The following is a 142,502-nucleotide window of genomic DNA, read 5'->3' as shown; positions in this document are numbered from 1 at the left end:
AGGATGGCCTTCTGATGTTTTGGCATACAAGCTTCTTGAATGGCTAAGGTTCAATGGCTTTGAACTTTTTTCTCTTTTTTTTTTAGGAGTCTGGCGGCATTTCCTGGCAAGACTTCATCTGTACTGCGCAAACTTGACTGATTGAATTCCCACTTTGTCTTTGGGATCTTGCACTGATGCTCAGTATTCTAAGACTCAGGGTCTTCTCTATATGCTGAAGATGCTTTAAAACCGACTCAAATTCTCGGGATTCTGATATTTCTAAGGAGTTGACGTGGGGCATGCTCCCTTCTCCTTTCGTCTCTGGATTCTATCTTATTTTTCTTTGTTCATTCTGATTTTTATTTTTTTGCTTGGATGTGGGGAATGCCCCTACGCCTGGAATGCTTTAACTTGAAATTCCATCGCAATGTATAGCCCAAGTATTCTTTTTGGGGTTCATGCTCTATGCTCATGACTTTGTTGTCTGAAAGTCTTCTCTCAATTTTTCATTCACTGCATTTGATGTTTGGTATTCTTCATTTGAATTTTTTTGCTCTTTCGACCTGATGTCTGAAGCTGAGGGTGACTCACGTTGAACAGTGCCAAGGCACGCTTCTGATTTATCCTCATAGGACCAAGCAACACTTCCTTGAACCCTCTAAATAGGTTTATCGACTCTTTGCGCTCTTCGGGAGATTTTGCTAATCCTTATTTCCCGAGTTTCGGATTTCGATAACACTATCCACGGTATCGATTTCATCTTCAAGTGGCTTTGCTCAACACTCTTCCTCTCGTTTGATCATCTTTCAAATCTCGAGGAGAATTTCATCGGCATCCTCGTCCGAGGAGGGTGTCTTAATTTGTTTATTAACATTAGATCCAAGAGTGAACATATACAAGAATAATGACGACACTGGAATCAAATGTTCGTTGCGTTGAATGTTTGAAGTACATACATTGATTTTTGACGCGCCACGATAGGCTCTCCATCAAATTCAACAAAAGATTGGACATTGGTTCACAATGAGAGAGACCAATAAACACAACGTACGTAGAATTGATATTGGCATGGTTAGGCTTACCAACTTTGACAGGAGGGTTGGTATACACTCTTCCAAACAAATTTCAAAGATGAGACACTTCATCGGAGGCAACGGATTGGCGCTGAAAGTTCAAGGACAACGTGCCTTCATTGATAATGATTGGAGAGAGCAATCCTGGAGTTAGAATCTCAGAAGAGAGGGCCTCTTTGGTTTCTGTTGATCCAGCTCAAATTGTCCTTTAGCACCTGACAATGGCAAGGCTTTCTCTGGTATAATGTTTTCAAGGAGTTCAAGCTCTGACATTTTTCTTTTCCCTTCCTAATCATTTTCCAGCCCAGAGGTGGTATAGGTAGAGGTGGTAAGATCTGTGAAGGGTTGAATGAGTTGAATGGTTCCCATGGTGGGTGAAAGAAGTGCAACACGGTTATGTGCAGGGTTCTCAGAAGCATTTGAGTTCGAGAAGACTGAGGGGATCCCCGTCTATCAGGTCATGGATGTCATCACCATCTCTCTCATTTCTCTCAAGACGAGACTTTCAGCATACTCAGCCATCTGGGCAATGTGAGAGGAAAAAGGTATAGCGGGCTAGACCAAGCGAGTTTAGAGATGAAAGCTTTTTGGGGTTGATGGTAAACGAGTGACTAAGACTCCTGTCATGGACATCATAAACACTAGGCTCAATGAGAATTAATCCCATAGCAATGTAATGTGCAAGTTGAGACAAAAGGTAGCGCCAACACATCCTTCCCTTGGATCAAAATCCGACAGCTTAACGGTTGTGCATGAAGATGTGGTACGACAAGTACATGGTTTGTCAACAAGCCTAAAAGGATGATGACCACACTCAAGGTATTTGGAGAAAATTCGGCAGCATAACGGCTATACCAGGAGATGTGGTAAGGTAAGCACATGGTTTGTCAATGAACCCAAAAGGATAATGATTACGCTCAAGGGTTCTAAAAAAATTGGCAGCATGACGGCTATACTAGGAGGGTCTCAGCAACTAAACATGAAGAGTATGCCGTCATGGTCAAGATAAAGCAGGGTTCTCAGCAAGAACACACACTCCGATAATGATAATGGCAAGATAGACTCACAATCGACATGTGGAACACGGTCTGATCAGGATCAATCAAAGGATCAGACTCATGGGAGATAGATCATGGCTAAGAGAGCCAAGCATCTGATGATAATCCACAGAATGGATAGAGAAGAATAATTGATTAGATTAGAAGGAAACCTAACTAAGAAGCAAGCCCTAATCTAATAATAAATATATACATATATATATATATACATCCTAACCAGGGGCACCAACCCTAGTCTAACTAGCGGAGTCAAGGAAATCTTGACCCAGAAGTGTCTGTGAGTGTACTAGATAACGCGGCGGGTAACCACGGTGTGACTTACCCTTCTACACTACATGGGTAGGCTGACTTCTATCCTAGGCTTACATATGCTGGTCGCACATGTTCGTCCTATATGAGTACATATATATAGTGTCCTAGCAAGGGTTTCCTAATTTTGGTTCTAAAGGGAGAAACTAATATATATACATAATATAATGAAATAAAAGTAGGGCCCGGGCATTTCTGCAGGGTACTATGCTTATGACCATACCCTTGATGTATAACGCCAGCACACCCAGCATTATACAAAGTATGTTCATTGCTCATCGGCTGCTGTAGAACACCAGCACACCCAGTGTCTACGGCTGCAGCTCCGGCGCATAGCTCGAAAATAGATACAACGGTTCCCATCTGGTACGCGTCATATCTATTCCCTGAGGCCAATAATGAAAATGATGAAAGAAATAAAGAATATGACAATGTATGATGTGCGATGTGTGAATCCCTTGTTTTATTTACGCGCCTACTTGGTGCCCCTGGATTTCTAACGATAAAGTTCCCATTTAACTCGATTTTGGCCCAAATTTCCTCAAAATTAGTAACAATGGCATTTTTACAGAGTTAGGCAATGTTTCAAGAAATCCCCAGCAGAGTCGCCAGTCTGTGGAACTCGATCCGAGACGGGCGTGAGGGGACGTGCCCCCACGACGAGTCTCTCTAGATCGTCCACGTGAAGGAGAGCCCCACCAAGGAACTCTCGAAAGAGTGCCCCTCACAGCATGAGCGGCGATGTAAGGGAGATACCTCTCGATTCGAGGACTAGCCCGGATTCGAGACGCACCTCGAACAAAGAAAGAGTCGCCATCCAAGGAAGTGGGCCCTGGATCCCATGCTGTGCTCTGTTGCAACGGATAACCATAGATATAAAATAGGGTTCGTGCCTGATGACGAATGGGGAAGGGATTAGGCGCCCCCAATTCGCCCAAGTGCTAGCACCTGGTCTCTTATGCCATTTATTATTAATTTTGAAGAGTTTTGGGCGAAAATCATGCGAAATGGGAACGGATATCCCCGAGATAACGTCTAGCTAATCATGCATGTCTCGGAGATGAATAAGAAGCACACACAAAAGAAATGAAAGATATGTCGCCTAAGAATAGTTAGATTATATGTGACATGCCTAATTGGTGTCTAAGTTCTGGTGGACAAGCACATGCATGCTACAGCTAAAGGTATATGATCTGTACATGAAAATAAGAAAACACATCAAAATACGCAACACACGACTCAACAAGACAAATCCTAAAATTCTAATGTAGGACTTGACTCGGACCAGGATGGCCATCCATCCTAGCTGCACTACGTATCCCGGCCTCGGGAAGAATCAGAGCCAACGTAGTTCGGTGTCCTATGCTAAACTACGATGCCTAAAACTCTAGGACCGCTATCCTAGACTCGATCCACTAGACTCGACTGATGTTTAAAGCTTTTTGTGCGATTGCTTAAATTCAAGGGGATTGTAATTTTTAGGACTCTATATGCCCTAACTAATGCAAGTTGATTAGCCTTAAGCTAATGCAGGTGGGCCCTATATCCTATGTGTATCTAGGCTGTGCATTCTAAGGAAAACCATGGGTTGACTATATGCTTCCTAGTCTAGCCATCGGTTCGACTAAATGTCTAACCGATCGACTTGAGGCCTCCTAACTCTAGGGACACTCACACGACAGGACACACCATATCAATACAAATCAGGACCGACTCTTAACTCTAAAACACCCTAAATATCTAGGACAGACTCCTAACTCTAGGGGAAGATCTTTTTTGAAAAGGTTTTGAAGTTTTTTTGTATTTTTTTGGAATATTTGAAATGTTTATTTTTAAAGGTTTGGCTGGACCTGGGATGTGGACCCCAAGCTGCACTACGTACCCTGTTGAAAGGGATCAAGCCAACGTAGTTCGGACCAGAATTCCTAACTACTCTGCACATGACTCAAGATTTTTTTTGAAATTTTGATTTTTAAAATGTTTTTGGATTTTGAATTGTTTTTGAGATGTTTTTGAATTTTCAAGTGTTTTTTGGAATGTTTTTGTTGTTTTCAAGTATTTTTGAAATGTTTTTATTGTTTTTTTTTTGACACCAGAGAATAAAATCCTATCATCATAAGGGTAGGGAGACTCCTGATATCCCGCAAAGGTTGGACAGCATCCTATGCTTTGCGGGGGGGATGAACAGAATAACAACTCTGCAAGGGTTGGACAGCATCCTATACCTTGCAGGAGTGAATAAAATCACGTGATTGGATGAGGGGATGGACAGAATCCTAACCCCTATGATGATAGGACAGACCCCTGAAAGACTGAAGGACTGACTCCTATGCTGAAGACTGACTCTGAAAGATGGAAGGACGGAATCCTAAACTCTCTATGACAGACTCTAAAAAAAGAAGAAATCCACACAAACGGGCCCCACACAAACGGGTCCCACATCAGCGGGCCCCACACACAGCGGGCCCCACATCAGCGGCGGGCCCCACATCAGCGGCGGGCCCCACACATCAGCGGGCCCCACACATCAGCGGGCCCCACATCAGTGGGCCCCACACGTCAGCGGGTCCCACACCAGCGGGTCCCACACCAGCGGGACCCACACACAACGGGTCCCACACCAGCGGGTCCCACACCAGCGGGCCCCACACACATCAGCGGGCCCCACACACAGCGGCGGGCCACACACAGCAGCGGGCCCCACACACAGCGGCGGGCCCCACACAGCAGCGGGCCCCACACAGCAGCGGGCCCCACACAGCAGCGGGCCCCACACACAGCGGGCCCCACATCAGCGGGCCCCACACATCAGCGGTGTGTCTACAATCACAAGCAACTCAAGCCTCCAAATAAAACTCAAGAACAAAAACAAACATTCAAGAGAAACTACTTACATGGACTGCTAATCGAGTTTAAAAAAAATGATCAAAGCTCGGAAAGATTTGAAATCAGCAGCTTGATCCTCTCTCCTTTCAGATTTGCAGACCTCGGATCTTGGCCGGAGATGGAATCATTGCAGGAGGTAGTAAAAATCGACGGAATCCGATGATACTGACCGAAGAAGGGAGAAATTTGCCGGAGATCCGCCGGATCAATATAAAACCACCGGATCTGAGACGCTTGTGGCGTAGATGGAGATGAAGAAGGTGACTGGTAATGAGAGATGTGCGATCGGATTCCGGCAAGGAATTCGCCGGAGAAGATGACTGGCCGGATCTCTCTCTCTGCCGATTTTCTTTTTTTCTTCTCTCTTGTTTTTTCTTCTGCCTCGTTATTCCTTTTTTTTCTTTTTTTTTCTCTGGTTTTCTCTTTTTTTTCCACTGTGTTTTTTTTTCTTTTTTTTCCACTGTCTTTTTTTTTCTTTTTTGCTCCTCCCTTTTCTCTCTGGTTCTTCCCCTCTGCGAGAGAACCGAGCTCTCCTCTTGAGTGGGGAGACTCATCATGAGGAGAGCAATCATCATTTATTTTTTGTCCCCCTCTTGTCCCCCCCATTTCCCATTTCTTTGCAAAATAATAAATAACAAAATAAAAAATAATTTTCAAATGGCATTGGATGCCATGCGAAAACCAAAACCACTCATTACGCCCACTTTAAAAACAAAGAAAATGATGACGGTCCTTATTCTCTCTTTGACCACATAAGCGGGTCCCACAACAGCGGGCCCCACACAAGCGGGCCCCACGCAAGCGGGTCCCACATCAGCGGGCCCCACATCAGCAGGTCCCACACAAACGGGCCCCACAAAAGCGGGCCCCACAAAAGCGGGCCCCACACAGGCGGGTCCCACACAAACGGGTCCCACACAAGCGGGCCCCACATTCTCTTTTGCTCGGATTAATTTCATTCATTTTCCGTCTGACCTCGGGATTTTATTCGAATACGCGGGTTTAGGGCCTTGTCAAAATGGGGTGTCTACAGTCGACCCACGACGGTCGCCCGCCCTAGACCAAATTGGATTGTTCTGTTTGAAACAGAAGCGCATCCGCGGTCGCCCGGCTTAACCCGGTTGACCGGCCGGATAAAATTCGAGATGGCCTGGATTTCTAAGTTCCATCCCGCGGTCGCCCGGCCTATCCCGATCGACCGGCCCAGAGTGAAATTTCATTATAACTTTAAAATCTAGGGGCTTTTGGGCGAAAGTCCAAGGTTTTCAAACACATTTTTGGGTGTGTTGATGGTTTTCAAAGATGTAAAATGTTAAGTATAAAAATCATTTGAAAACCTTTTGAAAGTGCATTTAAACATAAAATCAAGAGAACTCCAAATACATTCTGAAAATAAGAACCTTGAGTCTTCTTGGAATATCTTTGCTCCTTTGCACTTTCTTGGACTTCTTTGGCTTGGGTGAACATCTTGACCTTGTCTTGGCTCTTGTGACATCCTCCAATTTTCACTGCATGTAGTGAGGTGCATGAGGTGTCACCAATGGTATGTTCAGTTCCAAGATCCTTCTTGACACTTGCTTAGGAACTTGTGGGATCTTCATGATGAACTTTTTTACTTGAGCATCTTCAAATGAAGATGACTCCAATGTAGGTACAAGCTCTTGATTCCTTCGATCCTTGATCCATAAGTCATGTGTTGTGAAGAGTTGTGTAATGGCGATTATGACATGAAATTCCTGTATACAACACAACATCTCAAAGCAACACATCAGTCCATAAATGCTAATCAATTTGGTTTGCTAGCATCAAAACAAGAAGGTAAGATGAATGATTAACCCATTGGAACCCTTGGGCTTACAAGTTGCCTTTTCGGTCGTTGCCTCAGAAATCAAACAAAATCGAGCCATCTGTTGCTTGGAATACTGCCCCCTCAATTCAACCACCTGCTGCTGAATGATCTAGATACAAGCTTCCGCATCGCTATACGTCCCTGCGTCATTTTGGTATCAAACCATCAATCTGCTACATCAACTCTGCGTTATTTGGTATCAGAGCATCAATCTGCCGCATCTCCCCTGCGTTATTTGGTATCAAAGCTTAGGAAACAAAGAATTTCATCTTCTTGTAATCCTAGATGAGAAAAGGTGACACGGAAAGCTCGATATTATCACAGCTCCGGATCCCACATACCTTTATTCTATGGCGAAGATGAAACCGAGTGCCTTGATTGGAGCGACGTCATCGATGACTATATTGAAGAAGAAGATCTGACTCGTAGAGAAATAATTGAGTGCATCGGTGACACTATCAGAGGTCGTGCCGAAACTTGGAGGGAACGTATGGAACACTCTCGAGAACTCTTTCGCAAAGCGCATTGGAAGGAAGTTCGTGACCAATTTTCAAAAGTGTTTGCGCCGAAAGCTTTTCAAAAGCTCTAGGCTAAACAAGTGCATAAAGAGAAAGGTCACCAGACACAGTTGCTTGTTCCATCACTAGTCGTGACCAATTTTCAAAAGTGTTTGCGCCGAAAGCTTTTCAAAAGCTCTAGGCTAAACAAGTGCATAAAGAGAAAGGTCACCAGACACAGTTGCTTGTTCCATCACTACGAGCCCCAGAGACATATCAAAGCGCCAAACCACAAAATCTGACGGCGTTGTTGGATCTCAAAAGCCAACATGAGACAATTCAAGTTGAAGCTCCAATTGTCGTCATTGAAGATCCACAGAGGCCGAAAGAGGATCTCATTAAATATTTGTTGAGGAAAAGGACGAAATTGATGTGGATGCCAACGAAGAGTCTATTAGAAGAAAGCACACAAAGATGAACGAATATCCACCCCGTCTCGATGAATGCAAAGCCACATATGCTGATCGAAGTGAAAGCTACTTTTTGCCTTCGCCACCAAAGTTCAAAGATTTTATCGAGCGTGAGCTTTCTGATCAAATCAAATTCCATCGTCCGTCGAAGCATGCCAGAATAATTGCTCGATGGAAATATCTGGTCCGTTGGAAAGGCCTCGAAATTATCAATTTTTACTCTCAGCGACATTATCAACCTTTATTTGAACTTGTGGTCGAGTTCTTTTCAAGAAAGGGGGTCTGATGCAGGTGCATCTCGTCGTCCTCAAGATCAACGACCCATGTTGATCAAAGGATTAAATAGAGTTTTTTTTTTTTTTTTTAGAATTTTGCTTTATTAGGAATCTTGGCCGAATCGTTCAATTAACTTTGTGTTGAGAAATTTTAGGAAAAGTAGAGAATTTTTAGGAGTTGAGGATTTTTAGGAATTTGATTAAGTTTATGAGTTTTATAGTTTTGGAAATTTCGTTTTAGTATTCCTTGTTTGTGTAGGATTAGGAAAAGTCTTTGCCTATAAATATGGCACTCATGTAATCGTTTAGATCATCTATTGGAATAAAATTTGAGTTGCCTTTTTCGGTCGTTGCCTCGGAAATCAAACAAAATTGAGCCATCTGCTGCTCGGAATATTGCCCCCTCAATTCAATCACCTGTTGTTGAATGATCTAGATACAAGCTTCCACATCGCTATACGCCCCTGCGTCATTTTGGTACAAAGCATCAATCCGCTACATCAACTCTGCGTTATTTGGTATCAGAGCATCAATCTGCATCATCTCCCTTGCGTTAGCATCCCTATCTATATAAGTGCCAAACAAATGAATGGTTTGGATCGCCAAATAATGTGGGGCCCACTGTATTTTGGGCTGTATAAAATCTCTGGTTATCTAAAAGTCCAAGATGTCACATTTGTTTGTCATGTAGTCACAATTTTGTTTTTCTCGTTGGAAACCTTAAATCAAATAAATTTTTACCTAAGTCGAATCTCATCCAATTTTTGTGCATACAAAACATTCAAACCTAACACCACTAGATATATGAGGGAAAACTATTAATTACTAGCTTTATGACTCAACTTAATTATCAAATGGAATCTTAACAATGATCGACATTGGACCTCACACAGGATGTTTGTGTGTAATCTTGACCATTGATCTGGTGGACATTCTCATAGTTTTGGTCCCATGCCTAATGTACATCTATAAGATTAACGCCTAAACAAGCAATGCATAGTCACTTTTATGAAACCCTAAACAAGACATATTTAGACAACGAGGCTGGAATCATCCGAATCAACATAGGGCCAACAGCAATGAGTTAGATATATGTTTGCGAACGTGTGCACGTGTGAAGTTATCTTACAACGGCCAATTATAAATTAACCTTACTAACTAATGTTAGTGTTTGATACTTTGCTCCACTGTGGGCGGGGTTCTTCTTGAAATCATTTTTCTAAGTTTGGGACTGAGTTGGGGGACCGACCATCCTAACCCCTAATCATTGTCTTTCTTCACTGGACCACGGAAAATGCCCTTTTTGATATTCTACAATCTACATGCTGTAGATGAGAAGTATTTCGCTGCTTCAGAACTCATAGCGTGCAAGGTGAATTAAACCCTAACCCTAATTTCTTACAGTTTTTTCATTTGAGAGAATCTTGTGCTTGTAATTATTCAACTAGTGTCTTTATTTCAATACAATCAAAGAGTAGTTTAATCAGTTTTCATTTAAACCCTAACCTAGAATCTGGGTGCGTTTGGACTCTAGATGAACAACCAAATTTCAATTTAGGTGAAATTTGGGCGTGCAATGTGCACAGAAATTTCAACTTTAGGGTTAGTTTTGGTGTGCCTCACTCACATATTGGATGCATTTTGTGTGTAAACTACAATCCTTCACCTTGTTCAATAAACTAGTACATGGGTGCGTTTGTATGTAGTGCCAAATCCTTCACTTTGTTTGTCATGTTGCATCTTCGTTGTTTCCCTTTCTTCTTTCTGGCGTTTGAAGAACTCTGATTATTATTGAAATACCCCAAATGCACTAGTGTCTTTTTCATTTGTCAATAATGAAGGAAGGGTATTTCTGTCATTTAACTCGAGCTAAATGTTTTTTAACGTGAAACATCTCCTTTCTTCTACAAAAACAGAGAAGTTAGCTTTGGAGGCAAAAAAGAAGAGGAAAAGAGGATTTTCACTGGAAAAGGGTGGCTAGACATTGGATTTTTGCCGTTTGAGGTAAGTTAGGTTGAAATCTTTGGTTATAAACATGCAGAATAGGATTTCTTATTTTCTAGGGTTTTGAAAATGGGAAATTTTGTTTATCTCTGCCAGAGTCTTTTCCGACAGATTCCTGGTGGATTGGGTGGGGACCCGTTGGAGGCAAATTTTTGGTGGATTGGGTGGACCCATTGGAATCATCTCCTCACGAGCTTTCCAACGAGTCTGGCCTTGGCCCATTCCATCGAGTAGTTAGGAAAGTATAACCTTCGAGGGTTTTAGGGGGAAAATTTGTACTTCTGGGAAATATCTAGTTTAGGCGCTCGGGTTGTGAAATTGAACCCTTCTTAGTTTGTTTTAGACTTTATATCTTGTTGTAATTACTCTTAGGTTATATTTTGATTGGTATGTGATCCTAAATACAGGTGATTGAGTATTTATCCGTGAGAGTTGATGAATGCTTATTTTTAAGTAATATAGCCTAACTTTAATATCTTTGTATGAAAATTTTGAACCAGGTTACATATTTGCACAATTTTGTAAATGGTATTATTCTTTTAAATCTGATTTAAAATGAGATTATGCAACTCTGGTATATCTTAACATTTCATGAGGTCGGTATTTTGGTAATGCTGCTCGTGCTTGGCTCATGATGGTTGGTGTGTCATGTGCTCCAGCCAATGGGAAGTGGTTAGTTGGCCCAAAATAATTGACATGTTGACTTGTATCTAAGATCTATTACGAGCAAAAACAATTCTGTTACCGCCGCCTATTATATGAGCATTATTTTGTTATTATGCATTTTTCTCATATGCACGAATAGTGCCCCGATATATTCTGATTCTGATTTTACATTGTTAATTTTATTACGTACCCAGTAAATTCTGAATTTCTTAACATGATTTTCTGTTTTGCATTTGTTTTGTGCATGCCTAGACTTAGCTATAGTTGAGCTAAATTACTTGATGGCTTTTGAATTCATTGTGGTTTCTTATTATTTTTTTCAGATCCCAGGTTTGATTTTCCATAAGATCAGGGAAAGTGACTAGTACGTTGATGAGTTCTAACTGTGAGCTATAGTTTTAACTTTGAGATGTGAGTATGTTTGTGGTAGAAAAACTGATGTAGTAAGAATAGTTAGAGGATTGTAAATAAGAACTTTTGTGGTTGTTTATGTATAAAAATATAAAAGTTTTAGTTGCACTGAATACTACCCAGGTAAATTGTGAAAGTACTATTGGTATTGTATGAATGTTTAGTAAGAAAGCCTTTCATGCCTGTGAGGTTTTATTTTCCAGGTACGTGGCGCATGTCGAGCCTTTGGTTGGGGCCGTGATAGGTAAAATGGTATCAGATCTTAGGTTTAAGATTCTTAGAGAAACTGATTAATGAATGAGAGTTTGGTAGAAATTAGGCAAGGAGCAATTAGGAAATAGCACGATCGATTCGTGTGCACCGGGGATGCTTTGTTTAGCACATGAATTAGTTGTGCTAATAAGAGGCCACATGATAAACTTTTGTGCATTGAGGATGCTTTGTCAGCATGTGGGCGAGTTGTGCAGGTATAGGACAACTATGATTATTTATGTGCTCCAAGAACTTGTAAATTTCATTACTTTTTTTATTCAACATTATTATTTAGTTAAAATGTATCTTGATAGCATATGTGTGTAGACACCCCATTTTGACCGTGCCATAATCCCTTCATGTTTGAGCAAAGCCTCATTAGATAAATGAGATAGAACCCCTAATTTCATCCCAAGCTAGCTTAGGGTCCCAGCTAAGCCCCTGCAAATTTTCGTCAGAATCCGAGCGCGTTTGCCTAGCAAACGAACCCAGGCGAAGTCGTAGTGTAAAGCAGAAGAGGGGGGTGTGTTTATCCTGAGAGGGGGGCGATTTTATTCTGAAATGATGTATTTTTTATCCAGATAGGACGCGCAAAATCGCGCGCCCATCAAGTGATAGTGCCAATATCATCATCATTTTCCTTATAAAAAAACAATTTCGCAGAGAAAGAGGAGAAGGAGGGATTTTATTTTTTTCTCTCATTTTTTAGATCTGAGAAAGGGGATCTGAGTATTCACTTCCGATCGTTTTCTCCGACGATTTCGTCGGAGATCCATCCAATTCCAATCGGTATCTTCACCTCGCCACCAGCTAACCTCCACTCCGACGAGATTTCAAGCTCCGGCAAGATCATTCTCACCGGCAGATCCGGATTCTCGCCATTGTTTTGGCCGCCAAGAGGTTCCGAATCTCAAATCTTTGAGATTTAAAGAAAAAAATTCGCAGACGAGAGAGAGAAGCAGATCTTTGAGATCATCTTCCAATTTTTTTCATTCCGGCAAATCCATTTTCTCCGGTGAAATCCCGAATTCCGGCTCACTTTTTCCGATCATCTTCTCAGGTAAATCATTACCTGAATCCGGTCATTCCTCCGGCCAGCCATAGCTTTTTTCCTGTTTCTAGTTTGTTCATCATCATTGTTAATTTTAGCCACATCCAAACCCTATTTCTACCCTCAAAACCTTAGATCCGATTTGTGAAACCCTAAATTTTTCTAAAATCCGAAGTCATAAACCTTAGATCTGTATCCTAAAGCCTTAGATCTACTATTTTTTTCTTAGCTTAAACCCTAAATCCATTACTACCTCTCTAGCACCTCAATCTATCCAAGCTTTCTCCGGCCAGATCCATTGAAACTCAGACCTGATTTCTGCAACTTGCTCCGGCAAGGATTATCTTCTCCGGCGAAGCTCTGTTAAGAGTAATAGAGATCTTGTTGATGTCCTTCTCGATTTGAGCATTTCCATTTCAAGCTTTGGCGATCTTAAGAACATCAGTTACTGATCTAATCTGTGATTTCATCGCTATTAAGGTACAAGATCTCCATCTCGTAATTTCTTTACTCTCCCTCTATCTTTCTCTCTTAATATTATTTCCAGTTTTTTTTTTTTTTTGCTTTATTTGGTTTTGGTTTGAAAAAAAACAAAGAATATGTCTGTGTTTTACTCTTGCTTATGATCTGTTTGTTTAATTGTCTCTAAGTGTCGAATGTTTACATTAAATTGAGTTCCCTTGGGATAGTATAAGACATGCTATTTGTTACTTGAAACATTATTTTTATTTTTATTTTTATAAAAGATTTGATTATCAGCGTAGCATGTGAAAATTCATTTAAATTCCTGTGTTTCATCCTTATTTTTGCCTTGATCTCTTGTGGTTCCCTCATACATATCCCTCATTCTTCATCTTTACTGCCATGAGTTTATAACAGATTTAAAGAGGCTTTGTAGATTAGTGGAATTCGATGAATGCCACAATCTGATAGAAAGTTAAAGCAATTTAATGGCCTTAGCACAATAACGGAACTACTATGTTGACACAAGCCTTAGATGCTTTTGTAAGCAGCATTAATATGCTTGTTTAGGTTGAAGAAGCCTCTGCCATCTTAACTTTTCCAGATAGCTTAATACCATGAACCTGAAGTGGATTTGTGGGATTTGAACTCACGAGTTTGTGTTTTCTGACTATAGCAGCTCTGTGTATTTGAAGTGTAAAGACTTCCTTCAATTTTAAAATAAGCTCTGTTTTGCTCATTTAATGTTAAATTTCTAGTTCTCGGTTTTGTCCGCAAACAAATGTGACTAATTGTATTTTTATGATGGTGTCAAATTGTAGAGGTTAACTTGGTTTTAAGTGCACTGATTTTGAATATCCATAGAGAAGCCGAGGGCTCCCTTTGCCTAACAGTTCCTGTAAGTAAGAAGGCTGCCACAATGAACTGTTGGATTTATTTTAAATGAAGGTTGGGTTGTGATGGCTACCAGTGAAAAATCGTAAGTGTATGAGGAAGATGAGCTGGTGAGCGGATTGGTAATGTTGCCATTGTTCTTACCAGAACTTTAGTTGGAGATGGAAATGTAGAATCTGTAATCGTAAAATAAAATTGGGGGTGTGAAGTTAAAAGGGGTCTCATCCCTTAAAAAGCCCAATCTTTTAGATGTATATTCTTTAAACCTTAGGTCCCATTCGTTGCAAGGGCGATGAAGGCGATAGCCCAAGCCCATTATTCTATACATAACTGCTGCCCTTTGATCTTTTTCACTAGCATATAGCTGCTGTCCATTAATGGTTCATTACTTGCTGCCTCTTATTTTGCATAAACTGCTGCCCATTGGTTGTTTCACTAGCATATAGCTGCTGTCCATTAATGGTTCATTACTTGCTACCCCTTATTTTGCATAAATTGCTGCCCATTGGTTGTTTCACTAGCACATAATTGTTGTCCACTGATTAGTTTACTACTTGCTTCCTATTTATTTAAATAAATTGTTAATAGGAAGAAGGAGATCAGATGACTACTTTGTTCGATATTATCGATATGAGTACTGTCTGATCTCAAGGCGGGATATAGAAATATTATCATGTGTATTTGATATCAGATGATTACTTTGGCATCATCTGATTTCATTGGAGTCCCCGTATTGGGGTTTGTGGTTGGTTTTGAAGTGTTTGATATTGTTTTTACTTTATTAGGCTATCCAGCGGCTGGTCTGGACTAATTAATGTTGTTTATCATTTTATAATTGTTTTAGATAGTGTATTGTTTTATTGAGAATTCTTCTTTGCTTAGCACTTGATTTATTTTTATAAGAATAGAATGGAATTTGTGATTATCTGGTAGACTTTTCTTCTCTCTTTGATAGACTAACACAGTCTTTTAGATTTTTGTTAAATTCTTTAGATACTAGAATCCCCTTTCATTGCAAGGGCGATGAAGGCGCTAGCCTAAGCCCATCCTTAGGGGACTCGCTTAGTCCAAATAGCATTTTATTTTCTCAAAAGACTTGCCTAGTCTTTTAGATCCAAATCTTTGGAGACAGGCATTGTCTCATTAATGAATCAACCTGAGTTAACCTCTAGAAGACTACCTCTAATCAACCTGAGTTAACATCATACTCGGCTTGGCATCATACCCCTTACCCTTATGGGTATTGGGTTGCACATTTGTTGCACCCTAGGGCTAGGTAGCTGTCCGGCCCGGTTGGATGTTTTACCTTTGCCAAATATGCACAAGGTCTTTCCTTATTACTTGTTGAGCTTTATCTTAGTTTGATCAGTCCACTAGCATAGGAATCCGTCCTTAGTCTAGAGAGTCAGTCCTATTGTTCAGGAATCAAATTCTATCATCATAGGGGTTAGGATTCTATTCTACCTCTCATCGTATCATGTTTTTATCCACTCTTGCAAGGTATAGGATGCTGTCCAACCCTTGCAGAGTTGTTATTCTGTTCATTCCCCCCGCAAAGCATAGGATGCTGTCCAACCTTTGCGGGGTATCAGGAGTCTGTCCTCCCCTTATGATGATAGGATTATATCCTCTTGTGTCAAAAACAACAAAAACATTTGAAAACATCAAAAACATCTAAAAAACCAAAAATCTCAAAAATCTTGAGTCATTAGGAGTAGTTAGGAAATCTATTTCGAACTACGTTGGCTTGATCCTCTTCCACGAGGTACGTAGTGCAGCTTGAGATTCTTATCTCAGGTCCAGCCAAACCTTTGTAAATAAATCATTTACCCATTTTAAGAAAAAATACCAAAAATCTCCAAAACCTTGTTTTCAACAAGATCTTCCTCTAGAGTTAGTAGTTTGTCCTAGATAAAGAGTTTTAGAGTTTTGAGTTTGTCTTTGATGTGTTGTGTGGTTTGTTTGTGTTTGTGTTAGAGTTAGGAGCTTGTCCTAGAGTTATAGGAGCGCCTCCGTCCAGTCCGTTGGCGATTCATATCGCCGACTGATGATTAAGTCTTGGATACGCTAGTGATCCCATTGTTTCCCTTAGGGCGTACAGCCTAGCTACACATAGATTATAGGAACCACCTGCATTAGCTTAGAGCTAACCTGCATTTAGTTAAGGCATATAGGGTGTCCTAAAATCTATAATCCATTGGAATTTAAATAATCATACAAGAAGCTTTAAGAACTAGTCCGGTCTTTTAGATCGAGTCTAGGATAGAAGTCTAGATGTCTTAGGCATCATAGCTTAGAATAGGTGCGAAGAACTACGTTGCCTTGATTCTCGTGGAGGCGGGGATACGTAGGCTTCTTTGGATGAACATCAGATCATCTAAAGACTCGGGCCTAGGTATAGATTAGAGTCTTAGGGTTGTATAGTATCGAGTCATTTTTCTATGTTTTGCAGTGTTTTCTTACTTTATTGCGCAGACCTTATACTTTTTTGGTGTGTCGTGCATGTGTTTGTTCATCAGAACTTAGACACCCATTAGGCAATGTCACTTATAACCTAGCTATGCTTAGGTGACACATGTTTCTTTTATTTTATCTTGTGTGCCTTTGATTTCATCTCCGAGACATGCATGATTAGATAGACGTCTTCTCGGAGATATTCATTCCCATTCCATATGATTTTCGCCCAAAGCTCTTCAAAATTATTAAGTAAATGGCATAAGAGACCAGGTGTTTGCACTTGGGCGGATGAGGTGCTCTTTAGACCTTCCGAATTCGTAACCAGGCACGAACCTTATTTTTATATCTCTGGTTATCCGTTGCAACAGAGCATAGTATGGGATCCATGGCCCATTTGCCTTTTTCCTTGGATGGCGACTCTTCTTTGTTTAAGGTATGCCTCGAATCTGGGCTAGTCCCCGAATCGAGAGGTATCTCACCTTCGTATCGCCACTCATGCTGTGAGGGGCATTATTCTTTCGAGAGTTCCTTGGTAGAGCTCTCCATTCACGTGGATGATCCTGAGACTGACTCGCGTGGGGGGCACACGTCCCTCACCGCCGTCCCTCTCTCGGATCGGGGTCCACAATGTGTTGTTGTTATTGAATCAGAATGGCGCTGCCTAGTGAACCTCACACTAAGAAGGTGAATCGGTGCAAGAAGAGCTCATAGGGCAGAGTCTTGGATGATTTCAGAGCAGTGATACCTCAGGAGGAGGAGATGAGGAGTCAACCAGTAATGGGGTGGCCTCGTAGAGATTAGCCATCAACTTCATAGCAAGCCGCTCTTCAGCCTACAGTACATCAGGAGAGTAGGTGGTATCAGCCATCAGCTTCACAGCAAGTCGCCCCTCAGCCTACAGTACATCAGAAGAGTAGGGTGGAGGATCTAGGCAGTGTACGAGACTTAGTTCGGGAGATAGTGGGGCTTGTTCGAGAGCAGAGGATCTAAGCCCTATGAGCTCTTCTTGCACCGATTCACCTTCTTAGTGTGAGGTTTACGAGGCGATGTTCTTGATTCAATAACATCACTTATGATATCATGATACATTTTAACTAAATAATAATACTAAATCAAAAGAAAGTAATCGTTCTTGAAGTACATAATTAATCATATTTGTCATATTCCTAGACAACTCACCCACATATTGACCAGGCGTCCCCAGTACACATGAGTTTATCATGCGATCTCTTATTAGCACAACTAATTCATGTACTAAACCAGGCGTCCCCGGTACACACGAATCCATTATGCTATTTTCTAATTGTTCCTTGCCCAATTTTTACACAACTCCCATTCTTCAGTTAATTTCCTTAAGAATCTTAAACCTAAGCTTTGGTATCATTTTACCTATCATGCCCTCGAACCGAAGGCACCACAGGCGCCGCATACCTGTAAAATAAAACCTCGCAGTCACCCAAGGCTTTCTTACTAAACATTCATACAATACTAAGAGTACTTTTACAATTTACCTGGGTAGCTTTCAGAGCAACTAAAACTTCTATGTTTTTATATATAAACAACCACATAAGTTTTTATTTACAATCTTGTCACTGTTCTTACTGCATCAGTTGTTCTACCACAAACATACTCACATCCCCAAGTGACAAAAGCTCATAGCTAAAACTCCACAACGTGCTAGTCTCTTCCCTTGATCCTATGCAAAATCAAACTCGAGATCTGGAAAAAAAATAATAAGAAACCTCAATGAACTCAAAAGCCAACAAGCAATTTAGCTCAACTATAGATAAGTCTAGGCATGCATAACACAAAATCATATTAGGAAATTAAAATTTTACTGGGTATGTAACAGAATTTGCAATATAAAATTAGAATATATCAGGGCACAACTCCTACGTATCAGAAAATGCATAATAATAAAATAATGCTCATGTACTAGGCAGTGGTAACAACACTGCTTCTGCTCATAGTAGATCTCATATACATGTCAACAGGTCAGTTATTTTACCTCCTTTGACATAAGAGGGCCAATGAACCACTTCCCATTGGCGGGAGCACAAGATACACCGGCCATCATGAGTCAGGCACAAGTGGCATTACCAAAATGCCGATCTCATAAAATTCTACGATATACCCAGAGTTGCATAGTCTCATTTTAAATACACATTTTATCATATTTTTCAATAGAACAATACCATTTACAAAATTGTGCAAATATGCAACTTGGATCAAAATTTTCATGCAAAGGCCGCTAAAGTTAGGCTATATTACTTACAATATAAGCAATATAGCCTTTGTGTAGCTGTATTTATCTTCCATTTGTCTTTATTGGTGTATTTTTTCTCTGTTTTTCTCTCCTGATTTTTCCTCCTTTTTTGCTGTAATCGACCATCTCGATCTTGTTTTTAATAAAATTGGCTACCATTCAAAAAAAAAATTACTTAAAATATAAGTACTCCTCAACTCTCACGGATAAATACTCAATCACATGCATTTAGGATCACATACCAGTCAAAATATAACCTAAAAGTAATTACAACAAGATATAAAGTCTAAAACACAATAATAAGGGTACAATTTCACAACCAAAGCCTAAACCATAAATTCCTCAAAAGTGCAATTTTCTCCCAAAAAACCCTCGAAGGTTATAATTTTCTAACTACCCGATGGAATTGGTTAAGGCCAGACTTGTTGGAAAGCTTGTGAGGAGCTGATTCCAACGGGTCCACCCAATCCATCGGGAATCTGCCGGAAAAGACTCAGCAACAAATATAGACAAAATTCTCATTTTTAAAACACTAGAAAATAATAAATCCTATTCTACATGTTGATAACCAAAGATTTCAACCCAACTTACCTCCAACGCCAAAAATCCGGTGTCCGGCCACCTTTTCAGGCGAAAATCCCCTTTTCCTCTTCTCTTTTTTGTCAAACCTAACTTCTTTGTTTTTAAGAAGAAACAAGATGTTTCACGTTATAAATCATTTACCTCAAGTAAATGACCGATTCTTCATTATTGACAAACGAAAAAGACCCTAGGACATTTTGGGTATTTCAATTATTGTTGTTGTTATGTTGCACAATAACTTTACCAATTTGTTATAGACATTACATGCATACTATGTATACTAACTCTGTCTTTGGTGTACGATAGCCTTTGATGCTTTTTATTACACTGAGAGGATATTTCTTTTAGCACTTCCATAATTTTCTTACACTTAATTTTCCAGCTCTCTTTAAAAATTTTGCATCTTTCTACATATTCCCTAAGTTATAGGATTTTGCTGCAAATCTGTCTACGTCTTACTCGGAATCATCAGAGTTGGAAACCCCTCAAACTATGGTTTAGATCGCCTCTTCACTCTCTCTTTCTCAGTATTGCTAGGGATGGAAAACCTATAACCACAGTTGAAATTTTTGCAGGTACAATTGCCTCACTTGTTTTCGTTTTTCTTTTTTTTCCCTCATTACTAATTTTATCTTCTCTCTTTGATTTACGTTTCTTATTTGTATTTATCATGATCATGGCCAACTAGATACTTGCTTTTTTAATCCCCAGAAATCAGCTAATTGGTGCAAGAACCAGAAAATGAAAACTAAACTTTAGGAAGTCTGAATCATATCATCATGCTCAGTTGAGTGGGCAACATGACTCTTGAATATTAAATACAATGCACACCACACAGGTCAATCTTGTTCTTTACACTTTCTAGTAGAAATATCGTGTTATGGAGGATATTTCTGATTTTTGTCTTGAAAAGGCGATTTTTTTAAATAAAGTGTGGGTGGCTCCAATTGAGGAGAAGATGAGAGAGCACCGCTTAAGATGGTTTGGGCATATCCACCGTAGGCCTTTGGATGCTCCAGTGAGAAGCAGTGACTCTTGCCAAGTTGATGGGGTAAAAAGAGGTAGGGGCAGACCAAAACAACTTAGGTAGAAACAGTGAGGAAAGACTTGAGGGATAGGAACATAACAGAGGACATGACCTTGTGATGCAGAGAATAGGCCCAATAAGTGGCATATTTGCCTGTTAGGACTTCTAGGGATTTACTTCCATATTATTTAGTTTCTAGGATTTTATTTTCCATGGAATGTTATTTCCATCTCATTGATAGGCCTCATTGTATTAGGAATTATAAATTTGATTATTAATTGAATAAAGATTGATTGGCTTCTCCCCTCTACAGGTTTCTTCTCCTCTCTTCCCGGTTCTTCTCTTCTTCTCCCTAAATTCCTCTATTCTTCTCTTGACCTCTCCTATTCTTCTTCTCTTTTATTCTTCTTCTTCTTCTCTTTCTCCTCTATTTTTAATCTTTTTCTCTTTCTCCCATTTCTTCTATTTCTCTTCCCGGTCCTACATCAGTAGGCTACTCATTTCCCATCATGATATTGAATGAAACCTCCCATGCCAGTCGAACTAGGGTTCCCATGGCTATACCCATTGAAGTGTGTGTTAAAGAAACATTGAGGGGGTGCACTACGTAGGAGTTGATGTATCCTTAGATAAAGAGCTATACCTGTAGAAATTCCATGCATGCCTAAGGTCATAATACAAGTCTCCCACAAAGTACTTGCTTGAGCTGTTCAAGCCATGAAACAACCTTATATTCCTCTCTTTCCAAATTTCCTATGGTCATGGTTCCACAATACTCTCCTATTGTAAACCTGAAAAGAAATTCAAGAAGACAACTTCAACGTTCGATTTAGGGAATACCCAATGAACCTCGTATGGGGCTAGGTTGAACCTCCAAACCTTGGAGGAAACCGAACAATACACCAAGAGATATTCCACCAATTCTGCATCTATTGCACATAACGAGAAATGGTTGATGATAATCCACGATCGATGGTTGCAGTGATCCACAGTCAAGATCTTATCTAAGATGTAGTCCAGCCGAAGGCTAACACATAGAGAGAGAGAGAGTGTGTGTGTGGGTGCGTGAGGACAAGGATATGCCAAAGCACGTAGGATGTCTTCGAGGAACCACTACTCGGAAAGATCTAGAGATAGAAAGAGCTAACTAAGAGCACCCCAAGGGGACACATTCACACTAGACTGGTGGATGTAAGCTGCCTCTGATAAGCTAAAGGGGTCATCCACCTCCCAGTCTATGAAGTAGCAGCAAAACAGAATCATCCACCTCCCAGTCTATGAAGTAGCAGCAAAACAGAATAGCCTAGGTAACAACCCCGATCCTGAATGACTTAAGAATAAAAAACACTTGCTCTTGTGTTAGTAGCCACCCTATAGAGGTGAGGACACATCACCCTAAGGGACTGGCCAATACACCACGAAATGCTCCGCATCCTCAATCTACTGCCCACCCTCATGCAGAATCTTATGGCTTTTCAGAATTCCTCTGATAGGCAAGAAATCTTTCTCTATGCTCCCGATCTAGCATGACCCGAAGAAGCTTCAACATCCCAACCCCCCTCCAACTGCACACAACAAAAAATCTCCCCCACTTCTTGGTAAGTAAGGCTCTGTTCATCTCACTCAAACTTCTAATGTCGAGACCACCCTCCTACTTTTGCTTACAAACATACGGCCACTCAACCTGATGATACCTCCTTTTCTCTTTTTCTTGGTAGGTAAGGTGGGATTGAACCTCCAACCTCCAGGTTGAAGGACAAAGCCTTGACCACTAAGCTAGAGGCTCAATCCCAATTTTGAGACCGTTTGCTTCCAGTTATCGGCCGGTTAGATACTTGTGGTCTACTTTTTCCATCATAAGGAGAAGATGAGAGAGCACCGCTTAAGATGGTTTGGGCATATCCAGCGTAGGCCTTTAGATTCTCCAGTGAGAAGAAGTGACTCGTGTCAAGTGGATGGAATAAAAAGAGGTAGGGGCATACCGAAAACAACTTGGGTAGAAACAGTGAGGCGAGACTTGATGGCTAGGAACATAACAGAGAAATCTTGGATAGGAGAGAATGGAAGAAAATGATCCATTTAGACGAACCCAACTAGTGTCAAGATTAGACTTAGTCAATTTGAGCCGGGTAGATTCTTTCACCTTCTTCATGAACATATTCTAAAGGATTCATTAGTTGACCTCAACTAGTTTGGGACAAAGGCTTAGTTGAGTTGAGTACATGTGCGCTTACTATCAAACAGCTCTTTTTCTAGTTGTTTATCATAATGTATGTCGTCTGAAACACATTACTCGTACAAACTAGAGTTACGGATAGAGTGAGATCCAACCGAAACATCAATTCACACAGTTTCCTGCATTTTCCAACAGATTATAATACTCCATAATCATTCCAAACATTAAGATCTGAATTATTTCATTTCATTAGGGAAGAATTGAATACAGTGCAGTTTAATGTTTAAAATCTCAGTTTAAGAGAAGCTGAGCAATGAAATAAGTAACTTTTCTTCTTCTTCTTTTTCTGAATGATATAACTTCATTGTCTTTATTCTGGTTTTGTCGATCCTTTGCCAGGAATCGGGATGGCAAAAATGTCTATCCATTATCCTTACACAAAAATTTTGAGATGAGATGAGAGTTCAAGCATCAAATAAGCAACAGACATGTTCAGATCAACCATCATTTTACACTCAAATACACAAGTAGAACATGCTAAAAACACATGCTTTTCTATAAAAAAAATACCAAAATAATGGTAAACATTTTTCTACACAATATTTTATCTATAGGGAAAATTACATTTACACCCCCTCTAATTTCTGACACATCCACTTCCACCCCTATAGTTTAAAACGTGACAAATATACCCCTGTAGTTTCAATTTGTTTAAGGTAGGCCCCCTCAGCTGAAGGTTCGTCCATAGATTGAAGGGTTAGGATGATCCGATGGAGCTGATTTTTTGGGCACACCCTATCTATGTCAGGACCCATCAAATGAACGCTTTGGATCATCCAAACAATGTGGGCCCACATTATTTGGATGATTTTTTGGTAGTGTTTGGATTCGGGTATGGGCCCACATTATTTGGATGATCCAAAGCGTTCATTTGATGGGTCCTGACATAGATAGGGTATGCCCAAAAAATCAGCTCCATCGTATCATCCTAACCCTTCAATCTATGGACAGACCTTCAGCTGAGGGGGCAAACCTTAAACAAATTGAAACTACAGTGGTGTATTTGTCACGTTTTAAACTATAGGGGTGGAAGTGGATATGTCAGAAACTAGAGGGGGTGTAAATGTAATTATCCCTTATCTATATGCATTGCTTTGAATAATCTGCAATCACAAATAAATGGGTCTTATGGTATATGGTGACAGAATGACCTGTGTAAAATCACCTCAACTCAAATAAATCCTCTTAAGAAATAACTTTGAACACCCAATTCTATCTGGATGTTCCCAATGGGTTGGAGTTTTACGTCACAATAATTTACAATACCTAAAGATTAACCTAAAACTAGCTATTTGTCTTTTTTCATCACTTGAGTTATTGTTCTGAGTTCTGTTACAAAGATGACAGTAAACTCTCCAAGTAGTCGTTTCCAAGGTCCTGCAGTTCCACAACGTCTAATTCATTTCCAAACATCTCTTCCATGGATGCGAGTCTCTTCCATGCTGAGGGTTCAACCATCATCTCGTCATCATTCTCCCACTCTCTTGCTACTCTTTTTCGAGGATTATGGGATGTCTCGGTGCCTCTGAGAACTGGGTGCGGAGAGGCATCAATGTCGAGAGCGTAACTTCCCTGAGTAGATGTAGCGGTGCAGTTCCAACCTCGTTCCATGCAAGTACCTTCCATGGCCTTACCAACCATCTCGAGAGGGAAATTAAGGTAAGTCCGTGGCCCTCTCATTCTTAAAGCAGCTTTGTCATAAGCCAATGCGGCTTGTTCAGCTGTATCAAAGGTCCCAAGCCAAACTCGAACTCCTTTCCTTGATGAGTCTCTTATCTCTGCTGCAAACTTTCCCCATGGCCGCCTCCTCACACCCCTGAAATGTCGAGTTGCTACCTTTTCTGCACTTACAGCTTTTGGTTCTGAAGGTAATACGGCATCTTCCCCTGGCTTAAGATTTGTTGAAGGTTCGTTGACATTTGCAGGTAATAATCCTTCAAGCAGTTCTTCCCAACTTTCAGCTCCCATTGATATCCATCTCCCGATACTTGGAAACCTCTTTAGGAGCTCCACAGACCCATCTCTTCCCTCAAGACTGGGCGATTCCTCCCACGTTTGGGACGATGTCATTGGCTTAACAATTTCTTCCTCATGGGAACTGTACATTTTCGGCTTGTTTTCACCAACAAAACTGGCCCATACGTTCTCTAAAAGCATGTCTGTTGCTGCACAGTGATCCAAACCAATGGCCATGGCTTGTTTTCAGAAGCCCACCAATGCGTAATATACAGAAAAAAACAGAGAAGGGAGGGTTGGTTTAGAGCAACTATGAACAAGTCGCCAAATCGATTTTCCCATCGGTTTAGATCTGTGTTATTTATCCGTGAATAGGAACCCCGTAAGAAACTTGTGCTCCAAGCTACTGACCACCATATTTCATGGAGCATATTAGGATTTGAAGAAAAGATAAAAAACGGTGAAGCTTCTTAGATTGACTTGTGTGATTGTCGTAATCATTTGTTCAGTTTATTTTATGCACACATGCTATATAAAATGCATAGTTTGCTGGTAATGAAATGCCAAATTATTGATCAAAGAATAAGCCCAAGTTAATAAATGGCGTAGGCAAAGAATAATAGCTTGGTTTATGAGATATGCAAGGATGTTGCTGTATTGCCAAGAAAGGGCTTGTTTACTTTTGAAAGGTGGGTTTGAGAGGTTCTGAACTATTACTTCTGGGTTACATTGCTTGAGGTGTTTTTAATTCTTTCTTTTCATTGACATTCTCTAAAAGTAAAAGTGCTGCCCTCCCCAAACATTCCTTTTCCTACTGCTACCATTGTTATTTGGGTTTGAAAATCAATATCGGGTGCTGTGTCATATAGCTCTAAACAAATAGTCCTATAGCTGATGTTTATCATGTGTACTGTTCAGTCTTCCATCAGAGTCATATTAATTGCTGGTTTTCATTTTATGGGTGATATCCTATTGTAACTTGTAAGAGGGGGAGATTGTAAATTCTAGACAATAATCATTAGGCTCTTTTATTCTGTTATTAGTCTTGGAAATTAGAGTGGTACAGGGAAACAATACCTGTTTTGTCTACATGTTGTAGAATTCTCTTGAAAATATTTCAAGTTATAAAGAAACTTGGGGGAAAGGGGGGAAAGGGGGGAATTAGAGAATATTTAGAATGATACAGGAAGATAATGTGTCGTTAATTTAATTTTTTTTCTTAGAGAAAAATGGCAGGTAGTTTGCAAAAATTATGTTGGTGGGCGCAATGAGACAGGCCTGAAATGATGCATTGATCAAAATTTGGACCATGGCTCTTTCAAGAGGTGACACATCAATTATACGGTCTGGATCGGTGACATGTATTGATCTGATGACATATATTGATCAAGTCGAGCCTTGTAGGTCATTTGTGTCTTTACTTATCTTTTTATATTCTTATGATCACCAGAGTGATATATTTTTAAGAATTTCAAAAGTCTGGACCCAAGAGCGAATCAGATCCAAAATTTACGGTGTAATCTGAGTGAACTCAGATTTGAATTATCATTGTTTGGCCAAAGCTGGGATTTGAGTCCCACTGACACCCCTAGTTTCATTTTTGGTGGGTTCCTCACCAACTAATCCAGCTAAGAAGAATAATTAAAAATAAGAAACAAAAATATCATTCCCCCATCACTGTCTTGTTGCTCAAGTATTCAGAGAGAGAGAGATCCTTCTTCTTGCAGCAATGGATATCATATTGTATATATATTTGGGTAGTAGTTATGTTCTGAATTCGATGTATATATGAAGGACTTAGCGTCCGTTCGTTCAAGGAAACAAAGAAAAGGTGCTAGGGGAGAATGTTTTGGTGGCTTTCAATCAATGCAGGTCTTAAATCCCGGCCCTTATATTTTAGTTTATCTACTTTGTTGGATTGACAAGGCAGTGATGCAAGCTATGTATAGAGCCCGTTATTAAAAGCTACTATTTGGGGGCTTGGAAGGGTCAAGTGTGTTTAGTTCAACGCCATAATAATGAAGATGACATGAATATACCATTCTGCACACAATACATGTGTGCTGTGTGTATAAATGGAGTTGCTGCATAGCTTCACTTGAAAAAAAAGAAGTAGTAGGACCTATCTTGTTCGAAGATCCAAACCATTCATTTGTTTGGGCCCCAACATAAATAGGCAGCGTCCCAAAAATCATCTGCATAAGATGACCCTAGCCCTCCAATCTGAAGATGTTTCTATACAATGTCATCCCTTGACAGTTTGGATCATCTTATGGAGATAAGTTTTGAGTTATATTGGGGTCTGACTAATGAATGGTCTTGGTCTCAGTTGCTAGGTGGTAGGCAAGACGCAGTTATCTATCAATCACCAATGCCAGGAAGGCGAAGAGGATAATAACTTGTTTTCCTTGCCACGGTTTAGAGGGAAACGGCTTCGTTGTGGTGAGATTGTATATGGTGAATGTGCATGTAGAGCAGTGGTACTTCTGTCATACCACCTATATGGTGAATGTGTTCAAGTTAACCTTTTCAAGTGTAACCAAACAGTTGAATAGGAATTTTTTTTCCAAATAGTCCGTGTCCAAAACTTTCCTGTCCAAATTGAAAGCAAAATTAACAATTGAAAGACCTCAACCTTCTATGAGTGAAGACCATCACCAGCTACGTAGGGCTGCAACTCGGGTCGGGTTGGGCTGGGTTGAGGCCGACCCGACTGACCTGAGGAACCCATTTTCCAGACCCGAACCCGACGTGACCCGATTTCCAACCTGAGGAACCCATTTTTCCAACCTAACCTGACCCGAGTTTTTAAGCTTATAAAATAAAATAAAAAATCATAAAAAATGACGGGCTTCACTCGGGTTGGGTTGCCCAAACCCTCAACCCGAACTCAACCTGACCCAACTTTTTTTCAGTTGAACCTGACCCGAGTTTCACCGCAAGACGAGAAAGGTTTTCAGGTGGTCCCCGCAACCGTCCTGTCATTCAGTAATTGCATACACCAGAGCTTCGGGGTAGTTGATTTCACTCACCGTTCCTTGCGAGTAAGACCTGGAAACAAACGTACAAAAAGGTGGGTGAAGAAAAAGAAAGATGTGGTATATCCGAATTGAATGGCACATACATGTAGTTTGCTATGGAGAGTCTTTTAAAAATCCCACGTTGTGAAAGGCAACAACTCCTTCAAATAGTGGGCCTGAAGACACGTCGATCTATGGAGTCTGTTCATGTAAAAAAGGCCACAACCACAACTCTTCTATCATCTTTTAAATACAAAAACGATGTATGTCGGTAGGTGAGTCTCTCCTTAGCATAGGTCATCTTCAATCTGCCAACCCGATTTAATGTATTTATTGTCAAACATTACAATGCCCTTGGCTTTTTCTTGAATTTGAGAATATGGCCCTTTGAAGTTGCAGAGCCTTGGAATTTGCAGCTGCATTTGCTTTGGATTCTCTCCTAAGATTAAGATGGTTGTTTAGGTCGGAGTAAGAAATGATTGAAACTGATTTAAGGGTCTGTTGGATATCCATGCCCACCCACATTACATCAGCATTATCCGGACCCTTCATTCGGCAAGCCCTACCGTGGAGATTATCGAGGAATGACACTACTTATCAGATAGCCCCAATTGTTCGATCAACGTCTGGTAAATTTACGGCAAACCAAAAATAAGCAATGATCCACATTCAAACTCTTTGGTTGGAGGTTTTTTATTAGGGTGCAACTTGGTCGATCTTTAGGAATTTGAGTTAAGCTTTTACCATAAAATTGGGTGGGGGTTCGGTTTAATTCCAATTCATTTATGAACAAAACCTCAAACCGACCCGATCCAAATTGCACTCTAGTTTTTATATGATGCATGTGCATATTTGGGAAGTGATATTTACGCCCCTTTTGATTACTAGGAACACCAAGTAGCAGTGTATCAATGACTAAAGAGGGGCTGGGCTAATGTACTTGACGTCAGAAGAATCCAGTCGGTGACATATCTCAATTTATTACCAATAACTAAGTCAGCAAGACCACCACCCCCCTAATCTCTCCTCCATCTGGTGAGACTCCAACCAAGTTATCTCAAATCTAAAAGGAGAAAGACCCCACGATTCCATTCTAGGATCTAATAGAATGGGACAGTGATCAGACACCAAATGAGGAAGCGCTTTCTGAAAGACCTCCGGAACAATTTCCAACCACTCCCCAGAAATCAAGAATCTATCCAGCCTACTTCTACTCTGACCTCTAACCCAAGTAAAGGAGGCACCACCCAAAGGAAGATCCACCAACTCATTGGCTGCTATAAAGTCAGAAAAAGGCTTCATATTATTATTGACTCTATTACACCCTAACCTCTCTCCTACTTCCTTAACTTCATGCCACGTACACTGGCGCTGGGTGTCCCTAGTGATCAAAAGGGGCGTAAATATCACTAGCCACATATTTTTGTAAGAAAAAATACGAGTGACTTTACACATAGGCCCACTCTTTTAATGATCCAAACCATTTATTTGCTAAGCCGTGCTATGCATGGCACTCCCAATATTAGACGATCTGGCCCTCTGTGATCCAATGGGAATGGATTTTGATGCATGGTCTATCCATAGCAAGGCCAAATAGTAAATGATTTATGGATGTGTTAGTTACCTTACCAATACGCCAAAAAATCCAGAGTTGATGAAACACTTTAGGCTAGGCCCTTCAAACCTGTCCCATACCTAGGCAAGCCTCTGCTAAGGACCGTAACATGATAAATCTTATAAAAACCCCTAGCTAGTTGAAAGGTGAAAATGTCCAAATGGAAGTAATTTCATGTTATTTCATCCTTCATATGCATGAAATCATGGTGAGATCATTGGTTGGGCCCATGTTAAGTTTCTCATGTGGCGCCAAGTTAAGTTTCTCATGTGAAGCAACAAACGCAAAGAGATAAAGAAGAAGATTACTTTTGTCTTCAACCTCAGCAAAAAGATAAAATCACACGGAAGTTTTTGAAAAAACTCTGAAACGAAGCCTCAGTATTATTGAATTGGTGAATTTCACAATTCCTTATTTATGGACTCGTGATTCCCAAAACCCTAGCTTATGAGAAATAGTAAGATTGCCCAGATAGAAGAAACTTTTAATTCAATTTAGAGAATTTATATGATGCAAACCACCTAGCCCTTGTCATTTTGACGGTGGGGCATCATATAAAAACTCTTCAATTTGAACTCCTAAATTTGCCTTAATTCACTTAAATGATCCCCTATATAAAACCCTACTCAAAATTCACCAAATTAACTCAGATAAAAAACGGGAAATGATAAATGCACCCCTTTTCATCATTTGGGACACCTAGCGGCAGTGTATCAATGACTGCAGATTCACGTCAGAATGATTCAACAGATTTGATGGCCACGTACACTGCAATTGGGTGTCTCATACGATGAAAAGGGGCGCATTTATCATTTCCCTAAAAAACTTACTAATAGGATAAAATTTCATTAAATTGAAATTTGACCATCAAAATGGTCTTTTTACTATGATTGTCTCTAAGCTGCATAGAATCTATTGCCTAGGTCCCTTATACTGCTCATCGAGCTGATTCCAAGGAATACTTTTAAACCCCGATCTGACAGGCAAACAATAGTTCGGTTGCACCCTCCCAAGAAGAAAAGAAAACCCCCCCAGCTATTGATATCCAAATTAAGAACCCATTTGACATTTTGGTTTCAATGGAATCTGATGAGAACCCATCCTATTCAGAGAAAGACCCCAGCTCTCAATCCTCAGAGATCCAACCTCCCAAAGAAAACCCCCTCTACTCCAGTCAGGCCCAAGACCCTTCTCTTACTACATCCCCAACCATGGCCCAAACCCCTTCACAAAATTCAAACGGCAGCCCCATTACCCCCAGTCAAATTAAGCCTTCCTCTTCTGGACCTGGTACCCAACCTCAACCATTTAACCCTCCTCCCCGACCAAACAGCTCCCAACCCCCAGCCCCCATCATGGATAATCATGATGTCTCTGGTGGTTTGTCAGTCCCAGCCGATTCGAGGCTTGAGAAGGAACAAAGTGATCCTTGTCATAGAAAGGAGGAGACAATTAGGCCTGAAACAGAGTACTCCTCCAAAGAAGAGTCGGAAATGGAAGCTGATGAAGAAGAACACCCCTATCTGAAGAAAAAAGAAACCCTCCATCAAAGGAAAACTAAATCTTCTAAGGTTCAGAAGCTGAGGAAAAGCCAGAGACCAAGGTATTTTAGCCAGAAGATGAAAGACGCATTGGATCATTAGTGCCTTAATCATGAGGACCGGCTCTAGATTTCACATGATTTCACATGTTTTCTCTATTCCTTTTCTTGTTTTGTTATCAAGGGTATTATTATCTTTGTTGTTTCCCCCTCCTTAGTCATTGTTCTCAGGATTAGGGAGTGGTCTTGTTTCTTTCATTGTAATATCTTTCTTTAATTAATATACTGGCAGGGGTCCACCTAACCCCAGCTTACCGATCAAAAAAAAAAAAACTTTTGATCTTACTCTCGACTTTTTTTTATCTTGGCCCTTTAAAAATTGTTGGGGTTCCTATTCTACCACAATTTCTCTCAAGCAGCTCAATGTTCAAGGCTTTGTTATTCAACCTCGAGGTTGGAGGTTCGATCCCAGCTTGCCTACCAAAAAAGACAATTTGTTGTGTGCTTATGGGTCCCACTTGGATTGGAATAAATTAGTTCTGATTTGGTAGTTATTTTTAGATTGCTTTCTTAGTTGTTTAGGTTGAGTAGGACTCTTAGATATAAGGGTTATCCAGATTATGGTATTTCTTTCAATAACATGTGCTCAGTCTTTTGGAAAGCAATGAAGAAACTTATTCTAGAACGTGTGTTTTGTGTACGAAGGAGGATTGATCATTCCCTCAAAGTGGATCAAGAGGCTGATCCTTCCCTCTAAGAAGATCAAAACCGTTGCGAACCAATTTGGGTTTGCAACTAAATTTCTCAAGCAACATGGGAGAGATGATAGTTAGAAAGAGCTGAGATTTGCTTTTGTCATGCCAGAGAACGATTGAATACTAGTTATCATTTCCTCTCGATTGAAAAGGATACACTTTCGGGAGAGCACAAGTCATTTGACAAGTGATTTAATTTTTCTTTTTGTGTGGGGGTAAGTTAGAAGGGATGCGGGTCAAATAAGCACACAAAAAAAAATAGAAATTCCACTTACTTGGTTGATATTGGAATCTTCCGGTACTCTACTCATAAATAAAAGACACTTTTTTGTGACTTTGACAGTAGCCTACTTTTACGGAACAAGCTCCCAGTGGCATTTCCAACATTTACTTCATCTGTGAGGCTAGTTAATGAAAGGATTGATGTCAGTTCGGGCAGGTTACTCATATCAATCCATTCCTAATTCTTCTCTCTTGATTGGGTTTTTTTTTTTATTTACATCCTCTACGACTCAACTCAACCCAACTAAGCCTTTGTCGCAATCTAGTTGGGGTTGGCTAATTAATCCTTTAGAAAATTTTCATGAAAAAAATAAAATGATCTATCCGACTCAAATTGATTAAGTCTAATCCTAACACTAGCTGGGTTCGTCTACATGGATCATTTTCTTCCTATCCAATGTCATGTTCTCTATTATGTTCCCAGCCCTCAAGTCTTTTCTCACTGTTTCTACCCAAGTTGTTTTCGGTTTGCCCTACCTCTTTTTACTCTATCAACTTGGCACGAGTCACTTTTTCTCACTGGACCATCCAAAGGCCTACGTTAGATATGCCCAAACCATCTTAAGCGATGCTCTCTCTTTTATTTATTTCTTTTGACTCTAACATGGCACCAACCCAAAAAAGAGGTGCCACGTGTGAGGGGGAATGTTAAAGTATAAATAACACCAACGCTTTTGGAGGAATTGGTTGTTTCACATTTAGCAACCCATCTTATTTATTGTGGAATTACATTTCAAACCCCTCCTAATCATCCAAAAGTAAACAACATTTGATCAAACGATTAGTACAATCTTTGGGTTTTTAGGAATATGGTCCATCCAAGAGATATCTCATCACTTGGACCCACCAAATAAATGCGCAATCGTATTGATAATGAAATTAGATGTGGTAAAACACCGAGTTTTTCAGTGTAAATCATGGCAGATAAAAACTAGGTCCCCAAACCCTAGCTGACCCAGAAAAAGAAGCGGACTTCTCCGTTAAGAAGTTAAAAAAAAAAAAAAAGTACATAACATACCAATTGAGGGTATTTACACCGAGCGGTCTTCAATATAAGTAGACAAGGAAATAAAAGAAGCTCTTAAAGGAGTCCAACTCGATCTTCTGTCAATCAAGGTGCTATCCATGGCCATGGAACGTTCTTCTTACACAAACTCTCTACCTTTTCTTCTCTTCTTGTTACCATTATTACCCTCCATTGCTGAAGCTCAATATAAGAGCCTCAACAAGAAGAGCCTCAACAAGAAGGGATTCAACATCTCTGCATTGTTTGTTTTTGGAGATTCTACGGTCGACCCAGGAAATAATAACTATCTCACAACATTATTCAAGAGCAATTTCCCACCCTATGGAAGGGATTATTCAAAGCAACAACCAACAGGAAGGTTTTGTAATGGAAGGCTTGTCACGGATTTCGTAGGTAAATCCTTTTGTTGTTTTCCATGGAAAGTGTTTTTTGTAGAATTTTGAGCTAAAATGTGGGTGATGTTTGATGAATAGAGTTTGTGAATATTGCAGCTTCTTACTTGGGTCTCAAAGATGAGATACCACCTTACTTGGACACTGGACTTAGCTTCAAGGAGCTGACCACTGGCGTTAGTTTTGCCTCTGCAGGATCCGGATATGACCCACTTACACCCAAAATAAGTGTATCTTTCTCTCCTCTCTCTCTCTCTCTCTCTCTAGATTCTCAAAATTCGATCCCATTAAAATGGATTTAGACACTAATTTTAATCTGACAGGAATCCACATTTTAGGATTCAACTAAGGATCACCCGAAAGATTTTGGATCTTTATTCAAGATTTGCAGACATGTCCAAATCCAATTAAGGTCCGACAAATTACAAAAAATAACTTCACATGTTTTATATGGATTAATATATAGGGGAATGATTTCAGCACAACCATATTTTGATATTTTCACTAACCTATCTTGTCTTTTATTATTTAAAGAGCTGTCAAACGATTATTGCATTTCCCAAAAAGCTGTCAGGAGCCGATTAAAACAGAAAAAGACTAGCTGGGTTTGTGCAAATGTTAAAACGTGGTTGTGATGGTATCATTTCCCATTATAAATTATGAAGATATTTAAGAAATGAGATTTTTTTTTATTATGTAAATTTACCCATTGCATTAGAGAGAAGCATATAATGCATTTGGATTCAAATAGCAAGGTCGGATCTAAGCCGTTCTCTAATCAAAATCTGAGCGGATCTAGACTTGTATTTAGGTGAGGAAGTTTTACAAAAACAAAGTAGATGATATTCCTTCCCCCCCCCCGCGGCAGTATTTGCACACCCCCTTTTAACGTGATTTGACATAAAGTTGCCCACTTTTCACGTAAAATCAGGCTGAGGGGTGTGTGCACGTAATGCAGGGGGTGAAAATATCATCTCCCTTATTCACGGCGTAGTGCACGAACTGTTATATACCTCCATTTGTTGTGGTGCCAGGCCTACTACATCACCAAGTGGGTCCTACACTTGTGAGAATTCTCCATTCAAAAGAAGTTTGACCCATAGTACATCACAATTCACAAGTTGGGAATGTCGTAAGCTTATTGGGGTCTCTTTCGCAAGCATTTTTAAGAATCGCCCATGTTTAATAATAATTTTAGTGAGCACCAGTGATCCTTAATTTCCCGAAATCTGCTTCATCAGAGGCCAGGCAAGCTGTCAAATCGGCCCTCGCAGAAATCTACTCTGCATAAGACTCACATATAGATTAATCTTAACCGTCGATTTTCAATGTTAATGGGCTTTTGCCCTTCTACCAACGTGAAGCTGTGTCGCATATATTGTTTAACTAGAAACATTATAACGAGTTTTCCTGCGTAGAGTAAGTGATGTCCTCACTCACTTGTTTTGATAATGACACCCTTCCATTTCTTAGACATTTTTCCAATTTGACTAGATTATAACGACTTTTCCTACGTATGGCATGTCATTGTCTTCTTATAATGGCACTCCTCTCTTTCTTAGACATTTTTCCTATTGGTACAACAACTTTTTTTTTCTTTTGAGAATTATAATAGTAATTAGTTTGAAAATAATGATAGGAAAGTGTGTCATTACTAAAACAAAGGGGTTCAGATATCTTATTTTTGTTACTAGGAGGATATATGATTCTTTTTTTTTTTATCGGTAAGCTGGGATTAGGCGGATCCCTACCAGCATATATGCTGATTAAGGAAAGATGAATCAATAAAAGAAATAAGACCACTCCCCAATCTTTAGAACAATGTCTGAAAAAAGGGCAGAACAACCAAGGGCATGATACCCTTGGTATCAAAACTCAAAACAAGAGAGAATACACGTAAACTCTAGACTCAGTCCCCATACTCATTGGAATTTTATTCCCTAGTGATCCCAGTGGTCTTTCATCTTTTGGCTAAGCTTTCTTGCTCTCTATCTCTTCCTCGATATATACATCAAGTTTTAGAATATATCTTGCCGACCTTATATTCTCTTTTCAAAACGATATATTGAAATTTCACTGGTGCGTTTGTTGGATTACAGATGGTGATGGAAATACCGAAGCAAGTCGACTACTTCAGAGACTACTTAAGGAGAATGCAGCTTATGATCGGAAAGACGGGAACAGAGGAACTTATTGGAGAGGCCGGATTCCTCATCAGTGCCGGAACCAACGATTTCATTGTCAACTACTTTACTCTCCCGGAACAACGGAAGAAATACACAGTTCAAGAATACCAGCTCCTTCTACTACAGAAACTCGGAGAATTTCTCCAGGTTTGTTTCTAACTTGGGTACGTTATACAACTTAGCTAGGTGTATATGACAAGAACAGAGAAATTATATGATATAAACACCTAAAAGTGGTACGATGGAAGTACCACCCTTGATATATGATAAAATATCATGGATGGGATGATGAGTACGTGTTTATATGGCCCTTCATCATATAATTTCTCGGCGAGAAGAATATGGCCTTGCAAGTGGTATTTAGTATATACAAGATTTTATATATATATATATATATATATATATATATATATATGAGGAAAGTGAAGCTACACCGCCGGTGTAGCTAACTTAGCTACACTGCCGGCTTAAAATACAATGGGCCCACATTGTTTTGGTGATCCAAACCATTCATTTGATTGGCCCTCACATAAATAGGGTGTCCACCAAAAATCAGCTCCATAGGATCATCCCAACCCTTCAAACTGTGGAGGCAAAAATGGACAAATTTTTACACGTTCATTTTTTCCTCCACAAATCGTAGGGTTGGGATGATCCTATGGAGCTGATTTTTGGTGGACACCCTATCTATGTGAGGGCCAATCAAATGAATTCTTTGGATCACCAAAATAATGTGGGCCCATTGTACTTTATCATGGTACAACAAATGAACGGTTTGGATCACACTATAAAGTGGGCCCCTTTGAATTTTTTGAAAAAATAAATACAGAAGTTCATGCACTCACACACACCATATAAAATCTCAGTATAATTTAAACCCCCTCTTCATTTATTTTTTGCTTTCTGTAGTGGGCTGCTTCAACTCCTAAACAGCCGTAGCATCCCATAATAAATGAAGTGTAAATAGGTGGGTGTAGGCGTGTAGCTACCAAAACAAGACGGTTTAAATTCCGCTTGTGGAGATGATACAACCAGAGTCAATCTTTTTTGTACGATACAATGGGTCGAGGTTAAGATTCTCATGATCTGTCAAATTAAAGGCTTGAGAGCGTATCATTTTCCGTTACTTTTCACCACTGGCTCTGTTTGGTTGCCTCCACTTGGGTGGAAAGGAAAGTGAAAACGCTTGCAGCCTTTTCCCCATAATTTTACTCCATTTTTTTTGTTTCATCGAAATTCTTTCCATGGGATTTTTCCCTAGATCCAAACACCAGCCAGAAATATTGGATAACTTGAAAAAATAATATGACCAAAATACCCTTAGAATGGTGAATAAATGTCATGAAACAGGATCTGAAGGATCTAGGAGCTCGTAGGATTTTGGTGGCGGGTCTCCCTCCAATCGGGTGCCTACCCATCGTTATAACAGCCAATCCCCATTACGGATTTCAAAATCGAGGTTGCTTCGACACGTTCAATTACGTAGCCGTAGATTATAATCGACAGCTGCAAAACAAGTTGGTATCCATGCAAGAGACCTTCTTCCCAGATGGCAGGGGTAGAATCGTCTACGTCGATATTTACAATCCCCTACTTGATATGATGCTACATCCAGGCAAATTCGGTAAGTCTCATTCTCATTCATGTTAATGTTCAAGTGTAAATGATTAAATAACACCAACCGTATCCGCTTAAGCTTTTGTACTAATTGGTTGTTCCCTATGATATCAAAGTTATTGCCTCATAGTAAGGTCGGTAAGTCACAAGCATGGTTTTAAATTTCGACCGAAATCCGAAATTTCTGACTAAAATTTCAGTGGGGACCGAAACCAAAATTTCATTTTTCGCCATTTATCGAATTTCGGATCACGGTCCGAAATTTCGGTTAAATGCCATTATTTATTTATTTTTTTAAGTGTTACAAAATTTCGTGGAGGCAGAAGTCGAGAGTGAGATGGTTAAAGGAGGGGGACAAAAATACAGTTTATTTTCATGCTATGGCCAGTGCCAGAAGACGGAGAAATAGGATCGAGTCTTTGGTTGACAATGGAATCAGAGTGTCAGGGAAGGATGAGGTTACTAGAGTGATCTTGGATTTTTATACGTCCCTGTACTCGTCTGAGGGTATCATGAGACCACTTCCAGAAGATCTGGAGTTTAGTGGGCTGAGTATGGCTCAGAGGGTTGCATTAGAGAGACCCTTTGAAGAAGAGGAGGTTGAAAAATGTGTTTTCTCTATTAGCAAGGATAAGGCCCCTGGTCCTGATGGTTTTTGTTTAGCTTTTTTCCAATCCTGTTGGTCGTATGTAAAAGGGGATATCCTGAAATTTTTTGAGGAGTTCTATCATGGGTTGGCTTTGGATAAAGGCACTGGGGCTACTTTCATTACCCTTATCCCTAAGGTTCCTGGTGCCTCTAAAATTTCGGAGTACCGTCCAATAAGCTTAGTGGGATGTTTATACAAAGTTTTGGCAAAGGTTCTAGCGGATCGGTTAAAGATGGTGCTTCCCTCCATTATCTCAGATTGCCAAAGTGCTTTTGTGGCTAATAGGCAGATTCTTGACTGCTCATTAGTTGCGAATGAGGCCATTGACTTTTATCTTAGAAATGGCATGGGAGGTTTTATGTGCAAATTGGATATGGAGAAGGCTTATGATAGGGTGGAATGGGATTGCTTAGATTACTTGCTTGGAAGAATGGGGTTTGGAAGTAAATGGAGAGAATGGATGAGGGGTTGTGTCTCTTTGGCTTGGTTTTCCATTCTGATTAATGGGTCCCCTAAAGGATTTTTTAAGTCATCTCGAGGACTTAGGCAGGGTGACCCCTTATCCCCTTTTCTTTTTGTCATCGTGGCGGAGACTCTTAGCAGATTGATGATTAAAGGGAGTGGGTTGGGCTTATTCAATGGTTTTAAGATTGGAAGCCAGCAGGTAGAAGTGTCTCATCTTCAATTTGCTGATGATACGCTCCTGTTTTGTGAACGAAATATGATCCAAGCGATGAATTTAAAATCTTCCCTTAGATGTTATGAGTTGATTACGGGGCAGAGATCCAATTTTCATAAATCTAGATTATATACCCTAAACATCCCGCAGGATGAGGCGCTTGAATTGGCTAAGACTCTGGGTTGTCAGCTTGCTCAATTGCCTTCCTCATACCTGGGTCTCCCATTGGGGGTGGGGAGACCAAAAAAATCTTTGTGGGATCCTGTTGTAGAGAGAATTGAAAGGAGGTTGGAATCATGGAAAAGAAATCTTGTTTCTAGAGGGGGAAGGCTTGTGTTGGTTAAGGCGGTGTTGGCCAATATTCCCATATATTTTTTGTCTTTGTTTAAATGCCCGGTCAGTGTTGTATCGCGTATTGAACAAATCCAACGTAGATTTTTATGGGGAGGCAATGAAAGGAAAAAGGGTATTTCTTTGGTCAGTTGGAAGAGTGTGTGCTTACCTGTTAAGAATGGTGGTTTGGGTATTAGGAGAGTGAAAGAATTTAATCATGCCTTGTTAGGAAAATGGTTATGGAGGTTCGGGGAGGAAAATTCTCAGTTGTGGGTTAGGGTAATTGGGAGTAAATATGGGTGCAAGCCGGGAAAGTGGGAATCTAAAAACCATTACAAGAAACAAGGTCTGACTGTTTGGCGTGACATTTTGAAAATGTCATTTGCTTTTCTTTTGAGGATTAGATTTAGAGTGTATTCGGGGGATCGAATAAAATTTTGGAGGGATGTGTGGTGTGCTGATGAGCCTCTTATGAGTTTATTCCCAAATTTATATCGTGTAGCCGCTGAGAAAGAGAGTTTTGTTTCTGAATGCTTTGCTCGAGAAGGGGGTAGTTTAGTTTGGTCCCCTAGGTTTAGAAGGAACTTCTTTGATCGGGAGCTAGAGTCGGTTGCCCAATTTCTTAAGCTTTTAGATGGTTGCTACATTAAGAGAAGCGGTATGGATAAAAGAGTATGGACTGCGGAATCGTCTGGTTTTTTCTCTGTCAAATCTTTCTATTTTAGCTTGTTGCCTTGCAGTGTATCCTCCATTTCAGCCGAGGTATGGAAATTTCATTGCCCGCCTAGAGTTGGTTTCTTCGGATGGGCGGTATGTCGTGATCGGATTCAAACGATTAACTTCCTCCGGAAGCGCGGTATGATGCTTGTTGACCATTGCCCCCTCTGCTTGAAAGATGGTGAATCTGTGGATCATCTCTTCATGCATTGCTCCTTTACGCGTCAGGTATGGAGTTTGATATTTCTGAGATTTGGCATATGTTGGATTTTTTCATTTTCTATTCCAGAGTTGATTCTTCTTTGGACCTTTGTGCCATGGAAGAAGAAGGGCAAAGTATTGTGGAATTTGTGTCTTCTTGCAACATGGTGGGTGATATGGAAAGAGAGAAACTCCCGTGTCTTTGAAGGAGTTGCAAAATCTCCGTATTGGATATATATGAAAATTATTGCGCTCACTATTTCATGGGCGAGAAGTTTACCGGCTTTCCGTTTTGTATCGGCCTTTGACTTATGGGAGGGTTGGAGGATTGTTTGCTTTAGTAGGAAGAGCCGACATCCGATTGTTCAGAGATGGGAGGCTCCGCCTATTGAAATATTCAAAATTAACTTTGATGGGTCGAGTATTGGGAACCCGGGCCCGGCCGGTGTTGGTGGGTTGTGTCGGGATGCTTGTGGTGAAGTTATATGGGCTTTTGCCGGCCCTCTTGGAGTTTGTGATGCCTAGGAGGCCGAGGTGAGGGCGGTTTATCATGGCATAAAAAGGCTTGAGAGAGATAGCATGGATACCACTATTGTGGAGGGAGATTCTTTGAATGTGATTAAATGGTTGAAAGGGTTGGTGTCGCCTCCTTGGAGATTTTCTTCTATTTTTGATGAAATAGATGATTTAATTGCAGGCTCATCTATTGTTTTCAATCATGTTCGGCGATCTGCTAATGGGGAGGCGGACTCCTTGGCTAGAAGTGGGGTTAGGAGGTTGGAGTTGGAGTTGGAGTGGTTTGACTTCCTCCCTCCCTGAGATTTGTCTTTCTTCTTGTTATTGTTGTTTTATTTTCTTGTAATTTTGGTTGAGGCCCACCTCGGTCCCCTTCCTTTTTAATGAATTCATCTTGCCATTTCAAAAAAAAAGTGTTACAAAATTTCGGCCGAAATTTTGGAATTTTGGTCTGAAATTTCAAAAATTCGTTCCGAAATTTCGAACCAAATTACCAAATTTCGGACCGAAATTTTGGTTTTCAGTGGGGTCCGAAACGGTTACCGAAACTGAAATTTTAAACCGTGGTCACAAGTGAATCTTTAATATTAAGGATTTGTTGGGTTTTTTTATATCATGTGAAAGAACCAATTAATACAGAAGCTCAAGGGGTGAGGGGTGACTGCTGGTGTTATTTAACCATTTCTATTTCAACAGTTAAATTATTCAAAACCCACATTATTGAGGGATCTAAACCATTTTGAAATCCAATGGATTTAGAATTGAGCACTATGACAACATGGATCCAATGGGCCACCTTGCTACTGAATTTAATTTGCAACGGCCCCCTTCAGTTTAGCATTCCCCTTAGTTATATACAGAAATAGAAAGTATGTGAATATACTGAAAACCAATCAAAATCTGAGAGTATTTGAACCAAAATTTTGGCAGGTTTTGAGGATTCGGTGGATGGGTGTTGTGGAACAGGGCTGTTTGAGGCATCTTTCTTATGTAATCCCACATCCCTTGTTTGTCCAGACGCATCCAAGTACGTGTTTTGGGATTCGATTCATCCCACAGAGAAAACATACTACCTCGTCTTCAAAACACTAGGCAATACTATCAACCACTTTCTATTGGACTAGAGCTATTACTCTCTTTTTTCATATATATACTGTACTTCTTTATAGAAAGTGAAGTATTTGATGTGGGGTCATGTTACGTGCCTCTGTGGGTCTCATTTGGGCTGGAATAAATTAGTTTAGATTTTTTTAGTTTGTTGGATTTGCTCTGTAGTTGTTTGTGATGTGTAGGAGTTTTAAAGATAAGGATTATCTAGATTATGTATTTTCTACAAATAACTTGTAAGCAGCCTTTCTTGAGGAATAAAGAAATTTATCCCCAAATTGTGTTTTTGGCTTTTTGCACATTAAAGGAGGAAGGACCCTTCCCTCGAAGTGGGTCAAAAGGCTGATCTTCCCTCTAAGAAGATCAAATCAGTTGCGAACCGATTCGGGTTCGTAACAGGTCAAGTGCTGAAGATTGGAATTTCCCTTACATTAAAATAATGTTTGTTTACTTAATAAGGACGAGAGGGTTCATATGGGAGGTGGTATTATCATTTTTGTTGTAATAATCCATCGGGCCTACCACGAGGTTGTAATAAATTATTATTAATTACAAGAGGAAGTCTAGACTGAAGGGAGCCCTTGCAAAAAAGAGGTGAAAGGGCTCCCCCATTGGCTGCACATCACCATCATGTTTGACTTTTCAGCCATCATTAATGCATATGGTGATGTGCAGCCAATAGGAGAGCCCTTTCACCTCTTTTTTGCAAGGGCTCCCTTCAGTCTAGACTTCCTCTAATTACAATTGGCTATTCTAATTAGTAAGAGTTCTAATATGGTGACTGCACTTGGAATATGAAGTAGAGAGAGTTCACCTATTGAGCCATTTATTTGTTGGTCTCCAGGGAAGTGGGTTTTCTCCAAGGGCTCTTGTGAGTTTAGCATTCCTCATAAAGCAATTAGAATCATAGCCTACGGAGAAGCTGCACATGCATCCATTTTTGTGGTAAGAGACTATGATCCAACTACTCGATACAACGATCTATTAGACCGTGTCCTTAGGCACCGAGTCAGGGCCGGGTAAGAAGGGGTAGAGAAAATGCCTCGAGCCAATGTCCGAGTACCAGGCGCTACGGCGCTGAAGTAACCCATGCCATACTCTCAGGAAAAGCTCGAACGACCTTCAACAAAAAGGTACCTGTACCCGAAACCGACACAGGTGGGTAGGTAGAGAATACCTAGTGGCTCTGTACGGTATCAAGTCCTATAAATTGGGGAATTAATTCTCTATTTATGGGATACCGGGGGAGAACATCATAACTTCGGCAGCCCTCGGGGGGAGTTAAGGCATAGTAAAGCTTCATTGTGTTGAGTGTCACGGGCTATAAGGTTGTAGAATAGAAGCATTAGTGTAGAGTGAGATCTTTCACTTACTTGAGGGGTGACTCATAGGATCTTTCTCAAAGGAAGAAAGGACTATACTCTACTAATAGGAATAGGACGACTTATATCTTCTTAGAAGCGTTCCGTTCAGTCCCTCTAACGAGGAACCTCACTCCACTCCTATAAAGGAATAGGAAGCTCTTTAGCTCATTAGTAGCTCAATAGCTCATATAGCTCTTTAGTTCATTAGGAAAGAGAGGAATGAGATCCAATTGTTCATCACTTTCAGAAAGACCAAGGAACTCTCATCTCATCTAAAACAGCACGTGCAAACAAGATTAGTCGTTCAGTTAGGTCCCCTAACTTCACTCACTTTGATATTTCGTAGTGAAAGTGTTAATAAATACAATAATTTGGTTAATCCAAATTATTGTATTTATTAAACCCTAATCTAAAAACCCTAACACAGGGATTTTCTTTATACTCCGGAACCGCCAGTGTCGTTGCATTCGGTCCCTCCCCGAGGAACCTCACTTCACTGCTCCGGGCTTAGGAAGAGGTTTTCTTTATACTCCGGAAACGCCATAATCGTTCAGTTCGGTCCGTGGGCCCTCACTTCACTGCTCCGGACGGAAGCACTCTAACAGGGAGAGGTTTGTTTCCGACTTCCTTCGCCCTCTCGGTTTAGTCGTTCAGTTTCGGTCCCTCTCTCCTGAGGGCCCTCACTTCACTCACTTGAGAAAAGCATTGCAAACTAGAGTAGTGACATGTGTTTTTTAAAAGAGTGTTTGGAACGGGACCTATCTACCACATGGACCAATAAATGAATGGTTTAAATGAATGCATTTGTGCCACCATATATTGTTTTCATTTAATAGGGTAAATAATTGTTCATTGGTGGGTCTCACTATAAATGTGGGATTAACCTAACTAGTTGATCAAATGAATTTTTCATATGCAATACTTTAGTTGGCCTTCACCATATTTTTTTTTTTATTGGTGGAAAATTTATTAAAGAAGCCAACAACATACAAGCAAACCGACCATGGTGGTCGTAAAAGGAAATACAAATATCTAATGAGGGATACGACTTGACCGATCACCATCCTTGTTCATGAATACTTTTCATTTGACATTTTATCCTGTATGTGTTTCGGAAAAGTTTCAGTTTTTGTTTAAGAAAAGATGCTATGATAGAAGAAATTTTTTGATAATTAAAATTTTATAAATAAAAAATATTATTTTTGTGCAGAGTAATTAGTGAGAAATTATGTGGTGGTCATACATACAAGTAAAAAGAACAAAATGGCCTACCTATTTAGAAAATTTAAACCATCCATATTTTGGTCTTGTGCCATAGATAGGCCATGCCCCAAAAATCTTTAATGTAGCATGATCCTAAATGTTTAATTTAGAGGGTTGCTAGCAAAACGGGGATTTATTATCGTGACACATGCGCATAAAACAAAACAAAGGTGAGACATGTATCTCGACTAATGCTAAAGATTGCCACGGCTTTATTTTATAGAAGGGATCCCATTTTAGAAGTGTTTTCCTTTGATTTATTTGATGTAAAATGGATAGCTGGTAAAGTTGAAAATGTGACATTATAGAAACCTCTTCGAATAGATGGTTTAGGATAGGGGTGCAACTCGGGTCGGGTTGGGTTGGGTTGAAGCCAGCCCAAACCCAATCCGAAACTCTAAACCGTCGACCTGATGAAGGCTAACCCGACCCAGCCAGAAAAATTAATATCTCAACATAAACCTGGCCTGATTTCCCAATTCGGGTCGGGTTGACCCGGTTATGGTGATATCTTTCCCCTTTAGGATTACGATCTAAAAAAAAGGAAAAATGGTAAAAAATAATAATAATAATAACATGCCGAGTTTTTATGACGTCAACCCAAACTCAACCCGACTTGCACCCCTAGTTTTAGGATCATCTTATGAGAATATTGTTGGCTACAACCTATGACCTATCTAAAGAGGAGACAACAATTGAATGAGTTAGATCATCCAAATAGGCATGAAACTTGTTCACTACACCTATCCAAAAAAATATGGTGTTCACTACATGAGTATATATAAAACTTACATTTAGGTCAAAAATCCGTTGTAGTCTAGTTGGTTAGGATACTCGGCTCTCACCCGAGAGACCCGGGTTCAAGTCCCGGCAACGGAATTTCTTTTTATTTTCTCTCTTTTATCACCCACGCCATCTCATAGTTCTCGTCAGCCCCTTATCCAACATCTAGTAGTGGCTATAGCTGGATCGAGGTCATGATGAGGTCAGACTTCACCACGCTAAAAGGGCGCTGATATTTCCGCCCCCCACCCTTACTGGCTAACGTTAAACGTTAGGATTTAACGTATATGTCACTTTCCCACGATTTGACCTCTCTCTCTCCTAGACCTGGCAAACGGGCGGGCCAGGCCGGGTTTGACCCGGCCCGTACGGGTCCGGGTCAAACGGGCCAGGTCAAAATGACCCGGAAAATTTTACGGGTCACTATGCTTGGACCCGGACCGTACGGGCCGGGCCAACCTGCGGGTCGCCCTGATTTATGACATATTATTTTTAAGATTTTTTTTTTAATAGGGGTTCGCTAGCCACCTTCCCCGAGTCTACTTTTCGGCTTGTCCACATCCTTTGCTGCAAAGATCCGACAGAAGTACGAGTTGCCCCAAAGGTGGCTAGCAATAAAATAATAAATAATAGCAATTTATAATAATCATAGGTGATGGGGTATAAAAAACAGCAGCCAGTTAGCTGTCGACACGTGGCCCCGAGATGGCCCACCACAGGCCCAACTGTTGCACAAGGGCAATCTGGTAATTTCCTGAATAGTAGGTAAATTTAAACCTATAACAGGTCGACACCTGTCCTGGGGTAGGTAATCCAACCACCCCAGGTTTCCCTCTATAAAAGGCCTTCCAGGGCTCAGAATCGAGGGTAATAACTTCTCACCCACCACTCTTAAAAAACAAGCTCTGCACTCCTGCTCATACTGACTTGAGTGTCGAAGGGCCTGTCCGGAGTAACGACTCCGGGTTGGTCTTCTGACCTCATTTGCTCTTGTGTAGGACTCAGTTCATTCACTCCGGTTCCGCAGGACTTAGCTCCTTCACTTCGGCTCCTCGGATCCTCCAGTTCAGCTCTTACGTTATTGCCGTATCTGTTACCGATTTTAGGCCTAACAATAGGGTTACTAAGTTTTAAATGAAAAATTGCTGAAAAAGGAAGCAAAGTAGAAAAATTACCAAATAAAATACAAAAGAATGTTTTAAAATATGACAATTACCAAAAACACTACAAAGAAAATTAGAAAAATATGACAATTACGGAAAAAAAAGCCAAAATAAAACTTTTGTAATTCTCTACGGGCACCCGCGGTCCACCCGGCCCGGCCCAGTTTTGACGGGCCGGGTGGACCCGCGGGTCAATTTTAAATGGGTCACAGATTGGTGACCCGGACCCGGAATTTACAGGCGGGCCGGGTGGACCCGCGGGTCCGGGTCACTTTTTGCCAGGTCTATTCTCTCCACACACACACAACAGGAACAGTTGGTGGGCCCAACAGAAACCGTTGGTGGAATGGTGGGCCCATCTTTGAACAACGTAGGCCCCGCCCATACCACACCATAGGATAATCCAAAACCGTCCATTTGATGGGCCATAAACGTAAATAGGTTGCGTCCTAAAATATCATTTCCATAGGTTGATCCTAGCCATCCGATCTAAATAGAAACTACATCTTATGCAACCTCTATAGATTGTAGGGTTGTGATCATCCTATGGAAATGATTTTTGGGGCACAACCTATTTACATTGTGGCCCATCAAATGAATGGTTTGGATCATTCTATGGAGTTGGTCGTAAAGTAACATTAAGGCTCGTCCACAACATAGGATGATCCAATTCATCCATGGTTTGGATCATCATATGGTGTGGTTCGTATAGTAACATTAAGGCCCAATTTAGGCCCCACCCATATTTTTGAAAATGAAGTGTACCGTCCAGACCATAGGATGATCCGAGCCGTCCATTTGATGGGCCATAACATAAATGGGTTGTGCCCCCAAAAGGGTTGGCCCATCAAATAAATGGTTTGGATCATCCTGTGGTCGTACAGTAACATTAAGGCCCGTCCACAACATAGGATGATCCAAGCCGTCCATGGTTTGGATAAGACTATGGAGTTGGTCGTACACTAACATTAAGGCCCAATCGTAGGCCCCACCGATATTTTTCAAATTGAAGAGTACCGTCCACAACATAGGATGATCCAAGCCGTCCACGGTTTGGATCATCCTATGGTGTGGTTCGTACCAATTTAGGCCACACCTATATTTTTGAAAATGAAGTGTACCGTCCAGACCATAGGATGATCTGAGCCGTCCATTTGATGGGCCACAATGTAAATAGGTTGTGCCCCAAAAATCATTTCCGTAGGATGATCACAACCCTACAATCTATAGAGGTTGCATAAGATGTAGTTTCTATTTAGATCGGAGGGCTAGGATCCGCCTATGGAAATAATATTTTGGGACGCAACCTATTTACGTTTATGGCCCATCAAATGGACGGTTTGGATTATCCTATGGTGTGGTATGGGCGGGGCCTACGTTGTTCAAAGATGGGCCCACCATTCCACCAACGGTTTTTGTTAGGCCCACCAACTGTTGCTGTTGTGTGTGGAGAGAGAGAGAGAGAGAGACCGGTCAAATGGTGGGAAAACGTTAGCCAGCCCCGGATTGGGGGGGGGGAGGGAGAATATAAGCGCCCGGCTAAAAATGTGCGTTGGAACACTCTTTACTCTATTCAATAAAGTTTGTTATCCTGAGATAGAGGGAGAAAGAGGTCCCAAAGATAACACATCAGATACAAATTGATACAATACCAGTAAGCAAAACACAAAAAGATCCTATCTATAGACTCTACATCATTCATTTGATAAGGGGATGGGATTATACCAAGACAAATCATTCATTAATTTGTCTGGCATAGTTCAGATGATGTTCAGATTCTTGTTCCCATTTTCAACAATTTGACTACACGTGAGTACAGCTATGAACTGCCCTGTTCGGATTGCAGGAATTCTTTGGAGAAGTTCAGAAAAGAAAAAAATTCTTAAATTTTGTACTTTTTACACAAAAAACCTATAGCTTGAACCACCCTTATTCACAGATTAGTAAGAGTGACATTCAATTGAGGAAAATATCCCTCCGGATTAATCATCTTATCTTATCGTTTCCAAGAAATTTTTTTACATCCGAAATGTTTTTCTTGCAATCCAAACAGGGATAATGTTTTGGAGTAACTAAAGACTCCTGTCGCCCTTTCAAACCTTTTCTCCAGCAATGTTTGTAGCAAAGCGTTAGGCCACGTTTGGATACCAGCAAGACTTAGATTTAGATTTAAGTCTATCAGCTACAACAGTGCAAAAAATTCAGATTTTCAAATCTTTTCTGCGAGACATTATTTCGAAATCAATATTTGTGGCAACTTCCGTCACCGTCACTGCTCCTCAACGTTGCTCCGGCAGCAGCGAGACATCCCTCCCTTAAAACATGATCATGAAGATGATTGATGTGTTTTGTATCCAAAACTCAAATCCGAATCAAAATACAAATGCACGAGTTATCCAAACCGGCCCTTACCTCTCTCTTAGAATTCTTTAGCCAGTTATCTGCCAGTTCATTAGTAGACCTCTGCATTAAAAATAAGCCTGAGTTTTTTCTGAAAGCTACCCTGCCTCAACATCTACTCGTTTATTACTGTTTACCATTTCGTGAAAGTTGGAAAACAAGGACAAGGTGATGATTTCCTCCTATTTTTCAGCTGCAGTACTGTTCGTCTGTAGATTTTCCTTTCTTTTTAAAGGACGTACGTAGAATTAATCAATACACAAAAGACAAGAATCTGTGTATGAAAATGAAAGAGGGCTGCTAGCAAAACCATATTCCGTTGGGAAAAAAAGAAGATGAAATCCTAGGGGCATTTGGATACGCAGATTTTAGAATCCTTAATCCAAGAAACGCTGCCAGGACACAGCAAGCAGCAGCCAGATCATGAACCCTCTTTGACATTGTTTTCAAACTAAAAACCTGGATTCTAAAATCTTCGTATCCAAACGGCCCCTTAATTTTTTTAAAAAAAAGGAAAAAAAGAAAGAAAGATGAAAGCCTATATTGTGACACATGCGCGCAAGAAGAGAAGAAGTGACCTCGCATCCCCACGAAATGCAAAAATCACTGTGAAAATAACGAAATCATTGGTCGATTCCACTTTCATCTTTATTTTCCAAACAAAATCCCGTTTTGGAAGTGATTCCCAAAATGAAATGAGAAGGCAAACATAATACAGTAACAAAGTCATTGTCCACTCAGCTTATTTTTACCATAGCAGAAGCATGGTGTAATAGCCATTTCATAGATGTAAATGTAAACTGAAAAAGAAAACTGTTGAACAATAAGTCACCTTTCAGCACCCAATGCAGTGCCTCTATTACTGATACCCGATTATGGTATACCCTATTGTAAATCTGTCCTAAGATGCTGTTGCCATATGAACAGTTTAGGATGTTCTTCCACCTTGTACAAAATTGGACTTGGCAGGCCAAGAAATGTCAGATGCTTTGGTTTCTCTTCTCACGCTGTTTTGAATCTAAGCGACATACGGTCATAGTATCTTCTTTGCTGCTTCCACAGATGAGGAAAAAGAAAGTTAGGGCCATCCTCTTGGGCAACTAATGCTGATTGGGAATTATCAAAATAACTGACAAATTAAAACATGACTAGCTACTTAAAATGACAGAGTGGGTGTACATTTGTAAGCAAGATGATTTCAGGGCTTTTTTTGGGGGAGTGATAAATCGACCCCCATATATCTTAAATCGACCCCTTTTAACGGAAAACGTTAGGGTGTGTGAGTTGTACACTTGTACAGTGTTTAAGGGCAGATGAAAACTTTATTCACACACCCCTGACGTTTTCCGTTAAAAGGGGTCGATTTAAGATACACTGCTCTTTTTAATGCAACTTCCACTATATTCGCATACCTCATCTGAGACAGAAGGGGGTATTTTTTCTAATCCTTGCTCGAAATGTGATGTCTTGATAACCCATGAAGTCGAACTTGAACTTGAACTACCCTCACTTTCAGCGATTTGTTTCTCTTCCAGGGCAGCCATGGCGGCTTCATTCATCTGGACAAAAGATGAAAAGTGCAGAAAGAAAATAAGTATGGCCCTGAAATTGCAAAAAGTATAATAAACAGGTCCAAGTGTATAATAACTAGGGGAATCTGTTTAAGAATGAAAATTTGAAAATCATACCACTGCAGCGAGATCTGCCCCACTTCGATTCTCACAAGCCTGGCTCTGGGCAATGGCTTCCAAATTTACATCTCCTGCAAGAGGCTTCTTTCGAGCAAGAGCCTTCAAAATTAATCCACGTTGCTCGGCACTGGGTAGAGGAACATATAGGCGTTTCCCAAATCTTCCTGGGCGTAGGACAGCAGGATCCATCACCTCGAATCTGTCAGGAGATACCAAGGATCCGAATTAGTACCCTATCAGAGCAACTGAGGAGTGAAATTTTGGTAATACCTGTTTGTGGCACCAATGACGAAAACGCCCCTCCGGTGATCAGCACCATCAAGCTCTATGAGCAGCTGCAATAATAGGCAGTGGTTCAATATTAGACTTGAGCCACAAAATACCCATGCAGATTCGAATCCTTAACATAGGAGAAGGAGGAGGGGGGGTAGAAGAACCATATGGACTGGAAAACAGACTAGTTAGCTATGTAACCTGGTTTAAAAGACGTTCAGTGACCCAACTCCCAGCGTTTCCGCGCACTGTTGTTAAAGCATCCACCTACAATATGAAGAAGCAACACATGCCACATGTAACAGTAATATATTTAACAAGGGTCACTGCTTGGGTGCCAAATTATTAAGCCACCCCAAGCCTGCCCTCAAACAACTCTACCAATGATTGTAGAAAAGTAACAAAAGTATCTTCTTCTTTTTTCTGGTCCTTTAAATAAGAAATGATATGGCATGTGTTCCAAAAGTTCTCTAAGCACTAGTCTGAAAGTCCAATCTATCATTAGTATTAAACAGTCATCATTTATTTTGTAGAAATGCTGATTGTTGACAGAAGCCGACCCCAACTAGTTTGGGACCAGGCTTAGTTGAGTTGAGTTGAGCTGATTGTTGACTGAAGCTACTTTGTTTTCAGTGGGTGATAGCAACCAATGATATTTTTAATTCTTTTTTTAAATGATATTTTTAAAAACAGAAAACTGCAAGGACTGCATTCCTTGGCCACACAAACGATGAGACCCTGCCTGACATGCAAGGGTGTCAGGAAGCACCATGGGTGCCACCTATCACAGGGGCATGTGACACTAGCATTTGCCTTAAGACAACTATTTTTTGTTTGGTGGGTCGTAATAGTAATATGTTCCAAGAAATATTCCAAGAACTATAAAAACGAAGTTGGAATTTTTTTTTTCAAACTATATGTTTGTTTGTTTGCATGGGTAGGATTCATTGATGCTACTGTTGGTGTGGATGCATGTACATGCATTTGAACGTGCATGTAGTGAACCAGGATTAAGGAGCTCGTTGATGCTACTTCGAAGTGAGCATGCATTTATAGATTATGGAGTGACTAGGATTAAGGAGCTCAATTCATAGGGAACCAGCTCTCCCCCCCCCCCCCCCCCCCCCCCCCCCCCCCCCCCGGCGTGCCCACCTATATTTGATAGAGATATCTCCAGATACAAAGATGCAAGTTATGTAAATATGTGACAGATGCATTGGTAACTTTTACTTGTATTGTGGTGATAAACAAGTCCATTTATCATATTAAGACCCAACAATCAAAACTTAGAGGGTATAGCTCATGTACCTCATCAAAGAAAAGTATGCATGGAGAACATGTACAGGCACGTCTAAAAATTGTTCGCACTGCCAACTCGCTTTCTCCAACATACTTGTTCAGAAGTTCGGGACCCTAAACTCACAAGAGAATCAATATATGTATTCAACTGAAAAATGTAAGAAAACAAAAAGGGAAATGGAAAAGAGTGGGACACAACACAACTAATAAGCAGGAAGAAGGAAAGAGTTACAGGTCATACCTTGATGTGTATGAAATTGGCACCTGCCTCATTGGCTACAGCCTTGGCAATCAGTGTTTTACCACAGCCTGGAGGTCCATAAAGCAAAAAACCAGACTCTAGATCCACTCCAAATTCCTAAAACAAAAGAATATACTCATAATTCTGACCAAAATACATCTCAACCATGCATAAAAGGAGTAGAAGGGGAGTTTAAGAGGATTTTTAAATCATGAAGGGGTTCCATTTGAGACTAAATCATTCTCACGGAGGATGAGCACTTAGATGCTACAATAGCTGCATCTCTAAACAATAGGGTAATCAACATAGCACCAAACCCCTTAGAAAAAATGGCTAAGTGCTAATGTAAATCTAATGGCAATGAGAACAAACTCCGCAATTACAAAGCACAAAAAATTAACAAAGGACATAGGCAATAAGACAAACCCAAAAAAAGACAGCAGATGACACTAAACGAAATATGTCAGATGCTTCCTTAGCAAACCCAACCACCACATTCCTTGTCTTCTGTTAACTTACCAACTTCTCCAAAAGCTTAAGCTGTTGGAGAAAGGCATTTTTTGTCTTTTATACTTTAACACTCCCCCGCACGTGTGGCCCACTTGGCAAACACGTGGCACATGTGGTCCCTCTTTGGGCCAACCATCGCATGTAGATTTTTGTCATCCGGGAGGTTTGAACTCGAGACCTTTGGCTCTGATACCATGTTAACTTACCAACTTCTCCAAAAGCTTAAGCTGTTGGAGAAGGGCGTTATTTATCTTTTATACTTTAACATCTTCTTTAAACCAACGTAGTTTAAGGTCTACATCAGAAGCTAGTTTGAGTGTAATACAGTTATCCCCCCCCCCCCCCCCCCCCCCCCCTCTCTCTCTTCCCCACAGGCGACTGGCAGATCGTGCATTCATAAAGCCTTTAAATTTAACATAGATGCTAGGTAACAAACTCCAACTCCTAGATCATAGAATATCACTTAGGCCCTGTTTGGGATATCGTCATAAATTAAAGGTCTTTCTAAATAAAATTTGAATAGGGTTGGTTCAAGTTATCTTTTTGTTGTTAAAAAAATAAGAAAGTTCAGAAATATTTTTACTTTCCAATCTTTTTTAGAAAATTTCTGCAATCCAAAAATGGGCTTAGTTTTAGTTTTCGAACGTTATTTTTATTCCATTCATATGCTCAAAATGATATTCCATTCAAAAAATAAGAAGGACAGACAAGCCGAAATAGCTGGAAGAAAAACGTAAAAAGTGAGGGCCAGATTTTTTTTCCTAGTCTTGTATATTACACTAAATGTCCTCATGTTGCTGATGTACATGAATAAAAGGAAAGAAGTACCTCATAAACCTCAGGGTGTTTTACACGCCTGACAATGTAACGATCAAATTCCTTCCTCAAAAAATTAAGCCCCCCAACATCTTCCCATTTAACGTTAGGAATTGCCGAAAATCCTTCTCTTGTAGAGGAAGGTTGAACCATCTTAGCTGCTGCCTGCAGAAGCACAAGCATGAAACCGGTAGGCGTTGTCAAACTAAGTAAACCAATTGACAAAATAAATTGCTAAGAATTCCCGATCCCCTTTTTCCAAGGGGAAAATGAATATTAAGCATACCAATGATGGGTTCAAGTCCAAAATAGAATTCCATGCTAGAAAAAATATTAATTTAATTGAGGGATAAAAGCTATAACATACTGAATAATGAATCTACTTCATATTAACTACATTGCAACCTATAATGAAGTTGTGAAAATAAAACAGCTATGAGTGGACAAATGTATTAATAAAACATCAATTTTTTTAAATGGAAAAACCATCAATCATTAAGTCAAAAAATTAACAACATTGAAGAATCGATGGACGCGTAGAGAACCGGTGTCGTTTTTGTTTTCGCAATTTGATTTTGTGCTCAGTTGATGAGGGGTTCAGCGGGAAGGCATAAAATGGGGAGATTGTTATCAGACTTGGGAGATTCTCTGATCCTCTCCTCTAGAGATAGATGAAGTCACGGAGGAGCAATGGTGGATTTATTTTTATTTTTTTTTAAATGGTAGCCAATTTATTGACAAATGACTTAGATGGTCAAAGTACAAAGGAAGAAACTAAAAAGGAAAAGAAATCACATAAGCTAAAATACTGAATTAGGGGGGGGAGGGAAACATAAAGAACTAGCACATCTTTTGAAACTCCCTCTCTCGCAAGACGATCGGCCACTTGGTTCGCAGAGCGGCGAATATGAAAGAAAGACCAAGAGAAACAAGCCATCTAATCGAACATTTCCATCAAAAAGAGGATTGAACCGCTTGCACTTCAGCCTAGATTATTGCATTTTTCACCACGTTCATAGAGTGTCCTTCTATTATTGCATTTTCCATGATGTCTCTGGCTAACAACAACTTCAATCCCTGATGAGCCGCTTGCACTTCGGCCTCCGTAGCATTGGCAATCCCAATGGGCCCAGCTTTGATGAAGATCAAGAGAAAGTGGATTTATTGCAGGCTAGATTTGATGAAGGTCAAGGAAGCTTTCGAAAATTCAGATATTTTCCTTCAAGAGGATGTGGCTTCATACTTTACTGAGATTAATTTGAAAGCAAGGAACTCAGAAGTAGCCAGCTATTCTTGAAACTCTTACAAGCTGATCTCAAGACTGGCAACAGCATGAATGATGGTACCTTCTGCAGAGGTGAACAGGCATTCAAGCTTGACACACTTTTGAAGTTGAAAGGTGTCAAAGGAACTGATGGCAAGAGCACATTTTTGCACTTTGTCATTCAAGAGATAATTCATTCTGAAGTAGTGTGTGCTGTATGTGCAGCCAGAGAGTGTGGGAGCATCACTAGCCTGAATTCAGATGATTTTGTTGACAATTCTCCCCGTGTAACAGGAGACCACTATTGTCTCCAAGGGGTTACGGCCGTTTAAGCGGTGAGCTCAAGAATGTAAGAAGGCAGCAATTTTGGATGCCGGTGGCATAACAGGAACAGTGACAAACCTTGGGCATGGCTGCTGAAGGCGAAGGAGTTTCTAAACTTGGAGATGGGGAGTGTGGAAGTGAAAAGTGGTTTTCACTGCACACTCAAAGAGTTCGTAGAGCATGCGGAGATCGGGAGATAGATGTTACTTGTCTGCTGGAGGAAGAAAAAGAATAAGGTCTTTGGTGAAGAACACCACTGATTATTTTATGGGAATGCAAGTAAGGTACCCATAACGTCGAAAAATAGTTGCATGACACCATTTGTATACACATCTTTTGATCAAAACCACATGCTGATCAAAGGCATGAAAATCAGAACAGCAAAGAACGGAAAATGCCTAACGGAAAATTGATTTCAACATCACCATCAGATGGAGGATATGGAGAGCCAACAGCCACTAGATCGATGTTTGACACAGACTGTGTGACCCCAACTTGTGCATGAAAAAAGTTCGAGATTTTTTAATTTTTTTTTTTCGTACATTTGAAACCGAAGGGAAAGCAATTAGGGGCCTTTTTACATATAATTTCACTTTCAGTCATTGCTTAGTTTAGAGAAAATTTTGTGATTTTTAGCATTTTAAGTCCTTGCTTTGTGATCTCGAATGTTACTGGAATGCCATTGGCGTATCCATAAGAATGTAATACGTTGTTTGTTTTGCTGGTTTCTTAAAAAGTAAATAATTAACATCAATTCAATGGAAAGATAGTAAAGTACATGCAAACCTATGATTTAGCCGACACTTTGAATTTTCAGTAGACACATGTGTCGACACATATCGACACATGTAAACGTACAGCTAGAACTGTCAGAAGTGTCAGGCTTAAAGTGGGCGTGTCGAGACGTTATTGTACCATGTCACGTGAAATACAATTTATTATTGAATATCGTGTTGCCTTCCTCTTTTATCATTAACACTTATTTATTATTAACTGTTCTTCAACTCTTCTGTAACTAATATTTGTTGTTGTCCACCCTCTCTTAAACCTAAAACGCTATACAAATACTCTTCCAATATTATATTCATTGTATCATATCAGTCTCTTCTTCTCGATGCATATTGGGGACTCAAGATAAGTAGATTAGATTCATGACTGCACTGTTATTTGATTATCTTATGTTTCCTTCACGTATAATTACTTTTTTTTTAGTGGCAAGAGACTTATATTTACTTAGTCATAAGATATCTAGTTTGTTAAATAAATACCATATTTATTTTAGGGAGCTGATAAATCTACCCCTTATTTTAGGTTTTAGGGGTTGTCATGTCAGACACCTCTTATCCGCGTCGACGCTCAGACACGCAAATCCGTGTCCACAGGTCATAGTGTAAAACTAAAGAAGTTGGAAGATGTTAAAGGTTGCTTTCGGTGTTCAATACTTAAACTGAAGATTTAACATAAAGAGGAAGTCAATGCATTGCTGCTCCAAATATTACAGAAAATGAATCTCTACATTTCTAAGGACATACGAGCAAAAGCATCAACCAGAGATGAAATTGTGCCCAAATTATTAGACAGGGAATAAGAAGCTCACTAATCAAATCAGAATTGCAGAAAAATATGATCATAGAAACACGCTAGCAAGTGTAGATGGCTACATTCTTTAAGGTTTACCTCAAAGTCGGCCATGGTGATACTAAGCCTCTCCATCTCTGCTGGTTCCCAAGGGTGCCTCCACCATTCATCATTGCTCTCAACCTCGTTTGTTTCCCTTGAGAGCTTATTCTTCCTGCTATCAATAATTCTCTTCATTGCAAGATTACCTGCCTTATTTGCGAGAGCTGCCAAATCAGCTCCAACAAATCCAGGCGTAGTCCTAGCTATTTTCCCAAGATCAAATGTGCCCTCTAGTTTAAGGTTACGCGTGAGAACGGATAGTATCTCCACCCTTGCATTTTCATCTGGGACACCCAAAACAATCTCTCTGTCAAATCGTCCAGGCCTCCTTAGGGCAGCATCTACAGCATCGGGTCTGTTTGTAGCACCAATTACAAGAATGTAGCGGGATCTCCTTTCAGTTGTTTCTGAATCCAAATTTTCATCAACTGACCCAAGAGTTTGGTGTGATTCGTCCATGCAAGTCATCAGTTGCGTCACAATCCGCCGATCAAAATCTCTCTGTAAGTTTTCTCTCTTCGAAGCAATGGCATCTATCTCATCAATGAATACAATTGAGGGAGCAGTCCTGTATGCTTTTGAGAAAATGTCACGTATATTCTTTTCGGATGCCCCTGAAATAGGTATCATACCAAAATTCAGGCCATTGAAGAGTTGTGCAAACAATACCAAAAATGAAAAGGGAATGCAGTACAAGAAAATACTGGTTCCTATCGATCTTTCTCATTGTATCATTTAAAACAAAAAAAGATCTTTCTCATTGTAATTTAAATAAAAGATAAATTTGGTGGAAAAAATTCCAAGAACCTAAGCATTGGGTGAAGGTTTACTTGAGAAACTTAAAAGAATTACTCAATTAGGGGAATTCTCTTGATGGCCCCTATCTTCAAATCACCACTAATGAAAGTTTCAACTTAGATCCACCTATTTAAAGGTAAAATTACTCGCTACAGTCAAAACAAATGCTAATTTCTTGCACTTTATTGATGAAAGAACACGATTCACTAACCACATTCCTGTAAACATGCTTTTTTAAAGCTATTTTGTCATTTTTGCCCATTTTAAAATGTTGTAAAAATATGCTCATTTCTTAGCCTGTTTACTTTTTTTAATGACATTTCTTAACTTATTTGCAGTTTCTACCATGCTCTAATTATTTGTGTAAACGCCCCCAAACATATTCAAATTTACAAAGGGACGCCACTAAGCCCTAAAACGAGATTGCACTCTTTCCATTTGTGGAAGGATTTTGAGCGGACAAAATCAATTTTTAGAGATTTTTGGAGAAAAACACATGGAAAGAGTGCAATCTCATTTTAGGGCTTAGTGGCATCCCTTTAAATCCGATCGAGTTATCAAAGTGAGCTTCCCCCCCCCCTCTCCTTCCCAAAAAAATGCAAATGAAAAGCCCCCAAACATATTCAAATTTACAAAGGGATGCCACTAAGCCCTAAAATGAGATTGCACTCTTTCCATTCGTGGAAGGATTTTGAGGGGACAAATTCGATTTTTAGAGATTTTTGGAGAAAATCACAAATGGAAAGAGTGCAATCTCATTTTCGGGCTTAGTGGTAACCCTTTAAATTCGATCGAGTTATCAAAGTGAGTCTTCCCCCTTAAAAACGGAAATGCAAAGAGTCATCGATTTTTAGGTCGAAATCCAATCTAGTGCTCAAGTGGGTCCTTCCTCCAAGTGCTCTAAGGGTTCAAAAGGTCTGCAAGATGATCCTAAGAGAGGGACATGTGCTAAAAACAAAGGGTTAAGGCCACCTAGAGTTTGGGAACTCCAGGGGAACCCTTCTTTTTGTGGCTCGTGGGACTTTAGCCTAAGGACATGCTCAGGTCTTTTTTGTGCCTCATGAGACTTTAGCCTAGGGACTGGCTTAGGTCTTTTTTGTGCCTCATGGGACTTTAGCTTAGGGACTGGCTGAGGTCTTTTTTGTGCCTCTTGGGACTTTAGCCGAGAAATAGCCCGGCACCAATGATCACATATGTTCAAGCCATTGTCATCAGTAACTGACTTGTAAGGGAACTCACTTTAATCACATATACTTGTATAACTTGCTTTAATTTCAGATAACTTCCACTTGTGCTTGAATTTTCTGTATTACTTATATTTATTAGCTTAAAACAGATTTGATTGAGAGCAGATTCATCGTATAAATCAGTTAGAACTTAGAACCATACCTTATAGTGTGGTATTCTAACAAACTCCTAAACAGCCAACTGTTGGAACCATATTTCCCTCATCTCCTACTCCTTTGAATCTAATCAAGTGACACTTTAATACCCCAAACTCATATTATATCCGTATATACTCACCTTTGATGGCTAGATTATACTTACAAGATTCCCTTAAAGAACTAATATCTGAACTGCGATCCTAAAACCCCTCTTGCATCAACTTGAAGCTCTACATTAGAATTTTAAACTTGAATTCATACACGAGATTTAAATCCACAGGGAAGGTCTTAGTTGAAGGCTGTGAGATGGTATGAGGAGAAAATGAAAACACCTCCTTATTAAATCCACAGTGCACAGCATAAGTTGACACCTATGTTTGAACTTGTTAATCTAAGGTTATTTATCATCTACTTTCGATAACTAAATTTAAAATTTTGAAATCCTCCTACCCACTGCTAGACTCAAATTTGAACTTTCGAATATTCAGAAGTTTAAATCTTTACTTGTTTCCATTTGGCACGTCTGGTGGGACCACTTCGCCTGGTCCTTAAAAACCATACACTTAATACTTAAAGTAATCAACTACACATAGAGATTCTTCGATCCATGTGTGCCCAAGGCCAACCTTGTCAAAACTAAACCTAAATACAAAAGCATAAACGAAATTACTATGTCTAACCAATTCATTATGCCTGAAATTCCCAATGAAATGCCTACAGTCCACGATAAAACACAAAACACACCAACAGTTAACATTAACAAGCCCCCTCCAACACTTGAACACGCATTGGAGGAGGCTATTGCGGGCATTAAACCAACGTCTGCTCTTGCAGCTGAAAACGTTTGAACTCCACAACCAAATTAAACCCACTACCCATGAACCAACTCAATCAAACCATATCCCCCTCAAGTACATCCGTACCCACTTACCTCTACAAACATCACCCCAACAACCCATTCTCCTCAAAACTTACCTCGAACTCAAACAATAAACTCAACCCTTATTCAAACCCCTCCACATGACCACCTTAAACAAACCACACAGGACATATTAGCTGAACACCTAGCTAGTCAAGATTCATGACAATCATTCAATCACACTACTACAAGACCTATGTTTGCTCCCATACCCCAACTACATATCCTCTGTTCTATTTCCCCCCAACTTCATCATTCGTCAATTCACACTTTATAACGGGACAGGAAACCCTCATACTCATATAAAATATTTCGTCTTTAAATGTGTCAATATCCAACAAAATGAATGAAGCCCTCTCTTAATGCAACTTTTTCCCCAAAGCATCACTAGCTTAGCCTTCACCTGGTTGTCACAAATCTCGAGCAAATATATTACCTAATTTACAACTCTCTCGTGCATTTATCAAACATTTCTCATATAACTTGGACACGAAAATATCGCTCAACGATCTCACCAACATGAAACAAAGACACGAAGAATCACTTGTACAGGTTCACAACCGTTGGAAAACTTTAGCTAATCAACTGCCGAGACACCACCTTGAACGTTTCCCCGTCTCCACTTTCCTCTGTGCCCTTGCACTGGAAATGAGATTTCAATGATTCGTCTAATGTCTTACCTCGTTCGACAAAGTAGTTCAACACGGTATTGCCATCCACCGTGGCTTCGAGGCTAGTGGAAGTGTGGAACTTTTCCATTCCGATCACACCACCCTTCAACTATATGTTCCCACACAAACTTCCAAACACAAACTCCCAAACAAGTTCCATACATAATACCGATTCCTAATAACTAACCCAAACAAAAAAACTACAGGACAAACAACCACTTAAGCCACTTGAAATTAACTACATTGATCTATTCAACAACCTTCTACCTAAAAACATAAACTTGCCACCGAGCATTCAAAATTAAATAAAAATTAAATAGAACCAAAACACAAGTAAACATCAAATAAAAAGAAGAAGATACCTACGATACAAGAGACCACTTCAGCCGCCGAAAGCTTGTAAAAGGGAACTCCGGTCTCGTTCGCAATGGCATGAGCAAGCTTAGTCTTCCCACACCCCGGAGGCCCGTGAAAGAGGATTCCGGCCATTGGTCGCACCCCCAACAACCGCGGCAACTGCGGATGAAAGAGCGGAAAGATCACCTCCATCATCAACTCATCCAAAACCCCCTTCATCCCTCCCAAATCTGTAAACCTCGGCCCGTCCTTTCCCTTCACCACATGATCCCCATCCCCGCCGCCCTTCAATTCCACACTAGAAGGACTCTTTGAATCCACCCTATTCCCTTGCCCTAACGCTTCAACACTACCACCACTCAGATTCTTCACATTTCCAACACCAGACACAGGCCCCATGGGTACCGCTATGCTGGGTCCCATTCCCCGCATTCCCCCCATACCCACATTGCTCGTGCCACCAAGCCTAACCATGTTGTTTCCCATGTTTCCCATGTTTCCCATGCCCGTGGCAGCCCCAAGACCAATCTGTTGCTGCTGCTGCTGCCGTTGTTGCTGTAATAACTGAAGCTTTTGCTGTAACAACTGATGCTGAGGCGTGTTGATTATCTGATTACCCATTTGTAGGTTTGAATTCTGCGAAATTGCAATTGGGCAAGACAGAGGATTGGTAGGAAGCAATACAGATGATCTCTGGGTATGCAAATTCTGATGTGGTTGTTGAATTTGGGATTGTGAATTTTGCTGAAGTGATGTTTGGTACAACTGTTGTGATCTAGGAGGCATTGCTCCTGTCAAATATCCTCTCTGGGTCTGTGAGTACAAATGCGGTTGTTGAATTTGGGATTGTGGGTTTTGCTGGTAATGCTGTGGTTTTTGAATTTGGGATTGTGAATGTGGTTGTTGAATTTGGGATTGTGGGTTTTGTTGGTAATGCTGTGGTTTTTGAATTTGGGATTGTAAATGTGGTTGTTGAATTTGGGATTGTGGGTTTTGCTGGTAATGCGGTGGTTTTTGAATTTGGGAGTGCAAATGTGGCTGTTGAATTTGGGATTGTGGGTTTTGGGACATGGACATTTGTAGGGTCTGGGCATTTACAGGAGAGTGAATCAATGTATTAGATAAACTATTCTGGGCGGAGTTCAGGGATTTGGTGCCCCTAATAGTATTATCCTTCAATTCAAGCTTCTTTGAATTATCATGCACCTCCATTTCCAAATTCGAGCTTCTTTGAATTATCTTCCCCTCATTAACGGATTTCACTTCTGAATTAGAAACCTCAGTTTTTGAATTGGAAGCACTGTCATTGGATCGAATCATGGATTTCATCAAATCAGAATCCGAATCCACTTCGATTAACGGGTCATCGAAGATTGGGTCTTCGAAAATCAGGTCTTCGGAAGTAGAAATGGGTTCTTCTTTATCTTCTTCCGAGGAAGAATCCGAAGAACGTTGTTGCTTGTTTTTCCTGCGGATGTAGTCGGACTCCGTTCGGAGCAATCTCTCTTCGGCTAGATCGGCCTTTTTTGTCTTTTTACGAGAACGGGTGTTGTTTCCATCATCTTCTTCTTCTTCTTCTTCTTCTTCTTCTTCTTTGATGATAGATTTGGGGGATGAAGAGAGGATTTTCTTTTGGTGGTATTCTAGGGTTTGGTGGACTAGTTTGGCGAAGGGTTGCTCATTGATTCGACGATATTCAGGGAAGTTTGAGCGTAGGTATTCGACCACACCATCGATGTTTGATTTGTCGACGTTCTTGCAGGATTCAAGACGGCTAAGGAGAACGGAGCTATCGCAAGGAGAAAGAAACCCTGTCTTTCGTTTCCCCATCTCTCTCTCTCTCTCTCTCTCTCTCTCTCTCTCTCTCTCTCTCTCTCTCACACAGTCTACTCAACCGAAATGGGGGGAAATATGCTTATCAAGGTTTTCGTTTTTTCTGGTGTGGGAAATGGGAAGTGGGAACAACAGTCGCCCAATCTAATTTATATATACACCTGTCCATTTCTCCCTATTTGGCATCTTTGGAAGGGTTTTTGGGATTTTTTATTTTTTTTTTTGGGAAAAATACAGATACACTCCCTCTAGTTTCTGACATATTCATCCTGACTTTCAAAACGTAACAAGTACACCCCCCAACTTTCGGACACATTTAAGTGCGCCCTATCCGTTGACGGCCCGTCACTTTAACCTAACGGAATGACTGGAATACAGATACACCCCTCCTAGTTTCTCACACATTCAACTCTAATCCTGACTGTCAAAATATAACAAGTACACCCCCCCCTCCCCCACCAACTTTCTGACACATTTAAGTACACCCGTTGACAGTCCGTCACTTTTATCTGACGGAATGACTGAAATACAGATACACCCCCTCTAGTATCTGACGCATTCAACTCTAATCCTGACTTTCTAAATATAACAAGTACATCCCCCCTTCCACCAACTTTCTGACACATTTAAGTACACCCCCTCCATTGACAGTCTGTCAGTTTAACCTAACGGAGTGACTGAAACTAACCCGGGTTACTATTTTGAGGACAGAAATACCCTCCTTACTGTTTTTAAGCCATTTGCAAAGGGATTAGGGTTACGCCATTTCCTTCCAAGTTTGTTTATTCCTTGTTGACAGTTCCTTCTCCTCAATGGCATCAAGTGGCTCTTCTTCAAGACACCAGCACAGACAACGAAACCCCACTCCATGGCTACATCAAACCCCACATTTCATGAAAAAAAAGAAACAACGACAAAGACAAAACAGCCCTAAAATATTAGGGTTTATATGCAAAGCATGATAATGATGTGAATTAAGACAAATAAAACCCCTACATCGAGGGTTTGTGTTGATAAACAAACGAGGGTTTGAATCAAACTCCAATTTTCAATTTTTAAGTATGAAAACCCTAATTTTTAATTGGGGAAGACGAGGGCATTATAGTCATTTTCTGCTTTCAGTCCACTTTGTCATATTAAAAAAACCCAACGCAAGTTCAGAGTTAGGGTTAGAGTTGAATGTGTCAGAAACTAGAGCGGGTGTAAATGTATTTTCCCCCTTTTTGTTTTTACATTGTAACCCCTTGTAGTCCCGTATTTTTCAAAAATTAATGTACAGACCATACTATAGGATGATCCAAGCCGTCCATGTGATGGGCCACAAGGTAAATAGGATGTGTCGAAAAAATCATTTCCATAGGCTGATCCCAACGCTCCGATCTATAGGGGAACTGCATTATTGTTTCTGGGAGTTTTGTTTTTTACAATGTAAGCCCTTGTAGTCCCGTATTTTTCAAAAATTACTGTACGAACCATACTATAGGATGATCCAAGCCATCCATGTGATGGGCCACAAGGTAAATAGGATGTTTCGAAAAAATCATTTCCATAGGATGATCCCAACCCTCTGATCTATAGAGGAACTGCATAATTGTTTCTGGGAGTTTTTTTTCCAGTGTGAGCCCTTGTAGTCTCGCATTTTTCAAAAGTTATTGTACGGACCATACTATAGGATGATCCAAGCCGTCCATGTGATGGCCACAAGGTAAGTAGGAAGTGTCGAAAAAATCATTTCCATAGGATGATCCCTAACCCTCCGATCTATAGAGGAACTGCATAATTGTTTCTAGGAGTTCGTTCCTTTTTTTTTATACAGTGTAAGCCATTGTAGTCCCGTATTTTTCAAAAATTACTGTACGGAACATACTATAGGATGATCCAAGCCGTCCATGTGATGGGCCACAAGTAGGGCTGCAACTTGAGTCGCGTTTTACCCGACCCGAAAATAGCTTGGGTTGGGTTCGTGTTTCTCGGGTTTCGGGTCGAGCCAGGTCTACGATCCAAAAGCCCCATGAATCTCGGGTCGAGCCGGGTTTGAAGGGGCCCGACCCGACCCGAGTTACTTAAGTTATAGTATGTATTTTTTTTCTAAAACTTTTCTTTCCATCTTCTGTTCGTTTCCCCCCTTTAGCTCTAGGGGTTCAAGTTTCAACTAAATAGTTAATGCACAAAATAGTTTGTTGTTTATCTCTTATGAGTATAATCATTTTCATTTGATAATGCATCAATTTATTCTCTTTGGACTAGTTATTAGTTAATGCACTAAAGAGTTTGCCATGCTTGAGTTTTTCTACTTTTATGAGTTGAGTTGCCTTGCCAAACAAGAGTTTTCCTTAAAAAAATGCGTCAACTTAAAAAAACCCGACCCAACCCGACTCGACCCGAGATTTATCATGGGTAGGGCAGGGTTTGGGAATCGTGGGTTTTCCGGAAAAAAACCCGACCCGCCCTACCCGAGTTGCAGCCCTAGCCACAAGCTAAATAGGTTGTGCCCAAAAAATCATTTCCGTGGGATGATCCCAACCAAAAAAACTCCCAAAGACAATTATGCAGTTCCTCTGTAGATGAGAGGGTTGTCATCATCCTATGGAAATGATTTTTTGGGCACAGCCTATTTACCTTGTGGCCCATCACATGAACGGTACTTTTTGAAAAATACGGGACTATAAGGGCTTACACCATATAAAATCTCAGGTTTTTGGATTTACTTGTGTAATGGGATTTATATTTTTAAGGTTATTCTGCCTATACTTTTATTTTTTATTTAAATTGTTTTAGATGAACGACTTAGATTAGTTGCTTAGGTCTTAAGTTAACTTTTATGAATTCTTTTCCTATAAATAAATAATAAATAGGACGAAACCATTATAGTAGAATTCTTCAATTATAGACTGGAAGGCTAGTTGTTGTAAAATGAAGAGCGCCTACCATGGCACTATCAGATGGAGGGCTTTTAACCATTTTTTGTTAGGGCATTTAACATGGTGGATTCGCATGGGGTGGGTGGGATCCACTCTTGTGAAACAACGAGTTACTCTAAGTCTGCAAAAGCTTAAGCTGTTGGAGAAGGTGTAATCTTTCATACTTTAACACTCCCCCTCACATGTGGCCCCGCTTTCTTTGGGTTCATCTATACGTGGCACATGTGGCCTCACTTCTGGGTTGACCATCGCATGCGGATTTTTATTTTTTTTGACATCAGAGAGGTTTGAACTTGGCCTTTGCTCTCAATACCATGTGAAACAACCAGTTACCACAAAAGCTTAAGCTTGTGGAGAAGGTGTCATTTAATCTTTTATCCTTTAACAACCCTATGCTTAGGTCCTGATTTGCTCAACCTAATTTGATCAGTATTTGAGTCCATTTCTCTTCGGATTCAACCATCCAGGTCAAAAACCAAAATAAAAAGTAAGATTTTTTTAATGGCAAAAAAAAAAAAAAAAAGGTTTACTATCTTTACAGAAGGATTTCCTAGAGACAATCGGTATTTCAGCCACATGATGAATTAAATGAATAAGACAGTTGAAAAGTGGGCCTATGTGGCCGCTCTCTCTTGATCAGACGGTCTGCGAAATTCCTTCTGGGACGGTCCCTAGCAAATTCCCTTTACAAAATTTATGCATGCTCGTTAAAAATTAGATGCTGCTTGGCGCTTGCGCGAAAGGTCTAGTATTTTTCAAAAAGTATAGTGGGGCACACTTCACAGGATGATCCAAACTGTTCATTTGTGGGCCCACAACGTAAATAGGTTGTACCCCGTAGATCATTTCCATCTCCATCTACAGTGATGATGAGCTACAGGGTACAACCTATTGACGTACAACCAATAGGCCAAAAAATGAGCGGTTTGGATCGTCCGATGAAGTGGACTCCATTGCTCTTCTGTTAAAATATTAGACTTCAGGCTCACGCTTTAATAATAAAAAAGCCCTGTTCGCTACCTAATAAATTATACTATCTCCAAGCGGACTGAGTGGTGCGTGCATCCAAGGCACTACCCCTCCACCTCAAATTTCTTCTTAGCACATTGATCAAATGATTAAGGTAGTTCAACGGTCCTGATTTATTGACTTTCATATATTCATGTGACGGCCCACCAAATCCTTAGGGCTAAACAGTAAACACCCTCCACATTATTTATGATTGAGTTACACTGCATTTTCTCAGCAAAAACCTAACAGAGGAGAAACCGAGGGACAGAGCTCTCTGACTCTTATCTCTGCCTCTCTCTCTCTCTCTGTGGAGAACGGAGATGGCTCACAGCCAACTGTGGGGCCCAAGTCTCCCCTCCGCCCCTCTTTCCCACCGTCGCATATCAACCCCCAAATGCAATCTCTCTTCCTCCTCTTTCCAAAACCCTAAACCAATCAAAAACCCATCCAAAACCCTCTCCACCGTAACCAAAACCCTAACGTTCTCCTCCCTCACCGCTCTCATCTTCCATCTCTCCTCTCCATCTCCTCTCACCACCGGCTCCGGAGGAGGCGGCAATAACGGCGGTTGGTTCGGCTCCGGCGGTGGCGACGGCAGCGGCCCCGGCGGCGATGGAAATTTCTGGTCAAGATTCTTTTCTCCGGCGGCCATCGCAAAAGACGAAGAATCCTCATCAGAATGGGATTTCCATGGACTCCCAGCCAACATAGTAGTTCAACTGAACAAGCTAAGTGGATTCAAGCGATACAAAGTTTCCGAAATCCTCTTCTTCGATCTCCGCCGTAGAACTACAGTAGGCACAGAGGACTCTTTTTTCGAAATGGTAACCCTAAAACCGGGAGGGATCTACACCAAAGCTCACCTACAGAAGGAGCTTGAAAACCTAGCTACTTGTGGAATGTTCGAGAAGGCCGATCTAGAGGCGAAGACGAAGCCTGATGGGACTATCGGAGTCACGATTTCGTTCACGGAGAGCACTTGGCAATCGGCGGATGCGTTTCGGTGCATCAATGTAGGGTTAATGCAGCAATCGAAGCCGATGGAGATGGATCCTGATATGACTGATAGGGAGAAAATGGATTATTTTAGGAGTCAGGAGAAGGAGTATAGGAGGAGGATTGAGAGAGCGAGGCCGTGTTTGTTTCCGATTCCGGTTCAGATGGAGGTTTTGAAGATGTTGAGGGAGCAAGGGAAGGTGAGTGCTAGGTTGTTGCAGAGGATTCGGGATCGTGTGCAGAAGTGGTATCATGATGAGGGGTATGCGTGTGCGCAAGTGGTGAATTTTGGGAATTTGAATACTAGGGAAGTTGTTTGTGAGGTTGTGGAGGGGGATATTACTCAGATGGTGGTTCAGTTTCAAGATAAGTTGGGGAATGTTTGTGAGGGGAATACGGAGCTTCCTGTTGTGTGGAGAGAGTTGCCCAAGCTGGTAAATGGTCCCAATTTTCCATTTGTTTTATATGTTTAATGTTGATGTGTAGATTTGGTTTCTGAAATTTGTGTGCATTTATCTTATTTGCTGAGTTTGAAATTCTTATTAACTAGTTAAATGAAGCCTGTTGTTAGCGTATGATGATCTGGGTCTAGCTGAAAATTTGCATAATGTGCTTTGGGTATCAGAAGTTGATCATTTTTTTAATGACAATGAGAATTTTGTTAAAAAGGAAAGAAGAGGGAACTAGCTCCGTGGGCTGAGATGGCCAAGCTACATCAGAAAGCAAAAAAGGAAACATATAAGAAACAAACTATGTTTCAGAAAAAAAAGATACAAACTAAAAGTGAGAAACCCCACGGATTCTGAAGAACCTTAATGGGGAAGAAAATCGAAAAACTCAAGGTGGGGCCTACTAACTCCTGATCGGCATCACTGTTTGCAGATTGCCACACTTGCTGAAAAAGATCCATGTACCCTTCTATGCGCTCTTGAATTTCTTCGTCAGTATCGACGAATGCCCAATGGTACCAAGCTCTACTGTTTATCAATCTGATCATGTTAGTGAGTCACCTTCAAACATGCGAGGATTAGGCATATTGAAACCTACCAGCTGAATGCTGTGCAAGATTGCTAACACGTCCGCTTCGTTTGAATCCCAATAGGGCTGTAGAAAGTCTACTTAGTTGCACCCGCATCATCCCTCAGGACTCTCCCCACTTCTGTTGGACCTAGATTTCCGAAGTTTAAAATTAAGTTTAAGCATAACAATACCAGGGGAAGTCCAACAGGGAGTAGCAAATGAAGACTTTGCCATCAATGTGGTCAAAGAGTCTTGTATTTTAGCCTCTCTTGAGGAGGCAACATCAAATAAATCAGGGGACAAGTCCATTAGATGCACCTCCATGCGCCATGGATCTTTTTCAGAACTAGATTATATCATTATAAACCCTATAACGAATTCCTTTAAGGACTAAGGCCTTTTGGTTCAGAATGTCTCTCCACGCCGTGAGTCTGCTAGATTTGTATTTACTGCTCAATATCCACCTGCCAAAGCATGCCCCGTACTTGTGCTCAATGATTGAGACCCACAAATGACATCTATCCTCCCCAGATCGTCAGTCATTTTGCCAAAAGTGCTTTGTTCATGGCTCTAAGCTTGCAAAGCCAAGTCCCCCCTCGTACCTTGGTCGACAACCATTCTCCCATTTAACCAGGCGGTATATTGCTTTTTTCAGTCGAATCAGCCCAAAGAAAATTCCTCTAAAGTTGTTCAATACATTGAATAACTCTTATAAGGCATCTAAACAAAGATAGATAATATGTTCGGAGATTTAATAAGTTGTATTTGTATTATTGCAAGTCCAATTTGTATAATTCTGAGACGATTTGTTGCATTTGCGTTCTATGATGAGACTTTTGTATGTATGTGATACGTATGTGTATGGTGTATAGGAGGTAGTTGCAAGGTAGTTATTGTAGGGATTTGCATTTTAGGTTGGTGGGTATGTGGTTTAGACTCATGGGTGTTAGTTTTTATTATGTGTCATGTTAGTGGTAAGTGGGATGATGATGTGGCATTCTCATTGTACTTGTATTTAAGTTTATGTATTTCAATGAAAGGGAAGAGAAGAAAATTACATCAAAAAAGGGAAACTTTGTTTAGGAGAGTCATGGTTCCTCTCGATTTGAACCACTAGGAGGTCCGGTTGCCTCGAATCAACCTCTCTCCCCCTCTTATTTGTTTTCTTTTTGTTTATTGTGTTACGGCCGATTAGGCACATAACAGTATGTGTGCACAGTGTACAGTTAAAACTTAACTACATTTAACTTAGAAAAAGGAATTTGTTATATATTGATTATAGCATTTATAAAACTCATGTACATAATTCGAGTTGCAAATATCCGACTCTAACAAACATAAAGCATGGTAATTAATTCAATGACACTGGTGTGTGTATTTGATGCATGATAGTTGCTTCAACTAATATAAATATACATGTGGTGTCCCTATTGGTACTGATATCATATATTGTCTGATATGGTATTGCCAATCCCATATAGGCATCAGAGCATCATAGGCCATTTGTGATCCGGCTATCTGAACATTAGTGAGAATACCGATGTTGTCCTTTTTGTGATTAATATCACTAAACTTGCCGCTCTAAGGGTTTGTTTGCTGATATCAAACAGTTTCAACCAGCCCATGGTTGACAATGCTTGATTCCCTAGGATAAGGACATTGTTGTACTTTGCTTACCACTTTCTTTTCGTGTGTGGTTTCGTTAGCTACATTTCCATTAAAAAAAAGAAGCAATAAGAATCCCGCTTGGATATACTACGCTTCATGTCACCTGTTGGTTCTTCCGAATGAATAGAGGGTAATATAGAAAAAATGAATTTGTATAAATGTAATCGTCATTATATTTTCTTTTACTTTCTAAGGTATAGCGTTCTGAATTTCATATTGTGCTAATATTGATGGCTCTTCATACCTAATGTCATTTCTAGATGGAAACCTTGTTTGCCTCAATTATGGGTAGTGAAAGTGCGTGCATTTGTATTGGATACTGCAGTCCCTCCGCAGGTGGACGGCGTGAGATGACAAGCCCCATTATCCTTAACGTTTTCTTTTACTTTAATGTTTTCTAAGATTGCAGGTGGATATTTCAATGGGATGACATAAAATTTAGGCAGTGGTTCTAATTTTTTTCTTGTTACTTAAGAAACAAAAACACACCAACTGTGCACCATCAGTTTATATTTCGTAAATAATTACATGCATAACTATCAAATATATAGATACTGAGTAGTATATACATAGTTACTAGGGTGGGAAACGAATTCGGGAAACGAAAAATGAAATGGAAACGGGAAACGCATGAAAAAAAATATAGGGGAAACAAGAAACGAGAAACAATAGAAAATCGTACGAGAAACGTTTGAGGAAATGATGTGTTTTTTCCAAAATGATTTTCATAAGTTCCACACATGTTTCCTACACATTTTATATGCGTTTTCTACAAGTGTTGCATACGTTTATCACGCATTTACGCATTATTTACATAAGTTTTCAATATGTTTCCCATGTGTTTCAGAAACATTTCTCCAATTTTGTATCATATTTTGCAAATGTTTCCGAAACTTGTTTCCCTCATTTTAGGGGAAACGAGTTTCCCAACCGCGAGAAACACGTTTTAGGGGAAACGGGTTTCCCACCCGCCCAAGGAGTTTCCGGCAACTATGAGTATATATACGGGTGCGGTCCAGAATGAGCCTCCTCCTTTGTACCGTTTGACAGAGGAGCGACCAGAATGAGCATACCTTCATCAAACTGTATCCTGAGGGAGTAGGCATAGTGCATACCTTTTCTTGTACCCCATATTGTAGTGACCCTGTTCTAGATAGCACAGGATAGCATAAGGAGAATATTTAACAATGAGATACGATCAATTTGGTTAATCATTTTGGAGATCAAATTATCCATTATTAGGTGGGCTTGTATTAAGAATGGTTGTGGGGCTTATTGGGAGGTAATATTCAGTTGTTGTCTTTGAATAAGGGTATGGACCATGGTTGTTAGAATTGAACCGAGATGCATTACTTCTCCCAGTACCATTAAATTAAATTTGATTAAAGTTCACGGGGTGTTTAAGAATGAGTTTGATAATAAGTCAAAGCATTTTTCGATCCTATTGGCAAATTTAAAACTCAATTGTAGCAGAAGTAGGAGCATTAATTACCAGATTGCACGCTTTTAAAGAAGAGCTATACAAAGTGTTGGTGCTATAGAAATCTTTCTTGTAGCCATGGAAATTAGAAAATTATGTATTTTAAGTTCTCAATGTTAATAGGATGAGTTTCTTGAGCTTCAAGCATTTCCTAGAAAGTGCTAATGACATGGCAGATGGACTGGCTAGAGAAGTGAACGTGAATTGAGGTGACGGTTCCATTATAGAATGTGGAATGTTGAAGTTGTACTTCTCAATTTTGGTGGTTCTTTTGGGGATAGCTGTCCCACTTTCTTTCTTTTTAGTGTTCTATTTTTCTCTGTAATTATTAATAAAGTTTTTCTTTGTTATTGCTCGAAAGGGAAAAAAATGTAATGGCTAATGTGTAGAACTCATGAATGCTTTCTTCTCTTACTCTCTTGCCATAGTTACTTGACACAACCCTTCTCAATTTCAAATTGCAAGTGTCTTCTTAGCATAGCTTAGTCAATCTTCACAGAGAAATTTTTGTGTTGCTTTCCATATTAAAGATTGATGTGTTTACTTACAACAATGCTACACATTGTTTTTGTTATTTTCCAGAAGTAATGCTCCGTCTCCTTATTATTTTGAAACATGTGCCTCAAGCATATTATTCAAAGTCCAACTGCCATGCTTGAATACATCTTTTCCCTGATAATTTTAGCGTTCTCATGTTTTGGCACTGTCCTCCTTATCAACTGGCATCCTATATGTATTTGTAAGCTAAATATTTCATGGGAATTAATTTGGTGCAGCTTCGACAAGGGCATGTCTTTAATATCGAGGCAGGGAAACAAGCTCTGAGAAATATAAACTCGCTTGCATTATTTTCCAACATTGAAGTGAACCCACGGCCTGATGAAAAGAATGAGGGAGGAATTATAGTTGAGATAAAGCTTAAAGAACTTGAGCAAAAGACGGCTGAAGTTAGCACAGAGTGGAGTATTGTTCCCGGACGTCAAGGACGACCAACCCTGGTATATTCAATCACCTGTTTAAATTAGTTACTAATCTTCTTGCATTTAGTTTTTTGCATCCTTTGGCAAGTTACTTGATTTACACTTTTGGTATTTCTAAGACCAAAATCCATGCCAATGATCAGGTCTTTGTTTTCTGCTTGCAATGTGATTTTTTATTTTTTTTTGAATAATTCCGGTTGCAGTGGGATACTGACTAGAGATAGCGTCTTCCTTTTTCAGGCTTCAATTCAGCCCGGTGGAACTGTTTCATTTGAACATAGGAATCTCAAAGGGCTGAACAGATCCATACTTGGGTCTGTAACCTCCAGCAACCTCCTCAATCCTCAGGTATTATGGTCCTTCATTTGCTTCTCTCTCTCTCTCTCTCTCTCTCTGGAATAGTTTACTCTCTCATGTTTGACCCGAAGTTAGCACCCAACTTCTCTATCTTTTTATTTCATACATGCCACCAATCTTTTATTTGGGTGGCTATCATCATTATCCCATTTTTAATGGTTCATTTTATACTGATTTTCTCTGTTTAACACCATTCGTAACCTATGCAGACCTTTAGTTGCTCGAAGCAGTAGCATTATGAATGATTAACAGAATTTTGTAACCTGTATTAAACACTGGGCATATATCCATTTTTATGCAGGAGCTTCAGATCTTTTTATTATATAGAATTTTTACCTGATGTTCCATTGAGTTTTTATCAGTATTATATATTGAAAATGTTCCATTGAGTTTTTAGTAATAAGCTAATTACTTCAAACTTGATATATGCTCTTTGTGCTATATAATGTGAAAGGAATCTTTGGGGACCTTAAATGCGTGCATCAAGAATGTGATGGATGTTAACAGAATTATTTCTGTAAAGCAACTGAGATAAAGTTTTCCTACAAATTATACCTAGCCGCTAAAGTTGACACCAAGAATGATGCCTTCTATTTCTTTTTTTGAAATAGTTTTTTTTTTTTATAAATTTTATGCCTTCTATTTCTTAATCGATTTATTTTATAAAATTTTCACCTGGGTTTTGAATAGTGAATTCTTTCAGGGCAGAATCAACTGAAAGATGATGAATGATTAGCAGAATTGCACCATTCAAATAAAAAAATGATTAGCAGAATTGCATCTTTAAAGAAACTAATATTTATTAAGGAATCATCCTGTCTAGTGTATTCAACTATTTTTCTTTATAAATTATATCTGTTCACAAACAGAATCTTGGTTTTGGTACATATGCTCTAAATAAAAATGATATTGCTAATATTCCAGCAGAATGGGAGAGGCAGTTACAAAAGAGTGTGACGGAGTTTGGCAGGGATAATCTAATAGTTGGCTGGATCTGATTCAGTGCATACTGATGTATTCACTGAAGTCATGTGCAAAAATTGTATGCTGTGAAATCTGGTCCCAATATGTGCACCTCTTGGGTTATATATGTATTTGAAAGGAGAGTAATGTTTGAATTACTCCTAAGATACGATCTATATGATCAAAATTTCAGAGCTTTTGTACAAAATATTCTGTGTAGGTAGAGGCTAGGAAATTACCCTTTACTTTTTCATTTGAGATCTATATCATGCAAAATGTAAGATATTGAGAGGGAAATATGATAGATAAGAGTAAAGGCTTGTATAACTGTGGTTGTATTCTGATATTTAGTGTTCGGTTATGTCGATTTGGAAATGATTTATTACTTTAATTTGTAAGACTTTGGGAAAAAGTCTTGAGAATGTTTTTTTCCCTTTGTTCAGGACGATCTTGCTTTCAAGCTTGAGTATGTGCATCCATATCTGGATGGTGTATACAATCCTCGCAATCGCACCTTCCGTACGAGCTGCTTCAACAGCCGAAAATTGAGCCCCGTTTTCACTGGTGGCCCCGGTGCGGATGAAGTTCCACCTATATGGATTGACAGAGTGGGCTTCAAAGCCAATATCACAGAGGTTGGTTTCGTGATTTCTTTCTCTCTTTTTTATTCTATTGCTTTGTGGTTATGCATTACTTTTAGAGAAGCTCCATTCTCCAATCTAATTTATCTGTACTCTGCAGAACTTTACCAAACAAAGCAAATTCACTTATGGACTAGTGATGGAAGAAATCACAACACGTGATGAAACTAGTAGTATTTGTACTAATGGTTCTCGAGCATTGCCAAGTGGTGGGTTAAGCATGGATGGGCCTCCAACAACTCTCAGTGGTACCGGCATTGATCGCATGGCATTTACACAAGCAAATATTACACGTGACAACACAAAGTTTGTTAATGGAACAGTTGTTGGTGAGAGGGACGTTTTTCAGGTGAATCTTGTTTGTTTGTATCCTATATAAGCTTTTGAATGCTAATGGTCATTTTTTAAATTCCCTGACCATACTTCCCTTCATTTCAGCTACATTCTGCTTATACTAAATGAGAAAAATTGCCTGAATTTTGGTTTATCAATTCCCATGAGTTACAATAATATTTCTTAGATTTTCTTTTATACCTACCCAAAACTTTTTTGTTGCTGAATTGTCACTGAAAAGTGTCTTCCCACCATAAGGCCAATTCAATCTCAGTCATCTTACGCGGCTGTCTTGCTACTCCTAATAGTGAGTAGTCAACTTGTAGAAACTATTTCATTTTTGAAAGATTAAATTCTAGAAATTATAGACTTAAAGGTTAAGAAGAAAGTACCTACTATTTCACAGTTTTCTTTTCCCTCTCACCATATCTAGCGATTTATTAAAAATTGGTGTTTCTTCTCAATGTGGTCCTGACTGTCATGAAAATGACAAAATGTAGCTACAGACATAGGGCCATTCTGAATAATTCTCTGAAATTTGAAATTTCACTAATCTTACGAATATTGTTATCCGCTATTGAGAAGTGGATTGTTATTTTTATCTTCAATGCTTAGGTGTTTTTGTCATTTATTTAACCTATCATATGGATTTTTTAGCTAGCATTTCCTTTCTCCTTGTGGATGCATATATGTAAATGAGTAAATCCCATTGCAGGTAGACCAGGGTCTCGGCATCGGCAGCAAGTTCCCAATATTCAATCGCCACCAGCTGACAATGACCCGCTTCATTCAGTTGAAGCCAGTGGAAGAAGGTGCCGGTAAACCACCACCACCTGTTTTGGTCCTTCACGGACACTATGGTGGTTGTGTCGGAGACCTCCCAAGTTATGATGCTTTCACACTTGGCGGGCCCTACTCAGTGAGAGGTTACAACATGGGTGAGCTGGGAGCTTGCAGGAACATACTCGAGGTAAGCACGACTGGAAAAACAAAAACAAGCTACCTTTTACACTTTTAGGCCCTGTTTGTTTTGGATTTTGAGAACCGATTGCGAGTCCAAAATGGATTATTGGACCAAAAATTAGGTTTAATTTTGGGTCCACTAATCAGTTTTGGACTCACAATCAGATCTCAATATCCAAAACAAACAGGGCCTTAGTGTGATCAACTCCTATATCATCATGTATTATTCTTGGTAAACAGGGTGCAGATATAACAATATCATCTTATTATTCACTGATTGAACATTGGTTTGGTACTGTTTTTTTCAGCTGGTTTAGTACTGTTCTCATGATGTAAGGATTAAGTTAATACTAATTACTATAATTTGGTTTCTTCAACTCAGCTTGCGGCTGAGCTACGTGTGCCCATTAGAAACACACATGTTTATGCATTTGCGGAGCACGGGAATGATTTGGGAAGCTCAAAGGATGTCAAAGGTAATCCAACGGAGTTCTTCCGGCGAGTGGGTCAAGGTTCATCGTACGGGGCTGGAGTGAAGCTGGGTCTTGTGCGAGCCGAGTATGCAGTTGACCACAATGCGGGGACAGGTGCGCTATTCTTTCGGTTTGGAGAGAGATTCTAAGGTGAGTTGGATTCAGGTTATGAAAATTTTCCTATATTTATTTTTCTGATTAGTGCAGTTGCTGTAAACAACTGTTGGGGGTGTTATAGAGCCCTCGAATGTGAGTTGTCGTGAAACTAGGCAGATTATGTCTAAGCCCCTTTTTTTGAGAATGCACTTGAACGAAAATGTAGGACCGATGATGAAGTATGAATTGAATGTGTTTTGCCTCGCGGTTATTTTTGTCCATGTTATTTCCTTTGGTATTTGTTCTTAATTCCTCTTTTTTTTTTTTTCTGTTGTGCTTAATAAAATTATTCGTGCGGAAAAGAAAAAGGAAAAAAGAAGAGGTCCTTGTAGGAAAACACCTCAAATAGCCAAGATTAGCACAAGATAATCGAGGTGGTGACTATGTTAAGGATGTAGGAAATGAAAAGAAGAGGTTGCTGCTAACCTTGGACCTTTGTTTGTTTTGGATTTTGAGAGTCGATTTTGAGTCCAAAAATGATGAGTCTGATCCACAAGAATTATGAAGCATTTGACTATCCCTCTTGGATAATTTTGTCTTGAAATTATCTTGATTTTGAGTCAAAGTGAACAGAGGATAACAAGTCTATCCAAGGATATATACTCCTAACCCCAGACAGAGCCCCTACTATAGAAAATCATAAACACCCCCTATTATTAGATAAAACCATGCACCCTCGCAATGCACATTGAATCCAAAAGAAACAATCAACGGTGAGACCCCTTGTTCTTGAGAGGATAAGACGCTTGCATTGCGATCCCACAGAGGCCTTGTTTAGAAGAAACATCACGTTTCATCCTTATATAACCCTTCTCTCCCCAATCAGCTCCCCATGAATTCTTCACCAGCCAATACTTATCATTGCCTCCGCCACCGCTGCCATTTCCATAGCCTACCACCGCCACTCCATGATTAAGGTCAGTCCCACAATAGCCATCAAAAATTCCGCCGGAGTAGAATTGGAAAGAATATCCACCCGCATCGATTGCCACCGAAACAGGTTGGTTTGCCACTGCAGCGAGCAGAGCCTGTAAATTCAAGTGATTAGATAATGCTAACTCTAACAGCTTAAGCTTATGGAGTAATTGGTTGTTTCACATGGTGTTTCACATGGGAGAGCGGTCCAAAACTCCTTGATATTAAAAATCCACATGTAATGGCCAATCCAAAATAGTAGCCACATATGCCACGTGTAGGGCAACCCTAAAAAGAGGGGCCACACGTGAGGGGGAGTGTTGTTCAACTGTAACAGCTTAAGCTTTTGGAGTAATTGATCGTTTCACACCTGTTCATTGTTGGGCGGCACGTCCTCGAAGCCTGTGATCGTGGTGGCATGATTTTTCAACTTGGCAGTGTTACAGGGGCCGTCTATTCCTTGGTAAGGGTAGTTTGATTCTGTGGTGAGGCCACCGTTCTTTTTTATGAACTGGAAAGCCAAGTCCATGTAGCCACCATTGCAGCCTTGGTCTTGGCCTTGGACGTCACAGTTCACAAGCTCTTGCTCTGATAGAGACAATAATTTTCCCGTCTTAAGCTTGGTGATGCCCTCCACAGCTGCCACCGCTGAGAAGGCCCAACAAGATCCTGTGTTCAAAGGGAAAACACACTCTTATGGGGCTGTTTGGATGTAGGGAAAATAATTATGGAAAAAACAAGTTGAGGGTCTAGTAGGTTTGCAATTTTCTTACAAAACAATGATATATATATATATATATATATATATATATATATATATATATATATATGAGGAAAGTGTCTCTAGTCTCTCCCCTAGATAAGCTTATCTACTCATCCCTTTAAAAAAACACAGTGGGCCCACGCTGTTTGGATGATCCAAAGCATTCATTTAATAGGTCCTAACATAGATAGGGTGTGCCCAAAAAATCAGCACCAAAGGGTCATCCGAGAACTTTGTTTTGTGGTGCCTTGTGGTACCCAGAATGGACACATATAAATGTCCACGTTTATATGCGTCCATTTTGGACACGGTGTGCCCAACAAAATGAAGTTCTAGGATGACCCTTTGGTGCTGATTTTTTGGGCACACCCTATCTATGTTAGGACCTATCAAATGAATGCTTTGGATCATCCAAACAGCGTGGGCCCACTGTGTTTTTTTAAAGGGAGGAGTAGATAAGCTTATCTAGGGGAGAGACTAGAGACACTTTCCTCTATATATATATATATATATGAGAAAACATTTCCTACACACTTGTGTAGGTAAGTTACCTACACACTAGCTTAAAATACAGTAGGGGCCCACATTGTTTAGGTGATCCAAACCATTCATTTGAATGGTCCTCACATAGATAGGGTGTCCACAAAAAATCAGATCCATAAGATCATCCCAACCATTCAAACTATGGAGGCAAAAAATGGACTAATTTGTGAAGGTTTATACACGTCCATTTTACCTCCACAAATCGTAGGGTTGGGATGATCCTATGGATCTGATTTTTTGTGGACACCCTATCTATGTGAGGACCATTCAAATGAATGGTTTGGATCACCCAAACAATGTGGGCCCCCACTGTATTTTAAGCTAGTGTGTAGGTAACTTACCTACACAAGTGTGTAGGAAATGTTTTCTCTCTCTCTATATATATAATTGTTTGGGTGATCCAAACCATTCATTTGAATGGTCCTCACATAGATAGGGTGTCCACAAAAAATCAGATCCATAGGATCATCCCAACCATTCAAACTATGGAGGCAAAAATGGACTAATTTGTGAAGGTTTATACACGTCCATTTTACCTCCACAAATCGTAGGGTTGGGATGATCCTATGGATCTGATTTTTTGTGGACACCCTATCTCTGTGAGGACCATTCAAATGAGTGGTTTGGATCACCCAAACAATGTGGGCCCCCACTGTAGTTTAAGCTAGTGTGTAGGTAACTTACCTACACAAGTGTGTAGGAAATGTTTTCTCATATATATATATATATATATATATATATATATATATATTTATTTATTTATTTATTTATTTTTTATTTTTTATTTTTTTTTGAAAAGACTTTTTTCATGGAAAATGACTTTGCCAAATGGCGGAGAACTCATTTTCCATGCAAGGGCCATATGGATGCAGGAAATTTTTTTTCCATGGAGTAGTAGGGTGGAAACTTAATAGAAAATTTGATTTTTTTATATTTTATTTTTAATTTTATTTTGGAAAAAAAAAATCCATGAAAAATGAGTTAACCAAACATTGGAAAACTGATGTCCCTTGGAGGATAAAAATCAAAATCAAAAGTTGGAAAGTGAAGTGAAGAAGAATAGATTGTGATTTTATTATAAACATTAATAATGCATGAAACAAAATTTCATAAAAAAGAATTTAGAAATGGAGGGAAAGCCACCGAACGGAGCCTATACAAAAGACATGATGGGTCAACAGCAATGGCCCGAACTTGTGCTAGCCAATCAGATCAATGGACCTGATCACATTTACGTGGTACATATGACCAAGAAGTGGATAGAAGAGATTCCCACATGAAAATTCTAATAAGATGAATATACTTGGATGAAGAAAGAGATTTAGACCTACTTACCACAATTCCCTTGGTCCTTGATCGAAGTGACAGCCCCTTTCTCCCTCCAATCCACGCTAACCGGAAGCTCAGTCGTGTTCTTGTTCTTGTACATGAAGTTACTTCTCCTCTTTGGTTGCTGATGAGGGAGGACGAAACCCAAGTACGTAGCCCTGAACTCCTCGTTGGTCATGTCCGCGAATTGGTTATCGATAAGCTTGTAGGAGGCGTTGATGAAGTTAATGGCGTCAATTAACTCGACATTAGATTGGTAGATTTTGAAGCGCAGTTGCCACTCGTGCCTGTCTGTGTAATTTCGCTTGTATTTCTCCATCCATTGCTCGTACCTATCAATCATGGCTCGGGTGTCGTTCTTCTGGACCTCGCAGACGGCCATATTAATCAGAAATGCACACACAAACACAAGAGCTAAGCACCCATGTCTTGAAATTTTTGTAGCCATGACTAGCTAACTTCTATGTCTGTGAGGATTGGAGTTTTGTGTTATATAGAGAATGGAGAGCTGTGTATGTGAAGATAAGGGAAGGAGTGAGTGAAAGGAGAGTAGGAGAGAATTATCTTCCAAACTGAGTTTGAATAAAAAACACGGTTCTTAAACATGAAGTTTCTGCTTGTAAATCTGTTTATTCTGTTATGGGTAGTGGTCTTTCCTTCCACGTCTATCTCTCTTGCTTTCCTACAAGACATGTTTGGGCTGAGATTATGGCTCACTTGTGTGATCAGATACGTTGATCTCAGTGGCAACCATAGGGCTGGCCAAGATCGGATGATCCTAGGCCTTTAATCTACAGCCCTCGGTTATGATTCCACTGAGAAAGCTAAACGGTTGGTTATTTAGTCCATCTTAAGCATTGGTTGCCTGATAATTATCTACATGATCACAGGTCTTGATCTCTAGCACTTTGCCCTGTATGGCTGTATGCCCTCCTCTTGTGTCGAACCCAAAAATTGCCTCTTACCATTGATAGTAAAAGTGTCTTTCTAATGTAGTAATTCCCTTTGATAATTGAGAATCACTTTTACCATGAATGGTAAAGGCAATTTTTGGGGTCCTTCAGTGGAGCATAGGCAGCATGGATGTGAAATCAAAACCGTTGATCTTGTAGAACATTTTGAGGTGACCAATGGTTTTGATCCTATTTCGAAAGGACATCCTGTAGTATAAAAGACTATAGAAATTAATGGTTTAACTTTCTTCAAAGAACCCTAAATGGGGCTTATAGATTAAAGGTTTATGATCATCGGACAAGGTATTCTCAACCAAGGTTTTAAATTTCGACCGAAATCCGAAATTTCGGAGACCGAAACCGAAATTTGCCGAAATTCCGAAATTCGGAGACAGCATTTGGCTGGACTTATGGTTGTTGTTAAGATCAACTGATCCGATCATGTAAATGAGGCCGGAGTAAGCCAAATAAGTGTCTTTTATATGGACCATAAAAGTGACTTTCTTTTTAACTTTTTTTTAGTTCCATGTTTAAGAGTTAAGATCAATATCTTGAATTGTGAAAAAAGGAGGCCATTCGTGGTGAATCATGGGAACTTTATTAGTGGGGACAAGATAAACCCATCACCCATAATTATCATCCCACAATGGTGAAATATTGGAACAATAGAAAGATTCACAAATAATAAATTTTGGCTACTGATATTGGCACGACTTTTGACTATTTCACTATCTTGTCTTTTATTATTTAAATACCAGGTTATTACAGTTTCCAAAAAGCACGGAGAAGCTAATTAAAAAAAAGAAAAGACAAGCTGAGCTTGTGCAATGATTAAAGACATGGTAGTGCCAATATTAGTAGCCTAAGTTTTTACTTGTTCATTTGTACATAGATGATTCTCATGTTTAGGACCTCCCGCCTCCGTCTGAGGTTTTTCTTTTTTTAAATTTTTTAATTTTTTAATTTTTTTTTCTAATTTTATCAGTTTCTCAAACTTATGGTACTACACAAATAGGGGTGTTCAATGGTATACAAGTATTTCCTTTTCTTGAAAAAGTAAATTATTGGTAAGACTAGGTTTTTTGTTTTCCGTAGTGCAGAAAACCGAGAAATACTTCTCAGTTTGGATCGAACACAATATGAAGCAAAATGTCAGGAAACGATGCAAAGAAACACAAGAAAATATAAGATTTACGTGGTTCGACAGCGTGCTTACGTCCACAGAAGAAGAGTTTTCATTGTTATTATCGTCTTAGGATTAAATTAATCTTTCTTAAGGGTGTAACTGTCATGTTAAACTTATCTTTAATATAAAAGGAGACAACCAGTGAAACAGAAACTCACTGGATTGCAAATTATTCTGTCTATTCAGAAATCTATTTATAAAACACAAAGGAAAACTCTTGCCACGCTTAACCCTAATATGTGGTGCATATATATCGGTACCACTACATCAACAAAATTCTCGAAATACTCTTTTGCGAAAAGCACAAAATTAAATTTTCCTTTTCAAGGCATTAACCTGCACTCCGGTGAGCTTGACTGTGCAGCTCGACTCGCCGTGCATCACGCACATAAGAATCCTGTATAATGCTAGAATACAAGACATCTGCACAACACCTAGAAAAAAAATCTCTAGTGAATGAATTAACCAAACAATAGAAAAATTAGAACCGATACATCCAAACATGCCTTGAAGAGATTCTTGTGTGATCATTCAAAACAGGAAGAGGGGGGTTATTGTGTGCCTAAACTCCCACGTGCTAAAGACAAGAGTGACTACCTATTTCATAAGAAATGACCACAATGCCTGGCCTTATTTTAAAAGTGGATCAAAATACAAGCGCCGGTCAAAGTAAATCCAGCACTTGTGAAAACTGAAAATATCACCTCCCTTTCCTATTATTCGCCCGTAAAACAAACCCCAACCTCCTGCCCAAAAAGGCGCTCTCTCTCGTCGACCTTTTTTCGCTGAAAAAGCTCAGATTTTTGCAGCGATGGAAGCTTCTCTTCAGACTTATCAGCGTCTCCATTGCAAAATTCCTTTCTCTGAAGAAATTTGCTTCAAATCCAAGGCGGTCCTCAGATCTGTTTCTTACGGGAGATTCAAACCTTTACGCGTACTTTCTCCAACTCATTTTCCCTCTATTTCCATTTCCAAATTACACTATGTAGAACCTCTTAGTGCCACCAATCATATAATCTACAAAACCCTAATTCCTTTCGAATGGCTTACCATTTTCTAAACTAGATCTCCGATTATTTGAAAATTGCGTAGGTAGGAAAACGCATTCAATTGTTTTCTTGTGCAGGAAACGTGGAGAACTATGATGTTGATTGAGGCAGATATAAGCCCAAAAGGGTAATCCATCGTATTTATTCATGACCCTTGTGTATTGATGTTGCTGTATTCTTTTACATAGAATTACAATCTGTTTCTATTTTCAAAATTCAAAAACTCCTCTGTAAGAATGTTGGGGAAAGGCTAAGTGGGGACTTTCTCTAAGAATGTTGGGGAGTATATATAGTATAATCCAAGGAATTTAATATGGGGAATGATAAATTCGCCACCTTTATGACTTGTGAAGCTCACAACCCGTAAACTTCTATCCTTTTTTAATGTATTCTAGACCTCTTCCCTCTTTATATTGAAGTTTTCTTTCATATTCTCATTCACTATCCACGTGCTTTCTTCTTCTCATCTTCGTCTTGTTTATCTATTGGCACACACAATTGACCATCTATTGAAGTCCATCCCAGATGACAGTCGGTTCAGCAGGTCTGATATCAACAGCGTAGCCTTGACTGATTACAAATGAAGGCGTCAGGATTATTATGGAATTCAGGCATGAGGGGGTTGATCTCGAAGTTATCTGGGCTGTTTCTGCTCTCATAGAGCTTGAAATTCGTCTTTTTGGTGTATGGTACTCTGTGCTAGATGGATCAATCAACAGCGATTTATTATATCTTATTTAATTCAGAGAGTTATGGGTTTCATTACCGTGATAGGTTACAATGACACGGGTAAGTATGAGGAAGATCTGAGGGTATTAAGAAAATGGTAGGGGGTAATCATATGATTTTGGGTGTAAGGACTGTAGGCCTCTCTATGACCAAGCTGATGTTGGCTAAGCTTCTATAAATGAATCAATGGATTTTGACACCACCCACTGACACCCGAAAATAGAGAAAATAAATTCCACAATTCAGCAGTAGCTGATCAGTGGATAAGAAAATCATGGACTGACTGTTCGACCCTTAAGGCACATACAGCTAGTGAGATGATCAATAGTCAGGATTTAGTCACGACCTTGCATCCATTAGAATGCTAACACTCGTGGAGATGCTGGAATAGACCATAACCCCACAAACATAGCCTCTGCTTTTCTTGTGTCTGCCAGTATCTTATACATATCTACCTGAATACTCCGTTCATTGTTGGTGTCCATATTCGTCGATCATCATATTGCATACTTACATAAGTATAGTTCCAACAAGTCCATCACTCTAGCCACCACATCCACTTCCCAACCCATAAATCCCCTTCTAAAAGATGGTGTCCAAGACACCCCTACATCTTATCGCCTATACTGAGAATCAACCATTTCTTTCCTGTCAGCAGCCAACCTGAACAGTGCTTGAAATGGTGTTTTGCGAGACTTCACTAAAGCAGTTATCCTCCCAAAAATTTACCTTGTTTCTTCTTCCAATCCTGAATAATGTGATAAAAAGTTTCAATATGTTTAGTTTAGGTTAAATACTGGATTTTCTGCCAGTTGTTGTGCTTGATTTGCCATAGTGTTAAGAAAATGGTTGAGATGGGAAGATGTCAACATCACTTGACTTTTTAGCAATGGTAGGGTCCCCTGGGTCCCCTATTCTTCTTATGTATTTAATCAAGAAACTTTTGGTGCTTGATGTAAAGTGTAACCCAAGAACACAAATATCTGCTCATGTACACTGGAAAATGATTACTTGCTTGATGTAAAGTGTAACTGAGGAACACAAACTGAATGGTCTTGAGGCCAAAAATGCTGTGGAGGTACAGTTAACAGGCATAACTGAAGACATAGGGAAGCCCATAATCTGGCCGTTTCTTGTGAAGCATGGAATATGGAGATTTATTCCTCAATACTAGAGTTGAAATCCTATTGACATAAATTGTAAACCCAAGAACACAGATTTGAAATCCTATTGACATAAATTTTAAACCCAAGAAGGCAAGAACACAGAAGGAATGGTCTTGACTCATGAGGGTAAACATTTTGACAAAATTGCTGTATAGGAACTTCAGTTAACAGGCATATCTGAGGACCCAGGGAAACCCATAATCGGTCCGGAATTTTGATTATATGCTTTTTTTAATTAAAAAAAAAAGTGTTACAAAATTTTGGTCTGGAATTTCGAACCAAATTACCAAATTTCGTTGGGGTCCGAAACAGTTACCGAAACCGAAATTTTAAACCATGGTTGAAACGCTGTTGAACGGTTATATTCACTGTTTTGAAAGCTTCTGCCCATATTCGTGATAGCGCCTCCATTTTTTTGAATGGTATAGCACCTCCCTTGAAATCCTCTATCTTCCTTCTACCTTGTCTTGTGGAATAGATTCAAAAGAAATACCTACTCACTCTTTCTCCATTTCCCTCGGCTTGGCCTCTAAGTTTATATCTATTGAACTCGGTGGCTCAAACTCTTTTTTATGGAAGACCGGAAAAGTCAATCTCTTCCCGTCCTTCACAGGAATCTCAATGTCTATATCAGCTGTAACATTATAGTGCCTTGGTGGCTTTTTCCCCCCACTGAGAAAACAATACAATAGGAAAATACAGAAATGGTTAATGACGATCTTTAACACAAGCTACAAGTCAACTATGGCTATTTGGTATCTGAATGGTAATAGTTATCAATTGTATGGGCTTAATGACAGTGACTAGGTTCCATTGCTGACAGAAAATGCACTAATCTGGCTAGGGTATTCAGATGTAGTGTTGTTAGTTGTTACTGATATTGTATTTGGGACTCCTTCTTGGTGTGGGCATTTTCTTATAAGTCCCTATGGGCCCCGATGGTGGATAGAATGGAGGGGATGTTGTCTGGGTGGAATACTTTTTCTTCTTCTTAGCTAATGATGGGGCTGACAGGCACAACTTAGATGAGAGGCAATCTCTGCCCTGTCTGGGTGGAAGAAAATATACTTTTTCTTCTCCTTGGCTAATGATGGGGCTGACAGGCACAGCTTAGATGAGGGGCAATTTCCGCACCTTCCGTAACTTCCGTAACATCTTTGTTTACTCTTTCTCCTTAATAAAATTTTAGTTACCTTTCCAAAAGAAAAAACTTTGGCTGAAGTCATTTGCTGATAGGGTTGGCTGTAAGCTTTGTATTGAAGGCTGTAAGACATGAATTTGAGTTTTGGACCATTAATGGGAGTTGTTAGTTATGTAGCCAAAAACTTTAAATCTCCATATAGCGGTATGGTAAATTGACTAAATGCATGAATTTAAGTTTTGGGTCATTAATGGAAGTTGTTTGTTATGTAGCCGAAAACTTTAATTTTCCTTATAATGGTATGGTAACGTTGATCATGGAGCTGAAGCCTAGGATATCCCATGCCTATAGAGAAGCCAATCAAGCTGTTGACTCCTTGGCAAATTAAGCTTGTAAAAGAAAATGTAATTAAGCATTTAATCAGTGGAAAGATCTTCCTATAAATGCTAGGGGCGCTATTAGATGTGATGCTTTGGGTATTCCAAACATCTGTTGTAAGTAAGTTGTGGTTAGGTGGAATTTCCCCCTCTTGTAATTTTCTTTCATCAATAAAATTCAAGATCGATCCCATGTTCCTAGATAAATTCCGGGGAAAAAAAATTCTATTCTTTTTTATAGGTAAAGAAATGTAGAATCAAATGAAAATATTACAAACTTTTTCAGTCTAAATGTCCTTTCCAGAGTAGTTCTCTATTTTTATTTTTGAAAGGATGGTGCTTTATCCAAACACAAAACGAGGACGAGAACCAGGAACAGAAAAGGAGTGGCAGAAAGAAAGAACAAACAGATATCACAATGGAAAAAAATTTCAAGTGACAAGTGCATTTCTGATAAAAAAAAAAAGAATTATTTCTTTTCCGGCCATTTTATTGCAGGTTTAAGCGTTTGATTCAAAACATTTATAATGCATGCACACAATTATCGTAATTTCACCTTTGTCGGTAGCTTTTATTCCATGTGTAATGTTTTCGTTCTTAAAGTGTGGAACTGTGGATAACCAAGCTAATGCTTATTATCCTTGTTATGAGTAATGACTAGATGGAAAGTTAAAGTTCATATAAAGATTCTACTCTTGAATTCTCTGAATTTGATCTATTTTATTCTTTGAAAAGCAAGAACTCCTTAAAGATGCTTATTACGACAATTCACAAGATTTTTTTCTTGGCGAGATAAAAATTCAATAGTTACACTCACTGGTTATAGGACCTTTTAATTATCCAGTTGTCAGTTGCTATGCGACTTGAAGGAAGCAACATGGAAAATCCAGGTTCAGAGACCAAGACTTCTGTAAGATTTACAGCCGATAAACCAAACCAACATCTAGAAGGGGCAATGAAATCTTATCCATCTGAAGAACAGATTGATGGAAACTTAGGGATGGAGACAACTCTACATACAAATGGTGTCTTCCAACAGAAAAAGTCAGCAAAGATCCATGATTTCTGTTTTGGTATTCCCTTTGGTGAGTATGCACCCATTATTATTGCTGACTTTTCATGACTCAATATTTATTATATGAAAGTGCGAAGGGCTTGGCAAACAGAGCACAACAATCGTCTTTTCAACTTTGTTCAGGTTCATTATCTTTGTGCTTTTACATGGTTTAACAAACATGTTCTTCGTTCCTTTTATGATTTTCATTTATATGATAATAATTTCCTCCTTAGCTTTATAAGTCAACATCGGCATCATCTTCTCTGTACTTTGCATTCTATTTTATCTCTTCTTTCATGATATGTTTGCTGATAAGAAAGGGGAAGTTCACATTTCAGTATTTCACTTGCTTGTTTTTGTATACTTTGAATTTTTCACTAATCCCTTTATCAATTTTTTTTCACTGCCTTATACAACTCCGTTGTCGAACCAGTGAAAAGTTTCTAGATAAAGAGAAGGATGGAAAGATTCCAAAACAAGTGGGTAGCAATATCAGTTTAGGTATGTTTAGGCTCCCTTTTTGCAAATTTGAAGGCCTAGTGGTGGCATGGGCCCTACTAGGCCTAGATTGGGTTCACTTTTTTTTTTTTGGAAGGTAGATTGGGTTCACTTTCTTAGTTGCAAGTTGGAAGAGTTTCACTTTTAGATGTTTGTTTAAGAGTCCTTGTAATAAGATGTCATTTTGCTGTTTTGAGTCTTAGGTCTAATTTCTTTTCCAATTGTCAGAATTATGATATTTTTCTTCTGTTTTATAGTCTAGATTGACTCCCCAAACTCTTAGGCATTATATTTTTTTTTTGGAAAAATGCGTCTTTATTCCCAATTCATAGGAAAGAGCCATGCCAGGGATTCTAGGGATAGGGAAGTCTATATATTTGTAGGCCAGTGCGCAATTGAAGCATGGACTAAAAAAAATATTGAAGTTGTTGCGTTGCTTTCTGGATGTGATTTCCATCTCGTTCGGACGTGGGTGTGATGCTCATGATCTAACCAGTGGTTTGATGCCTCTGGTGCCTTGGGTGTGATGCCTTTGGAGAGTTAGTGGTGTGATGCCCTAACATATTTGGTTCCTGATAAGTTTTCAATTTTCATCCTCTACATTCCTTTGCTTCTCTGCACTGTGATCATCTTCTCTGCCTTTTCGTTGTTAATTCGTGCAAACAGTCTTAATCATGCAATCCTAGCAGTTAATCCAACAGCTAACACGTATCTGGGAATCGGGCCAATCCAACGCTCAGATTGTGTTCAGTGTTCAATTTTTCGTATCTGAATTTAGTCCAACTGCAGACTTTCTTATTCCCAAATCTGAGTTCGCTTGATCAGATCGATTCCAAAGTTATCCTAAAACCTATCAAATCTTCGAAATGATCCAACAATCGGATTCCCATTTGATCCTTTGGGCAAGTTCTTAAATTTAGGTAATTTTTCAGATCCGAGAATTATTTATTCCTATTGTCACCCCGATTGGTCCTACCTAGTTTGTGTTACACACCCTTGTTAGTCATCCTTCCTATAGAATGTCGTACATCTGTAACTCTCACTAGCAACTGACCTTTGATCGAATTCCGCATTATCATAGTTTAATTCTCAGTTCCATCTCTAGATATTTCTCTTCAGTAATCGAATTTTTTTTTTCTTTATGAGCAGTTAGTCAAATTCTAAACTCAATGATTTATTCCATTCAAAAAAAAGAAGTCTATGATTTATCAGATGAGACAACATCTGTCTCAGTTCCTATGTAATTGGATTTTATCTTGCCACAGGTGGGATTGTTTTAAGTGGTGGGCTTATTGGATTTCTTTTTTCAAGAAATCCTGCAACCTTAATCACTGGTGTGCTTTTTGGAGGTGCTTTGCTGTCCTTGAGCATCTATAGCTTGAAAGTTTGGAGGCAAGGGAGATCCAACTTCCCATTCATCTTTGGGCAAGCAGGTATCTGCAAGTTTTCTTTTGGGCATTATTCATCTTCTTTCATTAAGACTGTGCGGTATTTGTGGTATGGAATTTTCAGGATATTAAGACAGATTGCCATACTTTTTTTATACAGAAAAAGTTCAAAAAATCTCCTATTAAAAACCAGCAAGAAGATAAACTAGAACCGTTCCTATCATTGCTTCTACTATGTGCTGGATAGTAGAGAACTGCAATACTTCGAGTGCTATAAATGTATCTACATAAATGAATTCAAAGTTACTTCAAACTCCTGGTACTGTTCTTGTAATGGCTAATTCGAACTCCTGATACTGTTCTTATAATGTCCTAGGAAGATGAGTTGTCATCTTGGTGGGTATATGATACCCATGTACGGATACGGACAAGGACACGGGAATGGAGAATCTAATTGGCATTTTCTAAATTTTAGGACATGGATGCGAATAGGGGTGCCTCATGCCATGAGATTAGCCATGAGATTAGACACGGGATGTATAAGTAAAATATCATGAAACTTAACTACATTAGCTTAGAAAATGGGACTAATAGTAAATTTCAAATAGCTTATGTAAGATACGCATGGTCAACATTATAATTGAGTAATTGAGGGTGACTCGGCGAACGTTTTAGCTTGGGCCACTAACAAAGCAGCTGGGCCATGGCATCTATCGGATATCATTGAAGAAATTAGAGATCTTGTTAAGAGGGTTTTGCCTTCATTTCAGCATAGACGGCAATCAGCTAATCAAGAAACGGACAAGCTGGCCAAAGAAGGTGTGGACTTAGAGGACGTTCTAGTACGTTGGTCCGTCGTGGTGGAGGTTACAAGTTCAGTCGCAGGAAGCTAATTACCCCAGGTGTTGTTGCAGAAACACCTATTTCTGCTGTGCATTGGGTTGCAGGCTTTAGGGGAAACCCCGGGGCTCAAGGATTAGCACTTTGTCCCTTTGGGTAATGGTTTGTATTTGTAATTGTTACAGTCTCTAACAATTCCATTCTGTAATCAAACAGGGAACTGCTGTAGCAGGCCTGATGGTGGGACATCTCATCCCCCATTATTGTATTGGGGTTCACACCTTTAATAAAATCATATCGTTACCTTTCAAACCAACTCTACTCAACTAAGCCTTTGTCCCAAACTAGTTGGGGTCAGCTAATGAAATCTTTAGAAAATTTACATGAAGAAGGTGAAAGGATCTACCAGGCTCAAATTGACTAAGTCTAATCCTGACACTAGTTGGGTTCGTCTTCATGGATCGTTTTCTTCCATTCTCTCCTATCCAAGGTCATGTTCTCTGTTATGTTCCTAGCCATCAAGTCTTTCCTCACTGTTTCTACCCAAGTTATTTTCGGTCTGCCCTTGGCTCTTTTTACTCCATCAACTTGGCACGAGTCATTTCTTCTCACTAGAGCATCCAAAGGCCTACGTTGGATATCGTTACCTTTCAAAAAAAAATATATAATTGAGTATCCAAGTACGAGTATTGGTATCTTATCACCTACCCAAGTATCCGAGTATCATTGGTCCTCATTCCTGCCAAAATCAACAAAGGCTGAAAGTCAATTCAAAGTTAGAGAATATAGAAAACAGTGAAGAGACCAAAATCAAGAGCATTCATCCCTGCCAAAATCAATACAGGATGAAAGTCAATTCAAATCTAGAGAATATAGAAAACAGTAGAGCAAAAAATCAATAGCATTCATAGTTTTTACAAGCACTTGTGGTGAGTTGGACAATACAACTGACAGAATTAACTGAAGTCATGCTGGCACCCACTCTTAGTTCATTGAATTTCATAAATAATCATAACCTCACAGTTTTTTTTTTTTTTTTTTACATTCGTAAATAATTATCTACCTTAATCATCAGATCTTTTACTATCATGAAGGTTACTACGATATTCATTCTTGTAGAATCTCCTCTTTGGTACAATTATATAACTCCACTATGCTTTCTTGACATTCCAGCGCTTGCTGCTGCACTTCTTGGGAAGCATTTTCAGACATACTCCTTGGTAGGGCCTACTGTACCCATTGTTTTCTTTTACCCCTACCTTAAACTGATTTTCGTACTTTAACCATTGATGCTTTTTGGTAGTGCAGACGAAGAAACACTTTCCTACTGGGTTCTATGTTGTCCTGAGGTACTGTGGGAAATGTGTTTTGATATTATCGTTTAATGAGATTATTATCGTTTAATGAGATTGTATGTTCGGAGTATAACCATTTCTGTGATCTTCTCTTTTTTCTCATTGGCAGTGGCGCAATGCTGTGTTTCTATACATATGTGCTGGTTTCCGGAGGAAACCCACCCCCTAAGAAGTTAAAATTGGCAGCAAGTTAACCATCATAAGGTTAGAATCATTTTATCGTTCTGAGGTCAAAGATCCAGTTGGGTATGTTCAGGTACGCCTTAACCATAGGTAGCCATGAAAAAAATATATATTTATAAAATGCAGTTGTGACTTTCCAATATATAAAGGTGATGCAGATGAATTTTCATGTAATGGCATGGCTAAACATGATTCTTTAGTTTCCTCCTTTGCACTTAAACATTTTGCTTGGATCCTTACAAAAATAAACTGCAAGGCATGAGTACATGACCATAGGCTTTTCAGTAAGTAGATGAAAATAGCATGCAACCATGGGTGATCTGTCCATAAAATCGGCTGTATTGGGGCTATGCTCCACCGGCATAGAAATTCTTGGATAAGCTGTTCTGGGGATTGGATACCTTGCTTGGATAAGTTTATCTTGAATAAAAGCCCTGGGATAGGCTACTCTACTTGTATATCCATTGGGGCCGTTCCTGACATGAATGATGGATAGCAAGCCTATACAGGGATAAAATAAAACTCGGCTTTCTATCCCCGCGGAGAACAGCCCCATTGGGATATGTAATAAGCAACTTGGGCCTTCAGAAACTTCTATTCCAGGACATGTTAATCTGTTGTTGTTGCTAACATTGTTACAAGAAATCTATCCAGAAGTTTGTTAACTTCCCTAGATATTTGAAAAACTCTTGGATGATCTCTTTGACGTTGAGTGTGCTAAACAAGTTCAGGCATTGTCGGGTTCTTTTCCCAAGTTTGCTAAAGGTTGAAGATCCTTCATATGCTCAATTTCAATAAATCACTGAACTTCGGTGATTAATCTTTGCTCATTAATGAAAGCGACAGGATTATTTGCCAAGCCCTTCCTTTCTTCTCCTTACAAGTAAATTTACAATCTGATAGTATAGATGTTGCATGTGTATGAAATTCGGTCCGTTCATCTTCAGGACCCCACGGCATGCAAACCCAATGGCAGATCCTAGCGATCTGTCTGTATAAGGATTTGATCTGTAAGTATTGTTTCAATGAAAAGCAATCACATCATAATTTACAATATGATGAGATATGCTTGTTACGTATTGTTCAAAGGGGTAATCCCTCATTACGACACGATGGTTGGGCAAGTTAATGCTAATAATGACCTCGAACACCCATTGTAAATTGAGAGAAATTTTGCCTGGATGGCTTGCCCACATGCATGATTCAACGTGCATAAATGCTATCAAAAGCAAATAGAGGGAAAGAGGTAAGAACCTGGTGCATATCATATTAGTGGTTAGAAGTATTCAATGATAATACAGGATCTCATCAGATGACCTTGGGCTTTAGCCTTGTTATAGATATATTCTATCAAAGAGAGACTAGAAATGAGATTCCTAATCCCGGAGTAGATATAAGTCGACCGTGTTGAAGTATATAGATGATTATATTAACACCAACTCTTAGAGCTTAAGCTTTTGGAGTAATTGGTTGTTTCACATGGTATATCAGAGCAATTGCCTCATGGCCAACCCAAAAAGAGGCCCCACATGTGAGGGGGAGTGTTGCAGTGTAAATGATTAAATAAGACTAACTCTGAGAGTATAAGCTTTTGGAGTAACTGGCTGTTTACAATCAAATCATCCATTTGTATTTTGCATCCCTTTATGTTAATCTATAAAAGAACAATATTCTTTTTAAAGAAAGAGTATTCAATCAAGAGGGAAGATCGTCCTCTTGATCCACTTCAAGGGAAGGATCGGTCCTCCTTTGTGCAAAAAGAGACAATTTCTAAGATTGTTTCTTCATTCCACTTCCATTAACCGTGACATGTGCTTATATAAAGCAATGATAAACATAAAAAGTGATGGAGATAAACATCGAAATAATAAATCATAAACTAAATTAGTATCTTAACATATCCTAACTACTAAATATAACAAATCTGGTAAGATTGATGTTATTCTCTAAAATAGCATATTAATTTATTCCACCACAAGTGGGTCCCACACGCAACAAAATGCCTAGAAAATTAGGGTGTTGTCATTTGGGCTTTTGCAGGTCCGCTTGGAACAGCTGATGCGGCTGAGGTGGAAGTTAGGGCAATCAAGGGAAAAAATGCCCAGAAAATGAAGCCATAGATGAGACGATTGTGGAAGGTGACTCTCTGAATGTAATCAGATGGCTGAAAGGAATGGTCGTCCCTCCTTAGAGTTTTGCCCATTTTTTTGATAAGATTCAAGATAGAATAGGCGACTCTGCTATCATTTATAACCATGTGAGGAGGTCGGCTAATAGCATCGCGGATAGCCTTGCTCAGCTAGGAGTTGGAAATTCAAGGCTGGAAATGTTTGATTTCTTTCCCCTGTGTTTATTTTTTTTAATTTTTTTTTAAGTCGACATATTTTCATTGATACTATGAAAATTACATTGGGGACAAGGAGCCACAACTGGCATTACATAGTATCGAATAAAGCTTCCCTAGCCACAAAACAAAAACAAATTTCACTTCCAAGTGGGAAAATGGGTGTAAAATTTGTTTTACCCCCATTGAACCAGGTTTTAGATAGAACCATTGAAAATAGGCAGAGCCCCCTCTTCATATAAAAACCACCCTCCCCATATTAAGATTTTCGAATCCCTCCATTTTCTCAGCTTCCGCCCCACGAAAGCCTAACCCCTTTTCCTCCTATTCGCATTACTCTCTCATTCACACTCCTCTCTTCTTTCCTTCAAACCCTCTTCTTCTAAACCCATTTTCTCTCTCTCCAGCTTCAATGGCTACTGCGGCCGAAGATGACGTAGAAAAGCTCTACGAGTACGGAGAACGCCTCAACGAAGCCAAGGATAAGACCAAGGTGAATCCCATTGAATTTTTTTCTCTCCTTTTTCTAGGGTTTTCAAGTTAGGGTTTTTTTTTTTTCAATTGCCTTGTCTCTCTGTTGCAGCAAGTTAGTGATTACGAGGGAATAATCATGGGAAGGCAAGGGAGCCTCAAGGCGAAGCAATTAGCGGCTCAGCTAATCCCTAGATTCTTCAAGTTCTTCCCGAGCCTCGCGGATAAAGCGATCGAGGCACATTTTGATTTGTGCGAGGAGGATGAGTTGGGGGTGAGTTTCAACCCCTTTTCTCTTTTAATATTTGTTCCCCAATTTTAGGTTTTTACTCGGACAAATTCTGGTTCTTTTTTTCTTTTGTGTTTGTATGAATGGGTTGAGACAGTTTGGAAGGTTTGATTGAAGAAATTTTGGATGTTTCTTAATTTCTCCTCTGATTCATTTTCTAGGGTTAATATTTGTCAATGGGTTGAAGGTACGTATGTAGATTTTGTTTGTGGATTTGATGTTGGTAGGCTTTTTTAAAGCCTACAGCACTGTATACAATTTTGGTTACTCTGTTCAGTTAGGTTGTTTAATTAGTTTTATAGAAAATACAGAATCTCAAAAGGGGGTCTGTTGGGGGTTGGGAAATTTTAGATGGTGTTTTGATGGACAATAGGGCAATTGATATGGTGCCTAAGGCTGCTTTTTTGGGATGGCTGTCAATATTGACTCAGAGAAGGCATATGCCTGTAATCAATAGACTATTTTTACACGAAATATGGAGGGAAATTGCATTGGAGCTGAGTGGAGGGAGTGAATTTGGGGTTGCATTTCCTCTTTAACTGTTTTTTCAGTTGTGTGGCAGATGTGTTGTTTTGATGTCTCTCAGTGTTTGCAAAGGCATATCTCTTTTGAGCTTTCTTTTTCACCCTCGAGCCTGTATCTATTGGCTCCGTTTTTTGGGGATTAGTAGCATGTTCTATGCTGCATGGTATGGAGGCTGGTCATGTCAATTGGTTGTCTCTCATCCCCAATGCATTGATGCCACAATGATCTAGACTGAATAACCATGATCTGTGATAATTTTTTTTAACAGTTATTGTTCTAGAGCTGTTTATTTTGTTATTTTTTTTAAGATTAGAGTTGTTTATTTGTCTTTCTGGTTAGACTGAATGATCATGATCATGATCTTGTAACAACTAGGACCAGTCTAAGACAGATGGGCTAGGGTTAGAGGTAGTAGTCTTCTAGGGTTGATCTTGGAGCATTTAGTCTTATTTTGGAGCTTTTATGCATTCTATCTTTGCAGTTTTTATGAACTTACTGGCTTTAAGCTCTTTCTTCTCATCATTAATCAATTTGAGTTATTTCCTGCTGTTATCTACTTGACATGTTTCAACATTATGTGCTTTCAGTAGTTTTAGTCACCTTCTATCATCGTAATAAATTATTCTCATTGGCGTTCATCCATGGCCGCAGATAAGAGTACAAGCAATTCGTGGGCTTCCTCTTCTTTGTAAGGATACACCGGAGTACGTTTCTAAAATTGTGGATGTTCTTGGCCAACTTCTTACAGCCGGTAATTTTATTTTCAAATTTTGTTCTGCAATTTGTTTTTCTTATTTACAATTTCTTTATTTTATTTAATTTTCTTGATGCATCTATCTAGAGGAAAATGTGGAGCGTGATGCGGTGCATAAAGCCCTTATGTCTCTTTTAAGGCAGGATCCAAAAGGTAACTTGTTCCAATGATAATGATATCTTGAAGCTTTGTGCTTGTTATATTATTAACTTTCGTAAGAGGCTTTGCTTGACATGTGGGCATGTTGATATTTCACTTTGATGCTATTTTCTTTGCTCATAGATGACAGTATGTAGCTAAGTTATAAATTCTGTTTCGCTTCGTCGGAAATGGATGAAATCCATGAATTTAAGCAAATTTTCCGTTTCGTTATGTTTCGGATGAAATCCAAATGAAACACGGTATTTCAGACGAAACGGAAATGACCCGTTTCGTCCGAAACATGGTATTTGAGACGAAATACTCCATTTTAGTTTTTTTCTTCTCTTCTTCTTGCCTGTTCTTTGGTCTCTTCTCTGCTTTCTTCTTCTTAGTATTTACATGTAAAGTCTAATATTTTTAATGTCCATTTACTTAAGATTTTCATGTAAATAAGGGAATAACCCCCATTTGGATTTATTAAAAATAATTTCAAGACCCAATTCTAAAAAGATAAAAAGTCAACTTTCCACTTCTAGTACAAAACTTTCGAGTTCTAGTACAAAATTCGAAAAAATCAGGCGTGTCAAAATCTTAACTTCCAAATGATGTGGTATTTTAAAAATTCATAAATTCTATCATGTCCAAACATCATTAAATCCCAAAAGTCCGGGAAAAAAAATCTTATAATTTGATCTCTAAAAACCGTACATCTGAATATGTTTATATCCGGAGAAGGCGTCCATGAAGCTCAGCATCTCGTGCTTGGAGGTGGCGTCAATAAAGAGATTTATGCAGGGAAGAGGGTAGTTGTCTTTGGGGAAAGTGCGGTTAAGGTTGGTAAAGTCATTACAAATCTGTGAATTTCCGTTAGCCTTCTTGACCATTACCACATTTGGAGCAACTCTGGGTAATATATTTCATATATGATTCCAGCACGAAAGAGCTTGTCACATTCTTAGAAATCATTTAGTTTGCTTCCTTACAAGCAACAACATTCATATTGAAGATGGTTAAAACATATAAAACAAGGTGAGTTCGTCTCATTATCAAAGCATGGTCATGCTAATATCAGTACCTTAAAGAAATGAGCATCGTGCACAATCTACACCCTAAGTTATGAATTCTGTTTCATTATCCGTTTCATTTTGGCCATTGGAACGGAACGCTTCAATGTTTCGGCCGTTTCGTTCTGTTTCAGTGCGCTGCGATGACTGGATTTTTTTAATAGTTAAACATATGAAAAAAAATCCAAAAAAAAAAAACATAAATTGTTAAAAATTGGAACAACAGGGTCATCGTCTGCAACTCATACATAAAGGAAAATCACTATTAGCTGAAATTCATGTGTTGACCAGTGCCGAGGGACTCGGTCATTTAGTGGCCTGATTTTGGATTTAAAATGCTTTTAAACAATTAATCCTAGTTATCATAATAGGACTGTGGCAGCTACTCATTTGTGGGTTTTCTGGTTTAATTGAGGATTGTCAACAGGGTTTGCTGCCTTGGGAAAGGTGACAGTCATTAATCCCACATCCTTTTCAGACCATGTAATTCATAATTGGAGGGGGAGGAATGGGAGGGTGACTGATGTGATCTGATCATCGTAGATATTAGATTTAGTCACTTTTTTATTGGACATATTTTTTATTATATATGATTTACTTTGATTTAGAGGTATTTATTTAGCATAGATGTGGGGGATGCCCACATCAATTTATGACCCATTACCCATTACCTAAGCCCAATACTGGTGACTTAAACATTTACAATTTTTCTATATCCTATTGGTCAATTTCATTATCCAATACTTTTTTTAGAATGATGGTCATTTTATTAATGGGGAAAAGAGAAAGGCCCCACGACCCAGGAGGTTGGAGACATTACAAGACAACTAAAAGAAAAACACAAAAAATAATAGAAATCATGGAGGTAAGAAACAAAAGATGTCCAAAGTGGTCTGTGTAACCCCTGAGTGGCCAGGACAACCCACCTCACATTTGCTGATCTTCGAACATGCATACATGCTGCAATCGAATTGGATAGTCAGCCAACTGATCCTAGATCTCATCAAAGAACTTCACGAACCTTCACGGAGGGGCTGCTTGCCGTCCATCCACCTGATAGCGTTGAGGGAGCCCGTCCACCATGAGGTGGCCCAAGTTAGAACTGTCAATTATCTAGATCCTTTGCAATACCGCCCTGACTTCTGCTCGTTGGAATCCTTAATCCTGATAGGACCGGAGAAGACCCATTTGGTGAATCTCAAGTTCTCAACTCATCTCTAAGAAGTACACCCCCCTCCCCCCGAGACACCATGGCCCACTACTTATTCTCCTTTACCCTCTCTTAAATCCCTTTCTTTTTACTCTATTGGCTAGCCTTTGGGCCAACCAATTAAACATTTCAGAATTTAATGTTACTAGCTTATCTACTATATTTTCAAACTATCATTGGATTTTTTGTTGTGACATTTGAGTTGCTTTAGTGTCTTTTAATTTTCTGAATATTTTAAGAGGAATGCTAAACTCAGGAGTGCCCTTCCAAAAACGGGCTGAAAGGGCACCTCCCATTGGCTACCAGTCACCGTCGTGCAATTATGATGGCTGCAAGTCAAAGAGTATTAAATGCACTTTGGCGGTGCCCTGTCAGCCCATTTTTGCAAGGGTGCCCTTGAGCTTAGCATACCTCACATTTTATTTCATCCAGTTATAAGTTTTTTTTTTGAGAAGCTATCTCTTTGCTAGTTCACCCCATTGAAGCTACTTTTCTTTGAGCCAAATCCTTCCGTTATTTTAATCATTTGAGTTTTCCCAATTTGATATCTGTTTCTGAATTTTGGATATATAATATATATATATATATATATATATATATATATATATATATATATATATATATATATATATATATATATATAGAGAGAGAGAGAGAGAGAGAGAGAGAGACAGAGAGAGAGAGAGAGAGAGAGAGAGAAAACGGTTCCTACACATATGTGTAGATAAGCTATCTACACACTAGCTTAAAATATAGTGGGGGCCACATTATTTGGGTGATCAAAACCATTCATTTTTAAGGCCCTCATATAGATAGGGTGTCCACAAAAAATCAGATCCATAGGATCATCCTAACCATTCGAACTTTGGAGGCAAAAAATGAACTAATTTGTGAAGGTTTAAAGACATCCATTTTACCTCCACAAATCGTAGGGTTGGGATGATCCTATGGATCTGATTTTTTGTAGACACCCTATCTATGTGAGGGCCTTTAAAATGGATGGCTTGGATCACCCAAATAATGTGGGCCCCCACTGTATTTTAAGCTAGTGTGTAGAGAACTCTCTACACATATGTGTAGGAACCGTTTTCTCATATATATATATATATATATATATAGAGAGAGAGAGAGAGAGAGAGAGAGAGAGAGAGAGAGAGAGAGAGGTTCCTACACACTTGTGTAGATAAGTTATCTACACACTAGCTTAAAATACAGTGGGGCCCACATTGTTTGGGTGATCCAAGCCATTCATTTGAGAGGCCCTCACGTAGATAGGGTGTCCACAAAAAAATCAGATCCATAGGATCATCCCAACCCTACGATTTGTGGAGGTAATATGGATGTCTTTTAAACCTTCACAAATTAGTCCATTTTTTGCCCCCACAGTTCTGATGGTTAGGATGATCCTATGGATCTGATTTTTTGTGGACACCCTATCTATGTGAGGGCCTTAAAAATGAATGGTTTGGATCACCCAAACAATGTAGGCCCCCACTGTATTTTAAGCTAGTGTGTTAAATAACTTACCTACACAAGTGTGTAGCCACCGTTCTCTCTCATATATATATATATATATATATATATATATAAGGGATCACTTTTCTAGTTCACCCCATGAATGCAAGTCGAGATGTATACCTGGAGCTGTACACCTTAGACACTTGTGTGTACATCTAGACTATGGACCTATCAAACTGCACCTTCTTTTGACATATCTAATAAATCCATTTGAATTGTGCAGCTTCATTAACAGCCTTGTTTAAGTATATTGTGGAGGGTGAGGAAAGTATTCGTGAAAAGGTTCTCAATTTTATCAAGGATAAGGTGCGAATTAGTAGTTTTCTTGCCCCTGCATTTGCACTGTTAGGTTTCTTTCTTCTGTTGCATACTGAGCTTGAAACATGTTATATGGCAGGTGTTTCCCCTCAAAGCTGAGCTCTTGAAGCCTAGAGAGCAAATGGAAAGGCATATAACTGATCTAGTGAAGAAAGTAAGTTGAAGATCATAATTTAGATAATGCTAGTTGTCTTGTTTGGTCTTGTCTGTATATAGAGTTACTTAAAGCCTATATTTGGTATATGCTTTCTTTCCATTTTTTTTATCATTTCTGAATGTTGGACCTATTTCTGTTCCGGGTTATGCTAAACTAAGCCAACAATTTGGTTATGTGTTATTGCAGAGTTTACAAGATGTAACTGGTGCAGAATTTAAAATGTTCATGGACTTCTTGAGAAGTTTGACCATATTTGGAGATGGTGCTCCCCGAGAGCGTGTGCAAGAACTTATTGAAATAATCGAAGGACAAGCTGATCTAGATGCCCAGTTTAATGTAAGTGTTTTTTTTTTAAATACTATTATGATTAGTGATTAACATGACACGTTTAACACGTTTAAATACTATTACGATTTGAAATTGTGGTTTCTTGAAACCAAGTCAATGCCATATTGTTTTTAATTTGTATATGCCTAAGAAATGATGGTATAAATCAGTGTCCGCTAATGATATCCTTCATTTGTGGTGCAAACCAGGGTTCTCAATTCAATTCTTGGAAGGAGCAAGAATATAGGTTCTAGTTCACTACGGGGAGCAACATACATTACCAAGACAAATAAAACATAACATGATAATCAAGTTCAGCTAGAGTTTAAATGGAGATTCAAAACCTTAGAATTCATTCATCAAATTGAAATTAAATCAACACAAACAATTTCCAAACAATGAGTCCATAAAGAAAACAACGGAGCAATGAGAGATAAATCTGATCTCAATAAGATGTGTCGTGAATATCGTATCTGTAAAATAGGTCTATCAAAGGCCCAAGCTTAGAAGCACGAAGTGGCTGTGGAGGCCAGGCCAGGGAAGCGTGAGGGTCTTGAAGAGTCTTTCAAAATTCAAGTACATAAAAAATAGTAATTTATAACCATCTTCACACACGCGTGCGCGCCAACACACATATATCTTTCAAAATTTAATTACATCAACAAGTAGTAATTTCTAACCATTTTCATTTCGTGCCCTCTTTCCGCGTGCCTTCTGAAAACGCCTTTGTGCTTGCTCAAATGAAGTACTTTGAGGAGTTAGAGGAGTTTTGATGCAAGGAAGTTGGTGATAGTGGGACCGTTAGAGTAATAGGAGTAGATGGGGTGGAGAGAATGACGTCATCGATAGGGTTTGCCATGCTCCTTGGACGCTCCCTCAGGAACAGGAGCAGCACCCAACACGATTCCTACTTTTAAGGGCCATAGCAATACCTAAAGGTGGTATGGAATGGTGGTGGGTGATTGGATCACGTTGGATGCTAATGTTGACAATGGTTAGGGGATGGTTATGGAAAAGGGTGTAAAGGATAAGGAGAAGTATTAATGGTTATGTAGGGAGAAAGAAAGAAAGGGGAAAAGGATCAAATGAGAGGGAGATATAGGGGTAGTTTAAGGTAATTAAAGGAGGGAACCGTACTTGGGATTGGCATGCCGAGTGTCGTGCCTTGGTCATCATGTGCATCCATGCAGGTCTTGACCAAGAGGGAAAAGGAGAGAAGGGGCTGATCTCTCAGCCGAGAAGAGGGGGTGGGGAGGGGGGAGGGGGGGGGGGGGGGGGTCTCACAGCCACACGTCAAGGGTTGAGTGTGAGGAGAAGGAAGCAGTGTTTGTGAAGCAAGGGGATGGGCGGGGCGGGCACACACCAACCGAGAGGAGAAGGGAAGTAGAGAGGGGGTGGCTACTACACTTTCTAGCCAAGAGGGGGGAGAGAAGAGAAAGAGAGATAAGGAGGGAAGAAAAGATGGGGAAGGGGCAGATGCACTCCGGTTGAGCTCGAGCAGGAGCAGGGTGGGGGACAATGAGGGGAGATAGCTTCTTTTCAATTATTCAAAGTTAGGGTTAAGGAGGGGGTGTTGGGGAGTTTTTATATGGGTGGACGGCCAGAGGGGGAGAGAAGAGAAAGAGAGATAAGCATGGAAGAAAGGATGGGGGAGGGGGCAGATGCACTCTGGTTGAGCTCTGGACTTCGGTTGAGCTCGAGCCGGAGCTGGGTGAGGGACGATGAGGGGAGAGAGCTTCTTTTCAATTATTCAAAGTTGGGTTAATGAGGGGGGTGTTGGGGAGTTTTTATATGGGAGGACATGGCAAACGAATGGTGTTGAGCTTCTTTTTAATTATTCAAAGTTAGGGTTAACAAGGGGGTGCTGGGTGGTTTCAAATGGGAGGACATGGATTTAAGTGGTGGACGATAGAGGGGCAACCAATATGATATAAAGCGGGTTTCGAATGTTTACACGGTGAGCTGAGGAGGGGAGCATCCAATTGGATATAAGATGAGTTTTAAGAGTTTCAGTGTTGGGCCATGGGGAAGGACCAATAGGATAAAATAAGGAGTTTGGGCTTGGGTTTAGGGTATTAGATTGTGGCCCATGGGTAGAATGGGTAAGGTAGTTTGTCCTACAGCTGATGTGGACATACTCTACATCTAGGATTAATAAAAATGGAGAACTTGACTCCGTTAAGTAGATGTCTGCAATGTGTTGATGCGGGTCTTATGAAGACGTGAAGAACTTGACTCCATTAAGTAGATGTCTGCAATGTGTTGATGCGGGTCTCACGAAGTCTTCATTACTCTACTACATCTATCCACGGACGCTCTATCACATGACATCCTCGCCAAGAACTAGATACCTTCTATAAAATCCTCAACAGGTCTCCGTCGTCCTAAAACTCATGGTGCAAACTCTAGAAGATAACAAAGCACCGTCAGGCTTTGGTGGGTCTCCAAAGTGCTGATATGATAGGCTCCAATTGTGAATCGATCACATCGAAGGAATGCCATCAATAGATCCTTAATGCTGAAGGAGTGATCTCTCTGTTCACAAAGCCGCCTTCTCGTATTTATCATTACTCGGTTGCAAATCTCTCTAACGCCTCTCGGTGTACCTCTTTTCTGTGATGGATGGGGCCTCGGCATTGTGCTTCTCAGGATAAAGCATAGGGGTACAGTCCAAGAGGTAAGGAATGAGATGGCTGCAGATGGTATCAAAGGATCTGTTAATGGAACTATCATATGTATTCTCGCCAGCTAAGCATTTCAACAAATGCCCTAAACCGTGGTTGGTCACTTCAGTTTATCCATCCGCGCGAGAATAGTATGTGCTTTCAAATTGAAGTGTAATATCTATTCTACTTCATAAAGTTTTTCGGAAATGACTTAGGATAACCTAGCTATAGTTGGCACAAAATGAGACACCTCGGAGAACCTATCAACAATGATAATGATGGGCTTGAATTCCGTAACAATCTTGAGTAAAGATGTATAAATGACCACGTTTTGAGTTTGACTCTATGATTTGTGGACACGGACACGGGTATCGCGTGTCGATACGGACACGGAGTGTCGAACACGGCGAACCCCCGAAATTTAGACACGGCTAAAATAGAAAGTATATAACCCCCGAAATTTAGACACGGCTAAAATAGAAAGTATATATATATATATAACAACAAATATTAGTTAAAGAAGAGCTAAAAAGAGTTTATAATAAAAGAATAGTTAATAATAAAAGAGGTAAACACAATATGCAGTAATAAAACAGAATGTCACACTTGACAAGGCACAAAAACGAGTCCACACACCCACATTAAGTCTAACACTTGTAGCAGTACATCGGAAAGTGTCAAAAGGAGCGTCGACACGGGTGGACACGCGCGTCATGTCGGACACGGCAGAACACATGTGTCAGCAATAAATTCGAAGTGTCGGCCAAATCATAGGTTAGACTCCTAATGGACTGACTTGCTCTGCACTAGATCACATCACGTTCTAACTTGGCCTAATAGTACGTTTGTTCTACTTAGGCATTGGTCTTAACTTTTGTCCAAAATGGCCTATTAGCCCTCTGCTATGGATGATAGGAGTGACGCTCTCACGTAAAGATTTTTCAAGAATACACAAGCGAGTACAAGAAAATAGGAAGCGTCTTAAATGACATGTAATGCGGTAGGGACCAGAGAAAGGAAATGTAGGGTACTGATCCTTAAGATTATAGTTTTAAATTTTGGCCGAAATATTTCGGTTTCAGTTTGGACCGAAACTGAAATTACATTGAATCGGATTTTTACATGATTTCCCCGAAATTTTCCCGAAATATCGTTTTTCACCCTTATGTACAAAATTTCTATTGAAATTGGTGGAAATTAAAATTTTAAAACTGATTTTTTTGTCAAATTTTTTCAGATTTCGGCCGAAATTTCCACTGACTGTTTCAGTGGTGGCCGAAACCTACATTTAAAACCTTGCTTGCCTGGGGGCATCCTTTACGGGGATTGACATAATCTTCCTGACGCCTTTAATGAATGAATGTGTTCCTCTCACTATCATGAGTGGCTTTACAATCATACTGCCAAGGACAACCCAATAAAATATGCCACACCTCTAATGGAGAGAGTGAGAGACGCCCCAGCAAACTGTCTTTATAAACATTTTCAATGGAAAACTTCATGATATATCTAGTTTTAATTGAGAATTTGACCCCACCTTTCATTCACACTATGTCATATGGCCGGCGTCTCAATTTTCAGCTTCAACTTAATCTTCCATTATATGTGACATCAAATTCTCGGTTTCACTATGGATGGTAATAATGCAGAGCTTCCCACCTACTGTGCAAATGGTCTAGAAATTACTGCTCCTCAACTCGTGCAAACCTTCTATAGGTTTAATCGGTACAAACAAAACAGGTAGCAAGGTGGAAACCTAAAAGGAGTTCTTAATCTTAACCTCAACAGTACTTCATATGGAAATCTTCTCCTAAAGGAGTTCTTAATCTTAACCTCAACATTTGTTCATATGGAAATCCAGACTGGAGTGGAGTGGATGGTTTCATAAGAGATACTCGGGGTGTTCTTTTTTCTTTTTTTTTTGTCAACAATTTATTAATTAAGTGGGGCGGCTGGCTGGGGAAATCACCCGCAAGCATTAATAGCAGTCTCAACCTAGAGATGAATGATTTGAGTTTCTTCTAGACCGATCCCCCTGTTTGTAAGGCTACCTTCGGCCCCTATTTGAAACTTCTTCCTCGGGTTAAGAATAAGTCTCATAAGAGATACTCGGGGTGTTCTTTTTTTTTTTTTTTGTCAACAATGTATTAATTAAGGGGCAAAGCCCGGGGACCGAGATGGTCAATACAAAGCCAAAGGAAAAGGGAGTATTGAAAAAAAAAGAATCTTTCGCTTGCAATAATCTAATAATGACTTGGTCCTCTTGGGGAGATGGGATCCAACAGAGTTGAAACTTGTGCTCTCTTGTAGAGGATTCCTGTTTGATAGAAGACTACTTTGGATTTCGGGTTTAAGATATAATCTTTTAGAGGTTGGTGGATCCACAGTTACTGGAACCTTCCTAGATGAATGGGAAGCTCACTTCTGAAGCTAAATTCTCCTCGCTTTTCCCACACTCTTCTTACTCGTTTCCTCTTAATTAAGGCCGAAACGGTCCGCCACGTTGATTATTTTCCTACACTTCCTATTTAGATGATTATTTTTTCCTAGAAGTGTATTTTCACTTTTTGAGTTTTTCATAATGTCGAAGGAGCATATTAAAAAAAGGGAATGTATTTAAAACTTAAAAACTCATCTTAAGTTTCAAATAAAACGTAGGTGGATCCTTTTCTAAATTTAACGTTAAATATACATGAATAGAACATGTGAAACTATAAAATCCCTGCACCTGTAATTCTAACCAGCCGTGAAGTCCTCTTTACTATTTATTACTCATACTTATATTAACCCTTCCTTGCTAACCGACGATAACCCTTCTCTTTATACACACGTATTATTCATATTACCAACAAGGCTTATTACATCCTTCATGCTGAGCTTCAATGACACTCCTACACATTTCCTCTATATTTTATTTATAGTCTTCCTGCATCCCGAAATATCTCTTTTCTAGATTCTTTGCTTTCCATTTTCGCTTTTCTCATCACTTCTCTCACCTACTTCCTACTCTGGCAACTATGGGTGGATCTGCTAGGATGAAACATCCTCTATGCATCTCCATCGGTTTACTTTCCTCATGTTCTTTATAAAGCAAATTTAGTAGAATGGGAGGCTAAATATTTGGTTCTCTTGGCGGAATTTGATTTTCATTGTTGCCATCTAAATATTCTATTCTCCTATTTCATCATTTTGTATCCAGAACTTTGCACCAAATGACAAAAAGGGAAGTAGCAATTTTTAGGGTTGATTTTTGGTGGATGGACTGCATGGAAATTTAGATCCAATGCAGCCCAGACCTAAGTCTCTTGAAATGAGGCACACACAGATCACACAATTTAATTATTCCATGATGTATCGATGAAACAATGAGCCTGATAATTTCTTGCACAATTTAATATTGCTATAAACGGGCTGTGACCAGCTTCTTTTGGCTTGAAGGTATTAATGTAATTTTTTATGGTATTTCTGTGGTAGAAAATCTATTGTGATAGATTTGATGACTATTATGCAGAATTTGTTTTTGCTGAAGGCCTAATACATTTTTTTCCTCTCGAAAAGATTTGTGTTCTTTAAATAAAATTATTATTATTACGAGCTTTGCTGTATTATGATACTTATCAAAATTCTATTGATTCTTTTTTCCAATCTTGCTTAGTTTGCCCTTTTGATTTGATACTGCAGGTTTCAGATATTGACCACATTGATAGATTGATGTCATGCCTGTATATGGCTCTTCCATTTTTTATGGTATGAAATGGTTTTGATATCAAAGTCTTTTTCTTTTAAGTCAACTACATGATCTGCAGTTCACAGTTTTAAATCTGGTACCAATTTACAAGCCTTATTTTTATTTAGAGGGGTGCATCAAACAGCAAATTTCTCAGCTATTTGAACAAACACATCGTTCCTGTTTTTGATAAGGTAACTTTGTTTCTTCCTCTTTTCTTACAATTGTGAGCCATTGAGCATGTTGAACTTTCTATTATTCAGATTCATGTTGGTTTTCTCTTGTAACTTAATTTTATTATTTATCGCGTTGAGCAAGGTTTTAAATTTGAGTTTCGTTTTTGGTCGCCACGAAAACGGAAATGTTTCGGTTTCATATGAAAATTTCGGTGGAAATTCTAAAAATCATGGAAATGTACGAAAACATATGCAGATAATATAATTTTAAGACGAAAATTTAAGAAATACTAGAATAAGTACAAATACACAATTAGAAATCATTACATCAGCAAGATAGTCATCCATAATGATTTAACAATATCGAGCACCTAGTGGCATGCACTGATAATTTAGTGCAGACAACATTTCACATGTAACTCATATAGGTATAGATATGTAATGCATATATTACATTTCACATGCAATTCATATAAATATGAATATGTAACACACTATCTTGGGTTGTATAATCATGCATCTAATTTGGAATAGGAAATTATCGTGTATGATCTGATCTAATCTGGAGTTCCATTCATAGAATTCTGTATATACGCCTACTTTCTTGATGGGAAGAAACTAAAGTTCAGAAGTTGTGTTATTTGTGTATACTCAACTCAACTAAGCCTTTGTCCCAAACTAATAGGGGTTGTGTTATTTGTGTATATGAAACGGAAATTCTTACCGACTTCTATGTATTACACACATAGTTCTGGTGCTGATATTGCTTCAATATTTCTATTTGTAAACACACATGAAACTGAATGTGATTTTATCAAGCTGAGTCGATACTGTGACCATTGAACGTTGAGCAACAGGAAGAGAAATGACTATCATGTCATGAGAATATGAGATATATTTAGATTCATGGTGAAGTTTCACGTTACGTAGGCTTGGTTATGAATATGGTTGCCTTAGTGAAATTATTAAAAATCGTGGGTTCTCCAAGGGTTTCTAGTTGCTAGAAGTGTTTGCATCGATCAAATGTGAGCATAATCCAGTTGCATTCAAGTGTAGACTTTTAAATTTCCACAGAAGAAAAATGACTAACTAATGTTGTCATATTGACTCTAGATATATCAATTAAAAACCAAAGCTTGAGGAAGCCAAATATGCATGCATGTATGCATGTATGTATGTATGTATGCATGCATGCATGCTGTGTTGTATATCTTTCTATGCTTATGCATATCTGCAATCATCTCTGTCCACATGTTTCCTTCTTGCCGTTTGCAAATGTACTTTTCTCAAAAACTGACATGTGGTTTCTGCTTGGGTCTGCTGACTCTGCTTACTGCAAATCTTTGGCATTGAAGATCTGTGCAATGTGCAAAGATAATTTATGAATCAGTGATATTTCCTATTCCATTATGAGTTTATTGTTATTAAAACATGTTCTTTATTTTCTGCAAAAATTTTCACGTGATTTTTATGAATCTATCTGTTGCTTTTATGATTAACTAATAATGCATTATACGATTCAAAAAAATAAAAAAATAATGTATTATAAAATAGGCATGAGTGTATTCCATTTTTATGACCTGATCTAATGACGGCTTATCCTATCAGCTTCCTGAAGAACGGAAACTAGACTTGCTCAAGAACCTTGCTGAAAGCTCACCTTATACAGCACCACACGATTCACGGCAGCTTCTTCCATCTGTTGTTCAGCTGTTGAAGGTAGAGATTTGTGCACAAGGTCTAGTGCTTCTTCCATATTACTCCATTTTTACTTCATGCACATATCAATTTTTGAGTTGTGGTCTCCATTTCAAAAAATAAAATAAAAATTCTGAGTTGTTGTGGAATGAAGTTTATATCTAGTCAAATTCATATTATTTCAAGGAACACTCCTTACTGAACATCTATTTGAGTCCCCATGTGCTTCTTCCAGATACTTTAGCGGAATACAGTTTGTACTAGTTTGTACTCTGTATCTAATAAAGCTTTACTTCTCTTGGTAATCCGTTCTGTTATGATTAATGTTTTTTTCCATTCAAGTTTTCACCTAACAATGGTTTTGGTTTTGTCTGTTCTCTTTCTTAGAAGTACATGCCACGAAGAAAAACTGGAGAAGAGATGAATTTTACATATGTTGAATGCCTATTGTACACCTTTCACCACTTATCGCACAAGGTTATTCAATTTCTTCAATCTGTTCCGTGCTGATGTCTTTTTATGTTGGTTATTATTTAATTGTTCCAATGTTCGAATCATGTTTCAGACTCCAAATGCGACAAATAGTCTTTGTGGTTACAAGATAGTGACTGGTCAACCATCAGACAGGCTTGGAGAGGATTTTTCAGAAAACTATAAAGACTTCATAGAGAGGTATCAAATAGCTTTTCCTACCTCACAGAAACTGGACTGCTAAGTTATATTCACATTTTTTTCTTGCTTGTTGCTTTACGTAGTACTCCATTTAGAACTCATTGCTTAGAAGTTATCCATGTACAAGTTGGTATCTGAAGTCTGATACCTCTTATAGAATGCCTATGATATTGAATGAATTATTAATATGCATCTTTGTGCTTATATGTAACCAATTGCTTGTGCCCTATAAGTTCATAATTTAGCATAACTGGTAGGCAATATTGGTATACAAGCCCCGTGATTGACCTAAGCATCTAGCATTCCCAGCCCCTAGAATCTACTCCCTTGTTAGTGTTCCAATCCCATTCCCCCCTCTCCCCTGTTGCCCTAAACCTTGTTCCATCACTCAGTGGACATCCCAAACCATTGAATCATGTCGAACCACCTGAACCTACAACCTAGACCACTGCTTAAAAACTCCCCACGTTAGTCATCTACTTGTCCGAATCGACGGCCTTGGGCTGAATTCTTGCCAGAATTTCCTTACCATGTCAATCAAAACTCCTTTGACTCCCTTTAGTTAATGAAAAGTTGAGCACTTCAACCTTTGACATTCCCGATGGATTCCCTTTTTATTTTGGCCAAGTTCTAATCCGAGTCCGAGTTTTTAAACACTGACCTAAACAACATTCATTGTTCTCGACATCCAAACCCTGCGAAAGCCAACTCACATGGCTCAATTGAGGTGACAATACAAATGTTTGTAGGATGTTCTCTTGCCATCCAATGACCATTTTATGACTTTGTAGCAGTATTTAAAAAAAAAGAAGCTATGATTTAGCTCAGGCGTGTCGACACGCATCATCACTTTCGATACTTATAGATGTACTGCTAGAATTGTCAGACTTAATATGTGTGCGTTGGCACGTTTTTTGTATCGTGTCAAGTGTGACATTTTGTTTTATTATTGTGTATTATGTTTATCTCCCCTTTTCTTATTAACTCTTTTATTATAGACTCTTATTTTATTAACTAATACTTGTTATCTCCCCTCCCCTCCCCTAAACTTAAAACCCTAAACAAACTCTTATTCCAAGAGTATATTCATTGTATCCTATTTATCTCTCTTTCTCGCTGCATATAATTGGAATTGGGGAGAACTAGATTAGATTGATGAATGTTTCATCATTTGATTATCTCAATCCAAGATTATATTCATGTATCCTATTTATCTCTCTTTCTCGCTGCATATAATTGGAGATTGGGGAGAACTAGATTAGATTGATGTATGTTTCATCATTTGATCATCTCATGTTTCTTTTAGATTACAATTGCTGAATCATAAGATTTTTTAGTTTATTAAGTGAATACTATATTTATATTGTTGCTGTTTATGATAATAATCGGTAATTTTATATTTATGTACGTGTATGGGCGTGCGTGTCCACAATCCATAGAAAAAAAGCATTGACATTATTGTCTTTGTTGATGGTTGATGCAGACTGAATGTTGTTGAGGATCTAGCTAGGGCTACTATGAAGAAATTGACCCAGGGAATGGCAGAGCACAACAAGGCAATGGCTGCTGCTAAGACTGATGATGCAAAGGCTAGCATTGTGAGTTCTTGGGAGCTGGCATTGTATCTTCTCTCATTAGCCTATAATTTCTACTGTATTTGACAATTATATTGTTCTTGCCCTACAGAAAACAAAGAAGCAGAATACCACAACAGGGTTGCGGACCTGCAATAACATACTGGCAATGACACAGGTGAAAAATGCAAAAAAAAAAAAAAAAACACTTTTTCAGTGGTCATAAATGGTTTGGTATAGAACTTTTTAACCAATTTCACCTACCTTTTTTTCTATTCAGCCGCTACATTCAAAATCTCCTTCATTTATCGGGGATAAGAAGATTAATCTTTCATGGAAGGAACCAGTGAAGCCTTCACCAGCTCCAACAACTGCTGCCTCCGGGTAGGAAGAAAGCGCCTCCCTACTTTCTTCATTTCGTCTGTGTTTTTCTCTGTACTAATTTTTTTAATGGAATTTTTCTATATACTAATATCCACCTATTTTTTTTTCTAGCGGCAAGCGAATTGCAACTGCCATGAATGGTTCAGGGGTGGCTAAAAAGGGACGAGGTGAGGGTGGAATGCAAAACCAGCTTGTGAACAGGGCTTTGGAAGGTTTGTCTCGTGGTGGTGGGAGAATTGGTGCAAGAGGCAGGGGATGGGGTGGCCGTGGAAGAGGAAGGGGCTACCGTTAGTTTCGACTTACTTCAGCGTGAGGTGTACTCTTACATACGTGAGAAATTGTCGACTCTTCTGCTGCTTCGATTGGACCTTTTACAGATTTTGAATTATAGAGGAAGCTGGTGGGAGGTTGAATTCAGTTCGATTTGATTAAATTCTTGTGGAAGCTAGTTCCATCTAACTAAAGGGCAAGTTGAAAGGGTTTGTATTCCATGCACAATCCCAGGGTTTGACAGTAGTGATGACAGGACTGTAAACTTGAGACTGGTGCTAGAGCTTTGTTTTTATAATTTATGAGATTTGATGTTCAAAACTCTGATGGAGGGCCATTCCTAGTGCACGTAATCTTGCTGGACTTCCAGTTTTTATCCTTTTATATTGATGAAGGCACGCTTTATATCGTTCGTGAAATAGAGTTTAGGTATTTGGCACTTTATTTTAGATTTTGGGAGGACCAGATTGGCTAGCTTGGTGCACCACCGTGTCAAATATACTATACTTAAGTGAGGCCCAACAAGTATCCTTCAGCGTACAATCACCTATCTTTAATCTCATCCATGAGATAACAATTTCATTAAAAAGGATTAGAAGTGCACTTCCCCTTTGTTTTTTTTATAAAGACACCAATTTCATTAGAATGGATTAGGAGGGTACTTCAAGTGGTAAACATGCCCCCATGTAAAGTGAGGTGCTAGATTCTCTAGATTTGGCAAGAGACCATCTTCTAAGATTAAGAGAAAGGAGGAAAAGACTGTACAAACACCTATCTTTAATCTCATCCATGAGATTGGCTAGTCTCTCTGGCCTCACAAAATAGTATCAGTGTACGGGCCATCCTTAATCCCTCCAGCCCCATGAAATAGTAAGAGGAATTGCTTTCCAGTTCCAAACTGCTCTCCATCTGCCGGACAAAAATGGTCAATCGTTGGGGAAGAGTAATGGACATTGAGCCTGCGTAGGAGTAGATGAATGTCGCCAACACTTTCGTCATTTTGCTTCATGAAATAGAAAGGAAGGAGAGAGAGAGAGAGAGAGAGAGAGAGAGAGAGAGAGAGAGAGAGAGAGAATTGAAGCATATTATGTTCGCAAATTGTGTTTGTTCTACCATTCAAAAAACAAAATTTTTTTGTGCTTGTTCTAAGTTTAAACTCTTTTTTGGTGGGTAAGATAGTTGGAATGAAACCAACTAGATGGAGAGAAGATGCGATTTAAAAGAATAAAAGTGTTCTCTTGATGCCAAACAAACAAATAATTGAGGCCAAGTTGTACTACTCAAAAGATTTAAAATTTCATTAAAATAACTTGTACTAGAAGAAGATACATATTTCTTTAAAATCCTAGTCAAATCTTCCTACCAAGAATATAATTAACTCTCGGAGAGAGTAAATTTCTAATGTAACAAACTCCTCGTATAACTCACAGGGTAGAACTCACCCCTAAATGCTAGCCGTTAGAGGGAGGGTGCCCATTCCCTTATAACCAATCCCCATCCATCTCACTGTACTGATGTGGGACTATTTTGCTTTTGCGTGGAACCCCAACATGTACATCTAAGAATACAGATTTCTTCACTGAATCAAAAACACATTCTAGTCTAACAAGGCTCAGTAGAATCCTGTTAATTATAAGAACCCTCTTGACTGTCTTCATCCCTTGTTCTCTCAAGGCTCAGTAGAATCCTGTGAATTATAAGAACCCTCTTGACTGTCTTCATCCCTTGTTCTCTCGGGCAACTCCCTTGTTCTCCCTTGTTTTTTCCAAGTATTCGACAAGGTCAAAATCAATTGAAAAAATTTCACGTCTACCAATCTTGCTTGAGGGTTGTAATCAGGGTGCCAATTGTAGCAGACTCGACGAATAAAGAATATCATAAGAGCCACTGTGGATGTCCCTCCTGTGATTAAAAAGAGCCCCCAAAAGCCATCTGGACCCAAGCTAACACTTTCACCATCAGCCTCTAAACTTGAGCAATTGGAAGAATGAATCAAGTCAGTCTCTAGTCTCAGGATATCGTTCCTTTCTCGCAATTTCACAATGGCTTCTGAAACATCAGCAATGAAAGGCGAACCCTTTGGGAACACCTAAATGAACAGATCATGTGAAAAAGTTAATTTACCTTGCTCATGAATAAAATCAATCCAACAATAGGAAAGCTTATTTTCTTACTTTTTCTTACTTATGGGTCTTCAGGGTATTGTTAGACGATAATCGTGGACATCACGATCATTGTAATACCGTAATATAAGTGTTTTCATCGAGGTGATCATGTTTGTGATGAGAAAAAAGTAGTTTCCTTCTTAAATTGTTGCACTTGATGACTTAAATTTAGAGATTCTTGGTAAGAAGATTTGCTGTTTTCTACAATCTTTGAAATTAGTCACTATCCTAAGCCAAACATTGAAAAACCGATGCGGCATGAAAAACTACCTCCCCTACAACCCTAAGCAGTATAATCTATCTAGGAGTTTTCCAAGTTTACATAACCAGAGCACCCTTTGCATGCTACTGCACCTTTGAGCAATGGATCAAAGTCACTTGAATCAAAATACAACCCTTTCTGCCAAATTTACATTTTTTTTATCAAATGTCCAAGTATTGTGTAGGGAGGATGCCGTTATTTATTTGAAAAAAAGAGAGAGAATCAGATGATGTAATTACTTGCAATTAAATTTTAAATTAACCGAACTAAATGGTCATGATCAACAATTATCAGATGTTGGGATTAACACCTATGAGGTTGGTTGGAGCAACACTTCTAGGTGATAGTCCTCACAAGTGACAGTTGTATGAACAAAGATTGGAAGCAAGGATTGTTATCTGTAAATGAAAAGCAAAGGATGAGTACTTACAAAGCCAAAACCTCCAATTTCATAGGTCCGTCCCGTCATAGTGAAGCCTTTGCAGTACTTCCCCAAGAGCCATTTAGCATAAGGAACTTCTAAGAAGGCGGCCTTGATGGATCCGTTCTTGAGTGCTTGGGGATAGTCATCTCCAGAGGTGAATTTTCTAATCCGCTTTGGATCAAATTTTAAGACCTGCTCCAGAAATGTCCCGACGAAAGCCACATGGTCAGTCCCAACGATAGCATTGCTCTTCCTCAATGACTCAACATCCACGACGCTTGGTTGCAATTGTTGGACTGTAAGCATCGATGAGAAGCTAGCCGTGTAGCTCGATGTCAAGACCAACGCTACAAACAGCCACACCACCATAGCCATCCTAGACAAATTGCTATGAAGTTTCTCCCCTAAAAGATGACAGAAAAAAAAAGAACGATATTGTCCCTTAAAACAATGAAAAAATTAACTGTTCCATCTTGGGATCTTATAGTTTCATTACATACTTATTTTGCTTTAAAATAGTGGGATGCATCTATATTTTAACTCCATTGTTTTGATAGATATACATCCTCTCTATTTAAAACTTATCCCAATGGCTGGTACAAGTTGTCCACAACCAGTGAAGTTTAAAATAGATTATGTGTCTATCAAAACAAGGTAATAAAAGCTGATATGGATGGACAGTATAAGTGCCTGATTTAAGCAAATACTGTTTTGTTAGTTTGGGATGACTATTGATCTTATTTCTTAATTACTATAAGACAATATTCTATATTACTATACCATCCAAAAAAAATTCTATATTACTATGGCTGTTCTTACCCTGAATTGAGAAGAGAGTGTTGAAGGAAACCCACATCAACTTGCCGATTTGGTCGCAGAAGGAGCCCCCTAATTGTTCATTGTCTTCTCTCTCTATTAACCAAACGATAACTCCATTGTACAAGATAATGGCCCCTGTTAATGCCCACATTTTTTTCGTCAAGGGCTTGAGGAATATCCAAGCCTTTCCTTCTTTTGGTTCAGTTAGAACCACCAATACAACTCCTGATTCCGAATAAGGTTGGGAGAATTCAACATACTGACATCTGTTTGCCACAATTGCTGTATCGCCGACCACTGCATCGAAAACCTTATCCCCGTATAGAAATGCAGTACAAATTTTAGTTTTTAGGTAGGAAGAGAAGAAAATGAGCAGAGATAACCAAAATGTTATAAATAGTGTTGAGGTATAAATGATTAAAAAACACCAACTCTAACAGCTTAAGCTTTTGGAGTAATTGGTTGTTTCACAAATAGTCTGAACTTGGAAAAATTGGAGCTTTTTTTTTAATGGTTGGAGAAATTGGAGTTACTCCTTTCTTATTCTACTTGCAGAATTGATCAAACAACAGAAACAAAATTTACTCAGAAAACTAATTATATCAACTCACCTTGAGATTAACTTTCTCGACCAGAGAGTCATAGGTGCCATTGTAAGGAGCGAATTGGTATGGCAAATGATATGGCAAGAGTTCCAAAACCTTTTCGAAGACGTCAACGGCAAAGCCCCCAAAATATAGTTCATTTGAAGTTTCATTGTGTCTTACATTCATAAATTTTTCATATGGAGCATTGGCAGGAACACCAATTATCATTGGCTTTTCACTTGTAGGTGTAGCCCATCCTCTTGGGACATAGGAAGACTCCCCAGGCCAAAAGACATCTCCCAGTATTTTCATGGATGTACTGTTGTTCTTTCCCTCAACTTCACTACCATCTTTTCTTTTATAGAAATCATATTTTGGAGCCCACAAGCCAAGCTCTCTATAACTTCTCCCAACCACATTAACAATCTTTAACCCCAGTGTAGTGCCTACTAATTCACCACCCGAAAATCGGATCTCACTTCTTAATCCAGTGAAATTGCTTGCTAAGATACCTTCCAACAGGCGTTTTCCTACACCAGTCCATATGGTAGAATTCTCCAATTGGGAATGCAAGCTCTTCTTGTTTTTAGGTTGCAAGTTTTCCATCGCCTTTGCCACCGCCCATACCGCATCATATGCCTGGAGGCCAAAAATTTCAGGCTCTGAATTGTCTTCTTCGGGATATTGAGACCGAAAACGACGTCGGAAACGAACATAATACTTTCTAAACCTTGTGCTTGTCTGAGAGAAATAACTCTTGACTCCAATTACACCTTGCATTGAGGAGATAACAGTCTTGTTAATGGAATCAAAGTTCTTTGTCAAACGGTCTGTAGTTATCCACACATAATCTGTGCTCATCATTCCCATGAGCTTGGCCTCCGTAAACAAATGAGTGCTCAAAGCTAATGATGAGTGAACAATGAAGACCCTGCATGGTTTTTTCTTCAACTTGTCTAGCTCTTCTCGAATTGCCATTTTTGGGTTGGGAAGAGAAGCAAAGGGAGGGAAAACGGATTGGCTTTCGACCTCAGAATTCACTTCTTGGAGGGCGTCGATGAGATTTGCGATGTTCCCAGCTGCACCATAATTGTTGTCTTCTTCATAAATGATCGAAACCTTCGGCCACTGCCATGACCCAACAATGGCTGCCACTGCTCTCATTCCTAAGTCACAACTAGGAGCCATCCGAACCAAGAATGGCCAAGGAGGAGCATTGGCAGCCAAAGAAACTATAGGAATTTGGTGGTTATCTCCGAGTTTGGCTGCAAATGCCGCATAGTGCCATGTCCGAAGGCCTATGATAGCTTGCACTTTCTGTTCCTTGATGAGGTCTAGAACTGCATATTCAATTCACGGCTTTAGCAAGCACATTTGTGTAGAAGTATAAATGATTGAATAACACCTACTCTAACTTAAACTTTTGACGACTCCTTGATATGTTTCCATGCTTTTTAGTGATTTTAACTAGTCCTTATTTGGGTCATAGAAATGTTGTCCCCAACTGTACTTTAACTAGTCCTTATTTTTCATGCATGACCATGCACTGCTCGTGTGGCCCAAGTAGTTCAGCGGGGCCAATATGAATAGATGATCTAAATTCTAAATATCTAAACCAGAGTTTTTTTGTTACCCATCATAGATAGGCCGCGCCCTAAAATGGGGGACATAGGATGATCCTAACCCCTTCTATTGGTGGGGTCTTTATTACCAAAATATAAAGGCCACATACTGAAGGCTAGGATTATCTAGTGCAAAGTCTTTTATTAGCACCCTCTCCTTTTCGAACAAAACTTGGCTCCAGAACGGTCTGGAGGAAGTTCCTGCAGCCCCTCTAATAGCAGGGGTGATGGCAATATCAAATCCACGCCTATTTTTTCTTTTTAGTAGGAATTGATATTTCCACACCCCCCACTAGAACGCAAACATGTCCTCCTTTTCTCATCTTAAAAATGTCTCTATCAAAAGAAAAATGAAAATTCTAAACATGCAAACATGGTAGTTCAATTAGGGGTGCAACTTGGGTCGGGTTGGATCGGGTTGAGGCCAATCCTAACCCAACTCGAGATAGCATTCCCTCAATCCTAACCCATCCCAACCCAAAAGAAGGGGAGTAATAAATCGACCCGTTGCATGTGTCTTTCTCTTCCTCTCTCTCTCTCTAACACAGAGGAGAGAGAAAGAGACATAGGGGTCGATTTAAGATATTTGGGGGTTGATTTATCACTGCCCAAAAGAAAATCAAGATAAACTTATAGGACGGAGGTTTGGTCCAGGTCGGGTCGGGTCGGGTCGGATTGCGAAGGCCTCAACCCTAACCCAACCCGAAATTAAACCGGGTTGGCTTTTCTCCACCCAACCCTAGCCAAAATAGGGTTGAACCTGTCGAGCTGTGGTTGAGCCCGACCCAAGTTGCACCCCTAGGTTCAATTTCTCCAATATCAAAGACATATATGAAAGGGGCGTTCACACATATAAGAAAATTAGAAAAGGGGTGTTCCCACAAATAAGAAGGTAGGGTCCTAATTTTATTCTAGAAAATATCTTCTCCTATATTCATCAACAAGATAAATGTAAGGAGCGGTCTACGACTTACCAGAAAATGCTGCTTGAACGGGATCCGCTAGAGAGTCTTTCAAGTGGAGAACGAGTTGATTTCCCGTAGTTTTATAGAAATCCTCAACTGCCATTTCTATGGCTATTTTCTCTTCTTTACCAGCTCTAGAGGTGGAATCTATAACTGCACCTATGCTTTCCTTGAACTTAATTTTCGAATTCTCACCTCTAGAAGCCATCACTTCCATCCCAAGTAATAAAAGCAGGAAGAGAGGAAGAACTCGAGGCATCTTGAAGTAGGTTGATTTCTTATCTTGTACGTGTTTTATTTTCACTTTTTCTTCCTATATATATAGACAACTCCATAAATAGAGAACTTATATAGAGCCCATCTCCGATGTTGATGGTCCAGGTAATTGAATCTGAAAGTGTCAAAGACGTTAGATACTTAAAATATTATACTATTTTTTTTTTCAAAGAGGTTAGATATTTAGAACTTAGAACTTAGAATATTCACATTCTGAAGATTACCGAAATAGCCTTTGATCGGATTGAGAGAAGCTAAACGCGTTGCTAACTTTCTCTATAGCCTCTTTTTCTCATATTCATCTATAGGGAGAGGAGGAAAATGAAGCTTAACGACTTTCTAGAATCCTGTTTTCTTAGGAGATCAAACGCAATGTAGAAAGAATTTACTTGGGTCAGTATCATGTGAAGTTTTTCAGTTCGAACTTCGAAGAGGAGACCGTTTGATTCCAATGCTCGTAATGTGACAGTCCATCGCTGCATTGGTTGCCTATGTATGGCGAAGAAAGGTTTGTTGAAAAGTCATATAAACACACATTGACTTGTTAATGACTTGGAAACTCAGTCCATCGTAGGGTTTTTAATTATCTTGAGGATCAAGCATGCATCCAAAATCTGGGGATTCTTCAAGTGTCATTTATTGGGTTCAAGGCACTAGCATTGGTCCATGGAGATTAATTAAATTTTTGGATGAGATTAGTTCTATGGTCATGATAGTTTTTTTTTCTTTTGTTCATATTCCTAGGAGAGCCAATGATGCAGACTAGCTAAATCCGGGGCACTGAGGGACTCATTTTACTCCGGGTCCACTCTCCCCGATTTGAATCTGTAATTAATCTCATATTTTCTATGAATATAGTCATTCTTTCTTCAAAAATAAAAAATAAAGAAGCATGCATGCAAAATAAGTTCTTTACCAATGACCAAGTTAGGGCTCTACTTTATCATGACAGATGACGGAGAACCAGGAGGAGACATCCAGTCCTACTATGTTGATCGAGTTAGTAGCGAGATCTATAACTTGCGACCTGACCATCCTTCAAGCAAGTTTTTACCTCAACTTGTTAAGAATGAATGCATTGATTTCGCTCAGTAATGTTGAATAAGGGGCTCTTCTACCCTCTCACGACCAATGATGAAGAACCACGAGTCGTCATCCAAGCCTACTATGTTGATTGAATCAATGGTGAGATCTAGCACGTACACGTTAGCCATGATAAAATTAGGTATTTCACTAATCTTGAATCCTTTACAAAGAGGCTAATGAGGGCTTAAATAAAACAGTCAAAGGATAAACATGGAAAGAGTAAGATAACAAAGGAAAGGGATGAGTACAATCTAATACAGTAACCTAATAATCCTACGTACCTCAATTTACCACCAAGTCAAATCAAATCTAATATCCTAATTTATTTAGCTTTTCTCGTCTAACCTGCTTTTTGAACCTACCACTAAGATGACCCAGGGTAGGATCGACACCCAATCCAACGGTTTATTTCAACTCAATCCAACGGTGAGATCTCACATATTCTAACATGATCCCTCAAATGTATGTGGATTGAAAAATCAACATACGTTTGATTACAATTAAAATTCCGAAATTAAATCCCTAATTTGATGCACAATGTTAAATGATGTCCGGTGACTGATGCTTTTCTAATGGTCGTTTCTTCTTCAGGAAAGTTTCACTCCTCGTCTGAGAAGAAATCGATCTTTCCGCATAATTCATCCCTGGATGATGAGCTGCGGCTTCAAGAGGCACCTTTTAAGTTCTGATAATCCTTGCCGTAGTGAGCTGTTGCCGATGATGCTTATTATAAGATTGGTGCTGATTGTTGAAGTTGTCGCTGAGCAAAGAAGTGTGCTGCCAAAATCCAACAGGTCATAAATAGACCATTACTTCAACGAACTGGATTTGACTCGAGCCTAGATGTGTGAGTTCATAGGCCGACTTCATAATGATACCATTACTTCAATGATGTTTTGTAGCCATTAGTGCCTTTTATGGTTTCCAAAGAAAAAATGAATAAAATAAAGGAAACTTCTCCACCAAACAACTTTGCTTTACCTTGTTATCTTTTTCTTTTTTTTCCACTTCTCCCACAGGCACATAATTAGATCATTGAATTTCTAACAAGCCATACTTCTTTTGATTACCAAAATTCAATGCGAGGGGGTGATCAATTTGTCTCTTGGGATTGGATTCCAGGCAATTAAAAAGAACATGGGGTAGACTTCTTCCACCTTTTTAAAGAAATAAAGGACCTTAAGTTGCCAAAAATGGATGCCTAAATTAATGCAGAGGCATGTAGGAATGCAAGTGGCAACAACAAAGCACTAGACATTCAGTCAAACAACAAAGAGCATGAACATGCACCAATGCATTGATAGAGGATGGCAAATTAATTAAAAGGAAATGCTCACCAGCAAGGATGATTCCATTTCTTCTATAGTGTGTATCCTTGGGTAGAATTACAAACCAAGATAACGTAAAAACTAAGTTAAAACTAGGATAAAGTAAATTAAGAGATCTAGAATGTTCATCTCCTTGTATAGTTTTTTCATGGAAACCGTCCATAATCACCCATTACTTTCGGGAGGAAAACTATCATAATTGTTCTCAACTACCCATTTCGTCATTTAAATTTCAATTAGCTGGAAATAACTATCACCATCCCTATTTTTAAGGAAATGACTGTCGGTGGATTAGTCCCCCGGCCTTCGCCAATTCCGTAGGGTGGTCGGGAAGTTATGGCCTTTCAAGTTTAAGTTTTTTTTTTTTTGTTGTCTTGTGGGGGGGGAGGGGGATCAAACTTCAAGAGACCTGTCCAAGAGCATTGTTTTCTTGTCCATATTTTCTTCAATTTTAATTCGTGGGTTTATCTTTTGCACACAAAGCATTCAGTAGACACCCGTTAAGTTGAGTTTCTGAATTTCAGGTGATTAGATATAGGGTGATTGAATTTCCAACATGAGAGGCTTGTCATTAGTGTTCGAAGTAAGTGATATAGTTCAAATGAATCAATAGAGTATAATGATATGAAATGCATGAAGCCTATGAGATGCATGTCTGTTGGAATTGTCTTGTTTATTTTAATTGAATATGAGAAAGTCATGAAGGCAATATTGTCGGTGTTTAGTTTCGAGTTTTGCATATAGAAATGAAAATGTGAAATATTTTGCATAGCTGCGAAGGAAAATGTATTATTTTTTTTTTTGAGAAGGTAACTATTTCATTTCATCTGTAAAAATTTACAAAATGACACACAAGACAAGCTGTCCCTGTGACTGTACAAAAAAAGGAAGACTATAATCTTATGTAATCCCCGTGATGTCGTTAAAAGATATTTCCGTGTCTGATCGGATTGCACCCGCCTTTGCTAAGACGTCCGCCATTGAATTTGCTGTCCGTCTCCTATGCGTTAATGATGGGCGGATATCTCGAACAAGGTCTCTAATCTCTTCCATGGCCCAGCAAGTCTGCCCCCAGCCCACGCAATAACATTTGTGGAGTCCCCTTCTACCATCAGAGGACCCATATTGTGAGACTTATACCATCTCAGCCCGAAGAGTAATGATTTTGCCTCAGCCTCATTTGCATCACACAACCCAACCGGCCCTGAGAATGAAAATGTATTATTCATTCTGCACGTGTTACTGATGCTTTACTCATTGTGAATTTTGTATTTCCTAAATCATATTGGCATAGCCGCTCCTGCCAAAGGGAAGAATACATTGGTTCCCACTGCGGCTGGGGTGAAAAGTATTTGGCATAGCAGCCACCTCGTGAATGAAGACAAACTCTACTGAAAAGTGAGCCTTTGTGGCTGCTGTCAGATGCAACAGACCATCCGTGAAATGCCTTCTGCAATGGACTGTAGCAAATCCCTATTGAAAAAGGCATGATATCCTCTTATCGTGACACTTGAGTAAACAACGAAAGAGAAAGCAAAATCATCTCTATAGGATGATCCAAACGGTCCGATCTATAGAAGTTTCTATAAGGTACAATCCCCATGCGTTGATACATGCGGTGTATCCCTCCGCTGATGCGATATCCAACTGAGCCAACAGTCCGCCTGGAGCTTCACTAGAGTCAGCATGGGTTCTAGAAACAGTCAAGGCTACCCCATAAAGGCACTTGCATAAACAACAAAAGAGAGAGCATGTATCCTCATAAATCATCTCTATAGGACGATCCTAACCATCCCTATTAGCCCTTATTAGTATAGTACAAGTGTTGCCGTTGCGCCCCTATTAGCCAGGCTGTGAACTTGGGCAGTTAACCCAAAAAAAAGTCTTCAGATGATCTATAGAAGTTTCTATAATGCGCAGTCCCTTTACAGATCAGAGGATTAGGATCATCCTATGGAAATGATTTTTGGGGTAAAACCTATTTACCTTGTGGTGCAACAAATGAATGGTTTGGATCATCCTATGAAGAGGGCTCAACTGTATTTCCAAAACTTCACAGAGGCCATCAAACCTCAAGATAATAATATCCAAAAGGACCACCGTTTGTAACGTGATTCCTAGTGTCATTTTTTGAACCTCCACATCTATTTGTACAAAAATATTTAAAAAGGGGGGGGGGGGGTCCATAAAGGCATATAGGGCATACTTGGGCAAAAGTTGGACTTTTGTACAAGAATTTGAAAAAACAAAACAAAACACAAAATATCTAAAAATAGAGGAATGATAGATGCAAGGGCACCCTACATAAAGAGCTGGAAACGGGGCAACCTTGATTGGATCCACGTCATTTTTGTTAACCTTTTAAAATAGTTGAAAATGTAAATTTGGCTGCACTAAATGACCTAGATACAATCAAGGGCTCTTTTCCGGCTCTTTATGCAAGGGCGCCCTTGTATCTATCATTCCTCCAAAAAAAAATTATAAAAAAAAAAAAAGAGAGAGGAAAGAAAATCTATGTTCCCTGAGAAAGACATACACAGGTCATATGCTTGGGGGGAAATTTGAGTCTTGCTTTTGCAGAGTATCTGACTCTTGTTTTGTCTTTTGAGAGAATTAGATTGAAAAACCCCAATTTTTCGACTTTATAGTGTTGTATACGGGACGTAAGATCTGAACGGGTCCCTATTTTTTGACTTTTTAGTGGCATTCCTAGGCGCGTAGCCAAACAAGGCTCAGTCACCTACGGCCAACATTGTACGCGTAGAAGAAAATGTGTAGGAACCATGACCCAAAATCTCAACAGTTGGATATTCTGAGCTACATATTATAAGAAAATTAGGGACCCCCCCAATGGATAAAATCCCCCCCTAACAGAAATCGTTAATGCAGTTGGTGTTAACGGGTAGCTCCTTCCCCTTTAAAATATCCTAAAGACACCCCCCCCTGGGGATGATATCACTGCCCGAAAAATAGAGGAACGTCATACATTCACCCCTTTTCTTTCAGCACCGTCTAGTGTATTTATTACTACTGTTTTACAGTGCAAGGGGGCTGCCCGGTGAAGGACAAGGGGCGAAAATTTCATTTTCTAATATAAAAATAGAAAAGTTGGACTGTTGCAACAAAAATATCGATCCGCTGTTATCAACAGCCAAGATTAGAATGAAATAGATGACTATGATTGTCTCATTTCAACGGTTTCTGTGAGAATGGTTCACTGCTTGAGGATAAATTCACCCCGTTTAATGTTTCTCTTTGCCTTTAACTGAGCGAATAACGTGGTGGGAGGAGGAGGTGGGGGATTGGGGGATTTTATCCATAAGAAGGGGGGAAATATCATTGCCCTAAAATTGGGACGGGTTTGAGTTGATTCGAATTCATTCTTTCACGAAAGTTCTATGAAACAACCAGTTATCTGAAAGCTTAAGCGGTTGGAGAAGGCGTTATTTATTCTTTTATACTTTAACACTACCTCTCGCATGTGGCCCTTTTTTCTTTGGGTTGGCCTGCACGTGCTAGGCATCATCCTAACCCTCTAATATGTTTGTTTAAAATGACGGCTTGGAAAGCTCAATGTGTAATTGTGTATGGTTTGATCATGGTTTTAAATTTCGGTTTCGGTATGAGTTTAGGCCCTCACCAGAACCGAAATTTAGGTCGAAATCGGTACACAATTAAAAAGTAATACTTTATTTAATACCAAATTTTGGTAATTTCAGTTGAAATTTCAGGAAAATGGCTATATAAAAACACGAAATTTTGACCGAAATCCGGTACTGTTTCAGGTATTGGCAATTTTAAATCCGGATTTCCGTTAAAATTTAAAACCATGGGCCTGATATATGATTATATCAATATTGTAGCTGACGAATGGAGGATCCAGATTATCCCAAATTTCCACGTGTACGGCAATAATATGTGGGGGAGACCATTTGCATTAATTATGAAAAAGACTTGGAAAAGCAAGCTCGCTCGCCCGCCCTTGACCACGACCAGGCCTTGCCAACATACTTTGGAGTTCAGCCCAACCACGAAACTACACCGTTTGTCATGGAACCTCAGATGACTCTGATCTAACGGCTCACATAACTCCAATCAGCCTCTCGTTTGTCCGATTCGACTCAAATTCTCTCTTATTTAACAAGCAACTGAAGTATTGACCAGAAGAAGATTTGTCTATCGAGAAGGTTTGAACACAATGTCCACCCATTACTCTATAAATATAGACGTATCTGGTTTTCTCTCCTCTGTTAGTCTAAGCCTCCTCTGTAATAACTAATATGCATTCTCAGCGCACCAAAACGCACCACTTTGTTCTCTGCTTTCTTCCATCTCGTTCCTCTAAATCTCTACCCATTTTTTTCTTCATCTTCTCATGTCTTCTCTTCTTCTCCCATGGAGGCACCGCAGAGAATATCGGTGCCATAATCGACACCGAGACCCGTATCGGGAAAGAACAAAAGATAGCAATGGAAATTGCAATTCAAGACTTCAACAACACCTCCAACATTTCCAAACTATCACTTCACATACGTGACTCTTCCGGGGATCCCCTTCGAGCAGTCTCTGCTGGTAAGTTATATTTTTTACTTACCTTTTTCTTTTGGCCAAGCTAGTAAGATAAATGTTTACATTGAAAATTTTTATAGGGAAAAAAACGTTTATATAGTTACTGGAACAGAATTTTAGTGTAAATATAAAAATTTGTACCCAATGAATGAATTTCCTTAAACCCCTTTAGTAATAGATGCAACAAAACTGGAATTGAAACCCATTATTTTGTGGAAATGATATATAGATATCAACATAACCATATTTTAATAATTGCACAAACCCAGCTTGTCTTTTGTATTTTAATTGACTTGTGAGAGCTTTTTGGGTACTGTAATAGCCTTTTAAGTTTTAACAGCTCTGTAAGTAATATAAGACAAGAAGGGTTAGTGCAGATATCAAAACATGAATGTGCTGATATCATTTCCCTTATTTTGATAGGAGATTTTAGTATTTTTCAAAAAGTACTGTACCCCTTACTCCATCGGATGATCGAAACTCTTCATTTGTCTGCTCACAAAATAAATAGTGTGTGCCCCCAAAATCATCTCAATAGGATGATGCTAACCCTCAGATCTACAGATCGGAGGGTTAGTAGCATCCTGATAGATCCACTTCTTTCGTATACTAAACTTTCCTAGTCATTATAATTCCCAAGGAGATGTGGGTCTGTAACAAATGAATGAATTTCCTTAAAATAAAGAGGAGGATGTATCTATCAAAAGAAATAAATAAAAGATACCTGAGGCTGTGAAATTTGATTGCAGCTGAAGATCTGATCAGTGAGCTGAAAATAAAAGCAATCGTGGGAATAACAGCGTGGCAAGAAGCAATACTAATCGCCAACGTGGGAAACCGAGAACAAATTCCAGTCATTTCCTTTTCAGCACCTGCTATTTCTCCACCAATGATGTTAGAACGATGGCCCTTCTTAGTTCTAATGTCCAACAATTATTCAGCAGAGATGAGTTGTATTGCATCCCTAGTTCGCTCATATGGGTGGCGAAAAATAATCACAATCTATGAAGAAAATTCCTACAGTGGTGGTGATGATGGAACCATTACACTTCTCTCTGAAACCCTAAAAAATGTTGAGTCCGAAATTGAATATCACTCTACTTTACCCCCTTTATCTTCTCTCTCTGACCCAAAAACCATAATCAGAGAAGAACTTACAAAGCTGAAGAAAAAACAGAGCAGGGTCTTCGTTGTATTGAAGTCATCTTCACCTTTCTCAGAGTTTTTATTCGAAGAGGCTAAACAAATGGGAATGATGGAAAAAGGGTATGTTTGGATTACTACAGAAAGTATTACAAATCTTATTGATTCTTTTAACTCCTCGGTCATCTCTACGATGCAAGGCGTGTTAGGAATCAAAACCCACTTCTCAGAAACTAGCTCTTCATTCAAAGATTTCAGTATTAAATTCCAGAAAAATTTCCGATCAGAATACCCAGGAGAAAAAAATCCGGAGCCAGGAATGTTCGCACTGGTTGCTTATGATGCCATTTGGGCTGTGGCACGTGCGATGGAAAAAAACTCAAAAGGGGGTAAAGGGTTGGTAGAGGGGATTTTGACAAGTGATTGGAAAGGATTAAGTGGTGAAATACGTTTTGTAGATGGGGAATCAGCGAATAATGCTATTTTTCAGATCATTAATGTGGTGGGAAAGAGTTACAAAGAGCTCGGATTTTGGTCACCGGTTTCTGGTTTTGTGAAGAATACAACAGAGAATGAAAGGGGAGAAAAAGAGGAAATATTGGGGCCTGTGTTTTGGCCGGGGGACTCAACATCAGTGCCTTTAGGGTGGGCGATTCCTACAGATGAAAAGCAAATGAGGATTGGGGTTCCAAATAAATCCCAATTTAATCTCTTTGTTAAGGTGGATTCTGATGAGAAGAACGATACGAAATTTTCGGGTTTCAGCATTAAAGTTTTTGAAGAAGCCGTGAAACTGTTGCCTTACAATCTTCCGTATGTGTTCGAGCAATTTGGGGGCTCGTACGACGACCTTGTTAATGAAGTCTATCTCGAGGTGACAACTCCTCCTATCTAGATTCTAAAATCTCGACTCGACTCGACTCCAATGAGTAGAGTAGAGTCGAGTTGAATGTCATGGGTAACTCGATAGCAACTCAAGTACCCTTCGACAGCTTTTTAAATAATAAAAAACAAGATGAATTATTGTAAATATCAAAACATGGTGGGGCTAATATGACTTCCCTGTGTTTTTGGGTAGTTTTTATACGCCTGTGAGCCAGACGTCCGTATGTTTTTGAAAAAGTTAAATGGGTACACCGTAGCTCATCCTAACCCTCCGATCAATAGAGGTCTCCTAAATAGGTAGTCCCTCTACAGATCAAAGGGTTAGGATCATCCTATTGAGATGATCCATGGCATGCGGCCTATTATCATTGTGGCCCTGCTAATGAACGGTTTGGATCTTCCTTTGAACTAAGCCCTACTGTACTTTTAAAAAAATACCGGACTTCACATGCACACAGCGTATAAAATTTCATTTTTTGTTCAAATATTAATAGGGAAATGATATCAACACTCACATGTTTTAATAAGAGGCGCTCAAAGTCTCTTGTCTTTTAATAGTTTAAGGGAAAAGCTCTTTCAAGCCCTTTAAATACTAAAAGACAAGAGACTTGAGCTCCTCTTATTAAAACATGTGAGTGTTGAATATTTCCCAAAACTTAGTGCATGTATGGCAACCTAAAAAGAAAATAATCCTTGGAATGGCACTGAGCAAACCAGGTAACCTATAGCTATTGACATTGAACTCTGAATGAAAAGTTCTGGTTTCCACCAGGTAACCTATAGCTATTGACATTGAACTCTGAATGAAAAGTTCTGGTTTCCACTATCCTTGTAGGACATATTCCACATTTAATGTTTTTGTAGGCCAGTCAACTCAGCGGGTCGTTTCAGCTTCAACTCGGGCAAGTTCTCTAGTACTTCCCCAGATAATTTTCCAATCTCTCAATTTGAAAAGAGTCAATAGCGTAAGAGAGGAAATTTACAATATTTTCGTCATGACTTGGTCATCTATGAGACAGAAATCCGTTCTCAAACTAAATCCTAAAAGCAAAACACTTTAGTTTTGTTCTCTTCTCTTCTCTTCTCTTCTCTTCTCTCTTCTAACCATTCCAAAATCTTGATCGTTGGTGTGAAATGGCAGCATTTTGAAGCGGTGGTTGGAGACGTTACAATCCTGGCCGCCCGTTCAGAGTACGTGGAGTTCACTCAGCCCTACGCAGAATCGGGGCTCGCAATGTTGGTCCCCGTGAAGGAAGCTTCTCAGAAGGCGTGGTTGTTTGTGAAACCTTTCACAAAGGAGATGTGGGCGGTGACTGGGGTCATATTTGTCTACACGGGCCTAGTCGTGTGGTTCTTGGAACACCGAAGAAACCCAGATTTCAGAGGCCCTTGGGGGACCCAACTCAGCACTATGCTCTGGTTCATCTTTTGCACCCTCTTCTTTGCACATAGTAAGTGTTTTCACCACCTAATTTTGATACTAACACCTTCCTTTAATGGCATTGCCCGTCTTGATAATGACATTCCTCTCCTTTACACTCTAATTACTTTACACTCTAATCACTAGGGGTGTAAATGGATATTCGGAAATTCGATTACCGTCCGCATCCGAATCCGTTTAAAGCGAATATTATCCGAATCCGTTTCAAGCGGATATTATCCGAATCAGTTTATGAGATATCCGGCTCTTAGCGGATGCGAATCTGGTAAATGGTATATCCGATCCGTTTAACATCCGAGTCCGAGAAGGAAATCCTTTTTATTTATTGTTAATAATATCATAATATTTATTTTTAGTAATGACACACTATCTTTTGTTTCTATAAGAAAAGTGAATATTCTTTTTAGAAAAAATAAAATAAAAACAAAAATAGCCCAAACCCATTCCATCAAAATAACCCAAACCCATTCCATCATATACAAAAAAAAGAAGGAAAAACCCAAAGACCACTACCAACACTATCATCCATCCCCATCGCCTCCCTCTCTCTCTCTCTCTCTCTCTCTGCCTTTGTTTTAAAAGGAAGAAGAGGATCACATATATTTTATGGTTTGAGAGTTAATTTTGTAAAGAGAATGTAGAGGTCTAGTTTTAAGGTTTGGAAAATTCATTCGAGTAAGTAGGGGAAAAAAGATAAAGTGCTGCAATAAAACGTTCGAATTTACCGGATAAACGGATACGGATAATATCCGAATTCGAACAATATCCGACGGATACGAATTCGGTAATAGATATTAAATATCCGTCGAATCCGAATCCGAATTCGGATAGTGTATACTGTAATCGAATCCGGATATAGCCGTATCCGCTCCGAATTCGATCCGTTTACACCCCTACTAATCACCAAGTGCTTTACAGTCCTCTAATCCGCACTCCCTTGTTTTCTTTATATATTATTGGGGGTGATTTTAACGAGATTAGGTTTGTTAGTGAGAGACTTGGGTGTAGGAGATCGGTTAAGAACATGAGGGTATTTGATGAGTTCATTGCGAAGAATGATTTAATTGATCTCCCATTGTCTGGGTCCCGTTTCACCTGGAGTCGGGGTGAATCCAAGAGTAGGATTGATCGTTTCCTAATTTGTCCTGGGTGGTTAAGTCTGGTTCTGGAGGTTATCCAAGGTCCCTTGTTCATTCTGTATCGGATCATTGCCCGATCATCTTGGATCCGAGGATGGAATCTTGGGGTCCTCCCCCGTTCAAATTTGAGATTGCATGGTTACAGGCTCCAAAAATGGAGGAAAGGTTGGGAAGATGGTGGGCATCTTACCAATCAGAGGGTCCATCAGATGTGAGAATTGGTAAAAAAAACTTAGATTTGTGAAGGAGAAATTAAGGGCATTGGTGAAGGAGCAAAGGCTTAATTATCAAACTCGTAAAGTTTGGTCGGAAAGAAGGATTGGGGAAATTTCGGGTTTGGAGGAAGCAGGGCAAGGGAGTGGTAATTTGAGGGAGGAGCTTGGTAGCATGAGGAAATTTCCTTGAGGCAAAAATCGAGAGTTAGGTGGTTAAAGGAGGGGGACAAAAATTCGGCATATTTTCATGCCATGGAGAGTGTAAGGAGGAAAAACATAATTGAGTCTTTGGTGGATAACGGAGTAGAAGTATCAGGTAAAGATGAGATCACTAAAGTTGTCTTATAGTTTTACAAATCTCTATATTCTTCGGAAGGGGGATCTAGACCAAACCTGAACATTTGGAGTTTAGCAGTCTGAATTTATCTATGTGTATGGAGTTGGAAAAACCTTTTGAGGAGGAGATTGAGAGAGGGTTATTTTCATTAAGTAAAGATAAAGCTCCGGGGCCGGATGGTTTTTGCCTTGCCTTTTTCCAATCATGTGTGGGAATATGTGAAAGAGGACATTCTGGAGTTTTTCAAAGAGTTTTACAATGGTATGGAGTTAGACATGGGTACTGGGGCTACCTTCATTGCTCTCATAGCTAAAGTAGTGGGGGCATAAAAAATTTCTGATTTCCATCCTATTAGTCTTGTGGGATGTTTATATAAAGTTTTGGCTAAGGTTCTAGCTAAGCACCTGAAGAAAGTCCTACCGGTAATCATATCTGACTATCAAAGTGCTTTTGTAGCAAAGAGACAGATATTGGATTGTTCCCTCATTGCCAATGAGGCCATTGATTATTACTGGAGGCTTAAGAAGAGAGGAATATTATGCAAATTGGATATGGAAAAAGCCTACGATAGAGTGGAATGGGACTGCTTAGACTTTCTGTTTGGTAAGATGGGTTTCGGGAATAGATGGCGTCAGTGGATTAAATCGTGTGTGGCCTCTGCATGGTTTTCAATTTTGATAAATTGATCCCCTTTTGGCTTCTTTAAGTCGTCCCGTGGCCTTCGGCAGGGGGACCCTCTATCCCCTTTCTTGTTCGTTATTGTAGCAGAAATCCTGAGTAGGTTGCTAGCCAAAGGTTGTGAGGTGGGACTGTTTAAAGGCTTCAGAATTGGAAGTGAATGCGTGGAGGTCTCACACCTCCAGTTTGCAGATGATACCCTTTTGTTTTGTGAACCAGAGAGACTCCAAGTGTTAAATTTGAAATCTATATTGAGATGTTATGAAATCATATCGGGGCAAAGATCCAACTTTCATAAATCTAGGATGTTTGCTTTGAATATCCCTATGGAGGAGGCCTTGGAGTTGGTTGGGATCCTGGGATGTGAGATGGATCATTTACCTTCTTCGTATTTGGGTCTGCCCTTGGGGGTTGGAAGACCAAACAAGGTATTATGGGAGCCGATAATTGAGAGGATAGGGAGAAGGCTGGACATTTGGAAAAGAAATTTAGTGTCTAGAGGAGGAAGGTTGGTTTTAGTCAAGGCAGTTTTGGCAAATATCCCTGTATATTTTATGTCTTTATTCAAGTGCCCAGTTAGCGTTGCCTTACAAATAGAAATGATTCAACGCAGATTTTTGTGGGGCGGAACAGAGGAGAAAAAAGCCATTTCTCTGGTGGGTTGGAAGGATGTTTGTGTGCCCATTAAGGAAGGCGGATTGGGTATCAGGAGGTTTACGGAGTTCAACCACGCTTTGCTAGGGAATTGGTTATGTAGGTTTGGTGAGGAGCAGTCTCATTTGTGGGCCTGGGTTATTTGTAGTAAGTATGGGTGTCAGTCTGGAGGTTGAGAATCACTTGAAAACTTTAAGAAAAAGGGTTTGATGGTGTGGAGAGATATTTTAAAAATGTGTTTCTCATTTAACATGAATATTAGATTTAAAGTTTATGGAGGTGACAGAATAAATTTTTGGGAAGATGTGTGGTGTGCAGAGAGGCCGCTTAGGTTGTTGTTCCCGGAGATTTATAGGGTGGACCTAAATAAAGAAGCTTTTGTGAGTGAATGCTTGGATCGTAGTGGCGGTGATTTGGTGTGGTGTCCGGCTTATAGAAGAAATTTTTTTGCTTGGGAGCAAGAGTCTGTGTCTGATCTTAAGAGGCTCCTTGATAGCTGCTACATTAAAAGAGTAGGGAAGGATAGGAGATTATGGACTGTGGATTCTTCTGGGATTTTCTTTGTCAAATCATTCTATAAAAGCTTGATGCCCTGTTTTGCTCCCTCTTTTTCAGCAAAGGTATGGAAATTTCATTGTCCACCTCGGGTTAGCATCTTTGGTTGGGCTGTGTGCGCGAAATGATACAAACCATTAACTTTCAGAGAAATCGTGGCATGTGGCTTGTTGATGATTGCCCTCTCTGTCTTGAGGATGGGGAATTTGTGGATCATCTTTTCATGCACTGTTCGTTTACCTGGACTATATGGGGTCGTATTTTCTTGAGATTTGGGATTACTTGGGTATTCCCAAGATCTATTCAGATGTTACTGGATCTTTGGAGCTTTGTGCCTTGGAAAAGAAAGGGTAAAATCTTATGGGAAGTTTGTTTACTTGCTACTTGGTGGGTAGTATGGAAGGAGAGAAATGCTAGGGTGTTTGACGAGGTATCCAAATCTCCTCATTATCTGTTTATGCGCATTATTGCGGTGGCTATAGCATGGACGAGATGTCATTCATAGTTTCGGTTTGTATCGGCTTATGATCTCTGGGAAGGTTGGTGAGAAGTGTGTTTTAGTAGTGAGAGGGCTACTATGGCGAGAACTTAATTGTTGAAGGGGATTCTCTAAATGTGATCCGATGGTTGAAGGGTGGGGTAGTTCCTCCTGAGAGATTCTTGGCTCTTTTTTATGAAATGGAGGAAATAATCGCGGAATCAAATATTGAATTGTACCATGTTTGGAGGTCCGCAAATGAGAAGGCTGATTTGTTGGGTAGGAGAGGCGTGGGGAGCGATTTTTTGAGATGGTTTGATCATCTTCCTCCTTGAGGTGTCCTCTGCGCTGTGCTCTTTTTTCTGTTTCTTTTTTCTTTCTGTATTCTTGGGTTTTCCCTTCTCGGGGCCCCCCTTTTATTCAATATTATTTGCCATTTCAAGAAAAAAATGAATATTTTTCTTAGAATGTCTACTTCAGCCTTATTCTTGCAATCAAAATGTACTATCTTTATATTAGATAACATTCCTCAATCATTCCCAATAAGTAAATGTCATCCACATACATAATTCCTACATCATTACAAATGACTAGAATGCCATCCAGATGCAACACAAAAAATGTCATAGGACTCTGATGCTGGTGCATCTCGTCTGAGCATGCAGATCAACGGCTCACGTTGTTCCCATGGAATAAAGAGTTTTGGTTTCATTAGAAGTTCTTTTATATTAGAATTTTATTTTTATTAGGATTGTTAGTTGGACGAAATTCTCAAGAGTTGTTCGTTCAAAAGTTTTAGAAATTAAAATTTCAGCTATTTTAGGATTCTAGAGATAATTTAGGAAAGTTGAGAGATTTTAGAAAGTTGGTTCTATTTTTCTAACTTTATTAGAAGTAGGATACGGCCACAAAAAACACTCTATAAATATGGGTTCTCATTGTAAACGTAGGAGGCTGATTTTATGAATAAAATTTGAGTTTTTTTAGGAATTATATTCCTTGTTTATCTTCATCTTCTTCCTTGGATCAAAGAGGTAAAACACAATGTGTTTGTAGTTTTCTTCTTCATATCGCCATCAATTTCATGTGTTTGTTTGGATTCCATCAACACCCTTCATCGAACCAGCCCTTCCTGGTTCCCCGCCTCTATCCACCATTGAAGTAGCTTCTCTGCTTCAAGTTTCCATCGACCAAGTCAATTTCAGCCAAGAGCCCAAGGTATTTTTGTCATTTTCTATCATCCCATAGCAGCCCACATATTCCTATTATTTAGGTGACCAACAACAAGTGTTTTCTCAGCCATTTACCATAGATAAAGCAGCCACTTACCTGCTTGTTTTCTCCTCACCAAAGCCATCTAGTCAGTCCCATAAATCTTCTACAATAAAGCCCCTTCACATAGAACCCATTAATCCTTTAACCACCTAACCAATATACACCTGTCCGATTAATCATCCCCATCTCCTTTCTTGAAACTTCATCAGCCTTCATTCGCCGATCCAAACATTAGCCCCTTCATATCTCCCATAAGATAAACCTAGAGTCACATTAGCAGCCTCCATATTACCCTGTCCATGCTTATTCCTGGTAGCCCAACAGCACATGATTTACACCACCCTTAATTTGTCTCAACCTTGTTTCAGCCCTCTAAACAACCATCTAGTTTAACCCACCATCCGCCATCTTATACCCTTTAACTTTTCGCTACCGTATCCGCGCCTTGACATTAAAGCTTCCGCAACCCGCTCCTGCGTCAGACTCCCATTAAGCTTTTGCCTCATCCATATTTTGTGAGAAACCATGAATTTTTTCGGAGAATATTAGCCTACCGAATGGTGAGAGGGTGGGGAGCGATAGACATAAGAGGGACTAAGTGAGGAGAGGATAAGAAAATCCTGAAAAAGAAGGAAAAAAGAAACACTGCCCAAAATATGATTGATTTTTTCCTTGTATTTTAACCACTTCTCACCCTCTACCCATTCGTGCCCTCTGAAGTATTTCCTTCTCCCACCTGCCCTACGCTTCTTTCACGACTTGAGAAACGAATTTATCATGAAATAAAAATCATACTTTCCAAACATAGCCAAAATGTAATGATAATCTCTGTTTAGTTGCATTAAATATACGAAAAATCAAAGTAAAAGGACATTTTTTCCCCTGCTCCTAGTATAGTTTGGTTGCTATTTATTATTCACTATCAAGCTATAAATTTTCCAAATGCAAGACCTTTTATACTGTTTACTTTCCTCTCAAATCAAGAGGAAAAGCATGGTAAAGAAATGGGAATCTGTTTTTCTTTCCATCTATTTCTATATTACGAACATCCAAACAGACACCAAGGAAACACAAACAAAATCAGGTGGAAATATCATTTCCCATCCGTAAATTAGGTTCCTTCAATAAATAAATACCTCTTATGAGTACTATATCACCATTTCTGCTCTTTTTTTCATTCATCACATGTTAATTTCTTTCCTCAGGGGAGAGACTCCGTAGCAACTTCACTCGAGTGGTGATCGTGATGTGGTTGTTCGTGGTTTTGGTCCTGACCTCTAGCTACACGGCCAGCCTCACCTCCATGCTAACAGTCCAACGGCTCGAACCGAAAGTGAATGACATCGAATTTCTAAGAAGAAACCACTTGCCAGTTGGGTGCGATAATGATTCATTCGTGGAGAAATACCTCACGGAAGTGCTGCATTTTGATCAATCAAGCATAGTAAGGCTCAATTACCTGGAAGAAGACTATTCGGATGCCTTCAACAGTGGGAGGATCGTAGCGGCCTTCCTCGAGATCCCATATCTTCGTATCTTCCTCTCCAAATACTGCAAGGGATACACGACATTGGAACCAAGCTACAGTCTAGGAGGCTTTGGCTTTGTAAGTAATAATCAAAACTCTAAACCTCATACCGATTTTGTTGAGAAACAGTAACACCTAATGTTGAAAGGAAATAATATTTCCATCCTCTTTTGTTTTTCTTTTCCTTGCAAGTACTAAAGTCAATTTCGAAAGAAAAAGGTAAACAAAAGGAGGTTGGAAGAAGTTTCATTCTGTTATGCCTTGTTCAATCCTCCTAACACAATAAACAAAGAAAAAGGTAAACAAGTTTTATTGTGTTAGGAGGTTGGAACAAAAACTACAGACTCTATTCAGTAGATTTTGTATTCATTCATGAAGTGGCTGCTCTCACATGCAACAGGCCATCCGTGAAATGCCTTCTGCGATGGACGCTAGCAAATCCCTTATAAATAACATAAAAGACTACAATGACACTTCACTTTACACGACACATTAATTTTCCAAATTTTAGCCTAGATTCTCATATGGGCCAAAACCATAAGCAAGCTATTTTCCTTTTTACTAGATTGAGTACAGCACAAGACACGCTTCTTTTTTAAAGAATGAAAAACAGTTTAGCTTTGGTCGGTATAAGTCACTGTTCTGTACAGGGATAGAAATCTGTGAACAATTAGCCCTTTGGAAAATACTATAGAGGGAAAAATGATACAATTGTTTTAGCATTGTACCTTTAAGGTTGCTTAGTGGGCTCACATTCCTAGCAGATCTTGTGCCAACTTCTACTATATACCATGGTCTGGTCTATATGATATGCAGTGAAGCCATCCTCTTTAAGAGATTATATTAGCATTCCTCGTGCAATTTTTTTTATAACCAGGAATTTATCTAGGAACACTTATTAATAATTGCAGTCCTCATTCATCTAATTGATTAACTCTTCAACTGCTCGCAGGTCTTTCCAAAGGGTTCTCCTTTAACCAGTGACATGTCTAAAGCCATTCTCACACTATCAGAGAACGGAAGGCTGAGGGAATTGGAAGATCAAATGATGTCGGGTTACACCAAATGTTCAGGTTCTGGAACCAACTTAAGTGACAAGAATGAGAGCCTAACCCTTGAAAGCTTTTGGTTGCTTTTTGTCCTCACAGGAGGCATTTCTACGCTTGCCGTCCTAATCTTCCTTGCTAACTTACTGCGGAAACTCCGGCAAGGAAGAGTGGGAGAAGAAGAATATATAAGCCCCGGCACGAAGAGGTTGTGGAGAAGAGCTGTGACATTAGTAAAATACTGGAATAAAGGGCAGCTTTCTGACTCAGCTTCGCGTTCATCTTCCTCCACGGACACTAAAAGATGGAGTTCCACAAGAATGAGGCAAGTAAGCCTGAAAAACACTCCACAGCACCCTGAAGATTCGCCCTGTTAGAATATCTGAGATCTCACTGTTAGATTGATTTGGTACTACAGGAGGTTGCTAACACAAAGGCCTCAAATATGTTAAAAAAAAATTTTAATTTCATGTAAAAAATGTTATTTCATTCTTTGTTTAAAAATGTAATTTCATCCAAAAATGCAATTTCATTCTTTGTTTTATTAATGAATGAATGTAAAAAAAAAAAATGTAATTTCATTCTTTGTTTTATTAATGAATGAATGTAAAACAATGTAATTGTATCTGTTGATTTATTAATTCTTTTGTTTTGGGTGGCTAATTAAGCTGATTTATTAATTCTTGGCCATGAGATAAATCAAATACGTATTTTACAAACTTTGCTTCTCTTGGACAGACTTCTGAGAAATTGATAGCAGTCTATCAACATATGACACAAGTTTGTAGATATCTCAGAAATTTGCACTAATTCTATTTGTTTTTCCACCCTAGAGAATTCTTTCAACCCACATCAGGCATATAGAGGAGATAAAGTTTACATTACTTTGAACGCCTTATCCTTTTACTAGTGAAAAAACCTATCTAGTATTGTTTTTTTTCCTAGTTTGTAGAAGCTTTTCATGGTCCCCTCAAAGGCCCAAATTTTTTAATTTTTTAATTTTTTTTTTTTTTTGGATTTTGAGAACCGATTATGAGTCCAAAACAGATTATTGGACTCAATATTAAACTTAAATTTTAGTCCAATAATTGAACTGTTTTGAAATATTTATTCGATTCGAAATTAAACGTAAATTTGAGTCCGCAATTTCGAGTCCAATAATCAATTTCTTACTCGCTATCAGTTCTCAAAATCCAAAACAAACAGGGCATAAGTCTCTCCACTTCCCATCCCTCGCATTGACCCCACAGATATTCAATTGAATATTTTTTCATAGCGGCCAAACATGTCCTTAACCAACGATCAAGATCTCATATTTTAAAAAAAAAAACTTGTATTAGGATAAAAGTTTCAAACAAACATAGTCACAACTAGAGCCCTAATGGCCCGATTAGGTTGGTACTCATTTTAGTTTCACATCCTATTGCTTCCTTCTTCTTTTTTAAAATTCCCAATTTCCTAAAAAAACTATTTCGCACCTTATTGCTTTAACCTAGGGTTGTCAAGAAAAAGTTGAAGGGCTTGTAGCCCATTACAGTCCTGGGGCAATCATGTTTTTCACTAGTATCGGATCCAACAAATGACTAGCCCATGTGAGTGTGAGGAAGGTATGTGCCTTAAAGGGAGGCCCAATTAAACCACATGCTCAATCACCTACCATGAAAGCTCCCATGGTCCAGGAACCTTGAAAATAACACTGAAATTTCTGCTAAAAAGCTAATCCTAGCTATAAATCCTCACAGGTAAGATCAAGACCAACAAGAAGTCCCAATCCCTAGCCATGAATTCCTCAAGAAGAAGAGGAAATCCTTCTACTAATATCGAGGAACGCTAAATAGCAGGTCGGCTTTGAGAAAACCAGCTACAAGGGTGCCCCCATTGGACCATCTCAATAAAGTGCATCTATAAAATTTCTCTATATATGTTGGAAGATTAACGTACTAACTCCTTTCAATATGTTATTGCCTCTATTTGAAGAATCAAAACATAAGGCAAAGACATGTCCCCCATTTCATTTTCGATCATCATCTTTTTCTACTTTTCCATTTACTGCTAAACACACTCCCTTTGTGTAATTTTCACTCTTTCTACTTATAAGATGTGAATAGCTGAGACCATTTCAAAAAAAAGATGTGAATAGCTGAGATTTCTATATGTTGTGTGCAGATGGAGTCCAGTATTTTTCAAAAAGTACTGTGGAGCCCATTTCATAGAATGATCCAAACCGTTCATTTGTCCGGCCATAAAGTAAATAGGCTTTATCCCATAAAGCATCCATACATCGGAGGGTTAGGATCATCCTATAGAAATGATGTTGTACCCACCATTGTCTATTAGTGGTGGGTACCCACCCTATAATGATATAATACAAGGGTTAGTTGTTACACAACCTCGTTTAAATGAGAGGGTCGATCTCTTGCCTCAACTTTTACATGCAAATCGTGTTCCCTCACATTAAATGAGCCAAGAATCTAAAGTTTGTCTTCATACAAATTAAGATGGCCAGGGTAATATGCAATGTAAATCTAGATCTAATGAAATTGCATTAATCTAACCATTCAAATTACAAGAATACAAAGGAGATTTGGAAATTTTGCTTCGATTGGCCTGACTGATGATCGTGTGGTTAGGAACTCTTACGGTCTGGATGATCTAATCTTTGATGAGTAAGATCTACTTATCATCTGTTGGACGGCAGTCTAGACCGTTGATCCGTCCATATAATATCATACAAATAAAGCTGCTAAGAGATTCAAAAACTAGATTAAGTAGGGCTGCTTTAGTGATCCATAAGGCCATTAAGGGTGAAGGTGATTTGCTTCTAATTTACATATAAATTGCACCCACAGTCTAATGATATTGGCACTACCATGTTTGGATAATGCACAAACTCATCTTGTCTTTTCTTTTTTAATGGGAGCTTTTTTGGGAACTGTAGCAACCTTTGACAGATTTTTAAATAATAAAGGATGAGATGATTTAGTGCAACCATCAAAACATGGTAGTGTCAATATCAATAGCCTATATAAAAGGTAGGACTCACAACAAGGTAGTGGGCGTGCCGCATTGTATTAAGATGAGGTCGTGGCCTAGTAAAGCATTCCTCGTGATATAGTTAATGGCTTTCAAAGATATGGCTTAATATCCGATTTGGAAATAAGATTAGCCTAATAAGGACTTAATTATTTTGGTGGCAACCAGAGAGGGTGTTGATTTATAGAGTTTTTACTTCAAAATCTAGTGGGGTTCGAGTAAAAAGCCAAATCATTTTTAGCAAAATTTTACCCAACCTTACTCAAGTTTCACCACTTACATATGCCCGATGAAATTATTACGAAGACGCCAGTAAAACCACGAGGTTGTTTCGCCTCTGTTGTGAGTAAGTGTGTCACACTGAAATCAGCCTTTTGCAGTTTAGTTTTTATCTTTTTTAACCTCTGCCCTCCACAAAAATGTCAAAGGCTGATTTAGAGGCCACGAGGCAAAACAATCTCTAAAACCAATATGTGCACCAAGGTGGTCCACACTATTAATTTCCTTCTAAATTTGAACACACATATTTTCTCTACTTTTTATTTGTTACCACTTAACAAACTTCTTGCCGAGAAAATCCGTGGATCAAATCTGATCCGTTCGTCCACAAATAGACGTAAAAGTAAAAATAAAATACAAGCCAAGACGACCACCGAGATTTAACGTGGTTCGGCCAAGATGCTTATATCCACGGGCGAGTACACTATGAAAAAGAAAAATACAAGGATTACAATGGATTATATCTCAGAGAAAATGTCTATCTGTTACTTTTTTCTCTCTTAGGTTATACAAAACCTGAAAAAACACACTCTTATGTTTTGCCTACCATCATAATTAGCTATGATTTAGCCGACATTTGAATTTATTTCAGACACACGTGCCCTGCCGTGTATAACACGACACGCGTGTCCACACGGGTTGACACTCCTTTAGACACTTTTAAAGGTATTGCTACGAGTGTTAGAGTTAATATGGTTGTGTGGACACGTATTTATATAATAGTTAATAATTTTATGTGTATGTATGTGTCACCATTTCGAGATTTTTAGAAGACAACTCATATCCATGTCGAAACTCGACACACAAATTCATATTGACAAATTATGATTATATATGCTTTCTATTTTAGCCGTATCCCTATTTCTAATTTGAGGGCTTGCTTTGTCCAATACTTCATGTCAGTGTCGACACGCGACAAGTGTTCGTGTCCACAAATCATAGACAATTAGAAAACCTAATTATATTAGGCAACCACTGGTGGTGGGAAACAAGGGAATTTTCCCAACACTTCTAATTCTTATTACTTGTTGCAGAATTTTTATTTTTTTCTAAAAGAAAATTAAAAACAAAATATTGCTAGCAGATGATTAAGTTAATTAACAGACATGAAACACCAAGAAAGTAGAAATTATTAACTTGAGGTTTCTTTTCCTATTTTTTTTTCTTTTCAAAATAGAAAGTACAAAGGCAGAGCATTATTGCGCCAAGGTAAAACACACGAATGGTACAGCAATAAGACATGAAACACCCATGACAATTGACAACACACTTTCCCATTGATACCAACACCCCCACCAGCTTTTTACCCACAAACAAGAAAAAAAGAGAAGAAAAGAATTGGATAAAATACAGAAAAGAATTGGACAACACTACCACCCTACACCCTTACTAAACAAACGATACCTTGCACTGCCACCCACAAATCTCTTCTTTATATGGTCACCTCCAACCATAACTCAAATCCAATGAAATAGAATAAAACAAAACCTTCTCCTCAAGTGGCGGGTCCCACCAGTAAGGAGAGCAGCATTCACGTGAGGCCACAGCTCAGTGGGAACGAACAGTTCCTTCTCTCCCTCATGACTCTATAGTCAGTTGAGCAGTTCCTTGTCAGTACATAGTTGGTGATCGGATTGAGAGAAGCTAAACGCGTTGCTAAC

The 142,502-nt window shown here is 39.3% G+C and overlaps 9 protein-coding genes, 1 long non-coding RNA gene and 1 other non-coding gene across 16 annotated transcripts; 7 read left to right on the top strand and 4 right to left on the bottom strand.

The window, feature by feature from the left end:
* Nucleotides 1–23,886: 23,886 nt before the first annotated feature.
* LOC143889302 (ethylene-response factor C3-like) lies at nt 23,887–25,156 on the bottom strand. The gene has a single exon (XM_077393476.1). It carries the CDS (start codon nt 24,898–24,900, stop codon nt 24,040–24,042), a length of 861 nt encoding a protein of 286 aa, XP_077249591.1. The 5' UTR covers nt 24,901–25,156; the 3' UTR covers nt 23,887–24,039.
* A 7,776-nt stretch (nt 25,157–32,932) lies between these two features.
* Nucleotides 32,933–41,577, top strand: LOC143890408 (GDSL esterase/lipase At5g45960-like). The gene is made up of 5 exons (XM_077395067.1): nt 32,933–33,295; nt 33,394–33,524; nt 35,394–35,627; nt 36,831–37,104; nt 41,123–41,577. Exons 1-5 carry the CDS (start codon nt 33,001–33,003, stop codon nt 41,314–41,316), a joined length of 1,128 nt encoding a protein of 375 aa, XP_077251182.1. The 5' UTR covers nt 32,933–33,000; the 3' UTR covers nt 41,317–41,577.
* A 3,155-nt stretch (nt 41,578–44,732) lies between these two features.
* On the top strand, nt 44,733–44,805 carry TRNAE-CUC (transfer RNA glutamic acid (anticodon CUC)). The gene has a single exon. It is a non-coding gene; the product is annotated as a tRNA-Glu (tRNA).
* A 4,093-nt stretch (nt 44,806–48,898) lies between these two features.
* LOC143890407 (cell division control protein 48 homolog C-like) lies at nt 48,899–62,463 on the bottom strand. Its single transcript, XM_077395066.1, has 10 exons — nt 60,506–62,463; nt 56,368–56,984; nt 53,115–53,267; nt 51,777–51,893; nt 51,545–51,649; nt 50,438–50,503; nt 50,234–50,298; nt 49,961–50,162; nt 49,685–49,831; nt 48,899–49,322 (listed from the first exon to the last, which is right to left on the bottom strand). The coding sequence occupies exons 1-10, from the start codon at nt 62,328–62,330 to the stop codon at nt 49,275–49,277; spliced, it is 3,345 nt and encodes a 1,114-aa protein (XP_077251181.1). The 5' UTR covers nt 62,331–62,463; the 3' UTR covers nt 48,899–49,274.
* A 4,020-nt stretch (nt 62,464–66,483) lies between these two features.
* On the top strand, nt 66,484–76,514 carry TOC75-III (translocon at the outer envelope membrane of chloroplasts 75-III). Its single transcript, XM_077395064.1, has 7 exons — nt 66,484–67,695; nt 72,206–72,427; nt 72,650–72,757; nt 74,173–74,364; nt 74,471–74,719; nt 75,419–75,673; nt 76,049–76,514. Exons 1-7 carry the CDS (start codon nt 66,586–66,588, stop codon nt 76,286–76,288), a joined length of 2,376 nt encoding a protein of 791 aa, XP_077251179.1. The 5' UTR covers nt 66,484–66,585; the 3' UTR covers nt 76,289–76,514.
* A 280-nt stretch (nt 76,515–76,794) lies between these two features.
* On the bottom strand, nt 76,795–80,323 carry LOC143890406 (senescence-specific cysteine protease SAG39-like). Its single transcript, XM_077395065.1, has 3 exons — nt 79,852–80,323; nt 77,581–77,879; nt 76,795–77,323 (listed from the first exon to the last, which is right to left on the bottom strand). Exons 1-3 carry the CDS (start codon nt 80,291–80,293, stop codon nt 77,003–77,005), a joined length of 1,062 nt encoding a protein of 353 aa, XP_077251180.1. The 5' UTR covers nt 80,294–80,323; the 3' UTR covers nt 76,795–77,002.
* Nucleotides 80,324–82,618: 2,295 nt separating this feature from the next.
* LOC143890404 (protein FATTY ACID EXPORT 1, chloroplastic-like) lies at nt 82,619–91,970 on the top strand. 4 transcript variants are annotated; one of them, XM_077395062.1, is made up of 7 exons: nt 82,619–82,918; nt 83,111–83,160; nt 87,937–88,004; nt 89,267–89,434; nt 91,403–91,449; nt 91,538–91,578; nt 91,694–91,970. In XM_077395062.1, exons 1-7 carry the CDS (start codon nt 82,796–82,798, stop codon nt 91,776–91,778), a joined length of 582 nt encoding a protein of 193 aa, XP_077251177.1. In that variant the 5' UTR covers nt 82,619–82,795; the 3' UTR covers nt 91,779–91,970. The 4 variants fall into 4 exon arrangements, with proteins under 4 accessions (XP_077251177.1, XP_077251178.1, XP_077251176.1 ...); XM_077395061.1 differs by lacking the exons at nt 83,111–83,160; nt 87,937–88,004 and adding an exon at nt 87,291–87,531 and having other exon boundaries at nt 82,626–82,918; nt 91,533–91,578; XM_077395060.1 differs by lacking the exons at nt 83,111–83,160; nt 87,937–88,004 and adding an exon at nt 87,291–87,531 and having other exon boundaries at nt 82,629–82,918.
* A 2,310-nt stretch (nt 91,971–94,280) lies between these two features.
* Nucleotides 94,281–112,457, top strand: LOC143890403 (apoptosis inhibitor 5-like protein API5). The gene is made up of 16 exons (XM_077395059.1): nt 94,281–94,604; nt 94,695–94,856; nt 96,048–96,147; nt 96,238–96,303; nt 100,307–100,389; nt 100,481–100,555; nt 100,745–100,894; nt 107,233–107,298; nt 107,407–107,472; nt 109,063–109,173; nt 109,540–109,629; nt 109,718–109,824; nt 111,308–111,422; nt 111,511–111,576; nt 111,679–111,782; nt 111,894–112,457. The coding sequence occupies exons 1-16, from the start codon at nt 94,524–94,526 to the stop codon at nt 112,072–112,074; spliced, it is 1,623 nt and encodes a 540-aa protein (XP_077251174.1). The 5' UTR covers nt 94,281–94,523; the 3' UTR covers nt 112,075–112,457.
* Nucleotides 112,458–113,323: 866 nt separating this feature from the next.
* LOC143890401 (glutamate receptor 2.5-like) lies at nt 113,324–119,375 on the bottom strand. The gene is made up of 5 exons (XM_077395056.1): nt 118,906–119,375; nt 116,334–117,649; nt 115,723–116,032; nt 114,910–115,307; nt 113,324–114,141 (listed from the first exon to the last, which is right to left on the bottom strand). The coding sequence occupies exons 1-5, from the start codon at nt 119,153–119,155 to the stop codon at nt 113,722–113,724; spliced, it is 2,694 nt and encodes an 897-aa protein (XP_077251171.1). The 5' UTR covers nt 119,156–119,375; the 3' UTR covers nt 113,324–113,721.
* LOC143890402 (uncharacterized) lies at nt 118,815–121,228 on the top strand. 2 transcript variants are annotated; one of them, XR_013255184.1, is made up of 2 exons: nt 118,815–119,161; nt 120,850–121,228. It is a non-coding gene; the product is annotated as an uncharacterized LOC143890402 (long non-coding RNA). The 2 variants fall into 2 exon arrangements; XR_013255185.1 differs by having other exon boundaries at nt 118,815–119,165.
* Nucleotides 121,229–125,769: 4,541 nt separating this feature from the next.
* On the top strand, nt 125,770–138,156 carry LOC143890400 (glutamate receptor 2.7-like). Of its 2 annotated transcripts, none has more exons than XM_077395055.1 (5): nt 125,770–126,158; nt 126,905–128,172; nt 129,325–129,634; nt 136,161–136,565; nt 137,436–137,603. In XM_077395055.1, the coding sequence occupies exons 1-5, from the start codon at nt 125,867–125,869 to the stop codon at nt 137,465–137,467; spliced, it is 2,307 nt and encodes a 768-aa protein (XP_077251170.1). In that variant the 5' UTR covers nt 125,770–125,866; the 3' UTR covers nt 137,468–137,603. The 2 variants fall into 2 exon arrangements, with proteins under 2 accessions (XP_077251170.1, XP_077251169.1); XM_077395054.1 differs by having other exon boundaries at nt 125,773–126,158; nt 136,161–136,561; nt 137,436–138,156.
* The last annotated feature ends 4,346 nt before the right edge of the window (nt 138,157–142,502 follow it).

This window comes from Tasmannia lanceolata, unplaced genomic scaffold (assembly GCF_043159265.1).
Source record: "Tasmannia lanceolata isolate RefF3 unplaced genomic scaffold, GAP_Taslan_0.1 ptg000013l, whole genome shotgun sequence".
In the NCBI taxonomy this organism is placed as follows: Eukaryota; Viridiplantae; Streptophyta; class Magnoliopsida; order Canellales; family Winteraceae; genus Tasmannia; species Tasmannia lanceolata.
The sequence above is the reverse complement of the archived record's forward strand: the minus strand, read 5'-3'. Positions and strand labels throughout refer to the sequence as shown.

What these genes read in the sequence shown, in the direction of transcription:
- TOC75-III (XM_077395064.1), top strand. Translation starts at nt 66,586, where the DNA reads ATGGCTCACAGCCAACTGTGGGGCCCAAGTCTCCCCTCCGCCCCTCTT. An exon ending in GCAACCTCCTCAATCCTCAG is followed by an intron (nt 72,758 to 74,172) that starts GTATTATGGTCC and finishes CCCTTTGTTCAG; the next exon opens with GACGATCTTGCTTTCAAGCT. An exon ending in CTTGCAGGAACATACTCGAG is followed by an intron (nt 75,674 to 76,048) that starts GTAAGCACGACT and finishes TCTTCAACTCAG; the next exon opens with CTTGCGGCTGAGCTACGTGT.
- LOC143890400 (XM_077395054.1), top strand. Translation starts at nt 125,867, where the DNA reads ATGCATTCTCAGCGCACCAAAACGCACCACTTTGTTCTCTGCTTTCTT. An exon ending in TTAATGAAGTCTATCTCGAG is followed by an intron (nt 128,173 to 129,324) that starts GTGACAACTCCT and finishes GTGAAATGGCAG; the next exon opens with CATTTTGAAGCGGTGGTTGG. An exon ending in CACCCTCTTCTTTGCACATA is followed by an intron (nt 129,635 to 136,160) that starts GTAAGTGTTTTC and finishes TTCTTTCCTCAG; the next exon opens with GGGAGAGACTCCGTAGCAAC.
- LOC143890408 (XM_077395067.1), top strand. Translation starts at nt 33,001, where the DNA reads ATGGCCATGGAACGTTCTTCTTACACAAACTCTCTACCTTTTCTTCTC. An exon ending in CACTTACACCCAAAATAAGT is followed by an intron (nt 33,525 to 35,393) that starts GTATCTTTCTCT and finishes GTTGGATTACAG; the next exon opens with ATGGTGATGGAAATACCGAA. An exon ending in GCTACATCCAGGCAAATTCG is followed by an intron (nt 37,105 to 41,122) that starts GTAAGTCTCATT and finishes AAATTTTGGCAG; the next exon opens with GTTTTGAGGATTCGGTGGAT.
- LOC143890403 (XM_077395059.1), top strand. Translation starts at nt 94,524, where the DNA reads ATGGCTACTGCGGCCGAAGATGACGTAGAAAAGCTCTACGAGTACGGA. An exon ending in TGGCCAACTTCTTACAGCCG is followed by an intron (nt 96,148 to 96,237) that starts GTAATTTTATTT and finishes GCATCTATCTAG; the next exon opens with AGGAAAATGTGGAGCGTGAT. An exon ending in TAACTGATCTAGTGAAGAAA is followed by an intron (nt 100,556 to 100,744) that starts GTAAGTTGAAGA and finishes GTGTTATTGCAG; the next exon opens with AGTTTACAAGATGTAACTGG.
- LOC143890404 (XM_077395060.1), top strand. Translation starts at nt 82,796, where the DNA reads ATGGAAGCTTCTCTTCAGACTTATCAGCGTCTCCATTGCAAAATTCCT. An exon ending in CTGTTTTGGTATTCCCTTTG is followed by an intron (nt 87,532 to 89,266) that starts GTGAGTATGCAC and finishes ATCTTGCCACAG; the next exon opens with GTGGGATTGTTTTAAGTGGT. An exon ending in GGGTTCTATGTTGTCCTGAG is followed by an intron (nt 91,579 to 91,693) that starts GTACTGTGGGAA and finishes TCTCATTGGCAG; the next exon opens with TGGCGCAATGCTGTGTTTCT.
- LOC143890401 (XM_077395056.1), bottom strand. Translation starts at nt 119,155, where the DNA reads ATGCCTCGAGTTCTTCCTCTCTTCCTGCTTTTATTACTTGGGATGGAA. An exon ending in TCGAGAAAGTTAATCTCAAG is followed by an intron (nt 116,033 to 116,333) that starts GTGAGTTGATAT and finishes TACGGGGATAAG; the next exon opens with GTTTTCGATGCAGTGGTCGG. An exon ending in CACTCTCTTCTCAATTCAGG is followed by an intron (nt 115,308 to 115,722) that starts GTAAGAACAGCC and finishes GTCATCTTTTAG; the next exon opens with GGGAGAAACTTCATAGCAAT.
- LOC143890406 (XM_077395065.1), bottom strand. Translation starts at nt 80,293, where the DNA reads ATGGCTACAAAAATTTCAAGACATGGGTGCTTAGCTCTTGTGTTTGTG. An exon ending in CAAGGACCAAGGGAATTGTG is followed by an intron (nt 77,880 to 79,851) that starts GTAAGTAGGTCT and finishes CTTTGAACACAG; the next exon opens with GATCTTGTTGGGCCTTCTCA. An exon ending in TGCCGCCCAACAATGAACAG is followed by an intron (nt 77,324 to 77,580) that starts GTGTGAAACGAT and finishes TTGAATTTACAG; the next exon opens with GCTCTGCTCGCTGCAGTGGC.
- LOC143889302 (XM_077393476.1), bottom strand. Translation starts at nt 24,900, where the DNA reads ATGGCCATTGGTTTGGATCACTGTGCAGCAACAGACATGCTTTTAGAG.
- LOC143890407 (XM_077395066.1), bottom strand. Translation starts at nt 62,330, where the DNA reads ATGGGGAAACGAAAGACAGGGTTTCTTTCTCCTTGCGATAGCTCCGTT. An exon ending in GTCATTGGTGCCACAAACAG is followed by an intron (nt 50,163 to 50,233) that starts GTATTACCAAAA and finishes ATCTCCTGACAG; the next exon opens with ATTCGAGGTGATGGATCCTG. An exon ending in CCCCTTCTGTCTCAGATGAG is followed by an intron (nt 49,323 to 49,684) that starts GTATGCGAATAT and finishes CTGTGGAAGCAG; the next exon opens with CAAAGAAGATACTATGACCG.